Below are 113,045 nucleotides of genomic sequence, written 5' to 3'. Positions count from 1 at the left end.
AGTGTAAAGCCTTTCCAGAAGAGTGGAGGCTGTTACTGCACCAAACTCTCTACTAAGACTCTTCATTTCAGAAAACGTGCTGTAAATGTCTGTAGATTTAGTATGACTTACACAAAATTACTTGAATGTGAAACATGAGGATGAGTGTCCTCAAGCCTTTGAGACGCAGTGTGTGTATCCAGCTGTGCTTTTTTTCTGCCACAAATGGACATTACAGGAGACACACTTACTAAAAAAATGTTTATTCTGTTCATGCAGCGCCGTCATTCTGCAGAAGTGGAGGAGAAACAAAAAGTACACACATTTAACACACAGCAAAAAGACTGCAGTTTCACTCATCAGTCTGACATGAGGAAGACCAGGGCTTAACAGAAATGCCTGAGTTTATCATTACCTGGATAATGTAAGCAAACACACACACACACACACACACTTTTATTTTAGGCCTCGTCCATATCTTCAGAATATTTCTGAAATTAGTTTTCTCCATTTTTAAGAGAGTTTTTGGAAATAGCACAAAAAACTTAAACAATCAAAAACGATCTTAAGTGCCCGTCAAGCCACCAGCGGTGTTTTGGTGCTAACAGGAGGCCAAAAAAACGAGAAAACTATTTTTCAAAGATATCCACGAATGGACGAGTCCTTAGTTTCGCACAATGTGACGTTTCTGTTAATGTTGTGCAGACGAGGACAAGACGGATACGACAGTTTGGTCCCTGCAAAACACTTTAAACAGGATACACGAGCCTTCCCAGTTATTGTAGTCACTTCCTGCTGCTTCCCACTGCACTCTGACAGGAAAGGGGCATCGCTGCTATGGGTCACTCTCTTTAGAAGAACACAGGGCACATTTCACACACTACACACCTCCATACACGTATCATCTTCCCTTTATTTGTGAACAGACCGTTAAGTTTCCCAGATGAAGGTTTTGAACCCAGTAGGCATGCTGGACAATATCATACGATCAGCCACGCTGTTGTGGTCTACAAAGTGTAAGTCAATGGAAGAACCGCTAAATAAAAAACAAACAGGTAAATAGTATAAAAAGAGCAAAAGAAGTGAGAAACAGACAAACATGCTCCTCCGAGGGATAAAAGAACAAATCTCAAGAAAGATTTTGGCATATTTCCATTCTCGTCAGCATTAGATCAGATAAGGTTAGATGTGGAGACGCACAATATACAAATAGACGGTTTACATGTATAGGATTCGTCTTTGAACAGGTTAAAAAATAAATATCATGAGCTACTTCGTTGTAACATCCCTCAGAACCACTTTGTGTTTGTTTTTAGTTACCTCTCCCCACTGCTCTTTGGCCCATTTGCCGGCTGCCAAGTGTCACTTCCTTCAGCAGCCACCGGGGGGGAGGGGGGGGCGCTCAGTGCCTGGTCGAGTTCTTTCTCTGGTGGCGAGGCGGCGAGACGGAGACGTGTGTGTGTGTTTTCTCCATGCGGTCAGTGCAGTCCCCTCACACCCGGCCACCTGATCTCAATCAGGTCCTCTTTTTCCTGTCTTAGTATAGAACACTACACGCTCAGAAGGCTAGAGGGCGCCGTGGAGCAAACGCTCATTTTTTCTTGCCGGTTTTCTTCTCCGGTTTCTCGCCCTTGTCTGAGCGTTCTGAGCCCCGGTCAGCCCGGTCTGAGCGCTCGCCCCTCTCAGAGCCGCCCGCCCTGCTGCCGTCCCGCCGCGTGCCCTCGTCGGTGGATGAGGTAGTAGGATGATGAGGCTGCCCCCACTTGGCGATCTCCTCGTGTTCGGAAATGCTTGTGGTGATGCTGGTTGTCCAACCCTTCAGATCATCCTGTGGCACAAAAACACAAGAAGAAATCAACACTGCAGCAAACCAGAGATCACTATGACATTTTCTAAAGATTTAGGCTAATAAAAAAAAGTATTATTTTAGTATAGCTGTTTTTTAATGTTCATTGTTGTTCTAGTTTAGCCGAAAGACAATAATGTTACTAACCATTTAACTGCAAATAAAAAAACTAAAGTTCACTCTAGAACAATTGAAAATGATTTTAAAAGAAATACAAAACCCTTTTTTTATTTACAATCTGTGGAAACCACAAGGAAAAAAAGACGAATATATCAAATATTTTTGTAATGTATGAAAATGACAAAATGTATCTATTATATAAATATACATAAAAACATTTGGTGGTCTTTTTCCCCCACAGTCGTCTCTTGTTTCCTTAATATGTAAAGTCTCTTTTACTGCAAAATAATCCTAATAATCCTAGTATAATTAGCTAATGTCAGCTAACGTTATAATTACTGAAAATAACGTAATCTAGTGACACTGTTAACTGAAAATAAAAAACGCTAACTACCCATATAGATACATGCACATTTATTACATATAATATTACATTTCATTCTAAATTACATTTCACACCCTATGATTTCAGTATGTCCAGTACGTATTTCAATGTATTTTCAATATCCATATATGTATGTCAATATACCAAATAGATTTAAATACTCTAATATTACATACAAACATTAAACACATATGTGTAGCATATATTAAAAGAATAGCAAATATACATTTAGGGTACACAATATACACAGTAAAGATGTACTCGCTAAGTAAAAATAGCACAATAACCTAGAGCATGGATGTAAAAGCTGCTAATAGCACCTCTGTCGTGTATTGTGTATTGCTATCTTGGCAGTGAATTGTCAACACAGGCGCGTGCCCAAAGTGTGTACACCCCTGCTTGCGCCACTGAAATAGCAATCTGCCAAAGTCAGACCACACCTGACTTTTAAAGGGAATGGTAAGTGACACGCTGATTGGTTTATTGCACGTTACGTCCAAAACACACTTATGATTAAATAAGAGACTTAGTACATGCTTTTTGCACGTTTGCAGTTTTCCCATCAATACGATAAAAATGAACACTAACATGCCTTAAATCAAGCTGCACCGGTGCATGGTGGACACCTCGTCAAAATACTTTTAAATATAAATTACCTCATCTTTAGCATGGAACAGGAATTCACTCCCATCTTTAGTTCTAGAATTAAAATAGAGAAAGAGCTCATTAAGCAACAAATCCATCAACCTGCTTAGTTTATTTCTAAACAACAATGTTTGATAACAATAATAATTCACATAACACCAATCTAGTCTACTATAATTCTTAGTATTTATGCTACTGTCATCACACCGCAGGATCAGCCACAACCACCGAGCTAAAACTGCCTTGTGTTCTTACTTGAGCGTGAAGACGTTCTTCTTTTTCTTGTATCCATTGGTGATGTCACAGGCGCAGCCACTGAGGCTGAGGAGCGGCTCGTTGTTGTACGGTGTCCCTGTGTTCTTGGAGTCCTTGTAGAAGCCCAGCTCACCCTTATTTAGCACGCAGTACAGGTTCACCCAGGATCTGCTGTAATGCAGAAGACAACCGAGACCAGGGTGAGCACTAGAATGACCACCTTACCACTACTCACCTGCTGCAGCAAAAGGGGCAGTCCCGCAGGACAGAGACTGACCGGCTGTGGAGATCATGACTGTTGTACTACAGGGCTGGGCTTCTGTGGCTTACCTTTGTGGAGAGGCAGGAGAGCAGCCAGGAGCAAGGAGGAAACATGGAAGAGAAGAGAGCAGGATTTTGGTTAATGCTAGCAAGAATTGATGGTAATGCTAAAGCTAGCGTGTAACTGGCTGCGGTGTTGTTGGACAGGTGCTCAAACAGCATTCGGAGTTCATGTACACCACTTTAAATGTACATGCAGACAGCTTTAAAAGAAAACTGTGTAAAACTCATTGAAGAGGAATTCCACCCATAGTTTTCAAATTCGTTGCATAATTAGGTTAAGATGTAAACAAAAACATTTAGACTGGGTTTAGTGCAAAAACGCTATGTTCAAGAGAAACTTGGTGGTGAATGGAACCAGATGTCTGATGATTTATTTGATGATCATTTAAAGCATCCATAATTATATATTTCTAAACTGTTATATATATATATTTAAATTCATAAATAATATATGCAAATATATTAAGTGGTGAGGTGGAATTTGCAGGATGTTGTGTGGCAAAAATAGTCCCCAAAGAAAATGTAGTTCTTCAGATTTGCCACTATTTTACCACCATCAATATTCTGTATAAAACTTAGTCGTGGCGGCCGATGCCTGGTTCCATTCAACACCACTGTCAAGAAATCTGCATTGAGTTTCTCTGCAGTGAACCTTGATTTTACACCAATTCCACTCTGAAAGTATTCCTGTCAAACACTGGATTATGCAGAGAATTGCAAAAAATTGGCAGACTTCCCCTTTAACAAAATCAGTCGATATGTGACTTGGCCTGAAGGGGGGTGGGGACGCTGTGGTAGGCAGGTGGTCTCCGCTGTCGTGGCTGACTGAAGCTGAGTGAAGCGAAGCTGTGAATGTGGCACGGGATGCATACCTCACCGGCTTCAGAAAACACTGCGGTTCCTGGTCTTCTGCCACAGCCGTGGCCACCCGGAGGGCTAGCGGTGGCTATCGTGGCATCATGCAAAAGTGCAAGCTGCGCTAATGGCCACTTCATGCCATTCGCAGGTTAGAAATGGTGGCTATGAAAACTTAAATCCATGAAAGCAGATCAAATTTATACCATGTATTTGTTTACAGTACTGTGTCTCTCATTTCCAGTGAAAACAACCACTGCTATGTTAGATGTTTGATTGATTGTTCAGAGCATCCACCTTTACAGCTTCACAGCTTTCATTCTTTTCAGGAGACTCACTTTTAGTGTTGCTGATTTTTTTCACCTCAAAGATCCAAAGAATACCATCTCAACTGTTAAACATGGTGGTGGGAGTGGTCTAAATTTATACACAATTCCTCCAAAGTTCAGTCATAGAGTGTTTTCTGCTTCTTGCCTTCCATGTCATCCCGAACACATTATTGAGGTCTGAACTCTGGTCAGTCCACGGTTTCTGAGAACATCAGCAGTTGTTTTGTTTGATAAGACCCTCTAGAATATCTTGGCATCTCGTGTGTTTGGGGTCATCACGTCACTGTAGAACTTAGTCCTGCATGATGCTCTAAATTCGGTTTGTATTGGTCAGCGCAACCGAATGCCTTTTAATCGTTGTAGATGTTCTATATCCATAAGCTTGCACTGATCCTCAACGATGCTTGGTGTGGTTTGGAGGGTACACACGTGGACAAAATTTTTGTACCCCTCGATTAATGAAAGAAAAACCCACAATGGTCACAGAAATAACTTATATATACGTATATAACTTATAAAAATAAAAAAAAATGCTATGAAAATTAACCAATGAAAGTCAGACATAGCTTTCCAACCATGCTTCAACCAAATTATTTAAAAAAATAAAGTCATGAAACAGGCCTGGACAAAAATGATGGAACCCTTAACTTAATATTTTGTTGCGCAACCTTTTGAGGCAAACACTACAATCAAACAACTATAATCAGACTTCTGCACCTCTCAGCAGGTCTCAGGTTTGAAGGGTGCCTTTTCCAGATGGCATGTTGTAGCTCCTTCCAAAGATGCTCAATAGGATTTAGGTCAGGGCCATTTCAAGGCCACTTCAGAATAGTCCAATGTTTTCCTCTCAGCCATTCTTGGGTGTTTTTAGTGTGTTTTAATTAATTTTCCTGTTGCAAGACCCATGACCTGCGACTGAGACCAAGTTTTCTGACACTGGGAAGTACATTTCTCTCTAAAATCCTTTGATTGTCATTGTACCCTACACAGATTCAAGACACCCTGTGCCAGATGCAGCAAAGCAGCCCAGAACACAACAGAGCCTCCTGTATGTTTCACAGTAGGGACAGTGTTCTTTTCTTGATACGCTTCATTTTTTCGTCTGTGAACATAGAGCTGATGAGCCTTGGCAAAAAGTTCCATTTTTGTCTCATCTGTCCATAGGACATTCTCCCAGAAGCTTTGGGGCTTGTCAACATGTAGTTTGGCAAATTCCAAGCTGGCTTTTTTATGATTTGTGTTCAACAATGGTGTCCTCCTTGGTCCTCCCATGAAGTCCACTTTGGCTCAAACAACGACGGATGGGGCGATCTGACACTGATGTTCCTTGAGCTTGAAGTTCACCTTTAATCTCTTTAGAAGTTTTTCTGGGCTCTTTTGTTACCATTCGTATCATCCGTCTCTTTGATTTGTCATAAATGTTTCTCCTGCGGCCATGTCCAGGGAGGTTGGCTACAGTCCCATGGATCCTTAAATTTCTGAATAAAATGTGCAACTGTAGTCACAGGAACATCAAGCTGCTTGGAGATGGTCTTATAACCTTTACCTTCAACATGCTTGTCTATAATTTTCTCTCTAATCTCCTGAGACAACTCTTTCCTTCCCTTCCTCTGGTCCATGTTGAGTGTGGTACACACCATGTCACCAAACAGCACAGTGACTACCTGTAGCCCTATATAAAGGCCCACTGACTGATTACAAGATTGTAGACACCTGTGATGCTAATTAGTGGACACACCTTGATTTAACATTTTTATCCAGGCCTGTTTAATGAGTTTATTTTTTTAAATAATTCTGTTGATTTATGTCGGATTTTCATTTGTTTATTTTCATAGAATTTTTATTTATTATTACTTTTGTCAGATTCAAGTTATTTCTGTAACCATTGTGGGTTTTTCTTTCATTAACCAAGGTGTACCAACAATTTTGTCCACATGTGTATGTTAATAAAGATCTAAAGATTAAGATTCATTAGTCCATAAAACTCTGACTCCATATCTTCAGTGTTGTCCTGCGAATGTTCTTCTATTGCGATTGGTTCCCTCCTTGATCAGCAAATCCTTATAGACTCGCCATATTTTTGTGATTTAGGAAACCTAGTTTGTTAAAAAAAAAATAGAGACCTTCTACTTCTTGGCTGTTTTGACTGGAAATTAAATACCTGAAGGGTGCTCTGACCACAGTACTGACAGCATATTTTCTCAGGTTACACTCTTAACAATAAAGGTGCTTCAAATGGTTTTTTGAGTGGTTTCATTGAAGAACCACTTTTGGTTCCGTAAAGAACTGTATGTCAGAAGGTCTAAAGAACCCTTATTTCATATAAACCTAAATGTTCTTCTCTCGAATCTCTCACGAAACCAGACATGGTTCTCCTATGGAATCATTCAAACAACCATTCGAAGCACCTTTATTTTTTTTAAGAATGTACAGTTAATATCACACAAACTTCTATAAGCTTTTTAAGGATTATTCTTCAACTGATTATGTTAAATAATTAAATAAACAGATTAAATAAACCTGTTTTAATCTCATTTTGGTCCGTTTTGACAGTGAAATCCAAAGTGTTGTGCATGTTTATGCAAGGACTTCAAGCACCAGTGGATGCTAATCTCATGTTAGCATAGAATTGGATCAACAATCATGCTAATTCGTGATTGGCATGGGTCGGAGTGAAGCCGTTAGCATGCTATATTCATGCCCTGAGACTCCGACCGAGGTCTGAATTCCGAGCCCCACCTGTTAGAGCTTTTCTTCTGGCTTTCGATGTCCAACTTGCGGAAGAGGAAGCCCTCGTGCTGGGCAGTGTGTGAGGGCGGTTGAGGCACCGGTGGGCTGCTTTGTGCTGGAGCTGATCGAGACCGCCGTGTTTCTCCCGCCGTTGTTTCTTTGGGCCGTGGCCTCCGTCGGGGTTTGGGTCGGTCTCGGGCCCGGGGCCGCTCTGGCCTCGAGGACTTCTCCGGAAAGCCGTTCGGAAGGCGGGGGATTTCTCCACGAGCCTAAAAGAGTGAAGAGAGAGATGCAGAATGAAGCGTCTAGTGAAATGTTGCTGAAAGTTAAGGATTGGCTGAGGACTTACTTGTGCGGCTTCTCTCTCCTGAAGTTGCTCCACAATATCTGCTAAGGTGGACTTCTTATCTCTGCCAACAGAATAAACAACAATAAATCATCAAATTTATTTAATTCCAAATTGAGAGCTTCAGAATCACTAAATGCGCTCTGAAATTAACAAAGGAAATGTGGAAAAGTGCTAGCTTTTATGGATTTTATGGACAGCTGATTTTATTATTAATTTAGAATTATTATTTAGTATTAAAGTCTGTCAGAATGAGCGTGTGGAGCATAGGAATGTTATAGAGCGTTATAGAGCACCCCTATGGTTCCTGTAGAGTATTACAGACTGTTAGAATATGTGTGTGGGTCATATGAATATGATAGAGCATTATAGACCGTCCCCTAAGCTTCCTGTGGTGTCAGAAAGAGTGTGTGGATCAAATGAACATTATAGAGATTTACAGATCGCCCCAATGCTTTCTCTAGTTGCAGTTAGTCTTAATGAGCATGTGGATGATATCATATGAACATTACAAACAGCGGAAAATCTCACCCTCCTCCAGAGCGTCTGTCAGACTGCTCTCTGGCCTCGTGCTCGCTGCTCTCCTGACGCTCTAGTCTGTGTCTGTCTTTGCGGCGGGCCTCGTAAGCATGAGCTGGACCCTCCTGCTCACTGGATGTCTGTCTCTCTAGCCGTCTCTCAACACGCTCCGCCCTCTCCCTCCACACCTCCTGGGGGAGCTCATCTCTCCGTGCCTGAATCAGCTGCTCGTTAGACAGCTGTCGTTCCAGCCGGGATTCTCTTGGAGGAGGATGCTGCTCTACCTGAAGTTCTGACCGGCTGCTTCCGCTGCCCAACGGGCCGCTATTTAGCCTCTCTCGACCTAAGACTGGCTCCTGGAGCATCACCACCTCTGCCATCACGTTCTCCTGCTGCCGGTCCCTCTCCCTCTCTAGCAGGGGGCGCACTGCTTCATGAATGTGCTCAATCTTCTGCTGAGGAATCTGGATCTGCGCTTTAATTTGAGTGGTTTTCGGCTCCACTGTGGTCCCCAGACCCGCGGCCACACCCAGCAGCCCAGCATTCCTGGCTTCCTGGATGCGGTAAGTGGCTGCCCCGTTCATGATGGGTGTGTAATTGGCCACGGTGGAGCCCAGCCTGCGAACGGCAGATGACGGAGAGGGCTGGGCAGAGCTTCGCTCGCTGCGGGGATCTCCCTGTTCATAGATGGTCTGTCTGAGGAGGGAGGAGGGGCTGCTGCGGGCTGGAGAGGAGTCCTGAGGGTCCAAAAAAACCTTGCGGCCTAGCAGAGGGGTGGGTGGTAGTTTGCTCTGCTCTGCTTTTATCTTCTCCACCTAAAAGATATTAAAACAGTTTAAACAAAAGTTAAAAAACAAAGAAATTAAATAATTAAAATAAAAAACAATTTCTAATTCACTACTAGTAATAGTATAAATATATGCACAAATAATATGAAATACAATTAAATACAATAAATACAATTTAGTTGACCATGGGTTTAATATTCAACATAACCACAGGATATGGTACAGAATACAACAGTGAGAGCGAGTTTAATGTGGCTCTTACCGTAGTGAGTCGCCGTAATGAGCTGAATCTCTCCTCCCAGGTAGCAGCAGCCTTTCTAAAAGCTTCATGTCTCCGGATCAGCTGCTCCACTTCATCCACACTGCCACCCAGTTCCTGACTGTTGATGAACGGCTCCTGAGCTGTCAGCCATGCTTCAGCTACTACGGCCTCCTGAGCAAACTGATGAACCTCCAGCACTGAGAAACAGAGATAGAGTCAAACACATGACAGTTAGTATTAGAGTTTAGAATAACTGTAGTTTCTAATAGAATACAATATAAAGTTAACCACATCAACTCTAAAGACGTGTGAATAAAGAATAGTAGCAACTAAAATTGTATTAAACTGTATTAAATAATTCATATAATTTATAGTGTATACTGAACAATTCATATAATTCATAGTGGATATCGGCCATTCATAGTAGTTCCTGAATAATGCATAGCGGTTACTATTAAAAAAAGGTAAAGGTGCAAGTATTTGTCACTGTACTACGTACAGAGAAATGTGTCCTCCGCATTTGACCCATCTGTGGCAGTGAACACACATACACACACTAGTGAACTAGGGGCAGTGAACACACACACAGTGTGGTGGGCAACCAACTCCAGCGTCCAGGGAGCAGAGAGGCTAAAGGGCCTTGCTCAAGGGCCCCAACAGTGGCAGCTTGCCGAGCCTGGGTATCGAACCCACAACCCTGTCATCAATAGCCCGGAGCTCTAACCGCTGCCCACCATCACTGCCCACTACTAAATAATTCATAGAAGACACTAAATAATTCCTAGTAGACACTGAATAAATCATAGCAGATTCTGAATTAATTCATAGTGGACAATAAATAGTCCATAGATGCAACACCATTGTCACATAATGCCAAATAACCAAATAAAGCTTCTTTGAGTTGAGAATGAAAGACTCCAACAGACTATTGTTAGTAAACTGACTTTCTGAAACTGATGGTGTGATTTGCTTCAAGCTAATTTATTATGTGTTCCAACACTCACTGTGCTGAAGCTCCTCCCAGTGTTTATCCCATTTCTCCGTCAGCTCTCTCTGCTTCGCCAGAACCTTCTCCAGCTTCTCTTTAATCTAAAACATAACACGAACAACACTTAATCACACACAGAGATCTAATCTGGAAACGTGCATCGATAACGGCTCTTTCTGAGAACTGAATATCCAACTTGAGTGATGAGGAGCGCTTTTACTTATTTATGCTTACAAAAGTACAAGAAATTGTGCAAATTGTAGCTGAATTCTGTACTTTCAGAATATTTCAAATATGTCTCCTCTAAATAGATGTTAATAAAAGTTAAAATTCAAGCTACTGATTTAATGCTCCTTTGAAAATGAAAAATCAAAAGATAGAATACAAAATACTTTCAAATTTCTTGGTTGCAATAAAAGTTTTTGTTTATTTAAAAAAAATAATAATATGATTGATTTTATATAATTAAAACAAACTATGAATACTGTAGACATTTTTTTAAAATCCAAAATAATAGTAATAATTTTAGTTATTATTATTTTAGTAATTGCAGCATTTTTTGAGCAGACTCTATTGAACGGCCTGTTGGGTCTGCTGCATTTCCAGATTCGTCACCTCCTCTGAGGCAGGGTTTCGGGCAGCCAGCAGAGTCTTTCCCATCTCGATACACTGCAGCATGCTCTTGTTTCGTGCCTCCACCTCGCTCTTCAGGCTCTGATGGTAGTTCATGAGCACCTCCACGGAGGAAACGTCCCTGCAAGCAGCAGACAGCCCACAGCCCGTTAGAGCCCTGAGGAGAGATCACACAAGGGGGAAGAAAAGAGGCCAAACCAGCCCTACACACAACCAGGCCAGCCAAGAGGCTACTCTGGGCCAAATACAGAAAAAACAAGTATTATTTGGGTGGTGGGTCATTCTCAGCCCTGGAGTAACACTGACATGAGTGGTGTGTTAGTGACACCTCAGTGTCAGCCAAATATCCAGCCAAGAGCGTGCAAGTGCAAGCTCATATTATGGACAATAAGTGTAGGTATTAATGCTTTTAATGTTATAGCTGATTGGTGTATATATACAGTATGCTTACACTGATTCACATTGGTTTTCAATACATACTGATTTTTAAAGTCATTTAGAGACATATTTAAAATGACCATTGTACTTTTTTAGAAACCAACACAGTTGGTGGGGTTGTTGATTTCAAATGGGTTGTTAAAATCAGGTTTTATTATGCATGTTTAAAAAATATCAAACTTTGATTTGATATAATTATGATGCCAAACAAATACTAATACAGTATTTCAGTAAATATTAAAATGATGGTCTAAGTGAAAAGACCAAAACAGGCTATTGATGTTAATCACATGTTCAGTGATTCAAAGCTGAGAACCATATAAAACCACATTTATCATCTGTGAACTGAATATGAAACTGACATTTAGTTTTTCTGTACAAAAAGCAGAAATTAAAATGATGCTGCAGTTCTACTATAAATTGTATTAAAAGAATTAATTAATAAAAAATAAAAATAAAAAATCTAGAAATTTTAAGCCTGGTTTAAGGAAATACTTCTTTTCTAACTGGAGTATTTGTACTTTTACAGAAGTATGAGATGTGTGTTCTTCTGCCACTCCTGATTCTGTCTGATATTGCTTGTTTGCCCAATAAGAATCTGATATCAGAAATGTGCAGCACTTTGGGCTCTAAACGGGGATGTTGTTAATTGACATGTATTAACATGAGGGATTTTGACTGGCTGTTACTCAGGCCATATGTAAAAATACTGCAGGAGTGAAGAGAGAAACGCCTGTAACTGTATGAATAGGACTGTATAATCGTGCTGCACACTGAGTCCTGAAGAACCAGACTGCACAACCAGAAGAATCAGACTGCACAACCAGCACTGCTCCCAGCGGACCACATACACACACACTTAACTACACACACATGTTCATGTTCAGGGAATACTATGTGCAATATCCCCCCACCCCCCATGTGCAATTAAGAGTCTTTTGCTGTAAATAGTATTGTTATTGCTCTTTTAATTCTTATTTATATTGTGTATATAGTGTAAATTATTTATCCAAATTTTTGTAACTGAGTGTCTTGCTATCCCTTTCTGCTGTTACACTGGGAATTTCCCCACTGCGGGACTAATAAAGGACTATCTTATCTTATCTTATCTTATCTTTTGTGTGCATTTGTATGTGTGTGTGTGTTACCTGGGCTTCTCTTCTGTCCCAATCTGGCAGATGATGCTGTCCATCCACATCAGCTGGTCGCGGACCACGCCAAAAAAACGCAGCTTGTCCGTTGCCGTAGTGATCTGCACACGGCACTCCTCACAGGAAATGAGCAGCTCTTTCCATGTCTGCATCACTTCATGTTCCCTCAGAGCGATAGCTTCAGCCTTCTCTCCAGCGTACACTGTCCGCAACTGCGCAGCACTTTCCTGTAGCTGCCTCACCTGACACACACGTACACACACACACAACCATTTCTAATTGTTAGTTATATTTGAACTTGCAATGATTCCAGTGTTAGTGTTTACTGCTAGTAACGTTTAAGCTCTTTGCACAGGACTTGACTGTGTGTGGCAGGTACAGGTGAATGACTGTGTAGAGTAGTGTGTGTGAGTGTAAGCTAAGCGTGTGTGTAAGACCTCACCTGGCCGACCAGCAGCTGAATGTCATGTTCGAATGTGTTCATCAGCCTCTGGAGGGCGCTGGTGTTGGTGGAGCCGTCCTGAAGAGCACGGACCTCCGGCAACCGCCGCTGCTTATCATCTATCTGTGCTACTACCTGATGCACAGACACAGAGAATTATTACATTTATTAAGTATACACAGTCCTGTGTATATGTTTCATTCTTCAAACAAGCTTTGTTTTTCAAACTATCTCCCAAGATCTCAACTACTTGCTTCAAAATGAGAAATATTTGTTACATTCCCTGTATCTGTTTTCACAGAAAAAGGCAGAGAAATGCTTTTAAATAAATGTTCTTAGGTTCTGCACAGTACTATTTGCACAGTAGTTGCATATAGACAGTAACAATATATATATATATATATTAGGATTTTTTATTTAAAAACTGCCTAAGAATTTTATTCTTCCTGTAGACTGTGCAAAATGAAGTAATTTATTATTATAATAAACCATTTTGGAATGTTAAAATCAATTAAATTAATATGTGATTAATTATGCACGATTGTGTAATGTTTTGTGCAACATTTTGTGCATTATATTTGTTTTTAATGGGGTCCAGCAGTACGCTGCCTCACCTCTCTGCAGTCAGAGAAGAACTTGTGGAGCTGGTGTGAAGCCGCAAGCATCTGAGCTCTGGTCTCCATCAGCTCCAGCAGATCAGCCCAGGCTTCGTTCACGCCGTCCTTCCACTCTGCTATGGTGGCTGCGTCCGCATGCCCATAATCTATCAGCTCATCAACCATCTGATTAACAGCTGTCACTCTCTCCTGCCCCAGACTGCCTGTCTCCGATGCAAACTCAGTGAACTTCTCCTGCAGGATCTGAGAGAATGAAGACCATTTGTTTAAAACCATGTTGTGATACACTCTTTAAGGGCTGATATGTCTTTGTACAGTGACCTTAGGTACCTTAAACGGCACTTATGAATAATGCCATTATTAAAATTTCATTTTCTACCCAGTTTGGAAGGCCAGTTGCCAAAATCCATGTTGATGTGAACTTCCCCTATCACTAGCAATGCTCCCAACAGTAGAAGCGTGTGGCTTCCCAGTTCCGATGCAAGAGCTAACAGACACCTGTGATGTGATGTGGGGAGGAAGTGCCATCAACCCACAAACTCTCAGACTCAGAAACAGCATGACTCAGGATTCGAAGCAGCAGTTCTCGGATCATTCCACCAAAATGCACCACAAAGTGCCACAGGAGGTCAGTCCTACCTGTGGCCAACAACCCCTATAACTCCTCCCTCAATATGTGACACTATGGTTCAGCTGTGCAATACTTAAATTATACTGTTCATATGTGCAATAATAATAGTACTGTAATTAAACTTAATGTGTGCAATAACTCGAGTGCAATCATTTTCATTCAAGTTATTACCAATATGCCACTTTACTATATTCATATAATTTAAATAGGTCAATTTAAAAAGGTCTATTTTTTTGTTCTCTCTTTGTCCTAAATTTATTTTATAGAGTGTTTATTCTTACACAAACTGTTGCAACTGTAACAACTGCAATTTCCCTTCTGGGATTAATAAGGTTTTTCTGATTCTGACATTTGTGTGAGATTTTGTAGTGAAAATGATATTTCATTTTTACTGATTTTGTTGTTGCTCCTTTTAAGACTAGTTTACCTTCCGTTTACCATTTACCATTCTTTTTATTTGTCTTAACTAGTTTCAGTTACTACTTAACTGTTGTTTTATGTTTTACATTTCTACAGTTTTTTCATTTGTCAATGTTTTCATAATGCTATCTTACTTACTTTTGCCATTTGTATGTTTTATTCAAATGAGAATTTTACTCATCATTATATATAATTGTTTTGTCAAATTTTATCCCTTTTTCTCTAAAGGGGACAGCCACCACCTCTTTTTGAAGTGCCGCCGATGTGGCCAACACACACGGAGGAAACGTGATCGAAGGAAAGCATTGGGTCCTCAGCTCCACCGTACCAGCTAACAGATGTCTGTGCCTGCCAACATAGCTAGTGATAAGTGATAAGGGGAGTCGAGAGGACAGCCAATTGTGCTCTCTCTCTAAAATGAGGCCCACCCTCAGTGTACTGAGTTTTATAAAGGTTGATTGATTAACTGATTGATCAAGCTATGCAAATTAGCACTGCTCTGATTTGATTATCTGCCCTCAGGAAAAATTAAATGATGCCAACTGTTGTGGCTGAATGAGTGCTCATGTTTAAATGTGTTTGTTGATGTGACTTCACAACCATGAGGAGTTCCAAACAGATTTTTTCCCATACAGAACTTCCATGTATGGACTTTTTGTACAGAGGGCTGAACAATGTGTACTTAAACATGCAAAGAAAACCAATAAAGCCCTTAAAATAAACTACATTTACTAAACACCTCCATACAACACCTCCATACTGATTACTGAACACCTCCATACAAAAGAGTGTGTGATGATTTTGAGTGTGTAATGCTAATAGCTAAACATATACTTCCATTAGTTGTTAGCTACATTAGCCTTGTAGATCCAGTGTTAAACTAAACAAACACCAAACATTTTTTGGATGATGGACATTGGATTTTTCTGGTACTAACGGTGACATGCTCAAAGTCCTGCCCCAGTTCAGTGGAGCTGGCTGTCATTTCTCTCTCAGCGATCCACTGCTCCAACTCGTCCACCTCACGGTTCAGCTGGAAGAGCCAATATTGCTGCTCCAGATCACACTTCCTTTCGTCCACCAGATCCTTCAGCGACACGTACAGCCGGTCGATCTGAGACTGACGCTTACTGATCTGCTCACTGCCAGGAAAACACACATAAAATTAGTAAACACTGCAGTGGTAAAACACCTAGTCAACAAGTTGAATAAAAGTCTTTAAAGCAGCATTATTTAAGAATTATTATTTCTTGCTCCTTGGCTCCCCCTATAGTTGGGGAGCATTCACAAATCCCGTTTTAAGCACTCCCTCATGGACAGCTGTACATGTGCATTTGTTGACAGCCTGACGTGACAGAATCATGTGGACTGAGGCAGGATAGTAATATTATAAGATTTTACACAAATATGACTCGGGTTACGCAGTGTTACGCAGTTCTGGAGAGAGGTCTCGTGCAGCTCAACCTATGTTCCATAGTGAAATATCAGCACTCAGACCCCGAGTGGGAATGACAGAGACGCCATTCTCCCTGTCACAGTCAGTGTACCATCAACATGATTCTGAAGCTGCTGTATTAAAGGTATAATTGCTACATAATGGAAGTTTTAATGTATAAATGGCTCTCTCAGATATGAACCCTAATTAAACAAATAAATAATTTATTAAATAATACATTTAAATATATAAACAAAACTATACCAATTATATCTAATAAATATTACAGAAATATAACACAAAAATGATGTAAATAACAAAATAAAATCAGATGTTTGGCTTCTGCTGGATTGCCTGGTGCACTGCATCCCCCTTTTTCACCCTTCTTGAGGTGTATAAAGTATGCTCATGCATATTGATGCTGTGACTTGATCAGTGGTGGGTGCTTTGTTGCTGTACTTTAATGTTGTTTATGTAAGTTAAAAACAATAAAAAGATTAATTTTTAAAATTGCTTGAGTAATACTGTAAAGGCAAGGGGTTAAACAGTTTTCTGTTCTATATATTTTAGTTGGAGCAATAAATGTAGAGTGTATGATACAAATATGATACAAAATAAGTCATGCAGAGACCTGATCAAAAACAGAAAACTAGAGAGATTTAAATTCGCATTCATCATTAAGAAATCATGTCAATCCTGCATTGTTTATTCTGAACGGACTCTTCACACATAGTACATTCAGTACAAACACACACACATACACAGACACACTGTGCTGTGCTGTGTTGCTGTACCTGTCTGGATGTCCTATCTCCAGCAGCTGTCTGCACTGCTGTGAGAGCAGCCCGATGGTTTCTGCATAGTCCTCTATTGTCTGCTCCAGAACCAGGTGCTTCTTCAGCAGCTGCAGTGTGCTTGGCTCGTCCTGAGGGAGAGAGAACAGTGTAGGAGTTTGAGGCGCTGCTGTGGATGGAGCTTCATGATCACAGCTGAAGGTAAACTCAGCGCACACAGTGCTGACTGTTTTTATTCATTTCAATGAGTGATAAGTATGTCTGCGGCTTCGTGCCTATGACCACCGCACACTAGTGCCAATATCTCACAGTAAAGCACCCCCCATTGTGTGTTAATGCTTATTATTTTAGGATTGGGTTTTAATATTTATTTTTGAGCTAAGTGCATATTTTTATTACACTAAGTACTACGACCCTCTTTTTAGAACAATATAGAACCTGTTTTAGCTTAAAATGCAATAGTGGTTTAAACACCAGTACGTTTGAGTGCTGATGAGTGCTGAAAAGGGGAGCTAATGGGCGTGGCTTTTGGCTTTTATATTTCCAAGCTAGCATGATCACTAATACTGCCACTAATGTGTATACAGTTTTCTTCAAAATAACCCTGATTAGTCTTTTAACCGACATAAAAATTCCACCGTCATTCATATTGTGTCCCCAAACTACTTATCTCAAGTGACCGAGAGTGAGTCTTTGCTCTGCCCAACCTTTCCCCTCTCCTCGTTCATCATGTGCAGCTCCTGTTCGCTAAGCCACGCCTCCACCTCTGTGATGTCGAAGTAGTACTGCTGGGCCTGGTACATGGCATCCAAGGTGAGCTGCCTGCGCTCCGTCTCTGCCCACAGCACCTCCCATAGCTGCTGCAGTTGCTCTATCCCCGCTCGCACGCACTCCGCCTCTGGGCTGCGAATAGAGGCGATGACTGCTGCCCGCTCCAGCACGTCCTCCACCCGCCCGCGGTGGCCCTCCAGCTCCCTCTGCAGGGTCTGATGGGAGGAAGCGCAGATATGTTAGGGTTGATAGGGCATGGCTTCCATTGTGAATGGGAGCAGCGTTGCGCAAATGCAGGATAGATAAAGACCCCAAAGTGGATGAAAGTAAGAAGCCCTGAAATGAAGAAACCCTGAAATTAAGAGGTACAGAAATTAAGCAGTCCTAAAGCAGAAGTTAAACTAATTAGGTGTAGCTAATATTAAATAAATAAAACATGTTAGAGAAGGCAAACACATATTTAAATTATTTAACAGGGTTCTTAAGAGGTTCTATGTAGAACATTGACTACTCAAGAACCCTTTAACGTTTGAATGGTTGTTTGCCTAGTTAAAGTATTTTCAAATACAAGGAACCCATCTTGCATCACTAGTAACCTGTTGTAAAAAAAATGGTTCCATATAGCACCAACTCTTTTTCAGTACTATATAGAACCCTTTTACTTGAAGTCTGCTCAAAATTACATGAAGATGTACAAAGGATCTAACCCTCAATGTCATATAAAATTTTGACATAGGCTAGAGACTTAAGCAGCCAGTTAGCTAAAATTCTAAGGTAGTCTATTGGGGAGCCCATCACCCTGACACCGCAGAGTTATGGGAAGATATATAGATAGAGATTAGAGATACAGACTGATGTTCTCACCTGATTCTTCTTCATAAGTTGTTGCACAGCCTGTAAACTGCTTCCGTGCTCCTGCGATGTGGCCATGGGGAGGCGCTCCTGCACCCATAACTGAGAACACAAAACATGCGCAAATTCTTATAGTAACGTTGATTCTTTCATCCAGAGGATTTTGTACAGTCTGGAAACTGGAAGCAGTCTAAAGAAATCAACACTCACAATTTCGTCCTCCAGATCTCGACCCACTTGGTGCACCTCTTTGGAGGCCAACAGGATCCTCCTTCTCTCCTTAAGTGGCTCGATGAGCCGGACGATCCGAGTTTCCACGGTAGCCTGTCGGTCGGATACCACATCCATAATCTGACCTTGCTGAGGGATGGAGGCAGCCTGAACCTGCAGATCTCCAACTTCCTTATACCACTGCTCCATCTGATTCTCCATCATCTGCAGAGGGAGAGAGTGAGACAGATAGAGAAAGAGAGACAGAGAGAAAGAGAGATAGAGAGAGAGAGTGGCGGAAGAACGAATGCAAAGATAATTTCAGATAAAGCTGCAAGACTAAAATCATCAGATAACACTGAGAGAAGGACTGGAAGGAAGACAAGTGATGAGGACAGACATAGACAACAAAAGAGAGAGAGCTAGAGACAGATACAGAGAGAGAGAGAGAGAGAGAGAGAGAGAGAGAGAGAGAGAGAGAAAGTGGAGGGATAATGAGAATAAAAGGACAGTAGGAGAAACATTTAGGTAAATAGTTAAAAGTGATGCCACCAAAAAACATGGAGTAGAGGAAAGGAGGGTATAAAGAACACCAGGAGGACAGACGGAAGAGTGAGTGATTACATCAGCATAAGCCTCCCAACCCCATCCATTCCCAGCGTTCAGATATCAGATTATTCTAGAGATGATTAAGACCAAATTTATAATTACTATATATCACTACTCTCACACAAAAACCTTGTAAGGTCATGGATGAAAGTGTTGGCACCCCTGAATTGTTGCAATTACACATGTTATAAACGTGTTCATTTTCTTTGCGTGTATGGGAACAGCACACACACACACACACACACACACACACACACACACACACACACACAAAAAGCCAAAATTTATATAATTTCATGAAAAACTCCGGACAAAATTATTGGCACCCTCAACTTAATATTTGGTTGCACACCTTTTGGAAAAAATAACTGAAATCAATCGCATCCTATAACCATCAACAATCTTATTACACCTCTCAACTGGAACTATGGCCCACAGTTCTTTTGCAAACTGCTCCAGGTCTCTCATATTTGAAGGGTGCCTTCTCCCAACAGACATTTTAAGATCTCTCCACAGGGGCTTTAGATCCAAATTCATTGCTGGCCTCTTCAGAACTCTCCAGCACTTTGTTTCCATCTGTTTCTGGGTGCCTTTTGCAGTATGTTTGGGGTCATTGTCCTGCTGGAAGACCCATGACCTAAGACGCAAACCCAGCTTTCTGACATTGGGCCCTACATTGCGACCTGAAATCCTTTGGTAATCTTCAGATTTCATGATGCCTTGCACACTGTCAAGACACCCAGTGCCAGAGTCAGCAAAACAACCCCAAAACATCTTTGAACCTCCCTCATATTTGACTGTAGGTAGTGTGTTCGTTCCTTTGTATGCTTCATTCCGTTTTGGTAAACAGTAGAATGTTGTGCGCAACTCGCTAAGGTTTTCTTGGGTAAATAGCAAAGCACTTTGTAAGTCGCTCTGGATAAGAGCATCTGCTAAATGCCATAAATGTAAATGTAATGTGCTTTACCAAAAAGCTCTATCTTGGTCTGTCCACAAAACGCTTTCTGTCAGAAGGAGGGATTCTGGAGAGCGGCTGCACACTGCAGTGGCATTCCCCTCGTTAACTTCATGCACCTGGGACCTGGGACTGTGGATACAGAAGCACTTGTTCCCCTGCTTTCCCCTGTTTGAAATTTTATTTTATTGTATCTGAAGCGTTGCTTTGTGTTTTTTTTGTTATCCACCCATTTTTGGTTTTGAGTTCTCCTTCTGCCCCTGTCCCCTCCTAAGCTAGGCTCAGGTGTTAGTCCTGCCCTGTTTCTGCTTATGTCCTGTTTGTCCCTCGTGTACCCAAGCTCCAGTCTCTTCCCAGTCCCAGGTTTGTTTTGTTACAGTCCAGTCTAAGTTGTCAAGTTGGTATTGTTTGTTATTTTTGTCCCTTAGTTACTGCTGCATGCAGACCAGGCATGACAGGCACACACAGACACACAATGCAAAGATTGAGTCAACCTCTCTCCTTTTTATCTGGCTTCAGGTGTGAATTTCTATTTTTTTATATTGCCCACACCTGTTACTTGCCACAAGTGAGTTTAAATGAGCATAACATGCTTGAAACGGTGTAAATTTTGTTCAGCCCATTTTTGGAGTTTTGTGTAAAATTCTGTAAATTATTTTCTGTTTTTTTGTGTTGTTCCAATACTCACAAATGGAATAAACAAGTGTATAACAACATGAGTAACTGCAACCATCTTCTGGGAGAAACACACCAAAGACACAGGAGGAACCTTCAGGATAAGTCAATGTAAAAATGTTATCCAAGTTTGTGAAGTTGTAAAGAACAACTGCCAGATTCACATGATGTCAAAAGGTTAAAAAAATAGGGATACAATTTTGCTTTACAGCAACAACACACATAAGCCATACTTCATCTGTAAAAACACAGGAGAATGAAACCTGATTCTCCGAGAAAGAGAACAACATCTTTCAATGAAACTGAGTTTGTGACTACACTTGTGTTTGTAAATGCCACCACTTCTGTTTTCCCTACTATGCTGATTCCGCTGCACCGAATGCAGAAGTGTAGGAAGGGTCTGTTTTCTTTTATCTTTTTTGTCTTCAACTGTTATATATATATATACATAAGCCAATTTTCTAGTCCTAACCTTGTTGACTCAAACTGTGTGATGCAGCATACACTGAACACACTAAATAAAAATGTGCTAATTGACTTCTGTTTGACGTTAATAAAGTTCAATAACTCAAATAACTAAAGTCAACTATATATAATGACTTTACTTGCTTGGTATATGAAGAGCTAACTGAATCTGAACTACAGCATGTTGATGCACACAATGGCTGGGGAGGAGAAAATGATCTGGGCACCCTCACACACACATGCACCACACACTGCAATACACACACATTTAGTCTTAGGTGGTGGGGCACAAAACAGCAACCCACAATTCACAGACTGTGGAGTATCCGGTGTGTATTCTGTGATTCTGCCCCATCACAAATACAAAAGAGCACACTGTGGCTCCGGCAGCACAGAGGAGCGCAGGAGAGCAAGAGATGGAAGGATGATGAGTAGTCATGATAGAAAGGAAGCAATAAAGAAAAAGAAAGAAAGGAAAGGAAAAAAAATAGAAAAAGAAAAAAGGAAAGAAAGAAAGAAAGGAAAGGAAAGGAAAGGAAAGGGAAGAAAGAAAGAAAGAAAGAAAGAAAGAAAGAAAGAAATGAAAGGAAAAGAAAGAAAGAAAGGAAAGGAAAGAAAGAAAGAAAGAAAGAAAGAAAGAAAGAAAGAAAGAAAGAAAGGAGGGAAAAGGAAAAGAAAAGAAATGGAAATGAAACCAGAAAAGATCAAAGAAAGAATTACAGAAAGAAAGAAAAAATTAAAAGATATAAAGAAAGAAAGAAATGAAGGGAAAAGAAAGAAGGAAAGAAAGAAAAAGAAACAAAAGGAAAATAAATGAGAAAGAGTAAGAAAGAAAGGATGGAAGGAAGGAAGATAAATGAAGGTGGAAAAAAGTAGAGGAACAGAAATGAGAAGGTGCTACAGTACCGCTGATGGTGATGGTTGGGTGTGGATGGAGGACAAATTGAGCTCAGATCAGTTCTAACCACGCCGCTGTCAGAGAGACCACAACCCGTTAATGAATAAAACACAGAGACACGAGAGCCGCGAACTGGAGCCGAGACACGGAACAGAAACCAAACATCATCCGCTCGAGCATGAAAAAGAAAAAATCACATGATTAAAAAAATAAAAAAGTGACACAATCTAAAACAGAATATCTTAACATGTTCCTCAAGCAGTTCTAAAATCAGTGGAGAAGCTGAGGTGAAGAAAGTTAACGGTAATAGTCACACTTCTGAAAATCATAAACATGCTCAGAGACCTGCAGTTTCTTCAGCTGCTTGTTGACAGATGTGAGGTCCTGGCCAAGATCTCTGTGGGACAGCTGACCCTCCAGCTGCTGCAGCCGCTGATCCAGGCTGGAGTAGCTCTGAGCCAGAAGGTCAGCCCGGCTTGCCTCAAACAGCTGCCTGGCCTTGGCCTGAGTGGTGCTCTCCAAGTCTAGCCAGCACTCCCGGATTTCGCTCAGTTTCTGCTGGACCACAGAGCTCAGCTCGGGTTTCTCCTGCATCAGCTTCTGGCCTTCCTGTGGACAGAGAGAGGAGCATCAGTGGTAGAACATGAGCAGACAACTTAGAAGCTACCGGCCCATTATCGATCCTGAGGAGTATGTGATAGCAGTAGTTAAACCTAGTTTTCAGAAAGAGGGAGTAGAGTTGACATACTTTGGGTTCTGATAGAGGGAACAGAGTAGGGATAGTTTGGGTTCTGATAGAGGGAACGCAGTGAACAGAGTCTGGGTTCTGACAGAGGGAACGCAGTGGGGATAGTTTGGGTTCTGATATAGGGAACACAAGGGAAAAAGTTTGGGTTCTGACTGTGGAGAGCATTTGGATCTTATAGTGGGAACAGAGTGGGGATAGATTGGGTTCTGACAGAGGGAACAAAGTAGGGATAGTTTGTGTTCTGATAGCAGGAACAGTGTTGAGAGAGTTTAGGTTCTGATAGAGGGAACAGTGGAGAGAGTTTTGGATCTAATAGATGGAACACAGTGAGAATAGTTTAGGTTCTGATAGCGGGAACACAGTGGAAAGAGTTTGGGTTCTCATAGAAGAAAGAGTGGAGAGCGTTTAGTTCTTATAGTGGGAACAGAGTGGAGATAGTTTAGGTTCTGATAGAGGGAACAGAGTAGGGATAGTTTGGGTTCTTATAGCAGGAACACAGTGGAGAGAGTTTGAGTTCTGATAGAGGGAACTGAGTAGGGATAGTTTGGGTTCTGATAGTGGGAACAGAGTGGAGATAGTTTGGGTTCTGATAGAGGGAACAGAGTAGGGATAGTTTGCGTTCTGATAGCAGGAACACAGTGGAGAGAGTTTGGGTTCTGACAGAGGGAACAAAGTGGGGATAGTTTCGGTTCTGATAGCTGGAACAAAGCAGGGGTAGTTTGGGTTCTGATAGTGGGAACAGAGTGGAGATAGTTTAGGTTCTGATAGAGGGAACAGAGAAGGGATAGTTTGGGTTCTTATAGCAGGAACACAGTGGAGAGAGTTTGGGTTCTGACAGAGGGAACAAAGTGGAGAGAGTTTGAGTTCTGATAGAGGGAACAGAGTAGGGATAGTTTGCGTTCTGATAGCAGGAACACAGTGGAGAGAGTTTGGGTTCTGACAGAGGGAACAAAGTGGGGATAGTTTCGGTTCTGATAGCTGGAACAAAGTAGGGGTAGTTTGGGTTCTGATAGTGGGAACAGAGTGGAGATAGTTTAGGTTCTGATAGAGGGAACAGAGTAGGGAGAGTTTGGGTTCTTATAGCAGGAACATAGTGGAGAGAGTTTGAGTTCTGATAGAGGGAACTAAGTAGGGATAGTTCGGGTTCTGATAGTGGGAACAAAGTGGGGATAGTTTGGGTTTTGATAGCGGGAACAGAGTAGGGATAGTTTGGGTTCTGATAGCGGGAACACAGTAGAGAGAGTTTGAGTTCTGATAGATGGAACAGAGCAGGGATAGTTCGGGTTCTAATAGCGGGAACACAGTGGAGAGAGTTTTGGATCTAATAGATGGAACAGAGTGAGAATAGTTTAGGTTCTGATAGAGGGAACACAGTGGAAAGAATTTGGGTTCTGATAGAAGGAAGAGTGGAGAGCGTTTGGTTCTTATAGTGGGAACAGAGTGGGGATAGTTTGGGTTCTGATAGTGGGAACAGAGTGGAGATAGTTTAGGTTCTGATAGAGGGAACAGAGTAGGGAGAGTTTGGGTTCTTATAGCAGGAACACAGTGGAGAGAGTTTGAGTTCTGATAGAGGGAACTAAGTAGGGATAATTCGGGTTCTGATAGTGGGAACAAAGTGGAGATAGTTTTGGATCTAATAGATGGAACAGAGTGGGAATAGTTTGGGTTCTGATAGAGGAAACACAGTGGAAAGAGTTTGGGTTCTGATAGAAGGAAGAGTGAAGAGCGTTTGGTTCTTATAGTGGGAACAGAGTGGGGATAGTTTGGGTTCTGATAGTGGGAACAGAGTGGAGATAGTTTGGGTTCTGATAGAGGGAACAGAGTAGGGATAGTTTGCGTTCTGACAGAGGGAACAAAGTGGGGATAGTTTGGGTTCTGATAGCGGGAACAGAGTAGGGATAGTTCGGGTTCTGATAGCGGGAACACAGTGGAGAGAGTTTTGGATCTAATAGATGGAACAGAGTGGGAATAGTTTGGGTTCTGATAGAGGAAACACAGTGGGAAAATTTTGGGATCTGATAGAGTGGGGATAGAGGGAACAGAGTGGGGATAGTTTGGATTCTGATAGAGAAGTAACAGACTATACTCTTCTGTGAAGGATTTACACTAAATGTTGTAGATGTACAGTAGATGATTTGATTTCCTTCTGGTAGAGAGTGAGAGCATCAGTGATGTCAGGTTCTGATGTTGGATGATTAGTTCTGCTACTCCAATTCTTCCCAAAGGTAACATGAAGCGCCATCACTCCATAGAGCACAGTTTCACTGCTCCACAGCCCAGTGCCAAACTCACTCAGTAGACTGACTCTCCAGCTACTTTGTAAGAGTACATTTTTAAAGCCTCCTGCTTAACCATTTTTCAACCACATTTCTTCATTTTGAAGCTCTTATGCATGCTTTCATCTCCAGCTGTTAGACTATTTCAGTTCTCTTCTTGCAGGAAATATTAGATCTTTCTCTCTGACGCCCCAGACGGTTCTGAAGTCTGCTGCTCGACTTCTCACTCGTACACAGCCTTCACATCACACCTACTCCAGTCTCACCTACTCTCCTCCACTGTCTCCCAGTAAACCAGCACATGCAAATCTCCTGCTTGCACACACACTCCACTGAGCCATCATTAATAATAATAATGATAAGGATATGAAATAATAGTAATAACAATATAATACATTTAAATAGTGATTTAATTAGTATAATTGTACAGTTATCAGTGTACAGTTATCAGAATTGTCTTGTGGGTTGGATTTTTGAATTTTTCCAACACCTCCTTTTGAAGCTGGTGATACACATGATACACCACTGACAACACCTAGCAACAACATAGCGACCACGTAGCAACCACCTTGCAACAACATAGCGACCATTTAGCAATACCATAGCAACCACTAAACATCTCCATGGCAACCACATAGTAACACCACAGGAACCACAGTTTCACCCTGTTGGCCACATATCACATATAAGCTGTTCAACTACGCTCCCATTATAATTTTCTAGTATTTTTTAGTCTTGTAATCTTATTAGTATTGGTTATAGTTATGGTAATTGCAGTAGTAGTAGTATTTATTTTATAAAACAGTCTGGCTCAGACAATACATACACAACACACACAGAAAAGCATTGAATTCCCCTATTCTAATTCAAATCCACAGTGGCCCCAAGCGCACATGGACCAAACACAAAAGACAGACAGATGGACTAACACACACATAGCATTTCTGTCTGAAGGCTGGGTGTAGTGGGGGTTGGGATGGTCAGCGGTGACCATGGAAAAGGTACCCAAGGACACAAATCAGGTCGGCCTGCAGCCTACAAACCCAGACACACACACAAACACACACATAGACATCTACCTAAAGACACTGCAGATTAAATCAAATTAAATTAAATTACATTAAGTTTGTTAATTACTAAAGTCTACAGTCTAATAAATCTAAATAATTGTCATTATTATTGCTATTATTACTATTATGTCTTATGACCTCAGAATTTGAATTCTGAGCATGCTGGTTTAAAACTATAGTTTGTCTGAAAAACTCCAACTCAATCAGTCAAAACATGACTCCAGTTACATCTGAATTAAAGGTTTTAGAAAGAATCACATACAACAGTGGTGGGAATCTGTAGGTATCTCACTATTCGATTCGATTCTGCTTCATTTCCCTGCGATGTGATGATAAAACAATTATCAGAGCATCTTGATGTATCTTTTTTCCTATACAGGTTTCCTTTTTTCTCACTGTGTAATTCTACATGGTACTTGAAAGCAAGGTATTGGAAGCAAGGTATTTAAAAGGATTCATAATCAAGTGAACTGGAAAGGCTTGCAGTTGGGCTGTGGTGGAAACAAAACATAGTAATAGTGCCTCCCTAGTAGCCTTAACACAGTGAGCAACTTGAGCGCTTGCTGAGAGGCCAGGTTTAGTGGGTGGGCATAGCATTTTACCTGTGGGAGTTCAGCAGCAACAACCATGTTGGAGTGTTTTCTGTAGCTAAACCTAAATCTTCCTAGGTTGTGTTAAACTGCTGTAGGCTGAAAGGGGAGGGCTTAAACTGCTGTAGGCTGAATGGGTGGGTTTAAACTGCTGTAGGCTGAGTGTACGGTGCTAAACTGATAGATGCTGAATGGGTGGGGCTAAATTGCTGGAGGTTGAATAAAGAGACATAGTAAATTTATATGGTTTTGTTTTTGTGACAACTGAAAAGATATGTTTTTCTTTATATGGGCCCTTTTTATGGATGTGTGTGTGAGGGTGTGTGTGTGTGTGTGTGTGTATGAGCCTGTGTGTGTGGTTGAGCAGACCAAACTGACTGATTCGCACAGAATAAGTAGGCTAAACATGGCGCTCAGAGAATTGTTATATAACTCTCTCTCTCTCTGTCTTTCTCTCTCTCTCTTTCTACTCCCAACAGGCTCCCTTTCACAGGGACTCCACACACACACACACACACACAACATTGCTCACTTCAGTGGCAGAACTCACAGAGATGTGCACCAGAGAGGGACAGGAGTAGGAGAAAAAGAGAAGGAGAGAGAGGCAGAGAAAGACAAAGTGAGGAGATAAAGAAATTATTATTATTATTATTATTATAATATATTATATATTATAATACAAAAACTACTCCTCTTCAGTAAGTTTAGCCTCATGTTTAAATCAATGGTAATTAAAAATTGCACTCACTCACTCACTCACTCACTCAAACTAATCTGATTATCTGCTCTACTACACTTGTATCTGCTGATGTTGTGAGACAGAACTGTTCCCACACTGAACACTGAAGAGAACTAAAAACAGTGTGGGCGAGAGAGACAGACAGAAGCAGAGAAAGTGAGAGAGAGTCACCTTTGTTTCATTTCTCTAAAGCTCTACACAGCAGTGGAGGGGGGGTGGCGTGCAGGGAGCTACAGGATTAATTCGATAACGAGAGTCATTAATGATCTGATAGAGACATGGAGCTGCAGGAGTTGCTGGGCTTAAGAGAGAGAGAGAGAGAGAGAGAGAGACACCTCAACACACTCACCATCGAGACCAAACACAGAGATGTTTTATCTCTCAGGAAATACAGTGCTCTGTAGTCAGGTATAAACACTCAGTGTCTACTGAGTGCTTCTGCTACTGTCTCATTATTTATTATTTAGTATTATTAGTATTATTTTATTGTCTACTGGTATGCAATATGTAATCTCCAATAAATATATGATATTAAAGCATGTCCTCAAAATAATCATTACAAAGAGTGAAGGATAATGAACAAATCAGTTTACTGCTATTTCATTTACTGTATGTTTACTCACTATGTGTACTACCAATGTACACACCTGAAATGTGTACTGTACTGCTGTACACTGACATTATTTTTGATTAATTAGTAGTAGTAACAGTGGTTGCATTATTATTATTCTTATTATTATTCTTATTATTCCATTGATGGTGCTGGAAGTAGTATTATTAATAATAAAGCAGTTATAGTAATATAATTATGAATAATTATCAAAAATTAGGAGAAGCAATATATGTGTAATATCAGTAGTCATATAGTAGTACTACAGTATAGCAGTTTTATAGCAGTAGTAGCCGTACTAGTAATATATATTTTTTGCATAAATATTTAATATTGTAACCTGTGACTATTCGACACAGGCCTTCAGAATACATATGGTCATAAATCCAGTGAAAGGCAGTAGCTTAGTGATCCCCCTCACTCTGAGGGTCAAAAAATAATTAACTAATGTAATAAATTGTCTTACTTTTATTTTTCTTGCTTTTTATTTTTTTTATTTAAGTACATTTAATTTCCTAAATACTGTCTTTACTGTATGACAACTGTAATCATGTCCTGGTGTTTGTTTTTGACATAAGCAGTTCCTGAGAATGGTATGCTTTTTAGGCAGTAAATAAATCAATCTGAACATCACTCAGAAATATGGCTGCAACAATTTACAAGATTGATAGATCAGACTTGCGTCTAAAAGGAAAACAATCAAAGATGAAGAGTCGGAAATGTTTAACTGAACTCAGCCCTATCCTGGGGTCTAGCGGAGTTGTGCCCAGAAGAAATACTGTAACACTCAGAGACTAAAATCCTGCTGTAGAATTATTCAGATACAACAACAAAATCAAGTGAAGTCTAAAGACCTCTCAAATCTATTATAAATAAGGCCAGTCGGAAAATACTGCCCACCATTCCTGCTCTACTGGCTCTATAATGGTGTGCTGGGCTTGGACACTCTGATTGCTACTTGCCATTTGTGTTACAGTCTTTCTAAGAATGCAGAGCCGTATACGGTGACTACTCTTGGTTCTGACTGCCCATAATAGGACATTTCTTTAGTTTAGACTCTGACTTTCAGTTTTTCTAAAAATCAAATCTGTCGCTGCTTCCTCTTGCCCAGCTTTTGAAGCCTCATCACTTCCGTTCAGCTTCCTGACCGGAGAAAGAAATGACCTTCAAACACGGAAAGGGAGAGAACGTTGCCTAGCAACTCAAACAGCCCCCCCCACCGCCCCCTGCCACACACACACTACCCCCTCCCTCATCGCCCCTGCGCCTGCCAGCTAAACCATACTGTACATACATCCCTCCATCATCTACACAAATCATACGGTCATCAGCTTCTTCACACTCACTGAGCCAAACCCTTTACCACACACATACTAACATTTATACAGACACCGTTTACAGCATTCAACACCTTTATATCCTCCAGAACTTGCTCCATAGTTTTACTAAATGCTACAAATGATGTCAAAATGATTACTTATTTTTTCATTATTTTGCTTGTTGTGTTTATTAGGATTTTGTGAAAAGAAATAATGACCACCTGTTAATGAACAGTAAGTTTAGCTTCATCCAGCCAAACTGTAGGCCTACGCAGCGCTAAAGAACAGCTAAGCAAAACATAATCCACATAGCGGACACTTCTACTGGACCTTCATTTCAAGCTTCTGCAAAGTGACCTGAAATAACAGCAGCATTATGGCTTATATTGGGATTCATCAATACTTATTCTTAATAATTCCATCCAACGGGAAAAAACAACCAAAAGGAAACACACACAGGACTAACCCAGGTTTCTTTTCATTTCTTTGAACAGACAGTTGTGCAAGTTACAGTTCAGTCCATCCAGTGCCATATAGTGCCCTTGAGGTAGCTTATACAGTCTGCAGAGTGTTATTTAAGCAAGTGTGAACATTAGCATTTTGAACGTGTTTCCACACACAAAAATGGTGCACAAAAATCTTCCTCATCCAATCCATCATTATTCCATGAGCTGAAATAAGATGATAAAACAAGACTTTTGGTGAGGAGGAGAAGGGGGGACAAAAAAACTATACTATAAAAAAAATACTATTCAAACAAATACTATAGTGATACTCCTAAACCACTACAGTTCCCACAATACTATGCAAATCCAACAGGTTCCAGCTTAAGGTTTATAGATGGCACCTGAATTTGTGAAATTACCGTATTTCATCTAAATATGTATTTTATGTGACCGTACACACCAACCCATGATGATTCAGTACTGTTACTTTCATAATACCCATCCATACTCATACCTATCAATACCCACACCCTTCCATACCCATTCCCATTCATACAAATCTTTACCCATACCCATCCCTCCTATCTATAACCATAATCATTGATATACATTCCCATCTATACCTATACCCATACCAATCTATACCCATACCCATCCATACACATACACATCTATATTCATACCTATCTATTATCATACTGATCCATGGCTATCCTTACCCATACCCATCGGTACCTATCTATACCCATAGCCATCCATACAATCTATAACCATACCCATCCATACAATCTATACCCATATATATCCACACAATCTGTACCCATACCTATACCTTTCCATGAGGGGGAGGAGAAGGAGTGGGGGGTAAACAAGACTACAGTCACTATAGTGATACTACTGAACCATTACAGTTCCCACAATGCAAATCCAAAACTTACAGCTTAAGGTTTCTGGGTGGCATGCGCACTTGTGACTTCTCTTTGTAACTGCGAGCACTATACCTTGGCCCTCATACCGTGACAGTTCAGTACGAATACACACATCATTACACTCCTTATAGCCATGTATAGCCATCAATACTCATAGCCATCTATATGCATCCCCATCCATATCCACACCCATCAGTGCCCATCAATATCCATACCTATTCATACTCACACAAACTATACCCCTCCCTATCCCCATCCATCCCCATCCGTTGGCATCTATACCCATACTCATTCATACAAATGAATCCATTTACAATTGTACCAATCTATACCCACACCCATCTATATCTTTCTATACCTATACCCATCCATACACATACTCATCCATACCATCTATACCCATCTATACCTATACCTATCCAAACACACCCATACCCATCTATACCTATACCCATCCAAACACACCCATACCCACCCATGTTCATCTATACCCATCCCCATTCATACCCATCAGTACCTATCAATATCCATACCCATCTATACCTATACCCATCCGTATGCATCTATACCCATACACATACCCATCCATACACATACCCATCAATACCATCTATACCCATCCATACCCATACCCATCCATGCACACTCATCCATTCCATCTATACCCCTCCATACCCATACCCATCCATACACATACTCATCCATAACATCTATACCTATACTCATTGAAATACACCCATTTCTACCATCTATACCCATCTACACCTATTCATCTAAAAGAAACCAGGGCAACCAAATAAAACAAACTTATATACATACATCATTCATAAAGGCACAGTAACAAAAACAGCCTGTTTAATTATAAGGGCTAAAGAGAGACTGGAACACGGTTGTGCAGAAATTAATGATCATTGGGTTTTTTTGGTTAAAAAACCCACACCTTTTTCTGTTCTCTTGTGACTTTACCAAGTAATAAAGGAGCAAAGCAGGACAGATGGAGTGTAAAGTAGAGCAGAGACACACTCAGAAATATCCAGGACACGCTCAGAAACTCACAGAGATCAGCATTAGAGCTATTAATGGAACTCAGTTCAGGGTTAGGAAGACTGTAACACAGAAATAAGTCCAACAATCAGATCTAAAATACAGCAGCTACACGACAACAGCCAAGAGAGGGTAGGTAACACACTCCACACTGTTATTCCACTGACCCATAACACACTCCACACTGTTACACTTATGACCTGTAATACCCTCCACACTGTTACATCACTGACCCGTATAACACACCCCACAATGTTACACCACTGACCGGTAACACAATCCACATTCTTACACCACTGACCTGTATAATACAGCCCACACTGTTACACCACTGACCGGTAACACAATCCACATTCTTACACCACTGACCTGTATAATACACCTCACACTGTTACACTACTGACCTGTAATACCCTCCACAGTTACATCACTGACCCGTATAACACACCCCACACTGTTACACCAATGACCTGTAACACACTCCATATCACAAACCTGAAAAAAAGCTGAAACTTGTTTTCCTGACAAACATCCAATATCTGTATTTAAACTTAAGCTTCTATAAACGGGAATAGCAACACCAGTTACACCACTGGCCTGTAACACACTCCAAACAGTTACACCACTGGCCTGTAACACACTCCAAACAGTTACACCACTGGCCTGTAACAGACTTAGTAACACACTCCACACAGTTAAACCACTGACCCGTAACAGTCTTAGGGTTGTATGTCAGAAGATATTCAGGCAATAGAGGAATTGGTAACAACCAACACTGAAGAGATAATACTACAATCTGAGAAGTAAAAAAATTTTGAAAAGCAGCTGAAGCAGAAAGTTAATTCCACCTCAAGGTTTTTGAAAAGCCATCACTGTCTCAAATTAAGCTCCGGCTGTGCTGCTCTTTCCACTGATTCAGGGATTAACACAATATTCAAGACATGAGAGTAACGCAGTTTGGCTGAGTCGTGCTCTGTCTGAAGGTTTCTCTTTACACATTTGCTTAATACTTCTTCTTATGTTAACTCTCAGAGTCACACACTACAACTGGCCAGCAACAGTGGGCTAAATCCCTACCCTACTAGCCTATCAGGGGTTTAGCCTACTAACACCAGGGGTTTCTAACAAAGTGGCCAGGAAGCATACATCTCATCAACACCAGGGGTTTGTAATAAAGTTGCCAGTAAGAGTTGTGCAAAATGTGCAAGTATTTGTCACTGTAATATGTACAGTGAAACGTGTCCCCCACATTTGACTCATCCGTGGTGGTGAACACACACACTAGTGAATTAGTGGCAGTGAGCACATAAACACCCAAAGCAGTGGGCAGTCAACTCCAGCGCCCGGGGAACAAGGGGGGTGAAAGGTATTGCTCAAGTGCCCAACAGTGGCAGCTTGCCAAGCACGGGTATCGAACCCACAATCAATAGCCCAGAGCTCTAACTGCTGAGCCAGCACTGCTCCATGTCCAGACTTCTAACACCAGGGGTTTCTAATAAAATGGCAAGTAAGAGTATAGCCCACCAACACCAGGGGTTTCTAATTTATTGGCCAGTAAGAGTGTAGCCTACTAACCCAAGGGGTTTCTAATATAGTGGCCAGTAAGAGTCCAGACTACTAACAACAGGGCTTTCTAACAAAGTGGCCAGGAAGTGTACAGCCCACCAACACCAGGGGTTTCTAATAAAGTGGCCAGGATGTTTAGTTTAGAAAAGGTGCTGATGCCCAGAAAGAAGAACTAAAGAATAGCTGCTTTACCATCTCGATCTTGTCCAGCCACTCCTTGTTCTGTGCGAGTTCCGCCATGAAGGCCTGATGTTTCAGCCATTTTTTATGCAGCTTCTGCGTCTCATCACGGGACGCATCGCGAGCCATTAGCATCTTCTCTGCCACCCAGTCTCCGAGCTGAAACACACACGAAACACACATTATACGCCATGTTTGCTGTCATATGTAACACACACACACACACCATGTGGACCTCCTACTTGAACACAAATTGAATAACATTACAATAATAATACAATCTATGTTTGTTTATGTAGCACATTTGATGCAGTGATATTTGAGCAGCTGAGCTGCAGCACTGTATGAAAGGTGCTATATAAACAAATATTATTAATAAGCAGAGCAATAAATCAACATAATGTAAATGCACCCATAGAAATTTTTTGTCCCTAACAGAGTCAGTAGCACAATGTAAACAGTAGTGTTAAGTACTGTGAAGCCCACACACTGACATCTACAAATACTATACTATTAGTAATAATATATCCCATATGTCATAAGTCATGGGATAGCAATATGTACATTTTTGTGTTTCCTTAGGGAACGGAGTGGGAATGCCCACACCTGTATAAGCTGGAAGGTGTTATCTTGTGAGGCTGAACACTAGTTAGTGTGCTCATTGCAAGGCAACGTGAATTACTGTAGTTCGAGCGAGGCCTGATAGTGGGTGACAGATTGATGGGACATTCCATTTCCGAAGTTGTGCAGGTATTTAGCATTCCTTGAGCCACAGTGTGACCAGGAATGCTTCATAGAAGGAACTACCACCCACAGTGGACAGTGGAATAATAAGATATCTTAATAATAAGACACAAGACATCATATATATCATACATATATATATGCATGTCAGTACCTATATATCACCAAACAAATATAGTAATATTTTAAAGCAGCTATATGAAATATATCCCATATGCTCCATATATGCAAGAATGAACTACTTTGTAAAATGCTCTTTAGAAAACACAATAAGTGAATTTTTTTTTAATTTACAAAAACAAACACACACACACACATACACACACGTGCACGCCTCAAGCAGAATTACCGGCAGTGATCAGCAAGAGGAACAGGATTCTGTCACTCAGAGAGGAACCCGCATTCTCCACCCCGACCAAAATCAAAACACTACAGCTCTGCCGAGAGTCAGAACCCGAACAATAGCTGAGAACGTGACGGAGGAGTGAGAACAAGCTTCAGATGATCAGGTCTCAGAAGTCAGAGTGAAGCCTGGCCTGTGGGAGACCGTGTCCAGCCCACAGCTAGGCGGAGGGAAACGCTCCATCATCAAACACAGCACAACAGAGCAGTTCTGAGACACCAGAGAGAGGTTCTGAGAGTGAGGCCTGCCCCGAGAACAGACCTGACGGTGTGAGCCGTATCCGCGGCAACAGGGGTTGGGGGGTTACAGAGAGTGAGAGAGAGAGAGAAAGATAAACAGAGAGGCGGAGAGAGGAGAGTGATGAATACTGAGCGATAGAAAAACAGAGGAGATAGAGAAACACCAAACAAAGCTACAGAGCGAGTGAGATAGGTACAGAAAGAGCAAGAAGAGAAAGAGAGAGAGATAGGTGTGGGTGTTGAGGGTTTTTGGAGGTTTTCTCTCCCCTCCTCCTCCAAGCGCTTCGATCCCGCTCTTCACTGTGTTTCCACGGCGCCCTGACCCTCCTCACAACCAACACTGTATTCCTCCGCTCCTCTTCTCCTTTATTCCCTTTCTCTCTCTCTCTCTCTCTCTCTCTCTCTCTCTCTCTCTCTCTCTCTCTCTCTCTCTCTGTCTCTCTCTCTCCGTTCTGAGAGATCAGGATGGGGTTGTTCCACTGAGCTTCGGCTTCCCTCCTGCTACAGCGTCTGAACACGAAGAGGCGTGAAAACGCACCGAGCGAGACAGAGAAACGATGCGCGAGAGGCGGAGGAGAGGGAGGAGGGGGCAAGGGAGGCATATGGTGAGAGAGAGAGAAAGAGAGCGAGAGAGACTATGTCGTCGCTCCTCGGCGTCAGCAGTGATGACGCTGGGTATTAAAGGGAGCGCAGGAGCAAAGGGAAAATGCAAAGAAGACGAAGGGGAACCACGGAACAGCCAGTCAGAGAAAGGAGGAAATGCAGTTTAAAGGTCGTCTTCCAGAAACAGCCCCACTCTGAAACCTTGTCTTTGATCGCAGTAACCTCTGAAGTAGTGCTGTCTAATATCAAGCACACTTCTAGTTCCGTATTCCTTTTTTTTTTACCATTAATAGTGAATTAATTACCATTAATAACTATGAGGCAATTTTTTTCTTAATAATTTTGCTGTGTTATCTGGTTTGCGATCCAGTGTTGACTAAAATAGAATGGGTTCCTTTTTTGAGTCTTGGTTCCTTTTAGTGGTTCCCCCTCTCGCTCTGAGGTAGTTTTTCCTGGGGACTCTTTGTGACAACATAGCTGTAAAAAAGTGCTATATACATACATTTAACTTGAAGGTTGTCCTTGTTAACTAGCAGGGTCTCCTTACTTCAAGATAACCTAATAGGATGTCTTTACTTTAGTATAACCCAACAGGATGTCCTAACTTTAAGATAACCCAACAGGATGTCCTAACTTCAAGATAACCTAGCAGAATGTCTTTACTTTAAGATAACCTAACAGGATGTCCTTACTTCAGTATAACCCAACAGGATGTCCCTACATCATGTTAACCTAATAGGATGTCTTTACTTTAAGATAACCTAACAGGATGTCCCTACATCAAGATAACCTAAGAGGGTGACCTAACTTCAAGATAACCCAACAGGGTGTCCTTACTTTAAGATAACCTAAGAAGGTGACCTAACTTCAAGATAACCTAGCAGGATGTCTGAACTTCAAGATAACCTAACAGGATGTCCTAACTTCAGTATAACCCAACAGGATGTCCTTACTTCAAGATAACCTAACATGATGTCTTTACTTCAGTAATACCCAGCAGGATGTCCTAACTTTAAGATAACCCAACAGGGTGTCCTTTCTTTAAGATAACCTAACAGGATGTCCTTTCTTTAAGATAACCTAACAGGATGTCCTTACTTTAAGATAACCTAACAGGATGTCTTTACCTTAAGATAACCCAACAAGACGTCTTTACTTTAAGATAACCTAACAGGATGTCCTAAATTCAGTATAACCCAACAGGATGTCCAAACTTTAAGATAACCCAACAGGATGTCCTTACTTCAAGATAACCTAACAGGATGTCTTTACTTTAAGATAACCTAACAGGATGTCCTTACTTCAAGATAACCTAACATGATGTCTTTACTTCAGTATAACCCACAGGATGTCCTAACTTTAAGATAACCTAACAGGATGTCTTTACCTTAAGATAACCCACCAAGACATCTTTACTTTAAGATAACCCAACAAGACGTCTTTACTTTAAGATAACCTAAGAGGGTGACCTAACTTCAAGATAACCCAACAGAGTGTCCTTAGTTCAAGATAACCTAAGAAGGTGACCTAACTTTAAGATAACCTAGCAGAATGTCTGAACTATAGGATAACCTAACCGGGTGTCCTAACTTCAAGATAACTTAGCAGGGTGTCCTAACTTTAGCATGTTTTACCCAAGGTACGAGAAAGCAATATGACAATATTTTATCAAAATATTTTCTCTCTATGTATGAGATAGTATTTGAATAGCAGTTTTTTTGTGTCATGTCACTCAATGTCACTACTGATGCTTTTTGTCTGCATGTCACAATATCATGATAAATATTGTGTATCATGAACAGGTCTTTAAATGTCACAATGTAATATTTTTTACTATATCTCCTACCCTTAACTCAAAGGGTGGTCAAACTTTGGTGTCTAAATGCTAGCATAAACCAAAGATGTCTACCTTAGGATAGATGTCTTAACTTTAGGCCAACCAAACAGGTGTTTTGTCTTGAGAATAAATCAAAGGGCAGTTCTGGACTGGACATCGAGAGTACCGTGAGATGTCCTGGACGGCCAGGCTAGATGATGTTCCAGTTGTTTTGCGCACACGAGAGCGAGAGAATAGAAAACACACATGTTTGTAAAGTCAGAATAATGGCAAAGTGTTGCAACAGTGAGCAAAGTGAGTGGAACTGAAACCCAAAGGAGAACCTCCGTAAGAGGAAGAACCACTGAGAGGAAACTAAGACTCAAAAAGACAACATTCCTAAGAGAAAGAACCATAAATAGAAACCAAGACTCAAGTAGAACATCCCTAAGAGCATGATGAGCAACCACTGAGAGAAACCAGGAACCAAAAAGAGAACCTTCCCTAAGGGCTAGGTCTGTCACAATAACAATATTTTTGAACTATATATTGTCCCATTTAATGCCACTAACATAATGATAATATAACAGCATAATATTACAAGTTCAGTCTTTTAAGAGTTTTATTATAGTAGTTTTAATAATAGTTTGGAATAATTATTTTTTTGCAATTCATACTGCCTGTCTGTATGATATGTTTAAATGCTGGGTTTGTTTATAAACAACTACTAGCCTTAAGTAACATGTTTTCACGTGTCTCAGTCTGCTTTACGTGTATAGAGGTGGCGTCATTGATGTGTTAATCATTGTGCGACTGGCTGAAATATTGGTGATGTTTTTATGGACACAAACATGCTGGTTCACACAATGGGAAAAATCAAGGTCAGCAAAAACGATTGAGGTCATGTCCACATATTGTACGTAATAACGTAATTATCGTGACAGGCCTACCAAGGGCATGAGGAACCGTCACTGAGTGGAACCAAGACTCTAAACAAGAACCTCCCTAGGATGCACTGAGAGGATCTCCACGAGGGCATGAGAGGAACCGAGACTCAAAAGTTTAACCTATTCTTTTCTGGACTGTACTGAATATGAAAGCATTAACAAATCACCTGCAGCGTGTAGTGTAACCACAGAGATTGGTGTAGTTTAACCATGGAAATGATTGTCGCATCACAATGGAAGTGGGTGTAGTATAAACATGGAAATAGTTGTAGTATAACCATTGAAATTGGAGTAGTGTAGTCATGGAAATGATTGTAACATAATAATGGAAGTGGCTGTATAAACATGGAAAAATGTGTAGAGTAACCATACAAATGTGCGTAGTGTAACCATGGAAACAAATGTAGAGCAACCATTCAAATGGGTGTAGTGTAACCATGGAAACAGATGTAGAGTAACCATACAAATGGGTGTAGTGTAACTATGGAACAATTATGTGGAGTAACCATGGAAATGGGTGTAGTGTAGCTATGGAAATGATTGTAACAACAATGGAAGTACGTGTAGTGTAAACTTGGAAATAGGTGTAGTGTAACCATGGAAACAGATGTAGGGTAACAATACAAAGTGCATGCAAACATGGAAATACATATAGTGCAATCATGGAAACGATTGTAGAACAATGGAAGTGGGTGTAGCGTAAACATGAGAAAAGGTGTAGTATAACCGTAAAAAAATTGGTGGAGTGTAACCATGAAAATGAATGTAGTGTAACCATGTAAATGGATTTTGTGTAACTATGGAAATTGGTGTAGTGTAAACATGAAAATGGGTGTAGTGTAAACATGGAAATGGGTGTAGTGTGACTATTAAAACAGGCGTACTATAACTATAGATATTGGAGTAACTGGGGTAGTGGATGTAGAGTAACTATGGAAATGGGTGGAGTGTAACCATAAAAATGGATGCATCGTAACTACGGAAATGGGTATAGTGCAATCGGCCTAGCCCACTGCTGCACATATCAGTGGCGTAGCTGTACTGCAAATGATGTTTATTGATCAGTGAAAGTGAACGTTTACAATCTGTACTTTCCCACAGTTTCTCCACTTGTTTTGATCAAACTACCAGTCAGACATGGAACAAAATGAAAGACGAGTCCTTCCCTGTTCTATGTTTACACCATCTGTGACCTGAGAGGGTTAACAGCACACACACTAAAATTTAAGTGGACCCTCAGCACTGCAGCAAAGAACATGTGCGCCATCCTCTGGATAAATTCTTTCTCTCTCTTTCTTACTCACTCTCTCTCTCTCACACTTTCTCTCTCAGCTGAATAAACGGTGAGTTGAGGTGCTGAATAATTGATTGTGGGCAGAAAGAAGCAGGCCGAGCCTAAATAAAGCTTCAGTACTGGATTGGAAAACACACTCACTTAACAGCCCTCTACTGTACAGCACACAATACTACACAATGACCCATTACCAAAACAACAGTGTGAGGTTCACCTAAAGTAGTTCACAGAACAAATTAGAGATGGCACCAATCCAGTATCAGGTATGGGTATGGATAGTATGGATATGGATGAGCATGGACAAGGGAATGGGTATAATTAGGCATGGGTACTGGTATGGGTGTGAATAGTATAAATGGCTATGATGGGCATGTATATGATAGGTATACATGGGTATGACTAGGTATGGGTACTGGCATGGGTTTGGATGATTTAGATGGGTTTGATTATGGGTATCAATGGCTATAGATATATATGGATTTGGCTATGAGTATGGATAGGTACAGATGGGAATAGACGGGTATGGCCATTGGTATGGTATGGATGATACAGACAGTTTTTGCCATGGATATGGTTAGGTACAGATGGTTACTGGTACGGATCAGTATAGATGGTTATGGACAGGTAAAGATGGTAGGAGGTATGGATGGGTAGAGATGAGTAGAGGTATGCATGAAAGTTTAGCGGAGTCAAGAGTGTGGTGCAGGTATGTTTGAAGAAAAAAAGGCTCTGCATTTCAAAACACCTTGCCAACTGTGATGCATGGGGTGGGGTTGTGTTGCACCATGAACCTGAAGGGTTTTGGAATGGCACTGACATTCCCCTGACCTAAACAAGCTGTGCAGCAACACGACTCAAAAATATCTCAGAACAAAAGGCCTTCTTTAGAGAAGAGGGGGAAAAACACAACTACAAGAAACTACAAGGGATTTAGCTACAAAGGTTCTGACGTAGTATGGTGTCCAAACTTTTGCAAAGGACACACTGATTATTTGTTTAATTGCTTTTGTTATGAAAAGTATTTGTACATTAAAATTTGCTATGCATTAATAACTGTGCTGTTTTTTATTATAGACTAATCTATAAAATATTATGAGTCTGTGTTTACCATTTCTAAAATAAAAAATGACCAAGGGTGCCCAAACTTTTGCATGAGACTGTATCTATATGTAATACAAATTCCAACCATAACCAAAAAGAAATGTTTTTGCCATTTTTCCTATCGTTTTACTGCACCAAATAAGGTAGATTAGTCCCAATTTTGCCTTTTTTTCTGAACGCCATGACATTTATTCATAAAAATAAACAAAAAAACATGTCCTACCTCATGGCAGTCCTGCAGGAACCTCTGCAGCTCCCACTGGTCATTGAGTTTACTGAGCCACTGCTGAGCCAGGTCACGGTTTTGGTTCCCTCTGTGGGCCAAACACAACCAAACAGGCAATAAACCACATCAGTCTGACTGTAAGCAGCGTGTAGCAAAGCAGGGGTTTAGATTTAGGAGGGGAGGAGGTGGCCGGGTGTCAGCCGGTTCCATTCAGAGCAGATTTCATGCTTTTTATTATCCCTCCTCCTTTCAGAGCAGAGTGGACCGTGTGTCTTCCTTTGTTGGGTCTCTAAAGAGAGGCGTTGTTTAAAATGTATGGCATCTGATGGAGCAGCTGCACTCTATTGTCCAAACCGAAGCGGACAGAGCGCCTGACAGGCAACAGCCGATGCAGTATTCAAAGGACCATATACATTCACAAAACACCAGCACAAAGCATAATGAACAGACATCAGTGGCTTAAATAAAACTGTCCAGTCTGGTGCAGATACTGATCTAGTGTGAACAGAAATTTATTCCACAATAAACATTCACATCAACTCATCTAAGAGAAGTTTTCTGCAATGTTTATTGTGTGTTTTTGTGTTTATTTATGTATTTTATTTTTCAAATTTCTTTAAGAAGTTGCTATTTGGTGAACACACATGTTCCAAATCTCATACACTTTGTCCAACATGCCTTTCCTCTGAACGTTGCTGGATCATTTTGTATTATGAGCCCAGTAACCTGTTTCCACAGCCCCCCTTGTGACCAGAATGGAGACATATATGTGTTTGGTGCAAATATGCCTCAACCCCTCTCTCAAAACTCCAGATTTTTATTAGTTTAGTGGTTCAGAACATGGTGTGGCTTACCTTAGTTTGTAAACGCGAACATCTCAACACAAACTTCCACAGAGCTGGGCTCAGTGATAAATTTTACCAAACTGTTCATTTAATACTGTGAGACTGTAAAAATGTGCTATACTCATTGACAAAAAAAATTGTAAGAATGGAATAAAACTGTCTATGTGTGAATATAATGATAATACATGATGATATAATGATAATTATTCCAATAATATATAAGAGATTTTAGAGCGAAAGGATAGGTATAATGGGGAAAACTGTACAATTTGGCTACGTGTCTAGCTTTCATTCAAGGTAAGATATGGTTTGGCATGGAGGCATACAGATTCCGTATGGCATCCTGCAGCATATTTTCTCACAGATGTTGCAGCTGGGCTTGTAGATCATCACTCGTAGGTTGCCGAAGTTCAGAAATGCTCGACTGGCATCCGGCCATGGAAGTGTTGTAATCTGGCAGAGACATTGCTGGGAAACCCTTGCTTTGTGTGGGCCAGCATTGTCCTGCTGAAAAGTGCACGTTGGAAGCCCTGCCATGAGGCGTAACACGTGTGGCCACAGAATGCACATATCGCTATCGCTAAGTGTCCCTCTTACCACACCTGGGGTGACTGACTGCTGTATGTTGTGTGGCTCCCTAGATCATCTCCACACCACGAGGTCTACATACTCTAACTCGACCAATGTCAGATCCCAAACAGAACCTAGATCACACTTTTTAAAGATGATACAGTTTTCTGTCTGAAGCAGTCCAGGTTTTTCTCGTTCCACCCATGTAAATAAAGGCCACGATGGCTGGCTGTCAATGGCAGCGTCATGGTTATGACACCAAATTTCTTTCTGCTAAGCGCCTGGAAATGGTCCGGGCAGAGACAGGGGTGTGTAATGAAGCCACCTGTGTCTGGATGGTGGACAAGCAAACTGTGGGGGTGCTCAAGCTTGTCAGTGGATCAAACAAACTCTCTACTGGTGGTCCATCTGAGCCTCTGAAGCCTGTCCACCATGTGTAAGTGCCATCATGTACCCACTGCTCCCAAGACCTCCTAACGCACTTTTACGCCCTCTTGTGGCAAGTAATCATTTACATATCTGCCTGAGATTTAACTACACACCAATTTTGCAGCCATCCGACATTTCTAACTGGGTGTGTTATTTTTTTTTGTCAATGAGTGAATTTTCTCACACCGTGAAAATTTTAAAACTGAAAAACTCTTAACAGGAATGGCAGCAATTACAGAATGACACAAGATCTAGAAAAGGTCTACTATTAGGCTCCTGTGAGAGGTCTCTGACCTGGTCGCGAGTAAATCCACCCGCTCTCTGATGCGCTCGGAGTAGATGTTGCTCTGGCTGATGAGACTCTCTCCTGCCTCTATCACGGCTTTAATCCGATGCAGGTTTAGCTCCATGGTGGTGGTGAACTCTTTGTGCTTCTTAATAGCTGCCTCCACTGTTCCCACAGTGGTGGGGAGCTCCACGTGGGCCAGGGCAGACTCCTGACAGGACAAGAAGACATGCTATTTAGCCCTGCCCATTCAGCCAACAGCAGTTCAGCCCCACACATTCAGTCTACAGCAGTTTACCTCCACCTATTAGACCCAGAACAATTTAGGCCCACCCATTCAGGGTATAGAAGTTTAGCTCCACCAATTAATCCTACAGCGGTTTAGCCCGATCTATTAAGCCTATTGCAGCTCAGGCCCCCCATTCAGCCTAGAGCACTTTAGCCCTATCCATTTAGCCTTCAGCAGATTAGCCCCGCCCACTCAAACCAAAGTATTTCAGCCCAGGTGTATTGGGCTGTACTGTACAGCTGTACTGCACAGCGACACTGATTCACTGTCACTGAAAACAGGGATTTTAATTTAGTTTTAGGTTTAATGTGTCTGTATTAACTATCAAAATGTATTGTATCAGCTGATACTCGGCATTAACATACTTGGATCAGTAAGCATCAGAACAAGTACAAGAAAATGACAAACAATCAGAGATGCTATCAGAGATGATTAATCCAAACGTGTTCATTGTGTGCGACATCTATAAAAATGAATTTGGGAGGCATCTCATTCTGCGCCTGTAGGCACGCACTGCAAGACGCTCTGGTAACAAATCGGAGTGGACACATGCTCCAGCACCACTGTAACACGCGCCTTTTGACATTTACAGAGGATCTTTTGCTGACCCTAACAAAGCAGCAAATGTCTTGAAAGGATAAGTGAAAAAAGGCCCTAAACTTTTCTGATACCTGTGGTATTTTGGTACAGCAGCAATTCCATCCAGAGTTCTTCCTCAACTTCCAAAACAGCAGTTCCACATTTCTCTCCTCATCTGCCTTTTTCCTTGGGTTCTACTAATATTATGCTGTAGGCTAAATGGGTAGGAATAAATTGCTATAGACTGAATGGGTGGGGCCACAGTGCTGTGGGCTGAATTGGTGGGACTAAACTGCTGTTGGATGAATGGGTGGACCTAAACTGCTTCAGGCTGAATGCGTGGGGCTAAGCAGTTATAGGCAGAGTGGGTGGGGCTAAACTGCTGTAGGATTAATTGGTGGGCCTAACTGTTGTGGTCTTAAAGGGGTGGGATAAAGTACTGTTGGTTGAAAGGGTGGTTGAAAAAGCTTTTGGTTGAATGAGTAGCTAAACTGCTGTAGGCTGACTGGGTGAGGCTAAACTGTTATAGGCCTAATTTGGTGAGGCTAAAGTACTGTCGGTTGAATGGGTGTGGCTAATCCGTTTTCATATATATATTGTATGAGCTAGGGACACACTGCTGTACAAACTTAAATCTGGTTCACCTTGTTATGGTTGCTTTAACAGTGGTCTGAACTATAGTGCTGTATTTTACTTATGGCTTACATGGTGCTCATGCTGACATATTAGATATCAAGTAAAAGCTTTCAATCAAAGTCAAATGGCTAAAACAATCTTATTGGACTTTTTCTGCGGATGTCCCAGTGTTCAATACACAATACCATCTGAATGACATTCTTTACTCAAAACAGCAAATTTCAAGTTTACAAGTTTAGACACAGAACTTTTCCAGAAGCGTCTTGTGGTCCTCACCTGGTTGTTGAGGAAAGCTTCTGCCTGCTTGACATCCCTCAAAAACAGGTGGAAGATGTGGGCCTGGACCAGTACCTCCCTCCGGCTCTCCCACATCTCCAGCAGCTTGTTCCAGCCCACGTCCAGCTTGTGGAGCCACTGCTGCAGGGCGGCATACGGCAGCGGAGCGTCCTCAGTTTCCAGAAGCTCGTTTACCGCCTGCAGACGCTCATAATCCTCCTCGTATCGTCCGATCTCCTCTTTCAGGGCCGCGTGAAGGTTTATCAACCGCTCAGCTTCTTCCAGTGTGTTGGGAAGATCATCCGAAGCCGCGGCCGTCTGCGTCTGGACTAGCCACGTCAGGAAGGAGTCTAGGTCCTGGATGAACTGCTGGAGACGTCCAGCTACAGTCAGCGAATCCTCACAGCCCTGCAGAGTCCGCTTTAGCTCCTCCCACTCGACGCTGATGCCTTCGAATGGCACCAGGATCTCCACAGCTTTGTGCGTGTGTGACGTTGCCAGTTCTTCAGCCTCCTGCTGCAGATGGATGAGTTTGGGCTCCAGGACGGCAAGCGCACCCTCCATGGTGGACAGGCGGCGCTGCAGGGCCAGAACACTGCCCAGGTCGCTGCCCACATACTGTGTGGCGTCGATAGCTTTGCGTTTCTCCTGGATCTGAGACTTTATTTCGGTGCACTCCAGCAGGTAGTTCTGGATGCGGAGGATGGAGTCCAGATGATCCTTTCTTTGCTCCACAAGTTCCACCATACGGTTCCACCTGCAGGAAACACACACAGTTAGTGCTACTGACACACTTTTGGCATTTTACCTCAGGAGTGTCTCATTTTAAAGTGATAATTAGCCAAGCTGAGTCATGTTTGGTGTTTCTTTAGTTTTACCCTGGTACTACACTATTTGGACAAAAGTATTGGGACACCTACTCATTCAATGTTTCTTTCCAAGTCAAGAATATTAAAAAAAAGAGTTTATCCTGTTCACAATGCCACACAGATGACACACCTGTGTCACATATGACCCTAAAGATTGAATTTGAGCCACTTTAACCTGCTGTGTTTACATAGTCTTATATAGTTTTGGTCACACTATGACTTAATGTCATCTAGAACATGGACTAGTAGCCAAAATGAATGTATCGTTGTCCTTTTGTCTATTTCTGAAAAAGATTGTGAGAAGAGTGTGATTATTTGTTTTTATTAGCATGAGCTTCCATTGCTTGATAGCTACATTAGCCACATAGCTCAAGTGCAAAAACTAAAGAAGCACCAAACATGACTTGATAGATTGATTAGGGAACTGGGTACCTCAGATTCTTTGCCAAACTATGACATTAAAGATTGTGTTTTTATTATTCTGTTAAGCGAAAGAAGCAAGTTTAAGGTCAAACATTAAAAAGTATTATGTAAAAAATGTATATTTTTGTTTCTGAGCTCCCACTACGGTTGGAGAGTGAAATTCACTTTTACACCAATGTCGCACTGGAGATAGGTCTTGTGCAGCTCCACCAAATTTCCATAGCACAGTAGCAGCGTTCCGGCCCGAACTGTGAATGACAGGGACACCATTCTCCCTGGTAAAGTCAGTGTACCATCACGATCCATTCATAAAAGCACTGTTAATTCAAAGCGATTTTACACCTAAACAAACAAAGAGCAATATTGCTTAAAAGACAGACATTAAAAGAAGTAAATGTTCATATAAAACTATTAGAAAATAAAAGATTTTGAGTAACGGAACAGGGCAATTTTGGCTGTAGTTCAGTAGTGCGTGGACCAGCAAATACGGATATTAGATAATAGAAAATGATTTGGAACCAAACCTGAACATGACTCATTCTGAGTCATCTGACTCTCTCTTTCTCACACACAAACACAGGCATGCTAACTCTGCCAACTCTCAGGGCCTTAGACGACAACACACACCCTGCAGCTCGAATAAAACCACACCTAAATAACCTAAATACACTGGTGGGACTCGTAGAGTCAAATGAAATAAACTAATGTAGTAAACATTTTAACAGGGGATTTTTGCCCTTAATGACAACCAATAACAAGTCAGTTGTGTTTGTATAAACAGCCCAGTACATAGTTATGAGATATGCTGCTAATTAATATTGTCTTTTTTAAAACAATTAATATTCTGCACTGATTCATTTAGTTCAGATGTGACATTTTGTAAAATGACCATTTAATAATGTGCATAGTATTTAATAATACAGTCTGACTCACCTCCCTGACCATTCAGCTCTCAGTTCCTTTAAAACACTGCAGTCAAATCACTTAATGTGTGTGTGTGTGTGTGTGTGTGTGTGTGTGTGTAGTGGTACACATTGTGGATAGTTGCTGTTCTGTCGACTACTGATGTGTAATAACCATTTTATACAGATGTGAATGAGGTATAATTAGATTTTTATAGTGTGTGTGTGTGGAGGCATTAGCCTCCTCAGTGCTGATTTAACCAGTGATTAATTCAGGAGTATTACTATTGGTGTGAGTGTGTTTACACACAGAAAACAGACAAACTATTTTTCACCGATACAGATAAAACCAAAAGTCGTCAACATCAGCCGATATTATCGGTCAATCAATGTATCAGTCGAGTTCTACTGTTTTTTACAATGTTTAACCCTGGGTGTGTTTAAGAGATGTGGGTTGGTCCAGGTTGGATTAGCTCAGTGTTTCAGATCTGCAGCAGATGGCAGAGAACCTATTTATGCCAAGGTCAGCCCAAAATGGCAACACTGGTGTTTTCACACACACACATACATCCACACAAGCACACACACACTGCTGCGTCGTGCTTACAGTTCGCCTGCATAGCAACCTGGTAATAATCACACTGAAGTGGAGTGTGTGCTGATGTTTGACACACAAACATCACAGACAAATTAAACTCTCCAGACTCCGCCCACAAATATGTTCTTTCATAACTACTGTTGCTCGGTTGGACAAGCTTTACAGAACGTTGATTACAACCGTAAAGAGTATATGACTGTGTGACTGTAGCTCCGCCTCAGTGTATATCACAATACCTACATTTAGAGTTGTATTAATATTCACCCTAATGAGAGACTGTAGCTCCACCTCAGTGTATATCACAATACCTACATTTAGAGTGTTATTAATATTTACCCTAATGAGAGACTGTAGCTCCACCTCAGTGTATATCACAATACCTACATTTAGAGTGTTAATAATATTCACCCTAATGAGAGACTGTAGCTCCACCTCAGTGTATATCACAATACCTACATTTAGAGTGTTATTAATATTCAATGTTTTTTTAGTTTAAATTTTTTTATTTTGGTCGAAAAAGGAAAATTGCCAATGATTGTCTGGTGTTAACACAACAAATGACCAGATGTCCATATCAACACACATAGGTGTACTGTACCTGCTGTTGAGGTGGTCTTGACACCCTCTGACCTCAGTGGAGCTGGGATGACCACTGTCCAGCAGTTGCTGTACTATCTGATTAACATCCAGAATTCGTCCCATCAGGCTGTTCATCTCCTGATCCAGGCTTTCAAATCTAACAAACACACACACGCACACAAAATACACAAGTTAGATATCACACACTGCTGGCCTTTGCCTTCTGTATAATTTACTGATAAAATCTGATACTTTAAATGTAATAACTGCACAAATATTAAACAATAATTATCCAACAACCTATTTATTTTTTTATTATTTACATATATTTATGAAGTAGTATTGAAAGAGTATGTGTACCTTGCAAACAGAAGTAAGATGTTGACACAAGTGTTTAAATATATAATACTTCAATATTTAGTAAACTATAGTAAAATAGTAAATAATCACTATCCAACGACAACTAGGTCAACAACTTTTCACAATAACTGACAGATATCTGAAGTCGTTAAGGCAACAGTGGGCTGTAGGCTGAATGGGCAGGGCTTAGCTGCTGTAGGCTGAATGGGTGGAACTAAACTGCTGTAGGCTGAAAGAGTGGGGATAAACTGCTGTAGGCTGAATTGGCTAGTACATCAGTAGACTGAATGATCGGGGCTAAACTGCTGTAGGTTGAAAGGGCGGGGTTAAATTACTGTATGAACAGGCGGGGTGAGACTGCTAAAGGCTAAATGTTTGGGGCTAAACTGAAAGTGGGTTTGGTGTGAAACGCTCTAGAGACGTTCTAGAGAATCATACCCAGTTTTTCACAGTTGCCTGAGATATTGTTTGGCTATTTTGAGAATTTAAAAATTGCATATCATTTAATTGGTGGAGGGATACATACAGCAAAAAATAGTCCGCAGTGAAAACATATTTGTTCAGGTTTGAGACTATTTTACCATCATCAACATTCAGTATAAAACTCAGAAGACATGTGTACGTTCATGACTGGGTTTGGAAATTAAATAAAATGGCTGTATTTGTGTTGTAGCCATGAAGACGCCTGGTTCCCTTCACCACCACTCGAAATGTGTCTCTAAAATGAAGCACAATCTCACACCAAACCTCACCCTCTCAACATTAAATTAGGCAGGAATCATGGACAAATCACTGGAATCCCCCTTTTGCTACCTGTGTGCCACCACCTCCACGTCCTCCAGCCTTTCTGGAACCTCCATCTTGTTCAGCCATTGCTCCTTCTCATCGATCCACACCTCGCAGGCATTCACTTCGCTGAACATGCGATACACGGCCAGAGCATCGTGGAGCCACTGCTGCCGCAGCACCGCCACCTCTGCCACTTCGGTGTACAGCTGCTCTGCCTCCCCCAGACGTGCCTGCACCTCCTCTGATTCACGGTAGTGTATCGGCAGCGCCACCATGTGTTTGCGCAGCGCAACAACATGCAGCCGATGTTTATCGATGTCTTCCCGAACGCCACGGTGCTTCTTCAGCAGAGACTGGGTGGAGTACTCGTCATGTCCGAAATCCTCACTAGACACGAGCCTATACTCGTCCTGCAGCCAGGCCAGCAGGTCGTCCATCTCCACAGTGAACTGGAAGAAGTCTAGTGCCTCCTGTAGGCAGGGATGGGTACTGTTACTAAAGAATTACATATTTTTTGAGAAAAATAAAAAATGTAAAAAATTATAAATCATAGGTTATCTTATGTTAAGTTATGTTAAGACTTTTTGAAATATGAAGCACTCTGGATACTTTATTGTGGATATTAATGAATGGATTGCATTGAATTTTCGTCCCACCCTCCTCCCTCACCTGAAGATGTCCGAGCCTTTGAGCAGCCTGGTCTTCCAGCCTCTTCCACTCCCCTTTGACCTCCATCAGCCTCTCATGGATGCCGGCAGTGCCGAAGCTCTTTTGGGTGAGGATTTGTTTGCCCTTCTTCATGGTCTGCTGGAGCAGCGCTCTGCGGGCCAGCAGCTCCCCAGCCAGGATCTTGTGTTTCTGTAGTAGCCGCAGGACACTGCTCAGGTCCTTCCCACAGCCCTGTGTGGCCAGGATGGACGTCTTCTCCCGGATCCATACCTCAGACTCTTCCACCTCCTGGAAAAAAGCCCACAGCTCCCGAGAGTCCTCCAGCTCTGAGCGTCGCTTCCCTGCCAGCTGCTTCAGCTCCTCCAGACACGTACTCACATGATTCACCCGGTTACAGATCACCTGAGGATCACACGGCTGATAGCCTGAAGACAGATAAACCAACAAGAGAAAAAAAGAAAAAGTAAATAAGTAAGAAAAAAGAAAAAAAAGGAGAATACTAGTGTACCAGTAGAAATTAGGGATATTTAAATCTAACATAATGTAAACTCACTGGTACTGATGTGTTAGTATTGATTAATTTGTTGGTATATATTCATATGTTATTAATAGTCATGGGTCCTGCAGATTAGAACTAACCCTTAACCTTGGCTCATAATGACTGCCGGCCAGTTTAGTCTAGGCTTAATCCATGTCCAGTAAAGTGTGGTGCTTGTAATTATCACTGAGCTGCAAGCTTAGGGGCCCTCTTGTGGCTCAGGCTGGAAACTCTCAGGTTAGTATTACTCACTGTGCCCTGCAGAGGGCTCCACACACCTCAGAGACCAACCTTAAACAGCAGCGAGAGTTTTCTTGAGACGAGAGGCTCTGTGTAAAGATCCTCCAGGGGACAATGTCACATGGTTTTGGAGATGATGGGGGAAATTCATTGTTCACTGATAGTGTGTGCTTTAATTAAACTATTTTAGGGTGTACCTTCGATGGTGGTGAACTTCAGAGCAGCCGTGTTGAGGGTTTGAACTCTCTCTGCCTGGACGGTTATATCGGCCTCCTGCAGGCCATGCTTCTGCAGCAGATCCTCAACCTCCAGCAGGTGTTTACCGTAGTCCTTAGACAGCAGCATAACCTGAGAAAAAAACAAGGATGCATCATTAGACCCACAGTTTACTGGATCTGTGTTATTCTTTTTAAGCAATGTAACCATCCTAGCTCACATACTTCTATGTGTCCATACATTGGCATAAATAAGCAATAAGCAATACATCCACTAGAGTTTAGAGTCAAAAGTTTCTGACAAATATGGTGGCGGTGGAGGAAGTTGTGCCAATGTACTTAAATACAATAGATATTAGAAATGTTCTTTTTTCTCTTCTTCATGTCCATATGACAGTGTTTGTGTTTTGCTTGAACTACTGGCTACACTTCACCCCACGATTTCCAGTGGTTCTGCTCTGTTCCACCCATATTTGTAAGCATTCAGACAACATGCACAAATACAGACAAAATAAATGAGAAGGCTCCATCCATATCCATATTTAACGCTGAGCATAAATGAGGCCTAATACTATTCAGTCCTATTTGTGCCCTCACTTAATTCATTTGACTTTTTGATTTGATATTAACTACAATTCTGCAGCTTTTCAGTGTTTTGCTTGTCTCCTAATCAGATTTTTGTGTTTGTATAAATAATACAGACACAGAGTTTAGGTAAGATGTGCTTTCACAACTTTTAATAACTGGACTTTAGAATTTTATTAATATGGTTCACAAACAAAGAAAGTGGTGGGTGGTTGATTTTTATAAAGTTTTATAAAGTTTGGGAATAATGTATGGATCTGGATTGGGAATAAAACATCTGATACCCAATTCATTAACACATTCCTGGATCAGCCCCAGGGACAAATCTTGAGCCTCACTCACCAGTTGGGGCATCTCCTTCTAGCTTTTAATAGATTTCTGTCTGTGCTGACCTCTAGTGCTCCTTCTTACCTGCATCTCCTCCATCCAGTCGATCATGTACACCATGTCCTGGAAGGTTTTCTGCAAAGCGAGGTTCTTTTCCAGCCGAGTTTTCCTCCCCACCACCAGCTCCTTCAGCAGACCCCACTGGCCCAGGATGTTTTCCTTGCGGGCCAAGATGCGCCGGATGTCATAGTATCCCTCCACCTCCATTTCGGACGCCAGCTCAACCACCACACCAATGCGCTCCTCATAGGACGAAATGTCCGCCTCAATCGCCTCATGCTTCTTCATGGCTGCCTCGACCGCAGGCAGGTCATAGCCAAAGTTATCCTGGGAGAAAACAACAGTCAAATGTCTTAATGAAGATTTCCATTTTTTCTGCATAAACAAATGTTAGAGATGTGAACATTCTGAGTCATTCGGAGTGGGTTTGGTCAGCTCCGCCACTATTTTACAAAAGATCAAGCTTACATCTTAAACTCAGAAGACACGTGGAGGTTCACTAGTGTGTTTTGATAGTAAATAAAGTGGATATCTATGTTGTTGTCATGGCGCCATGTAAAACATGCAAGTTGGTAAGTCTCTCTACAGTGAACCAAAAAAAAAGGAGGTACAATTTTCAATTAAATGTAAATTTAAAAGAGTATTACACTTTTATTACAGACTAAGTACCTGTGAAACCAACCGCTGGTTCTCATTGAGCCACGCTTGCCTCATGGTGGTCTTGTGATCAAAACGCTGGGCAAGGAGCTCCAGCTTCTCCTGGCGAACCAGCTCTTTCCTCAGAGCCACGCCCCTCTCATGCTCTGCCTTCTCCAGCCTCTCCCATGCCTTGATAAAACAGAGAGATATATTATATTGCTTTTGAAGGATACTGCAGATTAAAAATTTAATAAATTGATTAGTTGGTAGTCTGCATGTTAGTCTAAATGATGATAATGCATGTTAGAAAGGCTGCTGCTGCTCTCTGTTACAGTAACAGATTTACAGTAACAGATAAATGTCTCATTTTAACCTGAGGTCTATTTAAAGCTTCATAGTCTTATTTTCCTCCAGGTTTTTGGACTTGTTGAAAGCCTCTGCATGATTTGCAACTGTTTGACACTTTGTATGCCCATATTCTACATCTTTCTTATATTTCTAATAAAACAATTGTTTAATAAAGCATGACCTTAAACCTTTCTTCCCCACTGGCTGTAAAAAAAACATACAAAGGAGAGACTTTATGATACACAGTGGCTGGGAGACAACAGCAGCAGACTACCTCTGACTACCTTTTCCCGCTAACATGCAGACGTTTTGCTACTATTAGTATTTTTTGTGTAGTTGAAAATAAGATTTTTGAGAAATTGCAGCAAATGAAACAAATGATTTGGAAAAAGATTCAATTTTGTGAAATGTTTGAATCCTCACATCTACACAAACTTCAAGGAGGCTTACAGTACCAGCCTCCATTAGGTAAGAGTGACCACATCTCATTATGGATGAAGCTGCTGTAATGTCTTAAAGCAATGGTGAGGACAGTGCATGTGTGACCTGAAGGGGTAGAGTCAATGTTACAGGACTATTTTGAGTGCGCTGACTGGGATATGTTCAAAACGGCAGCCACCAGTGACTCTCTTGTTGATGTAAATGAATAAGCAACATCTGTCACTGGATTATTCAAGAAGTGTGTGGATGATGTGGCTGAGACAAAGCAAATTTGCACACTTCTAAACCAAAAAAAATATTAATGGACAGTGACATTTGTAGTCTGCTGAAATGATGCCATGCCACCTCCAAGTCTGGAAACAGTGAGGACCTCAAAACTGCCAGATGCAACCTGAAGGCCGGAATTAGACACAAATTGCACCCTACTTCAATGCCAATTCAGACCCCCAATGCATGTGGCAAAAAATCCAAGCAGTCACTGACTATAAGAGCAATGTCAGCAACTTAGTGTCCACAGACTTCTCCATTCCTGCTGAACAGAACACTTTCTATGCCCGCTTTGAGACCACTGCTCAGGCCAACTGGCCAACCAACTGGCTGCCACCTTCACGGACATCTTTAACATTTCCTTGGCACAGTCTACCATTTCCTGTCTGATTTAAAACCACAATCATCCCAGTTCTGAAGAAACCCAAATGCCTAAATGACTACCATCCCATTGCTCTCACACCCACTGTGATGAAGGACTTTGAGAGGCCGATCTTGGTTTACATAAACATAAGGGGAAGCAGAGTGCACACACCCCTAAGCATCAGGGGGACGACCGAGGAGAAAGTGAGCAGCTTCAAGTTCATCAGTGTCCACATATTAAAGGGTCTCACACATTGTCAGGAGGGCCCAACAATGCCTCCACTTTCTCTGAAGACTGAGGAGAGTCAATACTTCCTCTGCAGGTCCAATGTGGAGTGCATCCTGACCAGCAGCATCACAGTCCAGTACTGCTACTGATCAGTCTGATCCTTTTTCCACTAGCTCAGGGACTGTATGCCTAAATACCAAGCTGCTCAAGCTCACCTCATGCAGCTTATGAAGCCTTTGATTTGCCACCTGATTTGTAAATGTGTGCTCTTCTGATTCTGTTCGGGGGGGTTGAATAATTCTGAGACTGCTATCCTCATTAAAAGTGTACCTTGTTGATGTCGGAGATGAGCTTTCCTTCATGAGGCACGTACGGCTTCTGGTTGTTAGCTCTGAGCTTGCTTTGGATGGTGAAGAGCAGCACCTCCAGGTTTCCTTTCTCCTGGAACCTGTAGGAACGCAAAAACACACAGCTCTCAGCTAATTTCACAGAACCATGAAATAGTAAACCAGGTTAAACAGCAGCCAGGGCTTAGATGTAATGGTTATACATCAGAATGGATAAATACATACTGTACATGCATTCCAATGAGGAAAACAAGGCAACACCAGCTGTGAAATGCGTTTGCCAATGCTAACACCAGCTGTGAAATGAGTCTGCTAATGGTAACACTCACTGTGGAATCAGTTTGCTCATGGCTTACACCAAGCCATTCAACATTTATTTGATTAAATGATTTTTAAATTTATAAATAACACCCATAAAACAACATTGCACTAATAGTTAACACTAACGAATTAGCTGTGAATAAATTAGCTGTAAATTAATTTGCTGTGAAGAGAGAGTGGAATGGCTAATACAAAACGTTCAAATGCCAAATTCAGAGAGTGCTAATGCTAACATGAACTATGAAGGAGAATGCTAATGTCAAAGATAACAATTCCTATGAAATGAGAGTGCTAATATCCAAAGTTAACATTAGTCATGGAAAAGCCTAATATTCATAATCAATGCTAATGCTACAATCAACTGTTAGCTGTGAAATAAGACAGATATGGCTATGCTAAGCAGTTTTGATTACTTTATAGGCTTCTCGATGGTGCAGTAGGTTGTAAAGGCTTGAAGCTGCTGCTGTACGCCTGTTAGCGAATTAGCAAACTTCTGGTTGCTGATGATGCTAATCGTCTTTTCTATCCACTCCAGTAGTTCTGAGGCCAGAGCATCGTAGCGCTGAACAATCTTCTCGGCTTCGATGGCATTGTCCAACACCTGCAGGAAAAGGTGTTGTTAATGATCAATATATTCATGAACTGGCATCAATACAGCTGTTCTGGTTGTTTCTATAAGGTCATAATTACTTTTTAAAACTCATTCATAGTTAAATTCAGTTAAATTATGTATTAAAATGATGAGATTTTTCAGCGTACTGATAGTGTATGAAAGTAGCTTTAAATGTCCTATAGCATTATATAAATACAGTAACTAATTACTAGACAACTCATTAACTCATCAATTCCACCAACTCTCTGCATAATTTAATGATTAAGATAGCAAAGTCGTTCAGATCTGTGAAACGCTCCGTTCTAGAGAAACGTACCCAGTCAGAATTGTTCACAGTGGTGGTGAATGGAACCATAGGTCTGAACCTCAAAAGCTACCTCACAGAAAGGTATTACACCAAATGGTTATGAATACACAGCCTGATGCCTGAGACACACTGTTTTACCAGAGTTTTGAAAAGATTTTGGGTCTAAAACATGTATTTAAAATCGTACATTAAAATAGTGGAGGGATACAGGCAGGGTGTTGTGCAGCCAAAAATAGTCCTCAAAGAAAATTGTTTTATTGATTTATTTCAGATCTGCCACTATATTACCATCATCAACATTCCATATATAACTCAGAAGACACGTGTAGGTTCACTGGTGGGTTTGGATAGTAAACTAAATGGCTATATTTGCATTGGCCATGTGATGGCCATAAAGCCTGGTTCACCACCACTGTAAAGAAATCTGAAATCATTTTTTCAAAAAACAAAACAATCAGTGATACAAAACAGAAATACCACAGACTCCAGACCTCTCACCTTTCCAATCCTTTTGCCCTCCACTATCAGAGCTTTCATTTTGGAGAAGTAGTGGTAGTAGGACACTACGTACGTTATAATAGACTTCTCATCAGGGTTCTCTGTGTTCACATCTGAGGAAAGAAACTGAGAACTGTTAGAAAGAAAGAAATGTGTCTAGATAATGGAAAATACATGAACCTGGACTGATGCCAGGAGCCATAGAATGATCTGAGGAAGTGAATGTGCTGGATGTGAGTGGGTATCCGTGCTAGGCTAAAAGTTAACCAAAGTCTAGCAGCATTCTAAATGAGGCCATTCGGCAAGCCATGCAGGATCACAGCCAAGACTTGCTTTGGCAGGAATAATTACAGTTGTTGTTATGCCAATGATGTGGCTACAAGCCAAATTAAACAATTTGTGATCAGCCTGCATTCTAGGGCCAAATTCTTAAAGGGTGCATTAAGTCACATATTTACTATGTGAACATAAAGCGATAGAGCAATCTCCCAGTCTACAGTACTGTGCTGAGGTTTTGGACACCTAAACACAATATTTAGAATCATTTCCCTTAGCAATAAACTATTTCCAACTAAAAAAACACCAGATCACAATAGAACAGATGCAGGGGAACATTCATAAAGTAAAAAGTAACAAGAATTTCTCATTTTGAAGAAATTAGATCTTGGAAGCTAGTTTGAAGAACAAAGCTTGGTTCGAGATCCCAGGCAGGTGCCTGTGTTCAATTCCATCACCAGCTCACCTGATTTAACATCATTAAGCACTTACTAAACCAGGTGTTGGATGATACCTCTAATATAATACTAAACTCTCATGAGAAGAGCTTTGTGGATGTTTTATTGAGCACAGTAGTGCAAAACCACAATTTCTGTATGAATGTTATATAGGTTTATTTTAAAATCAGCGTTCTAACTCAGCGTTTTAATCAGAGTAAATTGACACTTACTGCCCAGATAAGGAGTTTTTATTCTAAACTTCACAGGAGACACACAGTACTGTACATATCGACACCTATTCTGCTTACAGCGGTGTAGCACCACCCACTTACCCTGCATTTCTTTGCTTTTAGAATGAGGCACATTCGGCCAATCAGATTAGAGCTCATTTCCATATATCAGTCTTAATGGTACAGTAACAGAAACAGTGTGTTTAAGTGTAAGGGACAAATGAATTATGACTGTTTTAGCATCATAAAACCACACAAACATTATAACATTAAACACAAGAAAATGTAGAATACAGGCCCCTTAAGAGAGAACAGTCCAGTGGATGTAACAGTACCTTCCGGATCCAGTAGCTTAGTGAGTCCTAGGCTCTGCTCGGCGATGTTGAAGGCTTGCTGGAGGTTGTGTGTGGCGTTCGATCTGGTCAGCTTGTGAAACTCGATCAGATCAGGCCTATGCAAAGAGATACAGCAATTTAAACTCAGCAGCTCGTTCAGGCAGAGGAAGAGAGAGAGGAAAGTGTGTGTACACTAACCTGTGACGGTGTATAAGTGCATTAAAAGCCAGTCCATCCCTCCAGCATGTGGTGAAATTATGAATATTGACCTCAGGATACCTGCAGACACACGAAAAAGCAACATACAGTATCACTTCCAGCTCTGAGGGATCAGTGACAGGCTGCAAACACGCCTCGAATGATATGAACATCTCATTACTGCTGATACTGGTTTTAAAAGGTCATATCATGAAAAAAAAAAAAATTCCCCATTTGTCAAATAAAAGAGTGTGATGTGGTAAGTAAATATGATGATATGTGGAATAGATCTGCAACAAACGGCTGTTTTGATAGTCAAACATTCTATAGATTATTGAATCGAATAATCGATTATATGGATTATGAACCTCTCAATTACCAAAGAACTGTAGCTCTCAGCTTTTAAATGTAGGTTGTTTTATGCGTTTGCTTACTAACAATTAAGACAATAAGGCTGAAAACTTTTTTCAGAATTTGACTACATTAATAAATTAACCTGCTAATTTAAAACAAAAATAAAACCCCAATGTTTTCTGTCAAAATATAAAACTAAGTATGTGCAGTATGAGCAGTGTAGCAGCAATAAACTATAAAAAAAACTAATCAGCTTTTCACATATTTTTTCAAATGTGAGACTCTTATTTTCAGGTTTCAAGGTTCTTCAATTTGAAAATGTGGTGAAACCTTTTAAGGTGCTTTGAGGAACCTTCAAGATAAATGTAGTTTTTAGAAGAAAAAGGTTCCTTGAAGGTTCCTTAAAAGACCTTAAAAGGTTCCTTCATAGGTTCAAACTGAAGAAGCTCTGAATGTTACTCAATGATCACTATTTAACAGTGTAGAAGGTAATGGACAGCTTATGAAGGTTGTGAGTCCTACCCTGCTGTTTTCATCTGGCACCAAAGCAGCAGAGCATCCTTAGCTGAACGTGTCTCCCGGTTGTCTTCAGTTTCGATCTTAATCACTTGGATCTGTCGGACATACAGAGCAGAGTAGCGTCATTAGTCTCAGAACATAACAAGCTCATAAAAATAATGAAGTTCTCCAAAACCATATACAGCTCCCGTTTACAATCTTTCTTCACTTCTGTGCCAAACTGATCCCAGATCTGTGGAAAAGAACTGAGTAAACACGGCCAAGAACATGATTAGAGCTACAGTCTGGCTAAAAATCCAGCTTACACATTGCCTCAGACACGCTAGGTGTTCATTATTTAAAGTAAAGAAGCAGAGCTTTTTTAGTTGGGCACTGGAGCTAAAAATCTTTACAAAACAAACAAAAAAAACTTTTTATAAAGTTTATTTTAATCATTTTGTTAAAATATTGTGAACAAATAACTAATAACACATTTCATCAAAAAGAGTTAAGATTTGAGTAATACATCATTACTTTAAATAGTTTTAACAACTAATCTATACAAGAAAATAAGTTTTATTTAAATAACTTTTGTCAAAACTAAAATTAAATAAACATTTCATGAATATGACTCACGACTTTAAATAATTCCAATGTAATAGGTCCAAATTTTGAGGAAAAAAGGTAATTATTTGAAGATAACAGGTCTAAATCATCAAGTGATGGTTGCGTTTTAAGGAAGGGGGAATAAAATTTCATGACTGTGTAAAACACTGGAAGTCAATCTTATGGTTTGATTATAATATCGAGCATAACTGTGTGGTTGGTGTAGTGAAATGTGTGACAACACTGTCCTCCCTGTGGCAGGCTAGCCCACCACTTGATACCGCAAGACCCCTAATTCTACATTCTCCAACTTGTGTAACCTGACTCACATGTAAGAGCTCTGGATATATAGATATAGATGTCTGGATATATAACTGTAAAGTGGACTTAGAGCGAACTGAATACACTGAGAGCGACAGAGCTAACTCTGCTGGATGTTCGGCATGGTGTGTGAGGTGTAATGGGTGTGTGTGTGATGTGTTGTGTAGGGCAGTGCCAGTCCTGCTGCCGGCTGTACAAGCGTATGCCAGTCCGGATGGCACTTGCAGTGAAGTATTCCTGACTGAACCCAAAACCCAACACTTCAGTTCCTCAGTGACAGCAATTGGCGCCATCGCATCACTCTGACATGATGCGGAGTTACAAGCTTTGTGACAGGGCTTTCACTGCAGTCACCAACATACACACACTAACACACACACACATAAGCATCATCATACATAACCCTGTTCTCAACATTTCTGCCCCTTAAGACGTTGGTTACATATGTATGTGTGTGGATGGTCCATAGCACGTAGCACACAAGCTCATAGTCTAGATAGAGGGAGAGAGCAGCTGTGAGAACAAGCAGTGATTTGGGTGGGTGGAGTTCTTAAGAATCTTCCTGGACATCTTTAAAGTGGTGCAGTTCCAGTACCAGGTGATACAGCCAGTCAGCATGCTCTCCACAGTACAGGTGTAGATTTCAAACCAACCCCCCTCAGCCGTCTGAGCTACGATTGCGCCTTCTCTGCCACCTGTGTGGTAAGTTCTGTCCATGTAAGTTCCTCAGTAATGTGAACACCAAGGAATTTGAAGCTTCTGCCCCTCTCCACAGTGGTTCCACAGATAAAGATAGAGGTGCATACTCTCTCCTGCTTCTTGAAGTCTACTGTCAGCTCTTTAGTCTTTGCTGATGTTTAGAGAGAGGTTATTTTCCAGGCACCAGTGTGTCAGTAAGCTAACCTCCTCACTGTAGGCTGCCACGTTGTGTTTGGAGATCAGGCCTGCGGTTGTTGTGCCATCAGCAAATTGAATTATGACCTTTGAGCTGTGTCTGGCTGTGCGGTTGTAGGTGTACAGGGAGTACAGGAGTGGGCTGAGCACACAGCAGTGAGGAGGACATGATGCTGCCCATTCGTACGACATGTTGTTGCGCTGGCCCATCAGAAAGTTCAGGATCCAGCTGCAAAGAGAGTTGTTCAGACCCAGAGAGCTTGTTGTCATGCCTTGGGGGAATGATGGCATTGAATGCTAAACTGTCCGCAAACAGCATTCTCATATACCTGAGGGCAGTATGCAGGGTCAGGGCAATAGCATCATCAGTGAATCTATTAGGCATGTATGCAGACTGCAGTGGGTCCAGTGGAAGGTAGTGAAGAGCAGATATGGTCTTTAACTAGCCTCTCAAAGCAAATGTCTTTTGACCGCCTGAGGGCTGCTTTAGTCTATGGATGACTCCATTCCAGCATAGTCAGGAGGACAGTTGCATTCCGCTAAGGCTGACCATTTGCTGACAGAACTGAAGCACACAAGCTCATAGTCTAGATAGAGGGAGGTGAGCAGGTTGCTGCCAAACAGGTGTACCCCTTGAAGCGTAGTCCATTAAGCCAAAAGACCCCTAGTTGAATGGCATACCACCAGCACCCTGTCTTGTCTTATAAGGGCTAGCCTGAGCAATGCCCATCCAGTGAGGGCTCCATGAGCCCCGAATAGCTCTGTGTGGCCTCCTTGGTTGTTTCTCTGGATAAGGCGGTACGTTGTCCAAGCAAAGTCTGCAGGCACATGGATGACGATATTGTCAGATCTTTCAATCACGCAGCATGAATCGGTTGTATTGACAACACAGTTCTCCACCTCCTCCTATCAGAGTAGTAGTCACAGCAACGGTGTAAAGGCAAAGAGCCATTCCTCAACGAATGCATCACACTCTATCCATGCAGGAATGCCTGAAGTAGGCACTTGTGCCTGTACTGAGCTGCATTGCTTCTAAGCCCAGCCGAGCCAGTGCGGTATGGATGGTGACTATGAAGGAAAGAGGACAGAAAACTACCTGTTGTGTTCCCATTCATCTTGTCTGAACTGGCACCAGACGGCATGTCCTTGAAAGAGGAGCAGGAGGATGGGGGTGAAGCAGCAGGTGTAGAAGCCTGTGTCTCTTTCCAATGTGAACAAAGAATCGGTAGCTGCAGTGAAGACTGCATCATCATCCACAAAATCGTCCCTTGGGGGAGAGTTATAGTATTATAATATTACTATTATAGGCCGAGCAGTTGCAGCGGGCGGCAAACTAACTTGGGGGCTGCATCTGCTAAGGCTGGAGATGCCTCAAGGCTTCCATGCGGGCCACAGAGCTGGATAGGTCCTCTACTCTTTAATAGAGCTTTGACCTCACCTCAGACTTTTTCTTAGGTGAATGGAGTTGGGTACGAAGCTGTGCATTTCACTCCGCTCACGGTAGCCGGTGCTCCTGAGAGAAGGGGAACAGCATCATTACACACCAGAGCAGCTGGAAGACACAGCTGGCGGCAGGCGAAAGGCGTGACAGCGCAGAGCAGGCATGGGTCTGTCTTGGCCTCGCAAAGGTGTAGCTGTACTAGATGAACAGCTTCGCACGAGGGGAAAAGCTTACCTCTACCATGAGAAAACACACGTCTTTTGCTGCATCAGTCCACAAGCGAACTAAGAAATGCTGCTACTTCAACGAAAATTCAGAAGAAAGCATCAACGTCTCCTCTGACCCCACTTACTCCAGCCACCTCCTGTTCCAACCCCTGCCATCCGAAAAGAGGTAGAGTAACATCACAGCCGAAACCACCAGATTTAAGAACAGTTTCTTCCTGCATGCTGTTGAACTGATCACACCAGCAACACCAACCTGAACACGTACATACAGACTGCTACTGATCTCACTGATCCGCCCAGTTCACTCACCATATCCGCACTGTGAACTGGAACTACAATTGTGTACTGTATTCTTTACCTGAACACTAGCTGCTATACCACTACCTGCATTGTACACATACGAAATGCTGCTTCCAAACACCAGACCTGGTCTACTTTAGCATACTACACCTGAGCGTACTGTACTCTTCCAATTTATACACACAACACCCAACTGTAACGGCTGGACTTATTATTATATTTATTTTGTTTATTTTAGTTGGTGTACCTTTGCACAAATGCATGCATATATTTGTATGTACTGCATTGTATTTATTGTTTATTGTACTTACTGTTTAAGCACCTTGTCTCGTCTCTTTTATATGTCCATTATTTTAGTCTATTGTTCTTGCACTACTGTCCCACACCTGTATCTATTACTACCCCAGAGATTTAGACTAACAGTTTTTCATTGAACAACCCTGTATTTGTTTAATGACAATGCAGTTGGAATAGAATTGAAAATCTGAGTGGGAGAAACTGAGAAGCCAAAATGGAACAGGGGGCACGACACAGGGAGACCAACTGTGTAAAAACCCCAGTGTGCACATTAATAAGCAACTGATCAGCAGAGTAGAACCAACCTCTGAATGTGGTAAATCAGAAAAGCTTGCTCACATAAAAACATAGGTAATCCCAGCTCTTGGGAACAAAATAATCGTGCTGCTCGGTCAAGCTGTGTGATATATCCAATCTGAATGCAATAAAGGAAAGAAAACGACTGAGTGTGTGATGCCCTCTTATAGTGAGGGCTACATTACACACGACCTTGCTGCCATAAGTCTTGATACATGCTATGCACAAGGGGACCATTCATAGGCCAAAGCCACCCTCAGGCGGTCAGGAGGCATGTTTAATCAAACTGACTTAAAATGCAATTTACACTTTTTTCAGACAAGTTTGGTCTTTAGTTTTGCGCTAAATGTTTTGAGGTTAGTGAAGCTTACAAGGAATGCTTAAACAGTAGCAATTAGCATTACCGTATTATAAATAACATAATTCATACATTCATACAGTATATGAAACTACATAATCAAATATATTAGAGATTACTGAACACCTCCACACGGTTTGAAGAGGACGTGTGATGGTTTAGACATGCATTTATCAGCATGCTAATTGGTGGAGTATATGCTTCCATTTCTTAGCCTTGTAGCTCCAGTGCTAAAAGTGAAAAAACAAAACTTCAGAAACTAAACTGCTGTTTTAAAGCACACTTTTGAGACTTGTGCTAAAACACTGCATGCATCAACTCAGGAACTGCACTGATACTGATCTGAGCTACACTAATACACTGATCTGAGCTACACTGATCTGAGCTACACTAATACACTGATCTGAGCTACACTGATCTGAGCTACACTAATACACTGATCTGAGCTACACTGATACACTGACCTGAGTGACACTGATTTGGGCTACACTGATCTGAGCTACACTAATACACTGATCTGAGCTACACTGATCTGAGCTACACTGATACACTGACCTGAGTGACACTGATCTGGGCTACACTGATCTGAGCTACACTAATACACTGATCTGAGCTACACTGATCTGAGCTACACTAATACACTGATCTGAGCTACACTGATCTGAGCTACACTAATACACTGATCTGAACTATACTGATCTGAACTACGCTGATCTGGGCTACACTGATCTGAGCTACACTAATACACTGATCTAAGCTACACTGATCTGAGCTATACTGATCTGAACGACACTGATCTGAGCTACACTGATCTGAGCTACACTGACACACTGATCTGAGCTACACTGATACACTGATCTGAGCTACACTGATACACTAATCTGAGCTACACTGATCTAAGCTACACTGATCTGAACTACACTGATCTGAGCTACACTAATACACTGATCTGAGCTACACTGATCTGAACTATACTGATCTGAGCTACACTGATACACTCTTCTGAGCTACACTGTTCTGAGCTACACTGATACACTGATCTAAACTACACTGACACTGATCTGAGCTACACTGATCTGAGTTACACTGATCTGAGCTACACTGATACACTGATCTGAGCTACACTAATACGCTGACCTGAGCTACACTGATCTGAGCTACACTAATACACTGATCTGAGCTACACTGATCTGAGCTACACTGATACACTGATCTGAACTATACTGATCTGAACTACACTGATCTGAGCTACACTAATATACTGATCTGAGCTACACTGATCTGAGCTACACTGATCTGAACGACACTGATCTGAGCTACACTAATACACTGATCTGAGCTACACTGATCTGAACGACACTGATCTGAACTATACTGATCTGAGCTACACTGATCTGAGCTACACTGACACACTGATCTGAGCTACACTGATCTAAGCTACACTGATCTGAACTACACTGATCTGAGCTACACTAATACACTGATCTGAGCTACACTGATACACTGATCTGAACTATACTGATCTGAGCTACACTGATACACTGATCTGAACTACACTGATACACTGATCTGAACTACACTGATACACTGATCTGAACTACACTGACACTGATCTGAGCTACACTGATCTGAGCTACACTAATACACTGATCTGAGCTACACTGATACACTGATCTGAGCTACACTGATCTAAGCTACACTGATACACTGATCTGAACTACACTGACACTGATCTGAGCTACACTGATCTGAGCTACACTGATACACTAATCTGAGCTACACTGATCTGAGCTACACTGATACACTAATCTGACCTACACTAATATACTGATCTGAGCTACACTGATACACTGATCTGAGCTACACTAATATACTGATCTGAGCTACACTGATACACTGATCTGAGCAACACTGATACACTGATCTGAGCTACACTGATCTGAGCTACACTAATATACTGATCTGATCTACACTGATACACTGATCTGAGCTACACTGATACACTGATCAGAGCTACACTGATCTGAGCTACACTGATACACTGATCTGAACTACACTGATCTGAACTACACTGACACTGATCTGAGCTACACTGATACACTGATCTGAGCTACACTGATCTGAGTTACACTGATACACTAGTCTGAGCTACACTGATCTGAGCTACACTGATCTGAGCTACACTAATATACTGATCTGAGCTACACTGATACACTGATCTGAGCAACACTGATGCACTGATCTGAGCTACACTGATCTGAGCTACACTAATATACTGATCTGAGCTACACTGATCTGAGCTACACTGATACACTGATCTGAGCTACACTGATCTGAGCTACACCAATCTGAGCTACACTGATACACTGATATGAACTACACTGATCTGAGCTACACTGATACACTGATCTGAACTATACTGATCTGAGCTACACTGATCTGAGCTACACTGATCTGAGCTACACTGATACACTGATCTGAGCTACACTGATCTGAGCTACACTGATACATTGATCTGAACTATACCGATCTGAGCTACACTGATACACTGATCTGAGCTACACTGATACACTGATCTGAGCTATACTGATACCTTGATCTGAACTATACTGATCTGAACTATACTGATCTGAGCTACACTGATCTGAGCTACACTGATACACTGATCTGAGCTATACTGATACACTGATCTGAACTATACTGATCTGATCTACACTGATCTGAGCTATACTGATACACTGATCTGAACTATACTGATCTGATCTACACTGATCTGAGCTACACTGATCTGAGCTACACTGATACACTGATCTGAACTACACTGATCTGAACTATACTGATCTGAACTACACTGATACACTGATCTGAGCTACACTGATACACTGATCTGAGCTATACTGATACACTGATCTGAACTATACTGATCTGATCTACACTGATACACTGATCTGAACTACACTGATACACTGATCTGAGCTACACTGATCTGAGCTACACTGATACACTGATCTGAACTACACTGATCTGAACTACACTGATACGAGCTACACTGATATGAGCTACACTATTACACTGATCTGAACTACACTGATCTGAACTATACTGATCTGAGCTACACTGATCTGAGCTACACTGATCTGAACTATACTGATCTGAGCTACACTGATACACCGATCTGAGCTACACTGATACACTGATCTGAGCTACACTGATCTGAGCTACACTAATACACTGAACTGAACTACACTGATGTGAACTACACTGATACACTGATCTGAACTACACTGATCTGAACTACACTGATACGAGCTACACTGATATGAGCTACACTATTACACTGATCTGAACTACACTGATCTGAACTACACTGATACGAGCTACACTGATATGAGCTACACTATTACACTGATCTGAACTACACTGATCTGAACTATACTGATCTAATCTACATTGATAGTGTTCTCCTCTATCAGCTCTACAAGTGCATGTTTAAGAGACTATTAGAACCAGTACCTCAAATATCCTTCTCTTCCTCCTCTCTTTTTCTTTCTCTTCACTCTGCCGCCTGTCATCTCTTTCCCCTTCCTTATTTTCCTCTCTTTTTCACTTGCTCACCCTCTCTCTCTCTCTCTCTCTCTCTCTCTCTGTGTGTGCTACTGCTGCAGTGGGGAGGCCTTACCTGCTGACCGAGCAGAGCTCAACTCCAACACAGCTCAGGACGGGAGGGGGGGAGAGAGAGAGAGGGAAAAGAAAGAAAAAGGGAAAGAGGAAGAAAATGAGAGAGAAATGAGGTGCAGAAAATGAAAGATGGTGAAAGAGAGACACACACAGAGATAATTAAGGAAAATGGAAAAGAGCTAGAAAAACAGAAACAGAAAGAGAAGCAGAGAGAGATGCAATAAACAGATGAGTCGTTGGGTCAGAGCAAAAGAGAGCGAGACAGAGAATGAGACAGAGAGAAAAGGGGGAGGAAGAAAATGAGCGCAGGAGCGGCAAAGGACAGGAGAAAGGTAAGCATGGATCCAGCTGGAGGTCAGCGCCCCACCCCCTTATCCCTCTTAACACTCTGGTGTCCGATGACACACTCTCCCTCTCTCTCCAATCCCTCTCTCTCTGGCTTTCTCTGTTTCTCTCTCTCATCCTCTACCTCTGTACTTTAGGAAATCTTTGTAAATCTCTTACGCCTACACCTTTAGCCCTACCTACATTTGTTCTTAATGTCTCTGATCTCTGACCTCATTAACGAGCTGGAATGCTAATATACAAGACAAGCTAACAATGCATCATAAGACTTTATCCATAGACCCCAAACAGACCAAAGAACTTTAGCCAGTGGCTGATATATGCAGCCAAATGGTCACTAACTAATGAACAGCACCAGGACAGTTAGCTAGGATTATGCGGTATATCGTGAAATATTTTCAGTTTGTCAAGGTTTAAATACTATCAGTTTTCAATGATCTTACCTGGCAAAAATGAATTAGCAGATATGCATTAGCTATTGTCAGTTTGCAGAGCAGAATATGTAGCAGCTATCAGTCTGCAGAGATAGACAACAGCTATTTCAGGTGGCAGAGTGAGTTAATGCTGGCTACTTTCACTTAACAGTTAGCTATATTCAATGAGCAGACTATACCCATACAGACCCCCAGATCATTCCGTGTTCAAGGCTTATCTCATTTTTATTCTCTACAAAATGCTCAAATGCATACTTTGAGTGAGAGGCCCACATAAAGACCATTGAGGTTTTTAAAAAGAATGAAGTGTTTTTTTACGTAGGTGGAAATATTGTATAGATGGTTCTAAAAAGAACCCTTACAATACAGAACCCTTTTAGCTTAAAGCGTGGAGTGAAAAAGTAAAACAACGGAAAACATGGAGTTTAATCAAACATTTGGTCCTCACAGAGACTATAGAAGCAGAACACACACACACACACAGCTATGGATCACATACACCCTGCAGGGAACAGAAAGGCAGACAGAGATCAAATAACTCCAGCAGGGTTAAAAAAACATCTACCATCCAAACCTTCATCCAGATCAAAAACACACCCAGCATATACAACCATAACACACCAGCTTACACACACCAGTTTACACACACAATCAATCACAACATAACTCGCAAACCACTAATGATGATTCAATAAATATAATAATAAAGATGAAAGTACACAGAAATAAAGTACAGACTATTCAGGGGGTGGGTATATGATGTTCTTTTATTATTCCACCCGGTTTTTGCTTTTTATCTCAGGCCGCAATTTTCAAGATATCCACTCCAATCCACACCAATTTTGATTCATGTGTCTTATAAACAGCCTTGTAAACAGCTTTTGGATAAGGACAATAGCATTCATACAGTAAGCACCCAACCTAAACTATTGTGGCCAAAACACTCCCATATGAATGCAATGAAATGTGTCCGTAAACTTTTAACCAAGAATTTAAACTTCTCTACAGGAATTTGCCAAGCTACAAACACCAAATTCCTAACAGTCGTAGAACTAATAGCATAATTGTATTCTATCACCTAACCACCTAGCAACACCTTCGCAACCACCAAGCAACACCTTAACAAACCCACACCTATACCATAGAAACATCTTAGCAACCACCTAGCAACACCTTAACAACACTTATACCATAGGAGTACTTAGTGACCATCTAACAACATCTTGGAAATTTACAGCTATACCATAGCAACATCTTAGCAACCAACACCTATATATCACAGTACCACTGCTGAACTGCAATTACAATCTTCAAGAAATGTACTTTCACTAGTTATTAATTCCAAGAATGACATTTGTTCAATAATCACATTATTACATTAAACATATTAAACTTAAACTTGAACTTATTTACTACCCTTCAACTTATGTGTTATTTAGCATCACACTAAAGTGTGTATGCAATCAGCAGTATTGGGAATGTCCCTTTTTCTAGAGCTAACAGCACCCCCTGCTGGTTCCTATTGATTAACTCTAATGGTGGCTGGCACCCATACAAAACTGCAATTTGGTTGGCAAGTTGGTCTCACTCTCATTTGGACTTGGACTTTGCTCTCAGCTAGGTCGTAGTCTAGACTTGGAATCAACAATAGCAGTTTTGAATCCAGCCATAACTGTATAAATAAAATAGGATAAAATTGGCTAATGCGCTCATACCTGAAAGCGCAGGATGATGGTCCAGATAAGGCCAAGGGTGAGGCGGTGGTTGCCATCGACGATATCATGTGATCCGACGTTCTCCAGGTGCACCCTCTGCTCTTTAAGGAACTGCAGAGCCTTATCCACATTCTCTAGGCAGTGGATCCGCATCCGGCCTCGTGTTGGACGGGGCTTAAAGAAAATTAAATCAACATGATGTCAAAACACTAAAGCTGCTTAAAATTTTCCAAGGTAAATGAAGGTAGATAAACTGACCAGCAGCTCCCCTGAGAGCACCTCCAGCAGTCTGGTGAGCATGTAGCCGTCCCTCAGGTCGTTGTAAAGGTCAGCAATGCGGCAGGACACACGGGCCAGGTGAGCGTTTACCCACTTAGTGAAGGTTTTCTTCTGCACTGCATCTCTCTCATCTAGAGGACAAGACATCAGAAACACTCACATTACAGACACTGCAAGTATATATTATAGGTTGTTGTTTTTTTATTAACTGGCCACTTTATTAGAAACACCTACATTACCTCCACTTACTGGCCACTTTATTAGAAACACCTATATTGTACTTCCACTTACTGGCCACTTTATTAGAAACACCTACATTGTACTTCTACTCACTGGCCACTTTACTGGTGAAGCTAAAAGAAAGTGTTTTTTGAACAAATAGACTGTATGTGTGTGTGTGTGTATGTGTGTTTTTCTGCATACCTGCTAGTGCTTTAATACGTGAGCACTCAAAGAGTTTTGAGCTGGTGGTCTCAGTTTCCCAGAATCCTGTGCTGGTGGGCCGGTTGTTGTTGTTTAGTTGTCTCTGGGCCTCAGCGTTGTCCAGGTCAGTGGAGGCATTGGCCATCGCGCCTGCTTCCCAAACTAGCCTGTAAACAACATACAGCACAGCTACAATGAAACACACACAGTAGCCAGTAAAATATTGCACCTTTTTATTGAAGGTGTACGTATGGATGGATGACATGACCAACATTCGACATCACAAGGCTTTTTAAAGAAGTAGGATTGTGTATTCTCTTAAAGTGTAAACATAAAAAAGTCAGAACACAAATATTTCATATGTATTTCATATATATATATATGTGTGTGTGTGTGTGTGTTGTCAATTCACACACTGAAATACATATGTGCCACTGGCTGCAAAACCTCAAATCACGATACACCTACCCTCACGTTTAACAGTTGAAAACGTGAAAAGGTGACATTCTGCACCCTTTTTTTTCAAACAAATTGTTCCTCACGGCAGCCCAATTTTTCTGTCTTAACTTCCTCAGACTTCCTGGATAGTTAGATTTATGTAAATGTATTTATGTGTTGGTTTTGACATCACAAACACAAATCATTGAAAGCAGGAAACAGCCCTTTGAAGCACATAGACCAAACATAACACCTTTCAATACATCAGGTAAGAAACATCAGCCTCATTCAGGACTGTTAAACTTCACACACACACACACACACATGCCCTACTTTCTCTCTGACTGATGTACAGTATGATGTGAAATAGGCTTTTTACACACACACAAGCTACAACTGGGTCACTTTTACCTTTCTCCTCTGCCAGCACTGAGAGTGTGTGTGTGCGTGTGTGTGTGTAGATGAACTGAGGGTTAACAAACGTCAGATAGACTTAAACCATTTTACCAGACAAAGGAGTGTTATTTAAACATTCAATGGTTCTCAAAGTTGTTATGGTTCTACATAACCCTTGAAGAACCCTTGAAGAACCTATAAAGGTTTTATATCAAGCCTTCTCTGTTGCACTGATAGAATGCAAAAATGTAGAACAGCGGGGGGTTTGATAGGAGAGAGGTGATACAGCGAAATATCAGCAATCCCCTATTTTCACTCATACAGACTACAGCTGTGTGCAAAGGTCTGTGCACCCCTGGTAAAACTCCATGTATGCTGATGTTCTCATCTTCTACAGAGACGCACGTCGATCCATTTTAACTGTATTTAATAGACAGCAGAAAATAAACCAATTGTACATAAATCTTGGTACAGTTTTATTGTTTTGATTAAATTGAATTACAATTCGTGTCTAAACTGTACAGAAAAGGCCATATTTAGGTTTCTTGTAGCAGATTTACTAATTTACACTAAGAATGACACATGCCATTTGAACTAGGGTGCCCAAACTTTAGCACACATATCAGTATTGGTATGAGTGTGTACTGCGTGTTTCTCTTCAGCATGATGCCTCAGAGTATTTTCCACTATTCCTGTCATCCTGGTGAAATTCACAGGATTTGTCAGTGTGTGTGTGTGTGTGTGTGTGTGTGTGTGTGTGAGGCTCGCTCTTCTTTTCTTGTTCTCTCTGAAATCTGTGATCATTGTAAGGAGAGAAAAGAGCACAGACCCTTCCCCCAATTCCAAAATACACCAGCTCCCATCCCCCATGATCATACACATGCACACACACACATACAGATTTGCACCTCCTCAGATCCTCTAAAAAGACGAGCTATGTAATTATGACATTATGAGCCACACATGGAAATACTGTAAAAAATATACAGTATTGAACTGAAGCTTCACATAGGGAACAGTCTGGACAGCTGTTTATCTGAACAGTGTTTACATTACAATATTTCTTTGAAATAAACAAATAAACAAGCCATTGTGATTAGAATGTGTGCTCTCCTGGGGGAAGGCCATTATTCCCAGTTCCCATCCAGCACCTAGTTTACCTAATCAGTCCTTAAAGTATTAAAGTAATAAGTGTTAAAGTAAATCAGATGAGCTGCTATTTGGTCAGTTCACAGAAAAGATCAGCATCCAAACCTGTGCTTTTCAAACTGTGCCCTTCTAACTGTGTTCTTCTTTAACTGTTTCTTTTACAACGGTGTCCTTCAAACTGTGTCATTCTAACAGTGCTGTTCTAATTGTGTCCTTCTGTGTTTTTCTGTGTTCTTCTAACTGTTCTTCAGTGTTCTTCTAACTGTGTTTTCCTGACTGTGCTCTTCCAACTGTGTAATTCTAACTGTAATTTTCTGTTCCCTTCTAACTGTGCTTTTCTGTGTTCTTTTAACTGTGTTCTTTTAACTGTGCTTTTCTGTGTTCTTCTAACTGTGTCCTTTTAACTGTATTCTTTTAACTGTATTCTTCTGTGTCCTTTTAACTGTGTTCTTTTAAATGTATTCTTCTGTGTTCTTCTAGCTGTGTCCCTTTAACTGTGTTCTAACTGTGTTCTTCTAACTGTGTCCTTTTAACTGTGTTCTTCTAAATGTGTGCTTTGAACTGTGCCCTAACTGTGTTCTTCTAAATGTGTGCTTTGAACTGTGCCCTAACTGTGGTCTTCTAACTGTGTCCTTTGAACTGTGACCTTCTAACTCTGTTCTTTTAACTGTGTCCTTCTAACTGTGCTCTTCTGTGTTTTTTAACTGAGCCCTTTTAACTGTGTCCTTCTAACTGTGCCCTAACTGTGGTCTTCTAACTGTGTCCTTTGAACTGTGACCTTCTAACTCTGTTCTTTTAACTGTGTCCTTCTAACTGTGCTCTTCTGTGTTTTTTAACTGAGCCCTTTTAACTGTGCTCTTCTGTGTTCTTTTAAATGTTTTATTCTAACTGTGTTCTTCTAGCTGTGTCCCTTTAACTATGTTCTAACTGTGTTCTTCTAGCTGTGTCCCTTTAACTATGTTCTAACTGTGTTCTTCTAACTGTGTCCTTTTAACTGTGTCCTAACTGTGTTCTTTTAACTGTATTCTTCTAACTGTGTTCTTCTAGCTGTGTCCCTTTAACTATGTTCTAACCGTGTTCTTCTAACTGTGTCCTTCTAACTGTGTCCTTTTAACTGTGTTCTTCTAACTGTGTTCTTCTAACTGTGTCCTTTTAACTGTGTCCTTTTAACTGTGTTCTAACTGTCTTCTTCTAACTGTGTCCTATGAACTGTGCCCTAACTGTGTTTTTCTAACTGTGTCCTTTGAACTGTGTCCTTCTAACTCTGTTCTTTTAACTGTGTCCTTCTAACTGTGCTCTTCTGTGTTTTTTAACTGAGCCCTTTTAACTGTGCTCTTCTGTGTTCTTTTACAGTGAGTCCAAGAAGTATTTGATCCCTTGCTGATTTTCTTTGTTTGCCCACTAATAAAGACACTATCCTTCTGCACTTTTAATGGTAGATATATTCTAACATGGAGAGACAGAATATCAAGACAAAAATCCAGAATATAATTTTAAAGAATATATTTTAATTAATTTGTATTTCAATGAGGAAAATAAGTATTTGATCCCTCTTGCCAAACACACTCAATACTTAGTGGCAAAGCCTTTGTTTGCAAGCACAGCGGTGAGACGTTTGTTGTAGTTAACCACAAGTTTAGCACACACACCAGGGGGAATTTTGGCCCACTCTTCTTTGCAGATCCTCTCTAAATCATGAAGGTTGGTGGGCTGTCGCTTGGCAACTCTGACCTTCAGCTCCCTCCATAGATTTTCGATCGGATTGAGGTCTGGCGACTGGCTGGGCCACTCCATGACCTTAATGTGATTTTTCTTGAGCCAATCCTTTGTTGCCTTTGCTGTATGTTTAGGGTCGTTATCATGTTGGAAGACCCAACCACGGCCCATTTTCAGATCCCTGGCAGAGGGGAGGAGGTTGTCCCTCAGGATTGTGCGGTACATGGCTCCATCCATCTTCCCAGTGATGCGGTGAAGTAGCCCTGTACCCTTGGCAGAGAAACACCCCCAAAACATTATGCTTCCACCTCCATGCTTGACGGTGGGCACAGTGTTCTTGGGGTCATAGGCAGCATTTTTCTTCCTCCACACATGGCGGGTGGAGTTGAGGCCAAAAAGTTCAATTTTGGTCTCGTCTGACCACAAAACCTTCTCCCAATAACTTGGTTCATCTTTCAAATGATCATTGGCATACTTGAGGCGCGCCTCCACATGTGCTCTCTTCAGCAGGGGTACCTTTCGGGCACTGCAGGATGTGAATCCATTGTTGCGCAAAGTGTTGCCAATTGTTTCCTTGCAAACTGTGGTCCCAGCTGCCTTCAGGTCATTTGCTAACTCCTGCCGAGTGGTTGCAGGACGATTTCTGACTGTTCTCAGCATCATTGCCACCCCACGAGGCGAAATCTTCTTTGGAGCACCGGGCCGAGGTCTGTTGATTGTCATGTTATACTCTTTAAACTTTCTGATAATTGCACCAATAGTTGTTACTTTCACATCCAACACCTTACTAATCTTTTTGTAGCCCATTCCAGCTTTGTGAAGGTCAACAATTCTGACTCTGAGGTCCTGTGACAGCTCTTTGGTTTTACCCATGTTGGAGACTTGAAATCTGTGTGATCTGTCTGATTCTGTGGACAGGTGTTTTTCACACAAGTGATTAGTGAGAACAGGTGGCTTCAGGTCAGGTAACAAGTTGATTGGGAGTGTCTAACTGGTCTGTAAAAGCCAGAACTGCTAATGAATACTAAGGGATCAAATACTTATTTCACTCCATGAAATACAAATCAATTAATATATATTCCTTAGATTTATTTTCTGGATTTTCTTTTTAATATTCTGTCTCTCCATGTAAGAATACATCTACCATTAAAAGTATAGAATGATCATGTCTTTATTAGTGGGCCAACGAAGAAAATCAGCAAGGGATCAAATACTTCTTGGACTCACTGTAAATGTTTTATTCTAACTGTGTTCTTCTAGCTGTGTCCCTTTAACTATGTTCTAACTGTGTTCTTCTAGCTGTGTCCCTTTAACTATGTTCTAACTGTGTTCTTCTAACTGTGTCCTTTTAACTGTGTCCTAACTGTCTTCTTCTAACTGTGTCCTTCTAACTGTGTCCTTTTAACTGTGTCCTTTTAACTGTATTCTTCTAACTGTGTTCTTCTAGCTGTGTCCCTTTAACTATGTTCTAACCGTGTTCTTCTAACTGTGTCCTTCTAACTGTGTCCTTTTAACTGTGTCCTTTTAACTGTCTTCTTCTAACTGTGTCCTTCTAACTGTGTCCTTCTAACTGTGTCCTTTTAACTGTGTTCTTCTAACTGTGCTCTTCTAGCTGTGTCCCTTTAACTATGTTCTAACCGTGTTCTTCTAACTGTGTCCTTCTAACTGTGTCCTTTTAACTGTGTTCTTCTAACTGTGTTCTTCTAATTGTGTCCTTTTAACTGTGTCCTAACTGTCTTCTTCTAACTGTGTCCTATGAACTGTGCCCTAACTGTCTTCTTCTAACTGTGTCCTATGAACTGTGCCCTAACTGTGTTTTTCTAACTGTGTCCTTTGAACTGTGTCCTTCTAACTGTGCTCTTCTGTGTTTTTTAACTGTGCCCTTTTAACTGTGTCCTTCTAACTGTGTCCTAACTGTGTCTTCTAACTGCGCCCGTTTAACTGTGTCCATCCAAGAACACTTTTCTGTGTTCTTTCCCATGTTATGAGTATGAATGAGTATGGAAATGGGTATGGTACTGATGGGTATGGTAAAGATGATTATGGATATTGATGGACCTACATATAGCTGGGTATTGGCAATTATGGGTATGGTATGATTATTGATAGTTATGGTGAGTGTGTATATGCTTTAGAGCAATTTTTAAGATGTGTATAACTGGGTGACTTTGTCAGAAATGGGTGCAGAACATGCTGAACTTACTTAATAGAAGGGCTGTCCAAATACTTTTGTATATGTACATGTGCAATGCAGATGCAGGAATTTTGTCACTGGCACACAGGACAAAAAAGAGAAAAATATCCAATTTTAGACTACAGTTATTCCAGTCTCATCGGGTTTATGATCATCTGATGTGTCACAAATACACACACACACAATCCAACATGGAGCAGTTTTAAAAGAGATGAAATAAAAGAAAATGTCAGAAAAGCCTTACAGACTAAGAGACAGGAGGAGAAACAACCGTCTAAAAAAATCAACCCAAAGGAGCCTCACAGCTTCATCATCATCATCATCATTAACAAGAGACCGAACTGCTTTTATAATCACATACAACTGCACTGAATCCAGGCCATTATTTAAAGCAGCTGATGGTAAATCCAAAAATCCAAAAACAATCTCTGTGTTTTTAAAGGTTTGTGATTTGATGATCAGTTCTTAAAGTACTATTCTGCATCTACTGTACCTTAAAACAGCAGCTTCAGAATCATGTTGATGATACACTGACTGTAACAGGGGAATGGCGTCTCTGTCATTACACTGGAATGCTGCTACTGACCTAAAGAACTGGAGCTGCACAAGACCTCTCTCCAGAACTTGAGTCATATTACTTCACCGCCTCTGTCAACAAATGCATTACATTACATTACATTTACAGCATTTAGCAGACGCTCTTATCCATAGCGACTTACAAAAGTGCTTCACTACGGAATGTAAGCGTTATGGAGTGGAACCGCAGAGTGAATGTGTACAGTGTACAGTGTCTACAGTGTGTGATTTGCATTTACAGCAGTGGTGAAAAAGTGAATTAAACCCCACAACTGTAGGGGGAGCCCAGGAGCAAAAAATAACCATTCTCACATAATACTGCTTTAAATAGTCAAGTCTATAATTAGCTTCTCTGGCTGATTAGGACTGTGTGGCCGTTTCAGGGTCCACTGTGATTGACAGTGTGTAGCCACGACAACGTAAACAACTCCACTGCAGCAGATGAGGTCAGACTCTGAATCAGTGTGAGACACTAGATTATAGAGTTACACTCCACAGCGTTCATACTCCAGAGTTCTATTCCAAAACTTACGCTTACACTCTGCAGTTACTTTCCGTAACGCTTACACTCTGTAGTTCCACTTCATAACGCTTCCATTCCATAGTTCCACTCCGTAACGCTTACATTTCATAGTTCCACTCTGTAACGCTTACATTTCATAGTTCCACTCCGTAACTCTTACACTCTGCAGTTCCACTCCGTAACGCTTAGATTCCATAGTTGCTCACCGTAACACTTACATTCCATAGTTCCACTCCGTAAAGCTTACACTCTGCAGTTTCACTTTGTAACGCTTACATTCCATAGTTCCACTCCGTAACACTTACACTCTACAATTCCACTTCGTAACAATTACATTCCATAGTTCCACTCCGTAACGCTTACACTCTACAATTTCACTACGTAACGCTTACATTCCATAGTTCCACTCCATAACGCTTACACTCTACAATTCCACTCCATAATGCTTACATTCCGTAGTTCCACTCTGTAACGCTTACACTCTACAATTCCACTCCATAACGCTTATACTCTGCAGTATATTCCACACTATAACGCTTACATTCCATAGTTACACTACACAATGCTTACATTCCATAGTTTAACTTCTTAATGCTTACATTCCATAGTTCCACTCCGTAATGCTTACACTCCATAACGCTTACACTCTGCAGTTCCACGCCGTAACACTTACATTCTATAGTTCCACTCCGTAATGCTTACTTTCCATAGTTCTACGCCGTAACACTTACATTCCGTAGTTCCACTCTGTAATGCTTACTTTCCATAGTTACACTCCATAATGCTAACATTCCATAGTTTCACTCTGTAAAGCGTACACTCTGCAGTCCCACACCGTAACGCTTACACTGAATAGTTACACTCTACTACAACATCTTATAATCCAGCCTGACTCACCTCTCTGTCGTTCAGGTCTCAGTTCATTAAAACCACTGCAGTCAAATCACTGTGTGTGTGTAGAAGTACACACTCTGGACTGATATAATATCTGTTGTTGTTTGTCGACTACTGATGTGGGATAACTATTATATAGTGAGGTAAATGAGCTGTTATTTGTTTTTCTAAAGTGTGTGTGTGCATTAGCATTAGCCTCCTCCTTTTGGTTCTGTACACGCTGTTGAACTGTGGTTTAGAACCAAAGGTGCTCAGTTCTCCTGTTAGTATAGCGTAGTTCCACTCCATAATGCGCACGTTCCATAGTTCCACTCCGTAATGTTTACACCACATAGTTCCACTCAATAATGCTTATACTCTGTAGATCCACTCTGTAGATCCACTCTGTAACGCTTGCATTCCATAGATCTACTCTGTAACGCTTATGTTCCATAGTTCCACTCCGTAACACGTACATTCCATAGCTCAACTCCGTAATGCTTAAACTCCATAGTTACACTCTATAGTTTTACTCTGTAACAATACTAACTACTATGTTACACTCAATTCTACTTACACTTCATAGTTACACTCCAGAGTTACACTCCACAACGCTTACACTCCATAGTTACGCACCGTAACAACTACATGTCATAGCTCCACTCCATAAAACTTTTCAAAAACATTCCATAGTTACACTCAGACACGCTTACACTCTAGAACACTTACAATCCATAGTTCTACTCTGTATGTCTTACACTCCACAGTCACACTCTGTTACATTTACACCATATTTAGACTCCATAGTTACACTGTGTACTTCATAGTTGTGTGAAAACAACAGAAGTGGATGAAAGAACTGCAGGTCTATGGGGGGCGGGGCTGTGTACTCCAAAGCCCAGCCTTACTTAAATTGAGACCATCATTATCGTAAGCAGCATCCCAATGGTATTGTATCATGAGTTACTTTAGGATTAACACCCTCAGCTCCATTTATCCTGCACCCTGCTGTGCTGTCGCTGTAGTTGTAGCTGTAGAGTGATAGGGTGGACAGTAGATCAGCGCAGCCAAGCAAGAGGCTCATGATTAACAGCTCAACACATTCCAGTGTGTTCCCGGTTACTCCCACACCAGAGAAAGCCTCAGGCTTTGCAGCCAAGTCTCAGCAGCATCAACACACCATCCTGGAGAGCAAGAAAACAGCACAGGCTAACACTTTATCCACATTACACTCTGCACACTCTACACACCCTATACATTCTGCATACTCTACACATTCTGATCTGATCCAAGTATCTCATTACTGAGTCAGTCGATCCCGATCCGTCCAGAGCACCTAAATGACGAGTATCGCTGGATACTGATACGATCCAAGTTCCAGAAAGCAGAGTATCAGCCAATACCAATCCAACGCAAGTACCTTAATGCTGCGTATTTGCTGATACAAATCCAATCTGAGTATCTTAATGCTGAGTACTTGCCGATTTTAATCTGATCCTAGTACCTTAATGTGGAGTATGGACTGATACGATCCGAGAACACTGAGTATAATCTGATACCAGTTTGATCCAAGTACCTTAATGCTGAGTATTGCCTGACACCAATCCAATTCAAATACCTTAATGCTAAATATTGTCCGATACCGATCTTAATGCTGAGTATGAACTGTACGTATCACTGAGTATCAGCTGAAATCAATCTGATCCGAGTACTTTAGTGCTAAGTATAGTCCGATTCCAATCCGATCCAAGCACCTTAATTCTAAGTATCAGCTGATACTGATTTGATCTGAGTACATTAATAAAGAGCATTGGTCGATACCAATCTAATCTAAGTATCTTAAGTATCTTGAGTATGGTTTGATATCGATACCAATCCAAGAATGCTGAGATAAATACAGTCAACAGTCAATTTGTCATATATGAAAAGCAGCTCAAACACAGTCAAAGCTCTAGAACCACAGAAATTACGTTAAATTCTCATGTTGCACTGTAAGATACTTCCACACTGCAGACTCTGAGCTGTTCTGTTTACTTCGGAGAATGTTTCTCACTGCTGCGGACTGGGAATAATGTCTGTTAATGACACCTAGAGGACGCCACTGGGCACACTGCTAGAACACAGCGGTAAAAACAGAGGATCTGAACTGGATTAGGCTTAAAATAGCTGATACCCCATCCTTTAAAATATGCCTGGATCAGATCACACCTCAATCCCAACATCTCTACACACTGTACAGCCTCGGCGCAGTCACATAGAGCAAAAGGGTGGCAAATAATCAAATGTACAGAAAACTCAATTACAGGCACAGTGACCAAAATAGCATGTTTAATTAAGGGATAAAAAGAGGCTGGAACAGGATTGTGTAAAAATGAATTATTATATAGTTTGTGGAACATAAAGCTGCACAAAACCAGAAAATAAGAGATACTGGTCCCTTATAGAAGACAACCACAGACGCCTTTAGGTCTTGTAAACTAGATTACAGTGATCTTAGTACCAGAAAGAGCTGTATTGTATTACACAGAGGAATATCCTCTACATATTGATTTTCAGTCTGTAAATGTACACCTTTACTTCCAGTATGATATGAGTAAATCTGGACCTGATGTGTAAAACTGTCCTGAACCTTCCATCAGCACCTGCCGTCTGCGGACATGACAGAAACTCTGACCGCAGGAACTGCCCGAATTTCCTCCTGATAAACAAACACAGCTGTGAGAGCTACACCGAGCTTCAGGCGTTCACACTTACAGAATAAACACACTCCTCTTCCAGCAGTCTTCCTTCAAAAACACACACACACACACTGTCAGTTAGAAGGGTCGGAACAAACCAAACCCGCATCAAAATAGATGCTGAAAAGGTCAATAAGTACATAAACATACAAGAGAATGAGCTGAAACCAGAGCGTGAATTATAGGAAAGTCGTGAGAGCTCAGCTTTAATAGCGAACATAAGGCTAAGATATTGACAATGTTCAGTGTTTACTCTGGATCATTTAGAATCTGTTATGAATCATTCAGAATCTACTATGAATTATTCAGAGTGTGCAATGATTAAGATTAAGGTGATTACCATGCACCATGCTAACTGGTTAGGTATAAACCTCCATAGTTTGCTTACTATATTAGCCTCATAGCTTTCATGTAAAGAAGAAAGCTTCAGACACCAAACATGCTGAAATCTGATGGGAAACTAGGTAAATTGTCCAAAACTATCTATTCCAAAAACTTAAAAGGTAATTCAGTCTTGCACAGGTTTAAGCTGAAACTCTCTCCTAGGCTCTGAGTTCTCTTTCTGAGGGTCGTAGTTCATGAAGCATGATTCAGTAAGAGGGATTAGGAGGACCTGAGGGAGAGCATGCCATTCCGCATTAATATGAAGGCTGTCAGGGCCGCAGGCCCACAGCTGAACACTGGCCGCTCTTTCTGCCCGCTCTCGCCCTCTCCCTTTATTCCTGATTAATCTGGATCTCTGTGCTCCCAAATCAGCCGTATCTTCATTAGCTCACTGCAATGCAAATCTGCTGTGGGAGCGAGGCCATCAGATTACACACAAAAAGGGTAAAACAGATGGTTCATTATAGAAGCAGTGAAACAACCATCAATAGCGAAAAACAATAACCTCAAATCTGCATCTATACATTTCTCCAAGTCTGATATGATCGGAGTGTTCTATGTGTAATTCATCTTTAAGCGCATTTAAAAGAACAGAAACTAAACTAAAATCACACTCATTACTCACTACTAATCAGGCTGTTCCTGTTACTACTAGAGCTAGAAAAAGAGAGAAATACAAAAAACAGAGAGGCAGGTGGGGCGCAAGAGAATATTCAGAATATCAGCTAGTCAGGAATTATATTACATACATTTTTACTATTATTTTTGTTGTTGTTATTATTACAATTTCTATTATTATTATTATTATTATTATTATCATTATTAGGGTGCAGTGGAACTATGGAAACAGACATGGAATTTAGTGTAGTTCAACTATTGAAATGAGTGTAGCATAACCGTGCAAATGGTTGTGGTGTAACCATTAAAATGAGTGTAGTTCAACTATAGAAACTGGTGTAGCGTATGGTGTAGGTGGTATAACAATGCAAATGGGTTTAGTAGACATCCCTCCAGGAATTTCTGACCACAGGAATTCACACAAATATATAAATTCACTAACCCATCCAAAGCTTAGAATTCAGGTGATCCAATCATTTCCATGGCCACAGATGTATAAAACCAAGCACCTAGGCCTGCAGACTGCTTCTACATAACAAGAATGGGTCAGTGAATTCCAGCATGGTACTGTGATAGGATGCCACCTGTGCAACAAGTCTAGTCGTGAAAGTTCCTCGCTATTAGATATTCCACAGTTAACTGTCAGTGGTATTATAACAAAGTGGAAGCAATTGGGAACGACAGCAACTCAGCCACAAAGTTGTAGGCCACGTAAAATGACAGAGCGGGGTCAGCGGATGCTGAGGCGCATTGTGTGCAGAGGTCACCAACTTTCTGCAGAGTCAATCCATATAGACCTCCAAACTTCATGTGGCCTTCAGATTAGTTTAAGAACAGTGTGTAGAGAGCTTCATGGAACAGGTTTCTATGACCAAGCAGCTGCATCCAAGCCTTACATCACCAAGAACTATGCAAAGCATCGGATTCAGTGGTGTAAAACACGCCGCCACTGGACTCTACAGCAGTGAAGACGTGTTCTCTAGAGTGAATAATCACGCTTCTCCATCTGGCAATCCGATGGACGAGTCTGAATTTGGAGGTTTCCAAGAGAACGGTACTTATCTGACTGCACTGTGCCAAGTGTAAAGTTTGGTGGAGGGGGGATTATGGTGTGGGGTTGTTTTTCAGGAGTTGGGTTTGGCCCCTTAGTTCCAGTTAAATTAACTCTTAATGCCTCAGCAAACCAAGAGATTTTGGTCAATTTCATGCTCCCAAATCTGCGGGAACAGTTTGGGGATGAGCCCTTACTGTTCCAACATGACGGCGCACCAGCGCACAAAGAAAGGTCTATAAAGACATGAATGAGCGAGTTTGGTGTAGAAGAACTTCACTGGTGTGCACAGAGTCATGACCTCAACCCCATAGAACACCTTTGGGATAAATCAGCATGGAGACTGTGAGCCAGGCTTCTCGTCCAACATCAGTGTCTGACCTCACAAATGCACTTCTGGAAGAATGGTCAAATATTCCCATAAACACTAAACTCCTAAACCTTGTGGAAAGCCTTTAAAGTGTTGAAGCTGTTTTAGCTGCAAAGGGTTGTCCGACATCATATTAAACCCTATGGATTAAGAATTGAATGTCACTTAAGTTCATATGTGTGCAAAGGCAGGCGAGCGAATACTTTTGGCAATATAGTGTATGTTATAACATTATATGTTACATATGATGTTACAATATGTTACAAGAGGCGTTTAAATACAATATTATATTACAATGTTAGAATATATGTAATGATATGATGCTAGAATATACATTATGATGTGATGTTACAATGTAATAAATGATATATTTTACAATATATGTTAGAACATTATGTTACAGTATGATGCTACAATATAATATATTTTTAACAATATGTCATAAAATAACAAACATTTTGTTATGATATGATGTTACAATATGATACAATATGATATATTTCACAATGTAACATTATATTACAATATGATGTCACAATATATGTCACAGTACAATGTCAGAATATGTTACACTTCAATGTTATAATATATTATATGACATGTAATGATAAATGTAATATTATGTTGCAAAATGTTATGACAATGTGTAACAATACTCTACAATTTCAAAACAATTATACAATGCACTGCATTGCTCAATTCTAAAGTCATCATTTTTAACTATTTTGTCTTTTTATACTGAACATGAAAAGTAGTCACTGCTTAGATAAGAATAATAAGAGAATAAGATAAGAATAAGAGAATTAAACCAATACTACATCATAATCATAATCAGCCGTACAGTCATAATCAAAACAACTAGGTATGTAAAACAGGCTGTGAGGTGCTGATCATGCAGTCCTAGCTCTCAATTAAGCTTGAAACGGCCTGCTCTGCATGAAGTGACAGTGCAGATACCACAAAATGTAACACACTGGACAGTGTAACAATATGTTTTCTACCGTATGATAATACGCTACTGTAACTGGTGTGTCTACGTAATGTCTGCAGTTCTTCATGCAGAAAGTCTTTCCTTTAAAGCTTCTTACCATAAATCACTCTGGATCTGGATCACGTTTATCCATACCTAGTGCATATCTAGAGCATATTCCCCTTTAAACCAGACTGTGCGGTACCAAATACAACATGCACTCCTATTTTAGATTATTACATTTTCTGAGTTTGACTGTAGCTAAACTTCACTCCCATCAGTCACTTTTATAGAATTCACCAAGGGGCGTATACTGCCTGTATTATGTACATATAGGTCTTTAGTATATGCGTTGAATATTAATGGAACAGTAATGAACAGTATACTAACACTAAAATAACGATTACCTTTTCATAATCATATTGAAACTTTATTTAAATGCATTTAAAGCTGTGTTCATAAACAGCCTGTGTGGTGTCTATTACACATGTAAGGCCAGTATGAAAGGATGCACTGCATCAGTGTTGTATACAAGCTACAGCAGCTACTTAATTACTATGCAATTACACAGAGAATATATATATATATATATATATATATATATATACATATAGATAGATAGATCGATATATAGATAGATTCTGAAAATGGTATGTGTACATAGTTTAGTTGAAGCACTTACCTTAACTCCCCTAAATTACTTCTTATTAAGTAGAAAATACTTTTCTCCATTACTTTTCTTCTGCTAATATCATTGTGATATGAATACTAGGAAATTGGATCAGTGAATTTTGTGTGTAAAAAAAATAAAACATTCTTGCTAAGATTTATGCAACTTACTGCACATTATATATCATAATAACCCTACGGCTGCTCTGAATGCTGTATACTGAATGCTGTATAAATAATGTATACATAATTCTGGATAAATAGACCAATAGAAATATTTTACATTAGCTTCCATTCAGAGTTAAGAACATATTTGCCTTCTCCTGTAAAGTCATTGGACAGCAATGACATGCTCTTGTTTTTTAAATTTGTGTGTTTTTCATGCTGCTGTAGTGATCACTGTATCCATCAACAACCAGTGTGGTGCCAATTACACACATATGCCCAGCTTTGTTTCCTTTCCCTGTTAATTACTTTGTTTGAGTTTGAGTTAGCTATGAGCTATACTTCATCTGCAGTATAACACACCAATACATATTCTACATGCAGGCCCAGCTTCCCATTAACCTTAAAATGACACATCCCTCCACCCCCCCCCTACCATCCTGTACTGACCATAAATTCCCAGAACTGACTCTTACCCTCAACCTCTCCTGCACTGTCAGATTTGGAAATGAGGTTACTGAACAACAGGCTATGCTAGCATTGCAGTCACAGCCTGGTGATAGTATGATTCACATTACACAGCAAAAAATCCCCGGTGTAGCGGGAACTCCTACAGTGTTTATGTAAGATCAGCTGCACACCAAAGAGAATTCAACACTGGATGTGTTAATGCAGCACTGGGGGATTGCTGCTTTTTACACTGGTCCTCTAATACAGGCAAATGTTATTAGCTTTAAGGTTTCTAGGTGCAGCATTAGGTGTGGGTGCAGTGGGCATTGCATGCAGCATGCAAGCTGTCATTATGATCTCATGTTTTCAGAAGTGTGATCAATTGTACTAAAATGAGCACTGACCACAGGCCTGACGCCTAAAATCAACTTTCAATGACACATAAAAAGATGTACATCACATTTGCTCATTATGGCCTAGGCCTTTTTCCCAAATCCATCCCCATAGCTGTGAGATTAGCCTAAAGTCTATTGAGGAACTAGGATTACCCATTAAACACAGCCTTAAGATGCATGCTTTAAGGTTAAACACCACCACAGGACACAGGACAGGACACTGCCCAGAAATGACTGCAGCAGCAGCAGCAGCACTGTGGCCAACCCAGGCCAGTCTGTGCTCCTCCAGCACTGTAGGAATCAATTGCACCAAGAGTGCACGCTCAGTGTTGCATGCAATGCAGTTCATTTCAGTGTAATTCAATGTAACGCAATGCAATGTCTTACCTGCACCTCCAGCCCTAAGGATGTGTGTGTGTGTGTGTGTGTCGGACAAATGTGTGTAAATGAAGCCCAGGCTGTGTATCAGTGCACCCAGGATGGGTTCTCCTCCGCCTCGCGCCGCATTACAGTCAGGTGATCTCCGCCGGATCAAACACAAACCGGGGGGTTTTAATCCGAATTACAGCCGGTGGTCTGTATTTATTGTGTATGGACCGTCCACCACGGCCAAATCACGCCGATGACACGGAACGTGTGTGTGCGTGTGTGTATGTGTGTGCGCGCGGTCAGCCTCATACAACCGGTGTGTGAACCTGAATCAGCCTCAATGCTGGGTTATTTTTCCCACCCGCATTCCGGCAAAATCCGCCCTCCTGCGCTCGGATTGGATGGAGCTGTCCAGCCTCCTGTGCGGTGATTGGATAGTAGTGTTCCACGTCCTGTATTAGGATTAGCTGGCACCAGGCAGGCTCCTGTGCTATGATTGGATAACGGTCTGGCTTCGTGCGTTGGGATTGGATAAGACTAACTCCGTCCCTCCTGCTGCGTAACTGGCTCAAAAAGATTATTATTAAATAGACAATACCTTGCATTTTATACGGTCTACTTATAAAGCCTGTATGATATTTCAGTCATTTTACCCAACGTCTCTTTATCTCTTTGAATTAGACTGTGATTTGATGTTTCATAGTGACTGAGAGATATGTAAATATGCTCTGTTCTGATTGGCAGCCCTGGACTGAGCCTGTAAAACCTCTCCAAACTACTGACCGACACAGACCCTCAGATTAAACTACTGACCGACACAGCTCCTCAGATTAAACTACTTACAGACACAGCCCCTTAGATAAAACTTCTGACCGACACAGCCCCTTAGATAACGGACTGACAGACACAGCCCCTCAGATTAAACTACTGACAGACACAGCCCCTCGGATTAAACTACTGACAGACACAGCCCCTCAGATTCAACTACTGACAGACAGCCCCTCAGGTAACGGACTGACAGACACAGCCCCTCAGATTAAACTGCTGACAGACACAGCACCTCAGATTAAACTACTGAAAGGCACAGCCCCTCAGATTAAACTACTGACCGACACAGCCCCTCAGATTAAGCTACTGACCGACACATCCCCTCAGATTAAACTACTGACCAACACAGCCCCTTAGATTAAACTACTGACAGACAACAGCCCCTCAGATAACATACTGACCAACACATCCCATCAGATTAAGCTACTGACAGACACAGCCCCTCAGATTAAGCTACTGACAGACACAGCCCCTCATATTAAACTGCGGACAGACACAGCCTCTCAGATTAAACTACTGACCGACACAGCCCCTCAGATAACATACTGACCGACACATGCCCTCAGATTAAGCTACTGACAGACACAGCCTCTCAGATTAAGCTACTGACAGACAGCCCCTTAGATTAAACTGCTGACAGACACAGCACCTCAGATTAAACTACTGACAGACAGCCCCTTAGATTAAACTACTGACAGACATAGCCCCTCAGATAACATACTGACCAACACATCCCATCAGATTAAGCTACTGACAGACACAGCCCCTGAGATTAAGCTACTGATCGATATGTTTCCCTCATATCAAAGCTACCAATGGATACAGCTCCTCAGATTGAAGCTACTGACCGACACAGCCCCTTAGATAACGTACTGACCGACACATCCCCTCAGATTAAGATAATGACAGACACAGCCCCTCAGATTAAGATACTGACAGACACAGCCCCTCAGATTAAACTGCTGACAGACACAGCCCCTCAGATTAAAGCTACTGATCGATACATTCCCTCATATCAAAGCTACTATTGGATACAGCTCCTCAGATTAAAGCTACTGACCGACACAGCCCCTCAGATAACGGATTGACAGACACAGCCCCTCAGATATGGTACTGACCGACACATTCCCTCATATCAAAGCTACTAATGGATACAACTCCTCAGATTAAAGCTACTGACCTATACAGCCCCTGATTCATACAGCTCCTCAGATTGAACCTATTAATCGATATATAACCCCCTTATATTAAAGCTACTGACTAGTACAGCCCCTCAGATTAATAGCACATATAAAATATTACTTTAATGTCCTCAGAGTGTGGAGATTTGTCTTCAGTAATCATTAAAAAAGTATGAATATATTAAGATATAAATAATATATATCATCATTGTCATTGTAACAAATGTAGCTACTTTGTGTTGATAAGAAACACGTGACCACTAGTGTTTTTAATTATTTTTTTTATATTTTAAATATCGGTATTAAGGACAAAAGGACAAAACAGTGATATTTGTCTGGTACTGTCGAGTATAAAAGTATTTCCTGACGTTTAAAAATAATATTATTAAATCCTAAAAAAATCTTCATATCAACATTTAACCACAGCACCTAAGGCCACTCTTCGTTTTACACTGAAATTTAAGATGCTTGGTGTTTAATATTATTTTCATGCTGAACTATCATAAACCCGCCTGCTGTCCCGCTGAGTGTCTTCTCAACTGGCCAATCAGCCACAGTGTGAATGGGAAAGATTTAGCCAATCGCAGCGCAGAAGGAAGCGGGGACGTTATTCTACTGGCGGTCCTTCGTGACGCCACTGGCGTTCGATTCAGTAGTTCTACAAACCGATTCTTTCAAACTGTACGAGTCAATGAATCAAAACCATTTATTTTAATTCCGGATAAACCAAAAATTACTAATGCAGCTATTAATGACTAATTATGTTATTAAGAGCTATAAAAATACAAACGCGATACAAATATAACAATAATATAATGCAGCAAAAATAAAATAATAAAAATAAGTCATTAGAAGAAATGATAAATAGCATGATTGGCAATGATTTGTAAAGATAAATAAACCAGTACATTATAACTATGACAAGTAACTTTAACCTTAACAAGGCTTTAACATTAAAGGGCAGAGATTATTTTCCTTTTAAAATAAAATCTCGGTTTGATTTGGTTGTGTAGTCTAGGATTAATCTCTGTCCAAGAAACCAGGGTCAGTTTCCCAAAACCAGATTAAGGCTAAATCCTTTTTAATGGTCGCATTACTATTACTAATACAGTATTACTTTATGTTGGTGTTGTTATTATTAGTAGTAATAGTAGTTGTTGTATTTTCAATAATAAAACTAGGCTTCAAGATGCAACAAAAAGTTCGATTCAGTTGAACTGTGAATCGGTTCTACTGGTTTGCTTTGTTCATGAATCGAACAACTGTATGTAAGTGAGGAACTCAGTGGTGAGCTTCAGAGGGTCTTATCAGCGCTCGAGCAGGTCGCAGACTTTTACTCTGAGACTCACACACACACTCAGGTATGGCTGATGCAGTGAAGAACGTGGCGGTGTTTGGTTCTACCGGGATGACCGGGGCGGTGACCTTACCGATCGCAGCTGCTGCAGGTGAGACACACACCGGGTTACTCAACTGATACCGAGAACCAGGGTCATACTGGCATATTCTGGGTTAAAGAGGTGTCCTGGGATTCACAGGCATACTGGGAGTTTGCAGCTCTTGATGAGTTGCCTTATTACTTAATTACTGTGAACAGTAGTGCAGAGACAAAAGTCACACTGACCCAAACACTGACTTATACTGTGATAGAGATTTGGCGTGAAGAGCCATTCAAAAATATTCTGTAATATGCTATAAAAAGTTACAGTACTGTAAAACAGTACTGGCGATGTGGTTAAAGCACCTGTTAGAATGTAATTACAACACTGGGAGTTACACTGCATTAAAGATTCTTACTTGGATAAAGAAAAATACAAGCATTAAGATGTGTACTAGCATAAACACAGGGATATATTGCTAGTTATCATGCTTGTCAAAATAATATTAAAGCCATGAATTATACAGCATAAGAATTATACTGTGTTAAAGAATCGTGCAGGTTAAAGAATTCCAGTGCCTATAAAAAAAGTACCCCCTGGATATTTTCCCTTTTTATTGCTTTTTAAATGGAATCATGGTCAATTAGTTGGCTTTTTTTAAGAATTTAAAATTCAATACAATTCAATACAATTTTAAAAATAAGTCAAATACTTAAATGCATAAATGTGTGACTGACCTAATTCAACAGAGATCCAGGCAGTTGGTGCTAGTAGTCTCACAATCAGTGAAATGGAGATCACCTGAGTGCAGTAAATGTGTCTCAAGTGATTGTAGTATTAAGACACCTGTCTGGAAGGTCCAGTCACAGGTCAATCAGTATTCTTGGCTACACATTCACCATGAAGACAGAAGAACATGCAACTCAGTCAGTGAAAAGGTTATTGAAGAGTATACGTCAGGGGATGGATACAAAACGAAATTCCAAGTCACTGAACACCCCCCTTGAGTTCAGTTAAATCCATCGTTAGAAAATGGAAGGAATATGGCACATCTAGAGCAGGCCGTCCTCACAAACCGAGTTACTGTGCAAAAAGGAGACTGGTAAGAGAGGCCACCAAGACACCTATGATTATGATGAATTAGACCAGTCACTTATTTTTACTTTTAAAGAGCTGTGGCAGCAGAACAGACAAATGATATTCACTACAGTTTACAGTATCATTTCTAAAAGTAATAAAAGGATCCTGTGATGATTTTTTTATAGACCTTATACTAGGTTAAAGATTCATACTGGGTTAAATAATCATACTTGACTAAAGAGACATGCTAAAAAAACAGGATCAATCCTGGCATTATGAGTCATATTGGTATACATAAACAATACTGGGATATATTTGTAATATCATAATAAGGAATTCTAATAAATATACATAATGCTGGATATAAGGCCTGTTTGTAACCACAGCAGCAGCTTATAAGTTATAATAACCCTCGGATGGCAGCTGAGCCATCAGGGAGGTTACAGTGGTTGGAGATGGGAATTCATAGATCCTAACACTAGGGTGTTATTATGAAACATGATCATCTGGTGAATTATGCATTTATACTTAATGTAATAATGTATTTATACTAAATGAGGAGTGTGATTTGGGAGTGCACTTTCTTGAAATAAAGGAAAATTGTGAGTGACTTTTATTATGAAATATAAGCTAATTTTAGTGAATCTGCTGAACAATCAGAAAAGATTTCCCTCTTTTTGCACATTGTCAAAGATTGCTCCGATCATGAGACAGTTGTGAAAGTGCTGAGTCATGCAGAGGTCAGGCCTTTCTGTCAAGTCACGGTGTACAGGAGCACACTGCTGAGTCACAGATAAGGAACAACGTTCAAATCCTCATTTATCTGCCTGATCCAGAGAGGGCGGTATCTGTAGAACTCTGAACGCAAGTTAATGGACGGTATTCTTACAGTGTTTGAGATGATCACATTCAGAGTGGGTTTGGTGTGAAATTGTGAAGTGTACCAACTCAGGAACCAGCCCTGACTGCAGAAATACAGGCATATTATTTAATATCCAAACCCGCCAGTAAACCTACTTGTGTCTTCTGAGTTTTATATGAAGTGTTTATTTGGGTGCTATTTTTTTTGCTGCACAACACCCTGCATGTATCCCTCCACCTTTTAAATGATATGCAGTTTTACATATTTTAGACCCAAAACGCTGGTATCAGGCATCAGGCAGTGTATTCATAACCATGTGGTATTATAACTGTCTGTGACGGAGCTTTTAGAGGTTTAGATGTCTGGTCTTGTTTCTTTAGAACGGACCGTTTCACACCAAACCCACTCTGAATGACTCCGCTTACATTTGAGCTGTTTAATTATGCAGATACTTTTGAAAGGGAATTGGGAACTGGGATCATTTGATTTCTATTGAACTTTTATTTTATTTATTTTGGTTTCAGGTTATAACGTGACTGTGTTGGTGAGGGATCCGTCCAGACTGCCAGCTGACCACAAAGCCTCCAGAGTGGTGGTGGGGGATGTGCTGAATAAGGAGGACGTGAAGAAGACGCTGGAGGGTCAGGACGCGGTGATCATCATCCTGGGTACCAGAAACGACCTCAGTGAGTAAAGAGCAGAGATCCGTCCAACTTATGTATGTGTGTCTTCATGTACTGGGGAGTGAACAGAATGTTTTAGATCTTAAACTAACAATGTTTAGAAAATATATTAAATATTAAAATATATTAAAAATATGCAAAATAAAAAAACATACTTGCCTTTAATATATTTTATATATTGTATAGAGTAATGAACAAGGCCAATTAGATTTAAATATTGTGACACAAAAAGCAAATTAACATTTTTATTCAATATGTTAAATATTTTGTGATATACAGAAAACATCATGTAAAAATACAGTTATCATTATATTGTAGAATTATAGTATATTATGGATGGTAAGATTTTCTTAATAGCTTCCCATACATAAAAATAACATTTGCATAACGCTGTCTGCAGGTCCCACCACCATGATGTCAGAGGGAACCCGTAACATCCTGGAAGCCATGAAGGCCCGCGGCATCCGAAAGGTCATAGGATGCATGTCCGGTACGACTGATTTTACAGTCAATACACAGAACTGAGCTTAATTATTAAAAAATCTTTTAATTTTCAGAATTGCTTGAAACTCATATTTCATGAATGATAACAATAAAGCTACAAAAATTAGGTCCTAGTTCGTCTTTTGCATTCAGCTCTGTAGAGAAGTTTGTTTGTGTTTTCAGAGTAAAGTAAGTCACACCATGTTCTAAATCACATCCATTTACCAAACTAATGTAGATCTGAAGGGATTTAGATTTTGAGGGCATGTAGAGAAACATTTATTTTTAGGGGCGTGTTTGTTAGCACCATTAACTTAGCATCTCCTGTTATAAACTATTGTCCTCTTCCTCTCTCTTTTCTCCTTTAGCCTTTCTTCTGTGGGACAGGTCTAAGGTGCCCCCTCGTCTGGTCCCCGTTACTGAAGACCATGACAGGATGTACACACTGTTGAAGGAGTCTGGGCTGGACTATGTGGCCGTAATGCCTCCACACATCGCTGGTAACTACACTCACAGAACACACGGTGGCACTGAGCGCCCTTCCTCTAAAGCACCACAAGCTATTTGGGTGCTAATAGCACCCCCTTGAGGAGAATCCTTTGCCACTTCAAAACATTAGAGGACAGGCAAGCGTACCTTATGGATTGTTAATGTTAACTGTGTTGTTAACACTGGTTTCCTCCTCCACAGATAACCACCCTCTGACGGAGAAGTACACAGTCACTGAGAACATGCTGAAAGGAAGAGTGATCTCCAAATACGATCTTGGCCACTTCTTCGTCAAGTGTCTGTCCACCGCAGAGTGGGACGGGAAGACAGTGGGCCTTTCTGGAGAGTACAGTTAAACTGAATGTGTCAGTAAACAGGTTTCTAATGAAATGCTAACGTTTATTTACATCACCTGTACCCTTAAATCTCCAGATGTGCCCTATTGACACTTACATCATGTTTTTTTTAACAGATGCAAAATCATTACTATTAATCATTTTCAATCCACAAATGATCACACAATAGGTTTTAAAAACACATTTACGTACAATGTTTTAGAAGACATTTCGATAAAATGTTAATATTTTGCAATATCTCTGTTAAAAAGGGAAATGCCTGTTAACTGTACAATACATTTTCCTTTTCCTATTAAAATACTTTTGAAAGCTCTAATACACATTTGTTTCATTGTTGGTCTGGTCAAATACATCAAATATTTGAATTATTTTGCAGTTTTTGCATGTGCATATATACTATTATATTAAAATATATTCTATTAATAATAATAATAATCATAATAATTATTATTATTATATTAAATATTTAAATATTAATGGTTGAATATGAACTAATTATATGCATTACTATGTATACATATATAGCTAGTATAAAATACCATTAGTAAGAACTACATTTGTTTCAACTAGGCTACATTTCTGTAAACTACGTTTGTGTGAACTGTTTAAGATGAACTCCTTTAGTGTGAACTACATTACCCATAAACCCCTCGAACCGTTTCCGTGTAGCGCTTGAATCGCAGGCGGGAAAGCGTCCCGCAGTGAATCAGTGCGGTTCAGTTCTCCTCGCAGAGCCCTGGGATTTCTGTGCATTTCGAGACTTAACCAAGCACTGAAATTCGTTCAGTTGATTCTTAGGGTTACAAGAAAAGCTTATAGGTAAGTGACAGAGACTAAGCTTTGTTTTTTTTTTTGTTTTTTTTTACACCCGTTTAGTTCGGTAGGTGAGTTGTTCGCTAGCTAACGGTAACTCAGAACAGCTGGCTGAGGTAGCTAATGCTAACGCTAACCTAGCTCTGTTAGCTCAGCTAACGTTAAATAAACAACAGGTCCACATTGAGCTACATTTTAAACATTCGTATCGTGCAGTGGGGTTAGTTAACCCTTCCTAAACTTTAATAACTATACACAATATGTAGCTAGCACTACTCTAATTTCTCTCCTAACTTAATGCTCTCAGACGAACTCCCGCTAACACCTCCGAGTAACGTTAGCTGGTAAAAACGTTTGACCACATTTCAGTGAGTGTTTATATCATTCTGTGCTTTTTTTTTATTCTACTCGTTACTATTATTATAACAAGTTTAGTGTGGAATATTAATATCTACCCAGATGAGGGAATGTAAAATGGTAAAGTATATGGACAAAAGTATTGGGACGCCTGCCCGTCAGATAACACAGTTCCACTGCTCCACAGCTTGATTCTAGGGGCTTCATACCATTCTAGCATTAGACATGGGGCCAATAGGTTCATGTTTATCTGCTCTGGAGTCTTCTATTGGCAGTACTAGACACACTGTGAGACTAGACTAGAGACTAGACACTGTGTGTGAGAGAGAGACACACATCTGTGTCAGCTTAAAGTAGTTAAATGTGTGTTTCGTTTGATTAATCTGTATTAATATAATCAGTATCAGTAAAATGAGGCCCTTGTTATTAAGGCAGCACTGACAGTGTAAAAACTAGCACTGGCAACTGTCTGGGACACCATAGCAACTATCTGATCACCTGATCACCTAACAGCCATCTAGCAACCACTTGGAACAGCATGGGATACTCTTAAGAGTTTATCCTGCTTTTGCTAGAGTAACTGTCTCTTCTGTCCAGGTAAGGCCTTCTACTAGATTTTGAAGCATTGCTGTAAGGATTTGATTGCATTAACGGACAAGAGCATTAGGTCGGAATGTTGGATGGTCACTACCCCGCCTCTTCCCCAACTCCCGACTTATCCCAAAAGTATTGGATGGAGCACCATCTTTCCAGAGACCACAGCTCAATTCAATTCAGTTAAACTTTGTCATTATACTAATACAGGCTTGTACAGTACAATAAAACACTGTTAGGCTAAGCCTCCTGTGCAGAATAGGTAGGACATACAATGGTGCATAATCAATAGACCCGAGACTGCAAGTACGTAAGTAAGTAAGTACAATTACAATAAATATGCAAATATGTACATGAGGCTGGGTGATTAAGGTCCAAACTAAGTTTCTAAACTAATAATAAAATGAAATAAATATGTAGAGCTTTGATGTGCTGTGCGTGAAAATGACCAGTCTGGTTTGATAATCTTGTATGTAAACAAAGTGTACAGTGCAGAAATAAGTAGCAGATGGAGTTTGGGTACAGAGAACAGTACACAGCTTAAGATGCTGAGGGGCTTTATTCCCCTCTAGCACACATCTGTCATTAGGCATGATGCCAATAGGTTAATGTTTTAACCTCTTCCAGAGAGTCCTATTCTATTGGCAATACGCTCGGAGACTAGATAAGCTGTATGTGTGCATTTTTACATATGTCAGCAATGGGTGCATCTTAAAGTAGCTGAATGCACTCGTTATAAGGGGTGTCCACAAACATTTAGACATACAGTGTATGTTATATTGTTTCACTCCTAGTGTCTTGTTATGGTACACACTCTGGATATTTACTGTTTTGTTATGTCATTGCAGAGTGTAACGATGGTGGCGCGGGGGCTGAAGCGTAAGCTCCATGAGAGTGACGGGGGCGGGGGATCTGTTTGGGAGAACCAGCTTCAGTCTGTTCTGGACATCTCCTTGCATAAGTTCCAGCGTGATCAGACCCTGGTGGAGCCCAGCTTACTCCGTTCCGTTCTTATTAACAACACACTCCGGCAGGTCCAGTCGGAGGTCAGAACCTCTTTGTCTGAAAACGGCGGCCCTTGGAAACGTCAGCCTCCTCAGAGGGCACAGCCTGAGTTTTGTTCCCAACGAGAGCTTGCTCCTCCCAGGCACAGTGCTGCCTCTACTTGCTCCCTGGGACTGCAAGACATGGAGGACGACTTCATGGCCTGGTCCACCGAGGAGGACTTTTCCTTGTCTTCGGCCATTTCTGCCATCTTGAAAAATCTGGACGCTGCTCTTGACAGTGGCTACGGTCCTTCTGTTCCTCAGCGCACTCCATTAGCTTCTGTTGAGAACCTCACAGGAGAGGGAAAGTTCAAGCAGAGCTTCAGCTTCAACCACCAAATGGAAAGCTGCAGAACGATTGATGTAGAAACATCAAGCAGTGTGTCTGGTGGCCTCCAGGACGCCACCATAGATGACCTGCTGTTGGACATTGACACGTCAGTGTTTGGCACAGATGTGAACAGTTTTGGTCCACATACCTTCTCCTTTCCTGCAGATGAGCTTGTGAGATATCTGCCGTCTCTGTCCAGTTCCTCATCTGTGCCATCCTCTTCCTCAGGCTTGAGGGAAATACACGAGCTGGAGCAAATTATGGACATACTCATACGATCCTAACTTGGTAAAGGCAGTTAAAACAGTTCTGTTGTTTGTCAACCTGAGCAGAAACATGCGTTTAAGAGCGATATGAAAAGCCATTGGGTTTGAAAAGTTCTAGAGACGATATTTGGAGGACAGAACACTAAATCTTGTCAGAGGATGTTATAACGTTCTGAAGAATTTAATTGTCTGTAACATGGTGTTTACAGTGTTCGTTCACTACCTCACATAACTGATTTGCAGATTTATTGCTACAGCTCAATCAGTGTTTTTCTTTGGTGCTTTAATTTATGCCAGATTAAGAGATGGCATAAATGTACTGCAAAAATCCTCTTAGACCTAGTCAGTATGTCTGATATTTTAAGTATCACTTTCCTAAAAGAAACAAATTTGTCTTAAAATGAGCAGAACTATTTGCAGTATTTGTAAATAATAATCTATATAATTTACTGAAATTAGCTAAATAATCTGTAACAAGACAACAATTTCACTAGGTAGAGTTACAGTAAATGAGTACAAATGTCCAGAACCAGATGCTCTTTAGACCAGTGTCATAATGAAAAGGAGATATATTGACTTATGGTTGCATTGTTTTTTGCAGTTTACTTGTTAATGTTCAATGCAGAGGTCTCTGTTCAGATCTGTACGGTTCTGAACGGTTCTGAGAGTTGTATAAAACACTGCATTTTTCTAAAGTCATGTTTTTTGCCTCATTAGATAAAAGTACAAGTTGTTTCATTTACTGTAAATCGTTTGTATTTTGGTTGACTGCGTAAGGCGTTTACTGTGATATTCTTAAATTCCCTAAATGTTAAGGAAATGCACTTTGTATGAATTCAGGCCTCCACGTCTGTTTAAAGGCCTGTATTTAAGTATTTGGTGGTTCCACCATAAGGTGGCCTGGTGGACTGTTCCTGTCGATCAGTTTCTGTTGTAGTTGTTGTGCAACCTAAACACAGAGTGCTAAACTGTAAAACCAGATGTTTTATAGACCTACTTTGTCTTAAAGCAAACGGAGTGTAACTAAGTCTAGTAAAACTAAAACACAGTCATTGTGAATATAAAGAAATGTGAAGTTTTTGTATTGGGCATCAGCTCCATGCTAGGTAAGGGTCTGTCTAAGACAGATGAAGCATTATAGATTAGTTCTACTGTTCCAGAAGGGGAAATGTTGACGCCTATGCAAATATTAATGTTACTTTACACTTTTCTAATAAACACTATCTTATTCAAATCTGAGGCTCACTTATTTTAAGCATAATTAAGAGCAGTACCAATAACAAGCTACAGGCATATTCCCCTAAAGGTCAAGGACAAAGTGGGTTTGGTGTAAGACGCTCTATTCTACTGCTATTTTTACCCAGTCTGAATAGTACACAGTGTTGGTGAATGAAACCGGACATCATCAAGTCTACACCCAAACATTTCAGTTTACAAATCTGACAGTAGGATTGAGAATTTGTACAAAAGACTGAACAACTTTATTTTCTGTGCACAAACAGTTTCTTCATTGCTTTGTTTGCTCTGTGGCCCTTTTTGTTCCCTACCATTCTAATCTAATACAGTTACAACAGTGAAGCATCACAAATTAAATCTTACATCAATATAGTTAAAGAAACAGTTCAGGAGGATGAGGGAGGGGGAGAAAAAAAACAAAAACAAAACAAAACAAAAAAAAAACACCAGACTCAATCAAGAACCCACACACACCACAAACTAACATGATTGACAACTGGTCCCAGATTCAATCAGCCAAGACCGCATCACTCCGCTCCAGTTTGAAAGTGGAGTAGCACAACACTGCGCTAAGGAGAAAGTGGTTCTGGTTCCTCCACCGTTGAGCTCTGTGGAGAAATTCATGTTTGTGTTTACAGACTAAAGGAAATCAAATCTTGTTCTAAACATCCATTTTTTCAAACCAATGAAGATCTGGAGAATTTGAGAAGCATGGTTTTTGGGGGAGTTGAGTAAATTTAGTGTTGGTTAGCAACATTAGCCTAACAAACTAAAGATGCATGTGTCTGATAAATCGGCCTTCTTTGCAAACTGATCTTACAGCATTGCACTTCACCCTCCAAATACAGGTGGGCAATATGACCATTTTTTCGCTGCTATAATAAACAATATGGTTTTCTGAGTAATTTGGTTAGTACTTAAAAAACGACTGACCAACTTTATATTGCATTGTGTTTAGCATATCACATCACTCGCTGTCCAGCATTACTACTACACACAGGAATATGGTCAAAAGTATTTTAGACATGCAGTTCATTACTACTGCGGCTGAGAAACAGAAACACTGGAGACCAAACTCAATCACCAGCATGCTCCTCAAAACCGTGATGGTACAGATCCTTTTAACTGCTTAGAGTGAGCTCACAGCTCTCAGACAAAGTCCTCAAGGACTCAGACACCAAAGTTTGCCCCAGTAAACCACTAACAAATATGGGGGCAGAGCCAGAAAATAAAGTAAACATAACACTGCAAAAAAAAAAATAATAATTTGGGGCCAAACAAAATCATCGCAAGTTTAATCTAAATGTATAATAATCCTCAATTATTTTATCTACTGGTAGTTTTTTTCCCCCCCCTGTAATTTCAAGAAATAATACTTAAAATGAGAAGAAATTAATCTCCCAGTGGAATACAACATTCAGTGACTTTAAACATGTACAAATACATAGACATCCAAGTCACAACCCCCTCGGAAGGAGTAGTATTACATATTTAGACTAGAATTAAGCTGTTGATAGGACTATCATTATTGGGATCAATGACCTCACAGTGTGAAGCCACGTTTCTGAGCGTATGGTGGATATGGCCCAAACACTCAATACAGACAACTGTCAAACTGTAAAGCGTTTGATAGTCTAGTTTAATTCAGCATCACTTGTTCAGTTCTGTCCGATCCAGCTCATCAGATCTTGCTTATGAACACAAGATATGCAAAAAAAAAAAAAAACATTAGTTCCAAGAATGAGCAGCCAGGTAGGAGTGAAATGTTTTATATTGTTTGACTTCTAAACTGTTGCATAGTTTAAGGCACCAAAAAAAGGTCTAGGTCTTAGAAACCGAAGTTCAGCCCAAACACCAACAGATGGCGCCAAAGGAGAAAAAAAACAAACCCAGAAGAGACAACTTTGGTACATGAAAGAGTCCTACAATTACTCCTCGACATCAATACTGCATGAGCGCGCCCAAGACAGGTAAGCACCACCACCACCACACAGTGTGGTGCAGTCCGCATACAGACACTCAAACTGTTCACTGGTCAGTGATGTGTAGTGCATTAGTGCATTGGGGAGACGTTTATCTGCTGATGGAGTTGTAGGAGACATGAGAGGCAGGATCCAGGGGCTTGCTGGCGGCCGTTTCCTCTTCCCGTGGGGAAGTCTCATTCACAGCTTCCACTATGGGCTCCTTATCCTCATCACCGTCATCATCACAGTTTGGCAGGTGGAAGAAGGCAGTCCAGCCCTGAACGTCTGCCAGCTTGTGGAATGTACGCAGAACCAAGTACATCACCATCAGGCCCACAAACAGGTACACTGAGAGAGGAACAGAAAGAGAGGGGGTTAATAAACAACCACCGCAAAGAACAACCACAACCTCAACTTAAAGCTAAAAAAGTGAACTTGGTAGTCTCAATGCTTAGGTCTTGCCTGAGCAGGAAATTACAGCCTTTAACTACGACGGCTACTACGACTACCCCCTTTTCCTGAATGAGCACTTCTTTTTAAAATTGAGGTATAAACATAACCCATACCATTTTAAGTAGGTTCATTCCTGCAGTTCAATCCAATCTAATAATGTAATCTAACCTGGCTGGCCTGGTCTGCAAAATGTCAATTTATACATTTATTTAATTTATAAAATAAAATAAAAGGAGGAGGCAAATGTCTATGAGACTAATTTACACTATATGACCCAAATCAACTTGTTAAACATTCCATGGGCATTAACATTGAGCTGCTGCACGAACGGACAGTGGAATATGTGGCGTTCGGTGAAAGTGCCATCGTTCAAAGTCATTGAGCCCTTCAGTAAGACCCATTCTTCAGCCAAGGATTGTATACACCGATGTTCAGCCCAAACACATCTAGCTGCTGATTGGACAACACCACTGACATAGCTATTAATGAAAGGGGAGGGAACAAAAAAAAACCAAAAAAAAAAAACCCCATCCCGTTCAATCCCAAAAACGTTGTGTGCTGTTTTGCCGTAGTTTCCGGGTTGAATGTGCCTCTGGTACTGATGGGTGTGACGGAAACACCTGAACTGAATTAAGGGGTGTTCACATTTTTGGCCATATAGTGAATCAACATAATATGCAGTTGTCTCTACAGGCTGGTGTAGAGACAACAAACAAAAAAAAGAAGAAAAAAAAAGAAAAAAAAAAAGAAAGGAACTTCTCACTTGTACACACTCACACACTCACACACTCACACACTCACAGGAAGTGGTTCATCATTGTGTTTATTCACAGTATGCAGAATCAGATGATAACATCCTGCATAGTTGATATTGGCTCCTTGGCCCCGCTTTGCTGTTGCGTATAAATGTATGTGTTTAGCGGGGAGCATGGCTCAACCAAATACACAGCATGCTGTAAGCGAGTGCTGAGGTTAGGCTGTGGTTAGGCTTGGTGCTGCTGTTTTATAAAAGATGGGTCGTTTTCTCAGAAGTTAAAAGAGTTAAAAGAGCTTCACATAGAAGAGTCTGAACGTCACTCTGGAAGTGGCTGAATTTTTAGCAGTATTTCTTGTGACTGTACTTGAGGAGTGAAACGAGTATTCATGTATTTCACTACATTCAGCACTGTGCAAGCATTTGCTTTTTTCCACAGAAGCTCTTTATCTGGGCAATAAGTGTTTATTTACTCAGTAAAATGGATATTAAAATAACACAAACATTCATACAGAAAGTATGAAGGTTTTACATCACTGCTCATTTAACCATCTCCGAAGCGCTCCTTAGAGTCTAGTATTATTTACGGCCATCATCCAACACCTGCTTTAGTAAATCAGTGCTTAATGTTAAAATCAGATGAGCTGGTTGTGGAATTGAACCCATCCACATGCTGGCTAGAGACGTTCCCAGCAGAAAACAAAGCTTTGTTCTACGGACTAGCCCACAAGATCAAGAGATTTCTTCATGTACTTCATGTAGATGCCTGTAGGCCATGAAATTCTCACATCTAGAAGATGCTATTCCATAACTTGAGTTTAGGCATTCCCAGTTCCCCCACTATCTAAAACGCCCTCAATCATATGATGCTACCAGTGCTGGGAGGATGACAGCTAGCATGGTCTTCCTCCAAGACACAGGAAAAGGCTTCACCACATCTACTCAAACTGCTGCCAATACAACACCACTCAAGCTCAACACGCTTGGTCTGCACTGTGTGACAGTAGGGAGGGAGGACTGTCCTACACATCCAGAGAAAAAGAGGAGGAGATTAATGCACTCTGGGACCCCAGATAACTGACAGATAGCTGTGGCATCACCAAGCATCGAAGGAATTTCATGGATAATATGAAACTGACCCTCTAGAACAGCTTCTGGAAAGGCTTTCTACAAGATGCTGAAGTGTATGACCCTGCGATTTGCAGCCACACATACTTTCTATTCAGCAGCAGTCACATGACAGACATGACCAGCACGTTTTGCAAACGCACTCATTTCTAATTCTCTTTAGAGCAGAATATTACTGCCCCGCTCAGACCGACATGAGCCAGCCTAAAAATCACAAATGACGAAGCAGCTCCTCAGAGCTCCCCACACCCGAATACTGACCACACAGGTGTCACATAATGCGGTTTCTCTCAAAAACTTATAAAAGCATATAAAAGAAACAGCAATCCATAAGTAGGGGGCACACAATGCAGTCAAATATCTACACCAACGAGCCCAAATGTATCTAGACGTACATAACAGGAAACTAAACACTACAGCATCAATGAGGGGCTAACTGTATTACACTAGATTTTTCAATATCCCAGCCATTTACCTCAGTCAACACAGCTTATATAGGCAAAATGAATAGGTTGACACCTATGATTTTCCAACAAGCCCAATGACTCCATTCCATAAAGACATATATTGTCCTAATGCACAGTTATCAGGCGTTCGTAGTTCTCTAGACATCTTTGAGGGGGGAAAAAAATCCTACTTCTATTAGCTTTACATTTTTAAAGTTATTGTAAAAAGTGATTAAGTATTATAAAGAAACACCAGCACACTTGTTTAGCAACTGAAAAATAGATGGAGTTCATTTTGTGGCAATGAATATTACATTTTGAGGGGAGAATGGTGCTCTAAACACAGCTAATGAATTTGAATGCACTTGCCAGCACTCTGCTTTCATTCAAAACCTTCAACAATGTCATTTCCTTTCAAGACTCGTACGTGCAAAACACCCAGGTTCCATTCAAAACTTGAAAACTTCCAATCGGGCCCTCCTACATGCCCACAAACCATTTACTCTCAGTTCCTCAGACCTCTCAACTCTCAGACCTGTTCAGTGTAAACTGTTGAATGCAGCATGACTGCACCCCAGTGGCTCCATTAGCCTGTTTTGTTAGCTTAGCTAGGCTGTTTGCCAGTTTCACCCAGAGCATCAACAAAAGCATTCCTCAGAGTGCAAGCTTTTCACTTCAAACAGTAAATAATTAGATCTGCGCCGCTAAGCCGTCTCATATGAGAACCAGTACTTACATAACTAAACCAGCAGCAGAGCCAATCTGCACAAACCCAACAGTGTTAAGCAGAAGGTCAAGTAAAATGCATGTGTATGAGTTACTCTGTACTAACGTACCCAAAAAATTTAAATAAAATGGACATCTTACAACAGCGTTTACAATAAATGGGTGGGCTTCCTGAACCTTAGACATACAATACACTATACAGACAAAGGCATTAAGACTTCTGCTCATTCATATTCTCATTTTTTTCAAGTAACTGTCTACTGTCCAGCATTGTAATCAGTAACAAGTGCATTTGTAAGGGATAACCACCCCACCTCATCCCAAAATTATTGAACAGAACGCAATCATTCCAGAGAACACCGTTCCCCTGCCTAATGCTGGGGGGCTTTATATCCCCATCCTATATCCTCGCCTAGAATCAGGCTCCATTATATTGCCATTATATTATATTTTGTGACATCCGGTAACAGACGCCCAAGCTGGCTACGATCGCCCACACTGAGTGATTGGGCAGAGGGAGGAGCATGCTACCCAGAAAGAGAGCGAGCGTGAGAGAAGTTATGCTCTCTGGGACTCCCAGTCACTGACATATGGCTGTGGAATTACCAGGGACTGAACTGCCAATCTCCAAAAGGATGTCGCCACAGCTTTTTAATTAAAATTTTAAGACACATTTTCCATATTTTTTTTGGGAGTGGTTTAGATGGTAAGAACTTCAATGGTTTAGTTGAAGGACTTCAGAGAGTCTCAGTAAATGCGTTGTTCTGAATTTTAAATGTGTTCAGGCTTGCAAGCAAATCTCATACTGCATGTTCATTTTGGCTCAGGTCAAAGTGTACATTAGCTCTGAACAAGAAAGAAAATTAATCTCCACTTCAGCCATGTCTCTTAATAAGTAAAACACAAACATTGACTGCCTGACTATACATATTAGACCCCTGGGCCCCCCTTCCCCAGACCCTACATTGAGAATAATGGTTCTACACATCTGACCAGCAGTAAGCTACACATTTCTACTGGTTCTGTGAATGAATTCAGAGCAGAAAACACTGTCCATCTTAAATTACAAGACTACGCCACTTGGCGCCACACTTCATTCACAAAACCGGATTTGTCTATATGCGTTTACTTCATTATGAATCAATGCAATGGAGTTAACCAAAAATAAATAAATAAATAAATAAATAAATAAATAAATAAATAAAAGGGACTTCCTTCTACAAGGTTGTTCAAAACCATATGACCGAGCTAAAGAAACATACTTCAGGTGTTTACTATTGATGGAAAGGACTACTGATGGTCTGCCCAACCAGATAACTCACACCATGTGCATGTTTCACTTTCATGCATACTCAGATCAGGTACTTATCAGAGGGCTGATCTCAAATAGTTCCTCTTTTTATAGAGTCTCGGTTCCTGATGGTACAGGGAGTTTCTCCTGACGCTAGTCAGGTTTCCACCAGACAGTGGAATTCAAGTTATCAAATTAAATTAGAGTGAAAAACTAAGTTCCCTTCAGCTGTGTAGAAGAGAGCAGTCTCTTCATCATGCTGGTAAAAATAGAAAGCAGAACTGCGGAGGAGGTTGACCGAAAGCTGAGCAGCTTGTGGAGTTCATTTTCATGCCTGTATTTTACAGTGTAAGAGCTCAGAGACCAAACACACTGACTAACAACGGTAAAGAAACATCTAAAAAACAGCTACAGCTCCTTCGGTCAGTTTACCCACTAGAACAGCCCTCTGCTTTTTCTCAGTCAGAAGATAAAGTTAGATCAGCAAGTCATTTCCTCCTCAGTCCACTGGGACCTGCTGCGGTCATATTTCAGAGCTACAGCTGGACACCAGAATGGAAAGTTTTATTTGCATTTTCAGTATTTCTTAATTTGCAAATGAATTCCCACTGAATTTTCCATCGTAAATGTGTCATCCAAACTACAAATCATGACTGAGTCTGAAAACATGTTTGGTATCAGAGGTGTGCTTCTTCACTTTACAACAGGAGATGCGTGGCCAACACGGATACTTGAACAGTCACCGATCTCATCTCCCTAAACAAACACTGTTGCTTCAAACATCTGATGACAAGCTACACAAGCAAGTTTGTTCATAAACCAGACTGGATAGACCTTATTTAAACATTTTATCTAAAACTGGAACCACATCCTCGTAATGTTCTGCTTTGTAGTGCTAATCCACTTAGCCTGGAGCGCAGTGCACGGAATGACCCTGTGCCAATTTCTCCACTGTTTCAGCTCTGGGGAGAAGTTTATGTTTGTGTTTTTAGACTAAAGTTAAAAAGATGAGAGAAATTTTTTGGGGCGTGTTTACAGAGATTAAACTAAAGAAGCACATTATAAGAACATGTTCTCAGAAGTGAACTCAAAAGAAATGAAAAGTTCAATATAACACTAGCTCTAGGGATAGATGGAAGATAGATGGAAATGTTCGATGCTCATTCCACTTATTGGTCATAAATGATCAGCAATAACAAGTGATTGCATTTGGGTGTACCAAGGGCCTTAGTGTGAAAGAAATAAAATCTGCAGGTGTATCAAAGCATACGATCATACAGGTCTACCAGCAGGGGCAAATATCCCAGTCTACAGGAAATTCTTTTCAGAACTGTGTCAAGATCAATGGACAGGAACCGCCAGTGTGTTTCACGGCGAACACTCCACAGGGAACTGCACATCATGACCATATGGAGCAAAGTGGCACACAAGAGGCCTTTGCTCACTACTGCTCAAGAATGCTGAGAATTTCTGGGTAGACTGGGATTGTTGCCATTTTTGCTGGTAGACCTGTTTGACCATCCACTTCAATACACCTGTAGATTCAGCTACTTCCTTTAGGCTATGGCTTTTGGCACACCTAAATGCAATCACTCCTTACTGCAAATATTTTACATCTGCTTTATGACCCACACATCAAATGGGACACTCACTGCACTGTACCACCTCTTCTCAATCTAGGAATTCAGTCCTAGATTGAGTACAGTCCATCTTACCCATAACGGAGAGTTTGTAGAGTGGTCTCAATTTCTGGTCAGGCTGCTCCCCAGGTACAAAGTCCCCTAGTCCAATGGTGCAGAGAGAGATGAAGCAGAAGTAGAACGCCTCCAGGAACGACCACGAATCCTCTATAGTGCTGAAAATGGCTGCAGGCAACACAAAGAAGGCCAGCACCACCACAGTGAGCAGAACGATGAAGTGTCCGGTGGCAGCCGTGTGGGCCTGCCAGCCTGACCGCTGCTGCCACAGCGCGATTGGCTTGTAGGTCAGCGGCCGCATTAGTCGCTGCACACACGCTGTTAGCACCAGCATGGTGAAGGGCACGCCGAACAGAGCGTAGACAATGGAGAAGGCTTTTCCTACATCTGACAGAGGGGTTGTGTGGCCGTAACCTGAGAAGAGGGAGAGGAAGCAGAGAATTAAAGTGAGTTTGGCTACCCACACCATACCCCAACTACCCACACCATACCCCAAATACAGCCAACCAAGACATGCTAGAAAGAACTTAAATCAAGTCTATAAGAGATTACTAAACCCCTCCTAATGCTTCGGGGGGAGTGTGCGGCGATTTAGACATAGGGTAGCCAGCCTCCTCAAATAGATATAAGGAACATAGGGTTTGGGGGGGTGGAGTGGGGTGAGAAAAAGGCATTCTGCTAAATCTTGCCTGCTTTACCCAAAAAGAGCCATACATCAAGGGCCATTAATCAGACTATCCACGATACACAAAACTGAGCCTGCCAAGAAGGCATCAGCTGTGTTTACAAACACAATGCATAGAAATGCAATAGAAGTACAGATTAGACCACAGTGTCTGCTCCAATGTCAATAAAAGCTCAGAAAGCAGAACCTCTTGGCCCAGAAGCCTAAAGCAAAAATAGGGAAACCATTACTTTAGAGTCTTTTCTGCATTGGTTAACACAGCATTCCTCACCCAAAGACTTTTCCCAGTTAAGGAACGGCCTCTTAATGTCTAGAGTGTTTAATTTTGGTCCGATAAATAATGTGCAAAACATTAGAAAGGCATCAAATGTCTATTATAAGAATGGACAAATTATTTCTCAGTTACAATATTCAGAGGAGATCAAATGTACCCCATTTTTAACTAAATTATCTTACATTTGCAATGCACTTCGCTGTACAAGACAATCAGTTTGTAGGTTTTACATAGGCTAAAACAAGGAAAACGAGAATGTCATTTTGTTAGCTGGGTTCCTGTGAAAGTCTCAAATGGGGAATTGACCAAATACAGTAGCCAAATTAGAACTGAAAACATAGACTGATGCAAAATAGGCAAATTAAATTAACCCAGTTTTCCCTCTTACTTCAAATGTAGTTCATCCAGCAAGAAAAGTTAATGTTTGAATTTCTGATGCTACAAGGGTAATCTGTAATAGGCTTATTATGTGGATTCTGATTTCATATGGTTATCTATGTGAATGGACCGATATAAAAGCACCGACAACATTCATTCAAACTTCTATTGTTTTTAACCATGCAAACATTTTTTTGCAGGCAATGGCTGACCGTTGCTGGGTAAAAGCTCAAACCAATGATGGTTTTTGTTTTTTTGGAGAAAAATACAGCTTCAGGCAGGCAAAACATCTGGAAAAGTTCAATTTCTTACAGAGAAGGTTGTGTTAAAAGTTAAGAGCTATCTGAACAGGTTGTATAAAAGTAAAGCTTTATGTAGTCCAGCAGTTCCAGTGTGACCTCCAGGGAGGCTCATACAGGAAAACAAAGCTGAGGCTGTGTCCTATTTTAAAACTTACATTGCCAAAAGCAACCCCAAGACTTGTATTTTGAAGAAGAAAATAAAGAGATAAAAGGAAAATAAATTGTGGACTGTTATAGAGATATAAGAGTTATAATGCTAAGGTTGCTAATCCTAAGGTTGCTTTACCCTAAAGCTCTGCTTTACAGACTGAACATTAACTGCCTATGCAAATATGTTTAAAGGGCCCATATGAGGGCTAGGTTACGTCACTGAAACGCATTCTTGATTGAAATCAGAGGCACATCAGTTCCCCCGCCTCGCAGCAGAATAAGCAAAATAAGATGCAATGTGTGCATTTTGGTTGGCTTTCTTTATAAGAAATAACGTGTGTTAAGATGGTGGGATTTAAAGAATCACTTGCCAAGCCTGGGTATCGAACCCACAACCCTGTAATCAGCCACCACTGCCCCATTTTTGATATGATATATAGAACTTCACAATGAAGTTAAAAGAATTCTCATTTCAGGCCCAATACTGGGAATCTGAACAGAGGTCATTAATCATCAAGTCTTAACGGCACTGTAACTGTAACCATGTGTGTTCCAGATATGGGCCTGCTAAATTTAAAAGATTTATTGTACTCAAACTAAGCCTGTTTCTAACATTGCATAACATTAGTTTTTCCTATATGAACCGAATTAGTATGGATAGAGCTCAGAAGAGTCTAGAAATCCAAATCTCAAAACGTTAAAGGTTCTTTAGTCAAGTTAAACCAAGAGCCAGAGCTCCAAACTAAAACAGTTGGAGTTACACATCCAGCTTTTCAGCTGCTTTACCACAGAGAGCAAATACAGAACCAGCAGTTTTCGTAACAGATAAGGTGGACAAGAACTGAAGGAACCCATATCCCACATTGTTCTTCGATTTTATCAGTTGTAGTTTATCAAATGTAAAACAATGGTGTTTCAGTCTGGGGGGTGTGCCGTGATGTTAGTCTGACTGGCTGGTTGGTTCACTTTAGCACAGTCAGTTCAGCATGCCTATATAAAGTCTATAAAAGCCAACCATCCTGCTGCTACCAGAGTCAACAAACAATAAAGAACTTCAACCAAGGAAATCATTCTACACTTTACAGCTCTAGAGGACAGGGGAGGGGGTACTTATGTTCACATTATAACAGGTTTCATTATAGACAGTGTAACTAGTCCAGTTTAAATGCATGTAGTGCAGTCAATTCTGAATAAAAATCACTTTACAAAGTATGCCATAGCATTAAAATCAGACTTAGAATCTGACGTTATTAGAGCATTGTCCAGTCTCTGACTATGTAGTTGAGCACCACGTTGGGGTTGTGGGTTCAATACCCAGATCAACTAAGCTGCCACTGTTGGGCCCTCAAACAAGGTTCTTAAACCTCTCTGCACTTGTGTCCAATACCCAATGTTTGCTGTAGCACATGGAGCAAATAATGACCCATCAGATAAAGACTGAACAGAACTCCCTGCATTGGAACCCAGTGTCCAAGTTATCATAGAAAACTAGCTTATCACTTCAGACACAAACAATCCCAGGTTAATTGCTGTTGCTTCTATTGTTTTAGCAATTTAAACTTTTTTTTCCATATATACAATGTTCAGCAGACATTCATGTTTCTCCACTCTTAACCCACCCTACCAAACTCATTGAACTACAGCTACCGTTAAAGTAAACACATTAGAGCCTCCAAATCTGCAACACAGAGAGAGTCTGAAAGCAAGAGTGCAGCACAGTGGTCTAATGCAGTACATTCTGAATAATAGACCCTTTATGGGGTTCAAATCCAAGTGCCAGAGCAGGAGAATAACAAGACATGTGAGTGCAGATGGAATCAGCAGGGGGAAACAAGTCTAATATTACAAATTATGAATGGTTTTCCCTGATTTTGGAGTGCACACATCAGAGCAGGGAAGCTAAGAGTTAATGATTAAACAGAGATATGATAATGTGTAACAGAAGAAGTGTGTAAACCTGTACTCAAGTAAAAATAATGCTACTTTCATTTAACAATTAGCTACAACAAACTCAATACCAGCACCAGCAATGACAGCAGTAGCTCGAAAACGACACCGCCAGAAAAGAAAAGGGTTCTATAAAGCACTGAAGAGAGGCATTCTCTCATCGTAGTGGAACTCATGGGATATATAGAGGGGTTATCAAAAAAGGTTCTTTAAACAATCACATACGAAAGGCCTTCACCAATCCAGTTTTTTAGTAAAAGCAATAATTCTGTATAAAATTCTATATAAACAATCCAAAGAACCATCTGAATACTTTGGATAAAGGGATCTTAAGAGTGGAGGAAATCCTTCTGAACAGAACTATTTAAATAATTCTATAGACTTTTAAATGGTTCTACAAAGCACCACTGCCTTTACAAAAGAACCATTTAAGAGTGTAATGAACATTTAAAGGGTTCATGGTTCTATACCTACAATGAGCCCCCCAAAGAACCCATTTTAAGGGTGCACTTAAGTACTCCTAGACATGCAACAGGACTTCTTAGCAGAACCACACACACACACACACACACACACACACACACACACACACACACACACACACACACACACACACACACACAGGGTTTACAGTCCACAGTGTACTTAAATGTGAGTGACCTACAGAGCTGCCATGGAACTTTTTGGAGCATCAAGCATCTCAGCATACAAAAGGGGGTTCTGTAGTAAAAGCAATAGTTCTCTAAATCTCAAACAAGGCAGCGTGAAGTTCTTGGACAGGCATAAACATTTTTAAATGTACTGCAACTTTTACTAAAGAACCTTTCTTAGTGTGTAGCAGACATCCATTTAGAGAGTGAGCGTTCACAGTTCTCTACAGACCACATACCTTTATTAAATAAATTAAAACTGGTTCTACATAACTTGGAACCAGGACAGCTTATAACATTTGAATGCATTGCCTGGTTAAAGGGTTCTTCAGACTGGGGAAACATTTTGAACAGAACCCTTTAAAATGATTCTTCATGCTTTAAAAAGTCCTAATTACAATCACATAACCGTTATTCAGAACTATACAGAACCCTGTATAGGAGTGTAGAGCTGCGCTGTGAAACTATGTGGACTTTTTTTTGGTGTCAAATACATTAAAAGACTCTTTTTGCTCCAAAACTCTTTAAAAATCGCCCTTAAATCGTACTTTGGTAGAGGTTTGTGGGCGAATCGAGAACATCTGGGCCTAAACCAGTGAGTAAACTCCCAGCAACAAGTTCCAAACCAGTACACTCACCCACGGTCGTGACCAGAGTGTTGGCGAAGAACAGGGACGAGGCCAGGTCCCAGTTGGAGCTGACCGAGGCGTTCCTGAGCGCAGAAACTCCGTATTTGTTGGCCTTCAACACTTTCTCCAGAAAGTCCTCCAGCGTGGAGGCGTTGATGCAGCTGAGCTGCAGGATCTGAGCTTTGAGAGAGCTCAGCTCGGAGTGAAGGTTCTCCTCCACGGGCCGCTCGATGGCGGAGAACACCAGCGCTCCCAGCAGCAGGTAAACCACGTAGGCTAGAACCAAGCCCCCCAGGAGCAAGAAGGACCTAAGGAAGGGGGACATTGTGGGCTGAGGGACGCGGGTCAGCCGGGCCACGTCTGCAGCAGAAACCGCTGAAGTTTAGCTGCCTCTCCTTTAAAGGCTGAGTTGCAATACGTGAACTCCTCCCTCCTGCTAAACGCTCTGCCTCCCCATCCTGAAACTGGAGAACCTCCTCTCAGTAGAACCTCTACTGCCTTCCTGCTCGTTTACCGCTCGGTTTATATTTGAGTGTTTTGTAGTATTTCCCTGCTGTTAAATATTTACTCTAGCCATAAGTATAGACCTGCATGGCTGCTGTTTACGTCTGATCACTGTACAGGAAGTTGAGCCTTCAGTTAAAATAAAAACAAGTCCTATCCTGTGCCTTGCAGAATCATGTTCACCTCCAGGAACGGAGGAATCTCTGTCCTGCACATTTCCTGCTATTCTGCAGCCACTGACGTGCTTGCTGTCTAAATATTTTTGATAACATATAGCGCCATACACTCACTGGCCACTTTATTAGAAACACCTAACTTGTGCTTCCACTCACTGGCCACTTTATCAGAAACACCTAACTTGTGCTTCCACTCACTGGCCACTTTATCAGAAACACCTAC

General features: G+C 40.9%; 4 protein-coding genes across 5 annotated transcripts; 2 read left to right on the top strand and 2 right to left on the bottom strand.

The window, feature by feature from the left end:
• Positions 1-872: 872 nt before the first annotated feature.
• sptbn4b (spectrin, beta, non-erythrocytic 4b) lies at positions 873-87,008 on the bottom strand. 2 transcript variants are annotated; one of them, XM_072695303.1, is made up of 38 exons: positions 86,703-87,008; positions 70,641-70,807; positions 70,197-70,348; positions 69,939-70,112; positions 59,050-59,141; positions 58,174-58,254; positions 57,976-58,091; positions 56,695-56,807; positions 55,690-55,877; positions 54,939-55,056; positions 52,991-53,149; positions 52,346-52,648; positions 51,332-51,482; positions 50,357-50,781; positions 49,712-50,157; positions 48,558-48,695; positions 45,168-45,924; positions 43,396-43,598; positions 41,255-41,345; positions 33,897-34,043; positions 22,713-22,976; positions 18,766-18,990; positions 18,568-18,657; positions 17,640-17,918; positions 16,933-17,063; positions 15,641-15,845; positions 13,650-13,895; positions 13,036-13,170; positions 12,591-12,835; positions 10,987-11,161; positions 10,388-10,472; positions 9,384-9,580; positions 8,346-9,148; positions 7,818-7,878; positions 7,478-7,737; positions 3,231-3,398; positions 2,987-3,029; positions 873-1,807 (listed from the first exon to the last, which is right to left on the bottom strand). In XM_072695303.1, the coding sequence occupies exons 2-38, from the start codon at positions 70,783-70,785 to the stop codon at positions 1,571-1,573; spliced, it is 7,848 nt and encodes a 2,615-aa protein (XP_072551404.1). In that variant the 5' UTR covers positions 70,786-70,807; positions 86,703-87,008; the 3' UTR covers positions 873-1,570. The 2 variants fall into 2 exon arrangements, with proteins under 2 accessions (XP_072551404.1, XP_072551405.1); XM_072695304.1 differs by lacking the exons at positions 41,255-41,345; positions 43,396-43,598; positions 45,168-45,924; ... (14 more) ...; positions 70,641-70,807; positions 86,703-87,008 and adding an exon at positions 34,978-35,882.
• A 2,938-nt stretch (positions 87,009-89,946) lies between these two features.
• blvrb (biliverdin reductase B) lies at positions 89,947-94,341 on the top strand. The gene is made up of 5 exons (XM_072695132.1): positions 89,947-90,141; positions 92,539-92,700; positions 93,098-93,187; positions 93,549-93,680; positions 93,871-94,341. The coding sequence occupies exons 1-5, from the start codon at positions 90,057-90,059 to the stop codon at positions 94,023-94,025; spliced, it is 624 nt and encodes a 207-aa protein (XP_072551233.1). The 5' UTR covers positions 89,947-90,056; the 3' UTR covers positions 94,026-94,341.
• A 2,305-nt stretch (positions 94,342-96,646) lies between these two features.
• On the top strand, positions 96,647-97,450 carry sertad3 (SERTA domain containing 3). Its single transcript, XM_072695782.1, has one exon. The coding sequence runs from the start codon at positions 96,647-96,649 to the stop codon at positions 97,448-97,450; it is 804 nt and encodes a 267-aa protein (XP_072551883.1).
• A 1,440-nt stretch (positions 97,451-98,890) lies between these two features.
• On the bottom strand, positions 98,891-112,657 carry kcnk6 (potassium channel, subfamily K, member 6). The gene is made up of 3 exons (XM_072695049.1): positions 112,152-112,657; positions 107,146-107,541; positions 98,891-100,980 (listed from the first exon to the last, which is right to left on the bottom strand). Exons 1-3 carry the CDS (start codon positions 112,465-112,467, stop codon positions 100,742-100,744), a joined length of 951 nt encoding a protein of 316 aa, XP_072551150.1. The 5' UTR covers positions 112,468-112,657; the 3' UTR covers positions 98,891-100,741.
• Between the last annotated feature and the right edge of the window lie 388 nt (positions 112,658-113,045).

Source organism: Salminus brasiliensis, chromosome 13 (assembly GCF_030463535.1).
Source record: "Salminus brasiliensis chromosome 13, fSalBra1.hap2, whole genome shotgun sequence".
Classification (NCBI taxonomy): domain Eukaryota; kingdom Metazoa; phylum Chordata; class Actinopteri; order Characiformes; family Bryconidae; genus Salminus; species Salminus brasiliensis.
Note: the sequence above shows the minus strand (reverse complement) of the source record. Positions and strands in the feature narration are given on the sequence as shown.

Excerpts from the sequence above, each read along its gene's own strand:
- sertad3 (XM_072695782.1), top strand. The coding sequence starts at position 96,647 with ATGGTGGCGCGGGGGCTGAAGCGTAAGCTCCATGAGAGTGACGGGGGC.
- kcnk6 (XM_072695049.1), bottom strand. The coding sequence starts at position 112,467 with ATGTCCCCCTTCCTTAGGTCCTTCTTGCTCCTGGGGGGCTTGGTTCTA. Across the intron at positions 107,542-112,151 it reads CACTCTGGTCACGACCGTGG|GTTACGGCCACACAACCCCT; the intron begins GTGAGTGTACTG and ends CCCTCTTCTCAG. Across the intron at positions 100,981-107,145 it reads CTACAAACTCTCCGTTATGG|TGTACCTGTTTGTGGGCCTG; the intron begins GTAAGATGGACT and ends TTCCTCTCTCAG.
- blvrb (XM_072695132.1), top strand. The coding sequence starts at position 90,057 with ATGGCTGATGCAGTGAAGAACGTGGCGGTGTTTGGTTCTACCGGGATG. Across the intron at positions 92,701-93,097 it reads GGGTACCAGAAACGACCTCA|GTCCCACCACCATGATGTCA; the intron begins GTGAGTAAAGAG and ends CGCTGTCTGCAG. Across the intron at positions 93,188-93,548 it reads GGTCATAGGATGCATGTCCG|CCTTTCTTCTGTGGGACAGG; the intron begins GTACGACTGATT and ends TTTCTCCTTTAG.
- sptbn4b (XM_072695303.1), bottom strand. The coding sequence starts at position 70,785 with ATGGCCAATGCCTCCACTGACCTGGACAACGCTGAGGCCCAGAGACAA. Across the intron at positions 52,649-52,990 it reads ACCAGCGGTTGGTTTCACAG|GATAACTTTGGCTATGACCT; the intron begins GTACTTAGTCTG and ends GTTTTCTCCCAG. Across the intron at positions 13,171-13,649 it reads TCTTCTCTGACTGCAGAGAG|GTAGTAGCACAGATAGATGA; the intron begins GTGAGGCAGCGT and ends TCTGTGCATCAG.